The sequence below is a fragment of the Natrix helvetica genome, assembly GCF_964273705.1.
Source record: "Natrix helvetica genome assembly, chromosome: 1".
In the NCBI taxonomy this organism is placed as follows: domain Eukaryota; kingdom Metazoa; phylum Chordata; class Lepidosauria; order Squamata; family Natricidae; genus Natrix; species Natrix helvetica.
The window spans coordinates 284499324-284643502 of record NC_138548.1 but is presented as its reverse complement, the minus strand read 5'-3'; the positions used below and the strand labels follow the sequence as shown (position 1 = coordinate 284643502).

The 144179-nt window shown below is 40.6% G+C and overlaps 3 protein-coding genes across 8 annotated transcripts in view; 2 read left to right on the top strand and 1 right to left on the bottom strand.

Annotated features, from left to right (window-relative positions):
- PDGFRB (platelet derived growth factor receptor beta) overlaps positions 1–23966 on the top strand; it is a 114573-nt gene extending 90607 nt beyond the window's left edge. The window contains exons 15-23 of the mRNA XM_081935063.1: positions 5282–5435; positions 8120–8286; positions 9389–9498; positions 11428–11550; positions 18863–18974; positions 19219–19318; positions 19421–19526; positions 20786–21030; positions 21422–23966. Of these exons, the coding sequence (XP_081791189.1) occupies positions 5282–5435; positions 8120–8286; positions 9389–9498; positions 11428–11550; positions 18863–18974; positions 19219–19318; positions 19421–19526; positions 20786–21030; positions 21422–21527 (1223 nt within the window). The 3' untranslated portion in view covers positions 21528–23966. The remainder of the gene's footprint in view (positions 1–5281; positions 5436–8119; positions 8287–9388; positions 9499–11427; positions 11551–18862; positions 18975–19218; positions 19319–19420; positions 19527–20785; positions 21031–21421) is intronic.
- Positions 23967–54161: 30195 nt separating this feature from the next.
- Positions 54162–111106, top strand: CSF1R (colony stimulating factor 1 receptor). 3 transcript variants are annotated; one of them, XM_081935065.1, is made up of 21 exons: positions 54162–55226; positions 72399–72650; positions 74091–74366; positions 75179–75321; positions 76251–76416; positions 77322–77502; positions 79551–79666; positions 80415–80526; positions 82038–82231; positions 83338–83438; positions 85093–85219; positions 87128–87232; positions 92415–92525; positions 93143–93296; positions 93900–93982; positions 98509–98624; positions 100573–100695; positions 100933–101044; positions 106022–106121; positions 107238–107343; positions 107735–111106. In XM_081935065.1, exons 1-21 carry the CDS (start codon positions 55184–55186, stop codon positions 107867–107869), a joined length of 2856 nt encoding a protein of 951 aa, XP_081791191.1. In that variant the 5' UTR covers positions 54162–55183; the 3' UTR covers positions 107870–111106. The 3 variants fall into 3 exon arrangements, with proteins under 3 accessions (XP_081791191.1, XP_081791190.1, XP_081791192.1); XM_081935064.1 differs by having other exon boundaries at positions 54164–55226; positions 93143–93311; XM_081935066.1 differs by lacking the exon at positions 54162–55226 and adding an exon at positions 58460–58549 and having other exon boundaries at positions 93143–93311.
- Positions 111107–111770: 664 nt separating this feature from the next.
- HMGXB3 (HMG-box containing 3) lies at positions 111771–138725 on the bottom strand. Of its 4 annotated transcripts, none has more exons than XM_081935059.1 (20): positions 138480–138725; positions 137235–137395; positions 134064–134238; positions 132701–133252; positions 132451–132549; positions 127455–127586; positions 126190–126608; positions 125361–125536; positions 124711–124808; positions 124250–124348; positions 123009–123158; positions 121244–121545; positions 119307–119434; positions 118967–119098; positions 118678–118862; positions 118158–118377; positions 117584–117717; positions 116848–116964; positions 114845–115054; positions 111771–114000 (listed from the first exon to the last, which is right to left on the bottom strand). In XM_081935059.1, exons 1-20 carry the CDS (start codon positions 138528–138530, stop codon positions 113533–113535), a joined length of 4008 nt encoding a protein of 1335 aa, XP_081791185.1. In that variant the 5' UTR covers positions 138531–138725; the 3' UTR covers positions 111771–113532. The 4 variants fall into 4 exon arrangements, with proteins under 4 accessions (XP_081791185.1, XP_081791186.1, XP_081791187.1 ...); XM_081935060.1 differs by having other exon boundaries at positions 124711–124805; XM_081935061.1 differs by having other exon boundaries at positions 137235–137382.
- Between the last annotated feature and the right edge of the window lie 5454 nt (positions 138726–144179).

Here is a 144179-nt window from a genome sequence, read left to right as displayed (position 1 = left end):
CAATCCATTATATTATTCCAATATTTGGCAATAATAATGATCTTTGACATAGCATTATTGGTTTTTAATAAAGAAAATTAGACCTGCATCTGGGAAATATCAGGGACAGGGAAGATCGTCACACATGCGTCCTGGGCCCCAGCGAAGCAAGAGCCGAGAGGAGCAGCTCCCAGCTCCCAGAGATATCAACCAAACCACTGTGGGACATTCTGACACATGTGACGGTGAGAAATACCACATCACCCCCCACATGGAGGGAAACCCATGCCAAATGGAGCTGGACATATGATCCTTCCGACGCGCCCTAAAAAGTTGGCTTTTCCAGCAAGCTGGCCTGGCCTGTTAATTTTAACTTATTTTAAATGTATTGTCTTTTAAATTCAGTTTGTTTTTTTGGATATGTATTTAATTTTTTAAAAACTTTTGGAATGTGTTTTTTTTTTAATGTTGTACGCCACCCTGAGTCCTTTTGGAGAAGGGCAGCATATAAATCCAAACAAACAAACAAACAAACTTTCTTCACAATCATGTCCTGGCAAACACTCAAACAGCTCAACCCCAAAGTAACAAAGAAGCAGCTCAAGCCACAGAATATCCATTTGAACGACTCCCAAGGAAACAACATCCACGTGCTGGGCAGAGCGGAAGTCCGAGTGAGTTTCAAAGTGTTCAGTGGGCAGCTGCCCCTAACCATTGCCACAAGCAACCAACCAACCCTGCTAGGCGTAGAATGGTTGAAGGGTTTGGGACTCGGGATCACGGGGCTCAACTAGATCAAGTGGAACAAGCTGGACCAGCTGCTGGCTGAATTCAGGGACATGTTCGATGGGGATACAGGGAAACCTGTATCATTTAACCTAGACCCCACTGTAACCCCCATCAGGCTCAGACCCCAAAGGGTCTCATTTGCTCTATGGCCCAAGGTGGATAAGTTCATTGCCCAAGGGATCCTGGTGCCAGTAGATCATGCCACATGGAGGACCCCAGTAGTCACCTCAGTCAAGTCAGATGGCTCAGCCCGCCTCTGTGCGATTATAAATGCACTCTGAACAAAGCCCTACAGCACAGCACATATCTGGTGCCAGTGGTGCTACATCTTCTGCATTCACTGGGGAATGGGAAAGTTTTTATCAAATTGGACTTGGCACAGGCTTATCAGCAATTACCAGTGGACACCACCACTGCAGAGGCCCAAACAATAGTGACCCACAGGGGTGGCATTCAAATGCACATGGCTATAATTTGGGGTCAGCGTGGCCCCAGAACTTCCAGAGCATGATGGAGCGCCTCCTACAGGGAATCCACAGAACAACTTATGGCTCCATTAAGAGAGACAGTGGGGAGGTTCCAAAAGAAAGGACTCAAAGTAAAGAGGGAAAAGTGCAAAATCGGCATAAACGAGTAGAGTTTCTAGGCTACTTGATAGACGGGTCAAGTATCCACCCCAAGGGCAGCAAAGTAAAAGCTATAAAAGAAGCCCCTACCCCAACCAACAAAACCGAACTGCAAATGTTCCTGGAGCTATTGAATTTCTAAAGCATTTTTCTAAAACAGAAAGCAACCATTGCTGAACCTCTCCACAAGCTGCTGGGGAAGATGCCACTGTGGATCTGGGGACGGAAAGAGGAATGAACCTTTGCCGCAGTCAAGGAACTTCTATAGTCTGATGCTGTCCTCATCCAGTACAATGAAACTCTTCCCTTGCTGATCACATGTGATCCATCCCCTTTCAGAATTGGAGCCGTCCTCAGCATTGATTGCCAGATGGTACAGAAGCCCCCATCACCCCATCCCCACATCCCCACATCCCCATCCCCATCAAATTACAGCCAGATCGACGAAGAGACACTGCCTACGGTGGTGGGCATCAAACACTTCCACGAATATGTCTACAGGAGAAGCTTCGAACTCATCACTGATCACAAACCATTGCCAACAAATCCCAAGCTACATGTCACCCAGAATGACCAGGTGGTCTATCTTCCTGACCAGATACAACTACAAGCTAGTCCACCACCTGGGAAAGAGCATCAGCCATGCAAACACTGTTAGCTATTGCCCTGTGCCTGACCTAGTAGAAGACCCAGCCCCCATCTCACAGATTCTAATGATTGACATTGACCCGACCAGCCCAGTCACCTCCATCAACATTGCAGAACACACCAGGAAGAACAAGACCTTGCATAAAGTTTTAAACTGAGTGTTGAGGGGGTGGCCGCAAGAGAAGTTGGGAGAGGAATTTAAAAGCTTCCAAAGCAAACAGCTCAAACTCTCAACAATTAAAGGGTGCATGTTATCAGGGGAAAGAGTCATAGTACCTCAGAAATTAAGGAAGCAAGTTTTAGAGACGCTGCATGTGAGGCGCCCAGGGATCGTGTGCATGAAAGTGCTGGCCATATTTGGTGGCCAAATTTGGACCAGGACGTTACAGAGTGGGTGGCCACCTGCAGGCCCTGCCAAGAGACAAGACCAGCACCCCCACAAACACCCATCCAAGAGTGGGAAGTACCCAAGGGGCCCTGGCCAAGAATCCACATAGACTTTGCGAGACCAATCGTGGGCCAAACCTTCCTGATCGTGGTTGATGCCTACTCCAAATGGCTAGAGGTAGTAACCATGTCAACCACCACAATGGAGGCCACCATCAGGGCACTCTGGAGAATCTTCTCAACCCACGGCCTACCAGACGTGTTGGTGTCCGTCAACTGCCAGCTAAAGCCATGGAGTTGTTCCTCATGGAGCAAGGCATCTGACACACCTTGATCACATTGTTGTGGCAGTTAAAATTAAAAAAAATGAAGAGGAAAATGATTATAGAGAAATTAAAACTGATATTTATGATGATGGGTTCGTTTCTGAAAATGGAAAGAGTAGAATATTGAAAGAGGAATTAAATGGAGGGGAAACTTACTCCAGATGGCAAGATACAGAAGAAGAAAAAATAAAAGAATTTATGGACCTAAAGAGAGAAATCTTTTCAGCAATAGTTTTGATAACACCACTGACAATTATAGATAAGCTGATAGAGGAAACAGAAGAAGAGCATCGAAATTACAAGAGAGAACGTATAAGCAAAGAGCTGCTAAGAGGAATCCATACAAAGTTGATTAAAGAGAAGATAAGAGGACTGATACCACAAACAGCAGAAGATATGAGATTGCCTCGTTATTGGAAAGATACAGGTTGATAGATGGAAGAATAAAACTTAAAACTAACTAAACTTAGTGAAATTTAGTGATAATAGCTATAGTTAAACAAATAATTAATAATGATAATAATATATACAATGTGTAGTGTTATGATAAGTAATAATGGGATATGAATATTGAATGGTACCCATGAAAGGAAGATTAGAAACCGTCTTGGATTATATATAAAGATTAATAAATACATAAAAAAGAACTAAGTTAGATATAGTTAAGTTTGGAATATTAGGGGGGAAATGTAATAATATATGATATAGTTAAATAAAGGAGGGATAATGATAACAAGGTATATACAGGCATGGGTACAACATAAGGAAATTGGATGTAAATTGCAAATAATGATTTGGAAAGGATTAGAAAATTTTGTTATTGAATATTATGGATGTTTAGCTAGAATAGGATATAAAGATTCAGTGTTATTGGAGGATTTTAGAAATAGTAAATGAAATGCTAGTATGTGGTTATGTATTAAATCTTGGTATTTTTTATGATGAAGGACGTTTAAACAATTATAGTCAAATGAAAATGGAGGTATGATGATGGTAACATGTATAAATATCTGAGTTAAAACGCTTGAGTTAATATGAATTATGGTTGATGACTGTGGAAGAGATGCACGAAAGCCTTTTGTAACCAACTGATACACTTTCTAGAGTATGCAAAAAAAAAAAGATTTTATGTGTTGTGTTTGTTTTGAAAACAAAAAAATAAAAATAAAAATTTTATTTAAAAAAAAAGAAGCCCAGCTGAGCTATTGATGGGTCAAAAGTTGAGGTCCCGATTGGACCAGCTGCACCCGAACTACAACTCTGAAGCACCTCTGGAGTCACCCAGAAAACCAGATCTTTCACAATAAGCAACCGGTTGTTCATAATTATGCGGGATACTCAACCTGAGTGAGGGCCCAGGTAGTGGGAGTTACCAGGTCCAAAACATACCAAGTAGAATTAGAGGACAGCCGGGTATGGAGGAGGCACATCGACCAACTCCGGAACAGACTAGGGGACTCTGAATTGAGGAATCAAGGCAGCCAGGAAGCCCAAACAGACTTGAGACTGGACCCCAAATGGCCAGAGCCTCCGCCCCACAGAGCATACACACCCAACACAGAAGAGGTCGGCAAAGAAGAACCAGCCCTACATAGAAGGCATCACAACACCCTATTCTCAAACCCGAGGAGAAAGCGGACACTTATCTGGGGATGCTGGTGTCCAGCAACGGGAGACAGAGGATGGAGGAGCCAGGCCACAACTCAACTTGCAGCACAAGGAGCTCCAGGAATTTCCATCCCAAGATCCCTGAACGACAGCAGGCCTGACCGCACTGGCAGAGGCCACAGGAACAACTGAACTGCGCAGGTCCAGTAGGAACTCTAAACACCCCACTTACTTTTGGGATTACGTGACTTGCATCAGCCACGGATTGGACAATGCTCAGTCTAGGAGGGGAGGGGTGTTACGTATGGACAGACATCGCACAGATTTGTATGTCACCGCTGATTGGTTTGCCAAGCGGCAGGAATTTTAAAGCGCTGTCAGTGGCTGGCTAGTCTGCTGGAGCTCCTTAAATAGAGAGGTCCAGCAGCCTGCCGGCAGTTCGTATTGCAGCGGCTAGGGAAATAAAAAGTGTTGAAAGTTTCTGAAGCCTAGAGTGTATTCATTGTGCGCCGATTTAACAGTATGTTTACAAGTTTCTACAAAAGCATGCAGTGACATTTTAACACCTTTAAAAAAGTCGAATATCTTTCTCAGATACAGAAAAAGAGTTGGAAGTCTACTTCCCACATTTAAGGAATACTGTTTTAACCTGGATTATATTCACTACACCTGTGAAATTCTCCCAAAATACATGCTTCGCTAAGTAAAATGTTCCATCATGCAAAAATCTAGTATTCAATGAAGAAATATTCTAGATGAGCTTTTGTTTGGAAATTGTAGTCTTGAAGTTTAGTGGAGCATTCAATTATCACAACACTCCATGTGAATGCTTGTAAAGACTTGCAACTTCAGCAAGTCCATCATTAGTTTATGAACAAAGGGTATTCTCTAACTTCCTGAAAATGACCTTCTGTACAGGTCCCATCTACATCATAACAGAATATTGTCGCAATGGAGACCTGGTGGACTATCTACACAGAAACAAGCACACCTTCCTGCAGTGCTACAGTGAGAAGACCAAACAAGAAGCAGAATTATATGGGAATGGCATACGTGTGGACCGGCTGCAAAGGTGCCTATAAATCTAATTACAGTATCTGTTTACATAATCATACCCAACTTATATCAATAGCGATATATTTGTGTATATCAATATACACAAATATAACAAAGTGCAAAACCCACCAATACAGAAACATATGCAGAAATTCACTGAAAAACCAGCATAGATTTATTCTTTGATGTGCCACAGCATTGGGGATTAGGAGTTTTGTGTTCTTCCCAAACCCTGCTTCTTCTAGTTATAATTTTCCTGGTATTCTGAAAAAGAACTTCGGGGGTTACTTCCTCTTTATACATAGAATACAATAAAAGTCAATTCAACTCGGATGGGACTTATTCATTTTATGTTATTTTTTTAAAAAAAATTACATCAGATTTCTCTCATCTTGGGTTCCAAAGGGAACTGCGGGATATCCTGGTAGTTCTACTGTACAGTCCTACTGAAGCCTTAGTAACATCCTGGAACCTAAGGGAGTTCAAGGCCTTGGATAGGATGCAGTTTTCTTACCCATCACTTCCCATGGTTCATGGAGAAGTTGAAGGTTCTGAAACAGTGGTGGGTTTCAAATTTTTTTAGAACCTCTTCTGTAGGTGTGGCCTGCTTTGTGGGAGTGGCTTGCCTGCCATGTGACCGGGTGGGAGTGGCTTGCCAACCATGTGAACAAGTGGGAGTGGATTGGCAGTCATGGGACTGGGTGGGCGTGGCCAACCTGTAAAATGTGGTGAAACTCACTTAACAACGCTCTTGCTTAGCAACCAAAATGTTGGCTTAGAAACTCTGGCATTTGAAGCCCGCAAGTCTTAAAGCTATCATGTTACAAGACCCTTGCACCCCTAGCCCTTTAGAAAACCCCCCCTGGGGATGTTCAAACTTGACAGCTTTAAGACTTTGAGGTTTAGATAGGACTCTTAGAGGCGGGCGAGGCGATTGGTGAGCCAGCCAATCAGTGAGTGGCGGGCGGGGCAAGCGTGGTGCGGATGGGCAGGGGGAGGGAGCTGGAACTGGTTCTAAACGGCACAGTAGATTTGTGGAACGTCTTCTATAGAAGAGGTTAGAACTGGCAGGAACCCACCCCTTTCTGAAAAGACCAAAAGACATTAAGAGTACTGTTGGAGGAAAACTAAGAATGACTCCCACCAGACACAACTTAGAGCTACTTTTAAGGTCTTATCTCATACAAGTTACACTGGTGACACACCATTACTTCTCCTCCCTTACTGCACCCCCAGTGTGTCACCTATCAGTTCTGTACTGGCTCACCCAGTCCCTCCTAGGACCAAGGTGCTCAGATGATCATCTTCAAGGCTGTACAGTGAACTATGTTCAACAGCTGATGGACAAAGTTGCTCGGATTCATTGCGAGTTGGTTCTCATGCATAGAGTAAGTCCATATGACATGCTGGGACATTGCCTAGTTACTTGGGAATGGTTTGACCCACCAGCCTGGACAACCTTCGTCCAGTTTCCAACCTCCCCTTTTTGGTGAAGGTTGTAGAAAGGCCTAGCACTTTCTGAGGGACTTGGATAAAATGTTATCTAGACCCTTTTTATTCAGAATTCAGGCCCAGTTATGGGATGAAAACAACATTGGTCACACTTGTCAATGATCTTTGGCAAGAGCAGGATGGGAGTAGTGCAAACATCCTTGCTCTCCTTGACCTCTCAGTGACTTTCGGTACCATCAACCATGGTATCCTTTTTGAGTCAGCGATGGGGGCTGAGGCTGGGGGGCACAGTTTTGTGCTGGTTTGGCTCCTTTCTCCAAGGACAGGTGTTAATAGGAAGTGAGAGGCCCAGCCCTATTATGCAGATAACAGCCTTAAATGACTGATAATAGGCAAGATGCTTCATAACTCAGATATTTGACCACATGCACATTCTGCATATGTCTCACATGCAGTAATCTTTGATTTAGTCTTGTTGGTAAATAATGTGTGTATAAATCACAGCACTTAATTTTCTTTTCCTCTGTGAAATAATTTCTCTTGCCCTTTTCCTTTTCTTTGCCTATGGGCAGCTTTTACTGTTGCAAACAAATAACGGGGAAAGAAAACACGGTTAAGTTTTGATTCTTGCCTTCCTGATTTTGTACTAGAGGGGGACTTATCAGAAAACTGTTCTAAGGGGACAAAATCGGGATCGCATCCTGCCGCACACATCCCTGCGACCAATTCGCCCTCACAGGGAGGGGTTTCTCCTGGTGCCGTCCACCAGGCAATGCCAACGGGCGACGCCTAGGAGTAGGGCCTTCTCTGTGATGGGCCCAACCCTCTGGAATGACCTCCCCCCGACATTAGAACCACCACCAACTTCCGCTCCTTCCGACAAAAAGTAAAGACTCACCTGTTTCGATTAGCTGGCCTGGCACACCCATAGCTTTTACCTCCTGGCAGATATATTTTAATTGGTATTTTTGGGGAACCATTTTAAATTTAACTCTTTGGGGTATTTTTTAGGGGTCTTTTTAAAGATTGTATTTTAAATACTTTACTTTAATGTACAGTTCTTTTAACCTCCTCCATCTAAGTATCTAACTATTTATGTATTTAAATATCTAAGTATTGATTTATCTATGTATCTTTTATGTATTGACTGTACACCGCCCCGAGTCCCTTTTGGGAGAGGGGGCGGTCTATAAATATGAATAAAAGTTTTTTAAAAAAAGGTTTAAAAAAAATGATCCTTCTTCACAGCCATACCTCCGTATCCGTAGAAAGCGATGGGGGCTATATGGACATGAGTAAGGATGAATCACTGGATTATGTGCCCATGTCTGACATGAAGGGTGAAATCAAGTATGTAGACATTGATTCTTCCAATTATGGCGCGACCTATGAGCTGGACAGCTATTCGCCTTCAGGTAAGAGATTACCGAAAAACAGTTTGCATAAATTTAAAAAAAAATGAAGTTTTGTTCATTCTTAAATGTTTCATCCAGTTGAGAAGTAGTTCTCAACTTATGACCATTCATTAAGCAGCCATTCAAAATTACAGCAGTGTAGAACAAAAGAATTTACAAGCCTGTGGCCCAAGTTGCAGCAATTGCAGTGCCCTCGTGGCCATTATGGGATGGAAACAGCATTGCTCACACTTGTCAATGATCTTTGGCAAGAGCAGAATGGGAGTAGTGCAAACATCCTTCTTCTCTTTGACCTCTCAATGACTGTCGGTACCATCAACCATGGTATCCTTTTTGGGTCAGCTATGGGGGCTGAGGCTGGGTGGCACAGTTTTGTGCTAGTTTGGGTCCTTTCTCCAAGGACAGGTGTTAATAGGAAGTGAGAGTTGGGAGAGTTGGGAGTGTGTGTGGGTGTGTGTGTCTCCGCTACTTGGAAGAAAGTGGGCGCACCTTCCAGGACTTTCGTTATGAGGGTGGTGAGTGAGAGAGACTCCTGGTGTGTTGGAGCCATTTCAGGGCGAAGGGGAGCAAGCTTCGCTTTCCACAGGCACTTCGAGACTTCACTATCCTGCTGAGGGAGAGAGACTCTTTGCTGGAGTTGCTCCTAATAAAGGGAACATTTAGTTAAAAAAAACTGTGTGCTTGTCATGTTTGAGAACTAGGTCAGAACATCTGGCTTCCCAGCATGCACTTATTTTGAGAGTGCAGGCTGATGGGTAAAGGAGTTGGGTCAGCTTCAAAATATAATTGTATATGTCCCTGTAGCCGCTAGATGGGGCTACAGACCAACAACAGTATATATAAAAATTGTATGCTGAGGCACGACGGACTACTTCACTCAATGACAGAGATTCTGGTCCTAATTGTAGTTGTAAGTTGAGGACTACCTCTATAATTTAATGTTGGGAGAAGGAAACTTCCGATTCCATTGATCTTATATGCCATTGATCTTATATTCCAGCAAGACTGCTATAGTGTAAGTGTGCAGAAAGGTTTTATGTCTCTGTCCTTTTAAAGGGGGGGGGGGAGAGTTAATAAACACTGTATTATTTTATATTTTCAGCTTCAGAAAAAGCGACCTTGATCAACGAATCTCCTCTCCTCAGCTATATCGATCTTCTTGGAGTTAGCTTCCAAGTGGCTAAGGGAATGGAGTTCTTAGCTTCTAAAAACGTAAATATATTTGCACTCGGGATTATATAACTATATTTATGGATATCTGGTTTCAAAGGAGAAGGGGACATGGTTGAGTACATGTTTGTGCTCAAGAAAGAAGCAGAAACAGTTGGAGGTGAACAAGGGTGTTTCTTTCAAAAGCATAAATAGGAGGGCTGTTAGTGTAGGTGTTACTAGACTTTGGTATGTTGTTTGTTTAGACATTACTGCAACCTTTTTCACAACCAGCCATGTTTACCTAATCCCCCTGCATGCACCAACCAAAAGCCATGACATTCAGTAAGAAAAGACTAGCTCAGTATGTTCAGATTCTTCAAGCAAAGTGAGGTCGTCCCTCAGAATACAGATTTGATAGATCGTGAATGGGAAGCTGACTGTTGGTTTGTCTCCTTCCTTGCCAATTAAATGGAAGATTTTCTGAATATATTTTGCGTTACTTGCTCCCAAACCTGGTTAACTTAGGGTATTAAGCCACCTTGGATTAAATGGAGGGGTTTCTCTCCTTCAGGTAGTAAAAAAAAAAGCTTTGCAGTACAGCCTAGTAAGCATCACAACAAATCCAATTGTGTCACAAGGTTCATTTCAGACATAATAGCTCACTCATCGGCATGTCTATGTAGTCATAACCTTGATCAGAGTTGAGCCCTTTTGGTCATGTGGCTAATAGTGATGGCAAGGAGGGAAAAAAAAGTCTAAAACTTGTGCAGACAAAGAAACTGCTTCTACGTTACCACATAATCTGTGGTTGTTTTTCCTGAAGGGCATCCTCACAAGCCAGCATTAAGATGTCACATACAGTATGGATGTCACAAGTGATTGCTAGTACCACCAAAAATATGGCTGGGAAACATGTAAGACAGAGAATTTCTCAGGTTCTACCCAGCAATGAATTTGAATAGCAGGATAGGTGGCATATACAGTACATGTAATAAATAATGAATTTGAAGGGCAAAAGAATAGCAGCACCTCAAAGTACAAGGAATTAATTCTGCAATGAAGTATGAATTCAGCCTTTGTAGTTTCTAAAACACAGCATTTTGTGTGAACCAGGCAACAGTGGCTATTCAACAAACAGTGGTTAAACCAAAGATGGCTTTACATGACATATAAACTTAGTGTTCAAAATCGTGTTCTCCGATTTTGTATGATTCTAGGTTCTTTGGAACCATGAGCAAAAATGCCACAATATAGTAAAAAATGGGAAGAAATTATTATTTTTTCTTTCCCTTGTGGCTGGTTGCAATTCCTACTTCCACACACTTGTGTGTGAAGCAAGGCGAAGGAGGTGGAACGTAGCAGCCTTAGATTTAACCCAAGATATCCAATATCTGAGAAAGTATTATCTCCCTAATCTTTGTTCAACTGACTACCAAATATTCCTTCAATGCTGCTGATAGGATGCCTACACCATGGGGAACCAGGTAGTTTGCAGGGTGGGTGGGGGCAAACTCTGTTTCCAAATTCAAGATGAACAAGTTGAGAAGAGCCCAGGTGTGCTGCCTCCTGGCACTTGCTGCCTGAAGGAATCTTTTCACATGTCTAATATAAAAACAGAGAAATGTGACAGTGCCAGGGGTAATGGTCTTAAAAATAAGTATCTCAGCTAAAGCACTGGTACTTGCATTTTTGTGGTTCTTCTTGCACTGCCTCTGCAGAGTATTTTAAAGAATTGTGAAGTTTACAAAATGAGGCTGCGGTGTGAGAGGACAAAATGAAGTCATAAAGCTTAGACAGCAGTATTTCCACATGTCTCTAGAGCAGCTGCCCAAGCACCTCTTCATCATGTGCGTTACATGTCTCACTGCATGTTGTGATGTTGCTTCGTTCCGAGGAATTCCGAGGCACAATAATTACTTTTGAAATAAAAATTAGGACACCCGAAGTATATGTCTACACAGTCAGCATGTCTTTTCCCTTATTATCCAGTGTGTGCACCGTGATTTGGCTGCAAGGAACGTACTGATCTGTGAAGGGAAACTGGTGAAGATCTGTGACTTTGGCCTAGCCAGGGACATCATGCGGGATTCAAATTATATTTCCAAAGGAAATGTGAGTAGCAAGATTACCTGGGCTGTAATCCAAAATAGAGTTAGGTTCCTTGCTACACCTGACCTTTTAAATTTCTTAGGGAAGGCATATTACCCACAAATCTAAATTTCAAATCCTCAAGCATTCTGAAGATTGGTTTTATGTGGCTAGCCATATACCCACGTGCACCACCATTAAAAGAGCAGGAATTATGAATTCTCAGAAGATGACATCTTTTTTATTATCTTTTAACTAGACCAAGCTAAGCCTGAAGAGTTGTGGTTTTTTGGTTGTTGATGGTAACAGTGCATTCCTGTTTTGCCTTGCCAAAAGTGTACATTGAGTGATTTCCTGATAATTTTTAAATGGGTTGTAATAATTTGGCTCTTTCTATACACTTTTAAGACAAATCGATCTATACATTTATGCTATTGCTGCTATTGTTTTCACAATTTGATTGCTGTTTTAATTATTTTTGGTTTTTTTAAATGTATTCATTTGTTTAAAGTGTGGCTTATTTTTTATCATGAAATCACAAAGTATCTCAAGGAGCTTATGTTTCAGAAAGAAACATAAAATATTTCACAGAGATTATTTTGATCTCACTCACCAGATAATTGAACCTGTTTTTACATTCTTCATAAATGATTTTGCATGGAAGTATCTTCATTTCTAAGTCTCTGGAATGATGAACTTTTTCCTGAATTTAAAAAGAGATTTTCACCAACTTAGCACACGACATCAAGCATTACATGTGTGTGAAGGATGGCAAATAACTCCAAGACAAACAGGAGATCCTGCAATGATGGCAGGATCATTTCAATGAGATCTCCAACATCGAATTCCCACATCCACCAATTCCAGAAGGCACACCAACGCATGGAGCCATTTCACTTATAATTGAGGAGTGAAGTTAACAATGCTGTGGACAGAATGAAGAACTTGAAGGCCCCTGAGCCTGACCTACCTGCGGACCTCCAAAAACTAAAGGAAGTGCAAGACACAGGGATACCTTGGCTGACTGAGTTCTTCATTGCTATAATGAGCACTGGCCATGTACCAACTGATTGGTCAACAAGCGTTACAGTTCCCATGTTCAACAACAAGGGTGACCCAGCTGACTGCCAGCTATCACCCAAGCCGCCTTCTGTGTCACACTGTGAAGATCTTTGAGAGGATCCTTGATCAATGCATTTTCAGAATCGCCCAATTCACCATCAACCAATGTGGCTTTGTTAAAGGACGTGGAACAACTGATGCCATCTTTGCCGCCCATCAACTCATAGAAAAACATCATGAGAAGGTGTGGCTTTCCTAGACCTGGAGCAAGCGTTTGATTGTGTCCCACACCAACTAATCTGGTATGCCCTCCAGGATCACAGTACCTGAACCAGTCATTGACTGGGTTAAATGCTATACAAGAATACCAGCAGCCAAGTGTGATGCCCAGCTGGCCTTTCCAACAGATTCCCAGTGACATTTGGGGTGCACCAAGGCTCTGCACTGTCACCACTTCTGTTTATATTAGTCATGGGTATCATCACACATGACCTTCAGCAGAACACACCCTGGACTATGCTCTATGCTGATGATGTTATGCTTGCTTCCACCACCAGAGGCGAACAACGGCAGCAAGTTCAAACATGGAATGATCACCTCAACCATTTCAGATTCTGTCTCAACATCAAGAAAACTGAGAATTTAGAGACTGTCACCACCCCTGGAATGCTTCAAATCAATGGAGAAAACCTGAAGAAGGTGGACATTTTTCAGTATCTAGGTCCAACCTCCAAGGCAATGGCAGTATCAATGGTGAGGTGCGAGCAAGGGTGATTGCAGCCTGGATGCGTTGGTGAGAACTCATAGGTGTGTTATGTGACAAATGTGACAAATGCCAATCCATCTTAAATCTAAGATTTACAAGAGAACCATCGTCTTGTTACACTGTATGGCACTGAATGCTGGGCAGCAACAACAGGGACCGAAAGGTATCTCCATGCCATGGAAAATTATGAATGCTCCATTGGATATCGGGCATCTCCCTTCTTGACCACATCACAAATGACACCATTCGAAAACATTTTGGTGTTGATGTGAGGAATGAAAATCTACAAGTCCAAGTTTTGGGCACATTATATCGACCACACATTTGCCATTATTAAACAGCAAGACAAGACCAGATTCATGAGAATCCTTAATTCCATATACCCAGATATTCAATTTACAATGGAGGAGGAGGCCAATACCACACTGGCCATCCTGGATGTGCTTGTCACCCACAATCCTGATAGGAGGCTTGACACAGGTGTGTATTGAAAAATCATGAGCATGGACCACATTTTACACAATGAAAGCAACCATCCCACAGCACATAAAGTTAGCTGCATTTGAGCTCTCTACATGGGGCTGCCCTTGAAGAGTACCCGGAGGCTTCAGCTGGTCCAGAATGTGGCCACACGGGTTGTCATGGGGGTACCTAGATGCTCCCATGTTACACCACTTTTAAGCGGCCTGCACTGGTTGCCGGTTGTTTTCTGGGTGCAATTCAATTATGATCTTTAAAGCACTCCATGGCTTACGCCCAGGGCACTTGCGAGACCACCTACTGCCTCCCACCATCCAGTATGATCCCATAGAGTTGGCCTCCTCAGGGTGCCATCGGCCAGGCAGTGTCAGCTGACGACCCCCATAGAGAGCCTTCTCTATGGGAGCGCCTTCCCTTTGAAATGAGCTGCCCCTGGAGCTTCACGTAATTCCCGACCTCTGGTTCATCTGGTGTGCCCTAAAATGTTGGCTTTTCCCACAAGCCGCCTGGCCTGAATAAAATAAATTATTAATTTTAATTGTTAATTTTAATTTAATTTTAAATCTCCTTGTAAATGTCTATTGGGTTTTTTGGATATTCTATTTAATTTTTTTTTAACTTTTGTAATATGTGTTTTTATGTTGTACACTGCCCTGAGTCCTTTGGGGGAAGGGCAGCATATAAGTCCAATAAACCTAAACCTAAACAGTATTAGCTGCAGTAATTGTGCAAGCAACTATCTAGGGGAAATGGCTAAGCAGCTACAGACTAGAGTGCATGAACATGAACTGGCTGTCAAGCACAAAGAACAGCGTTCCCAGTTCTGGACCCCTATGAAGGAGCACAATCACATAGTCAATTTTCAAGAGGTAGAAGATGTTGCCAGCGATGCAACTAAAGGGGGAAACCTACTGAAAGAAGCCTGGTTTTCCAACAATAATTCCATCAATAGGTACATCAACCTGCTACCAGCTTATCAAGCATTGAGGCACCGAGAAAGATCCTGCAGGATGAGCAGAGACTGATTCCTAGTGGGGAGTAGAGATCAACAGCACCTCTCCCTTTGGGCATGCAGATTTGTCCTGCAGAGGTATAGCCAGCCCGGGCCGAATGCCAAGGAGCCCAGCAGAGCTGCTTCAAGCCATAATAGACATGTGCAATGAGGAATGCCCCGGGCTGGTTACAAGATCACGGACAAAAGAACAAATAAATCTGTTTGATATATCAAATATGCCTGTGAGGCGGAGGAGCGGTGGTGTGTGGGAAGGGGCCAGAGAGAATGCCATTAAAGCAATATCTGACAGCTCAGCATCATTCCCTGGGGATGAGCAGGCATATTTTTTAACTGGTATTTTAGGGGAACTGTTTTTAAATTTAATTTATGGGATATTTTTAGGGGTTTTTAAGACTATATTTAGATACTTTACTCAGTTGTACAGTTCTTTTTAACCTTCTTTTTAACCTCCTCCATATCTATCTATCTATTTAACAATTTTAACTGTTTAATTATTTAATTATTTATATGTTGTACTTCTTGTATGGACTGTACACCGCCCCGAGTCCCTTTTGGGAGAGGGGGTGGTCTAGAAGCGCAAATAAAAGTAAAGTAAAAAGTAAAGCAGCCCAAGTGGTGCGCAATGGGGGAGGAAGCAACAAGAACTAAGCCTCCATTAATTAACATGTCTGAAGCAAAAACGACAAAGCTAACTACAGGTGGGAGGCGGGTGGATGGGCCTATCACAAATGCAATGGCCAAATTGATAAATGATGCATAAAGACAAATAATCTCTTCAATGGTAGTTTCTACACTCTGACGATGTTAGCAGAGGCTAACAAAAGTTAAGTGGATAATATATATTTAACTTCTGGAGATTGTGATGTCTGTCTCTTCTTATATAGATATAGCTATATAGTTATATCATTAACACAGTACAAAAATCATTATGGATACCGATAAGCAAGCTCCCAAATTCCTCATGCATAAAACTTAGATTACCCTACTGATCTTCTTATCATTCCCATGCTGGGAATGTTGAATTTGGGGAGGGGGTGCATACTTAGGTTGAGACTTTCAGGGACTGAAGCCAAAATATGACCAGAGTCCCAATATAAATCATTTTGCACAGCTGGAAACAGAAGGCACGTCTCTAAATCTCCCTTACCCTTCACTTTCCCCAGCAAATAGGAAACGAAACCCCTGGTTCTTTGCAATTCTTCCTGGAAATTATTTTTTGGGTGCTGGTTGCACAACCGAGGCCTCTTTCAGCCTAGAAGATGGTGATTAGAACAGCACGCAAGCAAGGGGGAAAAAAACAGAAGCAGACTGATTTCACATGTCACAGAAAAGCATAAGCTGGGGAGAAGAATACAGGAAATGATGGTAACAAGCATAATATAGATGTCCTTTCTTTGAAGGACATTTTGCTCAACCAGACCATTTTTTTCCTATCCAATTTAACGTTATTCCAGATTATTTCAGGCTGTGTTTTTAAATTCTTTGATCTCTAGAAGCTCACATCCACTCTTTATGTAGGATAGTCTATGACTAACAGTTCTTAGGATGTATTTTAGTACAAATAAAATCCATTAAAACTAGAAACTATTAAAATAAATCAAAACTATTGGCAGTTCTCAGTTATTTGGGGAAGCCCAAGAGTTACTTTGCACTTAAGAGGCACCAAAAGTCTGCGGCTATATCGTCTTTCTAAATTGCATGAATCTCCAATTCTTCCTCACTGCACTGTCGTATTTCACTATGGAAACAATTTAATACATGCAATATTCCCAATGTAAATAGTGGCCTCTATGTACAAGTTGCTCCATTTGTATGCCTGCAGATTCAAGGATATGACCAGAGCGGTGGTAGGTTCCAGCAGCCGCTACTGCTGGTTCGCTCACAGAAAAGGCCACATGCATGCACGCATGAGCAGTACAACGGAAATGACGTAGCTTAAGGATTGGATCCAACTGAAAAATAAAAAGGATACTAACGATAGAAGGCCACGATCTCCAACTTGGCTGCCATGCTTTCCTCTGGGAGGGGAAAAATAAATCCCACTCATATTTTCAGAGGCACCTATTAAGAGATGCCCTATTAGGTACCTGGGAAATAATTTTTAAAAACCATTATATGAAGATCCCAATTTGGTTATCGGCGATGGAAGCAATGATCTATCCAAACAACACAGACCTCAATAAAATAGTGAGCTACGCAGAACTGTTAGACAATAAAGGATAATTAAAATCAGCCTAGGATTTGAAACATGAAGGAATTGTGATGGAATGGTGGCCTTATTTACAGATTAAAACAAGGTTTAAAAAGGACCGTGAACAATATGGCATATATGAGAATCAATTGGAATTACACAATTGCAAGAAACGGGAGGAAAAATGATATACAACTTCCTTTTAAGATATAAAATGGAAGAAGAGACTGTAAAAGAGACAGTGATAACCTGGCCCAGAAATTTTAGCCAAAGCATAGAATTAGAAGATTGGGACAAATTGTGGGAAAGAAGCTATAAGCTTCCGATGGCAGTAGCCTATAAGGAGAATTTATATAATATGTTCTACTGATGGCACTTAACACCAGCGAAATTGGCCAAGATGTTCCCAAACCTATCTTCTTCCTGAATGTTGGAGATGTAGACATAAATCTGGAACATTCTATCATATGTGGTGAACATGTCCCCATGCCAAGAAATATTGGCTTCAAATTAAGGTTTAGCTGGAAGGAATCACGGAACGAATTGAAACCAGAATTATGTTTATTAAGCATACTAGACCCAAAGATGGACAAGAAATATCAATATATAATATTACACATACTAACCGCTGCTAGGATCGCCTTTGCACAAAATTGAAAACAAAAAACTACACACACAGAGAGAGAGATGAAATGGTAATCAGGAAGATACTCAAATGTGCTGAAAGGGACAGGATGACTATGGAGTTGAAAGAAAGAGAAGAGTCGGACTATTATAAAATTTGGAGTAAACTGTACAAGTGGCTAGCGAATAGAAGCCTAAACAAGAAATAAAAGTTTTTAAAATGTAAAATCTGATTATATGTATTATACTATTCTATTACAATATAATTACTACATTAGTATTAGAATTGTTAAAAACTATGAGAAGGCAATAGTCGAATAGTAAACTACAAAGCTGAATATACATGCTGATACGAGAAGCTTAAAATGATATTATATTGTTATGTTGCTTGTGTTTTTATCTGTTTTGTATTTGTTTTTGTATTTTTATTTGTTTTTTTCCCCTCTTTCTACTTGTGGTTTTTAAATTTGAAAATGTTCAATAAAACTATTTTTAAAAAAAGAAAATTGCCCTGTGTATGCACAGAAGCCAAAAACAAGATGCTACCACCTATGACGCCACCGGGAGAACAGGTTCAGGGACGTGGTAGGCCTGGGTCACTGCCGGTTTCAGTGACCCAGTCCACCAAGTTACTGGTTCGGCCGAACCATTCCAAACTGGTAGGAACCGGTAGGAATCCACCACTGGATCAGAGACCAATAAACATTACAGATAGTGTCTTCACTAAATCCCTATTAGTTTTCAATATGTGGAATTTTCTCCATACATTGTAACTTGTGAAGGCAATGAGTATTTGTTTTTTTTTCTCTCTCTCTGTTTTTGAAATACCCGTCCTTTCTTTGCAATTGGATTTTGGTTGGGATCATCATTTAAATTGTTTTTGAAGCAGCAATCCATTCTCTACACATGAAATTCAGAATTTGGTATTATTATTACTTGACTAAGTGTTTTACTGCTGAGCAGAGTCACCCTTTGTCATATTGCTATCGTGCTGAGCAGGACTGACAATAGCAAGGTTATAGTCATGAGCTCCCCTTCTTGACTGAGAAGGGCTCCCAGTTCTTCCTAGGTTGCAAACAAGTGCCATTAACATTCACAGAAAATATCATTAGCAAAGTAACCATTCAAAAATCTTCAGTGGTCAGTGCTATGGGAAGTTTTTTTTAAAAAATAAAATCCATTTTACCTTTTTAAATAGACCTTCTTGCCTTTGAAATGGATGGCCCCTGAGAGCATCTTCAACAACCTCTACACTACCTTAAGTGATGTGTGGTCTTTTGGGATTCTTCTATGGGAAATATTCACTCTAGGTATGTCTCTTTGGTCAACATTGTCCAGCTTAACCTTTGATCTATCCTACCTTCCAAATATTATGTGTTTAAAATGAAATAAAACTGTTACTTCTGTAGTCTATCTACATAATCTTCTCTATTTATGTTTGTGTTTTCCGCCATCCATTTTTCGGTCTGAGAGGGACCATTCCCAACAACCACTGTCGTTGTGTGAAATTGAGAAATAAATGGTGGTTGCTTAAGTTCACTCTTTTGTTCTTAGGTGGGACTCCATATCCTGAATTGCCTATGAATGAGCAATTCTATAATGCTATTAAACGTGGCTACCGGATGTCCAAACCTACCCATGCATCCAATGAAATGTGAGTGGTTTGGGCAAACAATTGTTTCTCTTAAGTAAGGGAAATGTCATCCACTTTTCAAGACTTTCCCAAACCTTGAAATCTTCTTTCATGTGTTTTTAGCTATGAAATTATGCAGAAATGCTGGGAAGAAAAGTTTGAAATCCGACCATCTTTCTCTCAACTGGTAGTACTTATGGGGAACCTGCTAACAGACAGTTACAAAAAGGTAAACTATATTTAACCTGAACAGATAAAGAGAATCAGTTTTTACATCAAAATCTATCTAGATAATATCTTTTCTTTTACCCATAAAAAGAATATGAGAACTGAGTACTTTTCTCTAAATCTGTTCGTTGTTGGCTATTATTTGGGGAAAGTACTAAAAAATATGTTTTCTATTGATTTAGCACTTTTGATGTGATTCCAATGTTTAATTGCCATCCAGAATTCTAAAACCTCAATCTATTGTTCTTCATTGTCATAAACTCTTGAAAGATGTTAGCTTTTGTATGCAGTACTCAATCATTTAATATTAGAGTGATCATGATAAATGGAAAGATGGGGAAAATTTGGGAGAACAAATTTGAAACTGACCATGTCTGTGGCATACAAGGAAAACCAGTGCAAAATGTTTTATAGATGGCACCTGGTGCCCGCGAGACTTCAAACTTATCCCCAATGTGTTGGAAATGTGAGAAATCATATGGGACGTACTATCACACATGGTGGACATGCGAGGCAGCCAAAAAAGTCTGGGTTAAAATCAAAAACTGGTTGGAAACTATAACAGGGAATCACATATATTAGAAACCAGACATTTTTAATTAGGCATAACCACAATAAAATACAATAAAGAGACTTCCACATATTATTACAGCGGCCAGAATAGTATATGCACAGAAATGGAAGAACAACACAATACCAAATGAAGATGAGATAATACGGAAGATCTTAGAATGCGCAGAGATGGATAAATTGACCAAGGAAATTCAAGGAAAGGAGGAAACAGAGTACTATTTAATTTGGGGAAAATGGTATAAGTGATTAGATGATAGAAATAGAAAATAAGAATTTGAAAAATGTAGTTTGTATTATAGAAGAAGTAGGAATTAGTGGTAAGAATGTAGGAAAGTAGGATTTACAAAAGTAGGAATAGTTATATATTAGTAGAAGAACAATAAAGACTGCCTGATGCAAATAACCAAACAGACTAGTAAGCAAAAGAGTAAGAAATAGGATCAGTGTAAAATGACATAGAGATGTATTGACAGGAAAATAGTGTTTATAAAGATGCACTGATAGATATCTGTTGTAAGAAGGAACGTGACGTTCCGATGTTATTTGTGTTGTGTACGTTTTTGTCAATGTGAGTTAGTGTTTATAATAAAAAAAATAAAAAACCATTGTTCAATATAGAGCTCTGTAGATGAACAGGTGTATGTACTCATTCATTCTCTCTATTCTCATTGCCTTGCATGTGAGCAGAAGTATCAACAGGTCAATGAAGAGTTCTTGAAAAGTGATCACCCTGCTATTATGCGTACAAGGCCCAGGAACACAGAATTCAATCCTTCAAGGTCCACTGTGAGTGACAGTGTCAGTTCAGGTACTGTCCTCTATACAGCTGTGGAGCAGAATGGCGTGGACAATGATTATATCATTCCTTTGCCTGATCCTAAACCAGAAGGAGACAATAATAACCCCCCGGAGGCCTCTAGCAGCAGAGCAAGGTTAGAATATTTTTAACTTGTATCACCAAGCATGACATTATTTCACTCCAACTGCTTGTTCTCTTGACTAGGAACATATAATATGAACAATATTGTTGAAAAAAAAAATTAAGGCCTGCAGAATGCCTTCTCTTGAAGAATATATCCATTAAATGATCAAATTATCTTCTGGAAATGTATTTCTCAAAATTAGGGGCAGATTTTCCTGAATTTTCCTGTTGTCTTGCATCAGTAGCTCCAAAATCAAACTGGACGATGATGTTTCTGATGCTAATGACTGTGAAGGCAGTGACAATGAGGATGCTAATGACGAAGATTCATGCCAAGATTCAGCTATGTCTACTACAATTGAGTAGTCCTAATTCTCACTCTTTTTCTTTCTCAATTTTAGTTCAACCCTGAATGAAGCAAACACTTCATCTACTATATCTTGTGACAGTCCTTTAGCCCCCGAGCAAGAAGAAGAACAAGCACCCGAGTTGAAGTCAGATTGCTAGGGTTACCAGTGTTCTGTGTTCCTGTATATGCTAGTACTGGGCAGTTCCATCCAGTGGAAGAATGTGCATATCCCCCTTTGTTCGATCATATCAAAATACAGTTGCAGCTTATCCCTCTTTTGTTTGTTATCTAAAACAGAAGCCTGGAGTAATTGAAAGAGGTCTTTTCTGAGACCAGGAGTATCAGAATAGGACCACAGACTAAATCAGAACAATTCAAATCAGTATTGTGAGATAATTGTGACTTCTGAACTGGGATTACGTTTTTTTCAATCTTCCTGCAGAATTTGCTCTTCCATCACGATATACATTTGTTCATCATTCATGTTTCCTCCTGCTAAATCAGAATACCAGAAGAAAATCTGTGACATATTCTCTTCACATAATAGCCACAATAAATTCTGGATGAAACGGCTCTCCCCATGACAAACACACGTCTCCACAAGATCAAGCAAAAGAGTCCACCAATTTCAATTGGGACAAATGCCTTATTGATTCTTGCAACTTTACTTGACTGTTATTTGCTAACTGGATTATCAAGTGATGCCTTTAAAAATGTATCCCTAGAAAGGATAGAAAATGGACAGATGGACAGGAGAAGTCCCATGCGGAAATCAGTCAAGACTCAGAAAAGTTTTGTCCATTGTTTAAGATTTATAATTACTGAACTTCAAGCTCAGACATTTAAGCTGGGGCCTGCCTTTCTTCTTAAGTCTCCCACTTCTTTCATTACAGCATTCCAAGGTAAATGATTTCATGAGTTACAGGTACTCAGATACTGCAGCTGCCCAGGCAGTAGCTATGGACAGTAAGCAAAAGCAGCAATTTTTGTGAAAAGAAATAATAATACAGAGTGCCCAGAACATCATTACCACATTCAGTCAAGGCAGCAGAAGGAACATTCAACGTTACATTTTCAGCAGATTGCCTTTTCATTGGATGAGATGAAGAGATTTAAAAGGAATGCTTGGATTTATCCAAGATCGTAAGAGGATGAAAAATGGATCATGCATTTTTTTTTTCTCTTTCTGCTTGTGCACTTTGTAAGCAAAAAGCCTCACTGCCTAATTGGGAGCCATATCTTTGGTTTATTGCAGAGGGTTATTAGTAACCGTTATTGTATTCTGCTGAATCCTAGAGGTATTCTGTTTCAACAGGTAGATCTTGGGAAATGAGGCTGGATCTAATTTAGTCTTTGATGGGACTTTTAACAACTAATACAAAATCCGAAGGCTGTAGGCTGGTTGGGAAATTGAAAAACTTTCCCAAGATGCAAGAAGCTATTTTATTGTGACCAGTTAAGCTTCATTGACATGCATTTGTCACTTGCAACAATTGGACTTGATTATCATTATTCAGTCTTTCTGAGGCTGGAGACAGCACTTAATAACTTTGGGCTGCAATATCCACTGCCCAAAATAACTTCCAGGATGCTCAAAAGTGGATTTATTTACTAGGCAGACAAATCAAGATGTAGGTCCCATACCAATTCCTATGTGTCTTACCCTACATAAATTGGAGGTCCACCACCATTCCTTTAGTGCCCTATCTGTAGTAATATGGCACAATGATGAGGATTGCTTTGGCTGTGGCCGCCATCTTGCCTTTTTTAATCCAGTGACGATACCTCAGTACTCCCCATTGGCTGCTACTTAGGTTTAATGAGCAGATAGCTGAAACATTTTTGCGCATTTCATGTGTCCTTTGCTCTGCACAATGCAAACATGTATTCCAGTTTTGCTTCACTCAGAAAGCAACCTATGACAAAAAAGGGCTTTAAAAAAAAAGAATTCTAGTGTCCTCTTTTCTACCAGAGGTAGTTCTAAAGTGTCTCAATAAAAAAAGTATTTTAGCTACTTTTGATCACATTGTATTAATAGTAAAACAGGTATATTATATACCTATAGTTAGGGTATATGTGGGTGCGTGTACGTATATATCATATAGATAGACAGGAGGGTATATATAGTGATTATTTCCCTCTGGTCGATCTATTAGCAATTTCCCATTTTTGAAATAATATTCATATTTACCTCCTTAGCTTTTGTCAATGTTATATTTGGGTTTTTTTTTAAGGCACAGAGTATTTGTTAAATGTTTAGTTGATGTGGCAACAATAGAGTAAGGGAATGTTTGCAGGCAAACATGCCAATTTGAAGTCCAATGTTACAATAGCTAAAATGAATTATTCTATAAATTATGGCCAGTAATATGCCTATCTCCTTCAAATACTGTATATTATACACTTTTTTCAATCAGCTTTTAAAATTATTTTGTGATAACATTTTCTAATTATCACCCAATTGATTATATTGTCTATTGAAAATACAAAAAGCATCAGGCCTCTAATTGTATCATAAGGTTTCTGAGAAGGGAGCCCATAGTTGGATCTCTTGATATGCTTTTTAATCTTCAATAATATAGCATCGTTACAACTTACTCCTACATTCCTAAATGTTTTTTTTAAGATATATATTTTTAATTTTTAGCCCACTTTGTACAGACAGTTATAGTTTTTTTAATGAATCACACATTGCACATTTATCACAAACTGATTTAAAACAAATGTATATTGAACAGTTAATCGTTTCAGTGGTCAAATAGTTCAGTTCCCAGGTAGGCCACCTGCCTTCAGATGTGGCCAACATCAATTCTTTACATCTTTTCCTAAAATAATAAGGAGCAGGTCCAAAGTTAGACAGGCAGCTAACAAAATTATGGGATGAGATGGGATGGGATATCGGTGTAGATTTGCTTAGCTTTTTAAGAATGCAGGGCCAAATACAATTCACAGCAGTATTAGCTCAGATGATTATTATTATTTTAACTTTAATAGTTTCCTTGACGAGGAGCTTCATTTGTCTTTCGGCACACTGAACTGAACAGTTTTTCAATTGCACTTCTTGGAATTTAGGAAAAATTGTTTCTGGCCAAGTGAAACAACCAAGGACACTGCCAATATAGAGGACCATTGCACTATCACCATCATGTCATCGTGTGAAGGACTAGTACCTTATTTTCAGAAACATTTGTTGATCTAATCTAAAGATTAGTTTTCTTCCATAGAAGACTGTTCTGCTGCTGCTGCTGCTTCTCCTCACTCAAAAGCTAAATGACAGCTAATCTGTCAGAAAGAAAAGTGATATGAAATCTCCCTTCTCCTAACTCCAAATTATTAGGTGCCATTTGCTTTTTTCAGATGCTTCCATTCATTATGATTTGATAGGTCTCCTATCCCAAATGACTCCAAGCCCTTCCAGTTCTAGCTTGTCCTCCTGAAGTTAGATGAGTGAGCAATGTTGATGAGTCTTTCACATTGGCTAGATGGAGAGGAGAAAGGAAGAGTCAATTAACCAAAGGGCCCTTATGCTGTCATGAATTTAATAGCTATAATCTGACCTAAGATAATAATATAATATTTTTAAACAACCATTCACTACGGTACTTTTATATTGCTGATATTTGGCTTGCTTGGTTATTGGATTTGTTTGCAAGTTTGTTCTTTTGTATGTTTGTTTGTTTTGATAATATTAAGAAGAATGAATCAAAACCAACAGTTTCAGTCTTGAATGAAACATGATAAACTTCATCTATCAATTTTTGCACATTTGATTTCATCTTTATTATTTTTCCATCTTTCTATAATGTTTTAACCTACAATTGTTGCAATAAAGCTCATATATAAATATGTATCTTTCTACATCCAGCAACCACTATTAGCCAGATTTTATAAAACTATTGTCACACTAGTGTTATTTTCAAAATAAATAACATTTTTCTTTATGATGCATACACAATTTTTATTATTTGTCTTTCCTTTTCCTTTGGATTGTATTGGTTATACCATTCACTGGAAGAAACTGGATAGGATAGAGTTTTGCTTGTTGTATTACATAATCTAGTGTACAGCAGACTATTGACAAAAATGCACTGCATTGTACAATTTCCACAAAGCTTTTTTGTAGGTTAAAGCATGGGGAATACAATGCAATTAATTGTTCTTTTGGAAGTTGGCTGGTTATTGGCATTTAAAGCCTTTATCGGCCTTAAGTTGATCCTGCAAAGTAAGTAAGCCTTTCAAAGGCATTTTGAATTTTAAATCAAGCAAGTGTTTGAGGTGATCAGGAGGGATTGGAAAATCAAATTCTTCACTTTGGTGTATTCATTATTATAGATGTCTTAAACAAAGTGGGAATCCTTTCTCAATTCACAAACATAATCTTATTCAGCAATTTACTCATTCCAAACTGAAATTTCGTTTCCACCTTAGAGTTAAATCAGAGAAGTATGATTTCATCAGCATGAAGATCCTTTGAAGAATTCTCAATTTTTTTTTAGCTGATTCTCATGTTACTCTACAATGATTCAGGGGAAAATGAACCAAAGCAAGGGTTTTGTAACTGCCATTGTCAAATAAAATTTTGATGAAACAGTCTATAAATCATTGACCATCATCATCTCTGCATGTTCATCTTTGTCTGTAATGTTTTAAACTATAGTGGCATACATTTCCTTCCTGCTTTGAGAATATGTTTTGCAATTCCGAATAAGGGAAATTGAGATTAAATATGGATTCAGAAGATTTAGGTCAAGATGGGAAAGTACACAGGATGTAACCAAGCCAACATATTTTGTTCATGTTTTCTAGTGAGAATCATACTGATTCTATATGCATTTACTTTGGCCTTTGTATTTACTTCTTGGAAGTTTTCATACAAATTTCAATCACCTAAATTACTGAATAATCTAGATTATCATTGCATAAAGCCATCTTCACTTAGCATATCTTCCTTCCTTTTTAAAAATAAAAATCTTGAATATTGCTTTAGTTTTTTTTCCCTGATAGTCTCACTTAGAAATTTGCACAGTTCCCATTTTTTCAAAATTTTGTCACAAGATCCTCCTCAGAGATAGTTTAATAAGTGCGAAAGGAAAAATTCAGCAAAAGGTCAATCCAAGTTCACAGGACCAAAAGTCAAAAGTAGAATAAACATTAAGATGCACTTTTTTAATGCACGCCATGTTTTATGACTGTAGACGAGACAATGGAAATAAATATTAGGTGCTTTTTGTCTATATGAAGTGGCACTGTTCCTGTTCAGAATGCTTCAATATGTTTAAAACCAGTAGAAAAATGCAAACATCATTTTACACAAGGCTGCCAACATGATCAAAATGTATCTTACGGAGCATGTCTGAACTGAATGATGGTACTAAACGCAGTGAAATATCACTGCTGTTTTCTGGGATCCTCCAGACAGAGAAAATGAACCTCTTTACACGTCAAAACCTTAAATTAGTATGAATAGTAATTAGAACCTCAGGGACTATCAGATCTGGGGGCCCTTTTACTCACTTTCCCATGCTTACTCCCTCTGGAAGCCATTTTACCCAGTGGTGGGAGCAGCATATCTTGGTGGACAATGAAGGCAAATTGAGTTACTCCACAGCCAAACAATGGACTGCTGCAGGACAGATTCAGAAAAGGCAGATTCAGGGAGCCAGGACCTTGGAATGGCTGAAGAGGGGAGGGAGGGAGGCCAGGTGGCCCAGTCTCCTCTTGAGCCCCAACACCCAGAAGGGGCTTCAGCCACTTTCAGTTGGCCAGCCCAAAACTGCACTAGGACAGGCCGGGACAGACTAGGGAGGTGGAGCAGGGACCAACACCAGACCCTGCACCGACTAACCAGCTTCCATATGGAGAACAAGGGGAGTTGGGGAGACCCCTATGATATGAGAGCCAAACCTCAACACCTGCCTAGGCTGCAGCAGGGCACGGCCAGGGGCCACTGGGGCCTTGGGACCCACCAGCCTTGCAAGAGTCCTTTGACAGTCCAGATAAGGTGGATCTCTTTCTGGGCCAGGTGCTCAATCACATGAACTGGTAGGTACACCTCTATACATCCCAATAGGCCATGGTGATTGCTATGGCTGCAGTGATGGAAAGTGACGCAGCTGACTGGGTCGCAGATCTATACAGTGAACATGCTAGGGAACCAAGGGGCACCGGCCTGTTCATAGCAGCCCTTCGGGCATGGTTTGAGGACAACAGCAGGGCCCAGTGAGCAGAGGGGGAGTTGTTCGTGGGCTGGTAGTGGGGCAGGCCTGTAGCTGATTACATAAGGGAGTTCTGAAAGCTATCTGGCAAGTTGCGGGGCTGGCCAGAATGGTTGCTGGTAAATCACTTTAAGACTGGCCTGGACCGCATGTTGCAGTAGGCTTGTGTGCATCGAGGCTTGCCTCCCCGCATGGCAGACTGCTTCCAGGCCACCACAGAACTGGAGGTGCAGCTACGGGATGATAGGCCAAGAGGGGAGTGGACCATGCAGCCCCAGAAAGCTCTGAACCAATGGGCCAGCCTCAACCCAAGAGCCCAACCATCCCCAGTGACACCGCCTGAGAAGACTACATCCACCCACCACCAGTGATATCATTCCACTGTGGGAAGCCAGGCCACCGGGCAGCAGAATGCCCCAAAGCCGGCCCCAAAGCATCCACGAGTACCTCAGGAACGTGGCAAGGAACACTGAGGAAAACGGCTAAGAAAACCCCAGAAAAGTCATGAGGAAGCAACAAACAAGTTCACCAACCCTAGTTGGCTTACAAGAGGGGGCTGGCAGACAATGATGGAGAGGCTGATCCAATGGTATGTATGGAAATCTAACCATTTTGGATTTCAGTTGTGTTGACAGCTCAGAGCCACCGAGAGTGCAAAGCCCTGATTGATTTGGGCTGCATCCATTGCATCATGAGTACAGCCACAGCAACTAGCTTAGGGGTGAGAATCCAGAAACTGTCACACCCCATTTGCTTCAAGCAAATGTACAGCTCCTTCTTGGGTGGCCAACCTGTGACACATGTTACTGAAGGGATCACATTAGAAATAGGCTTGCACCAAGAGCTCATACATTTCATCATGATCCCAAAGATAACAGAGGAAGTCATCCTGGGCCTGGCATGGCTTGACAAGTGGAATCCAATGATATTAGTGGGGAGGTTGCTGGCATCTGCAGGTAGGGGTTGGGCCTAACCCACCGCCACATGAAATATATGTCCATACACAGGAGAGGGGAGGGACAGAGGGGGTACCATGGAGGAGGCTAAAGCAGCGGTGAGCCAGCAGCTTTCCCTGCCACATACAGAGACCTGAAGGAGTTGTTCATCGAAAAGGAGTGTGACACCCATCCTCCCCACTATTCCATGGACTGTGCGATATACTCCCAGGAACCACATTGCCAAAGCCCAAAATGTACTCTATGACCCCTCAGGAGTTAGCGGAAATGAGGAAGTATATAGAGAAAAATCTGAAACAGGGGTTCGTACAACCGGCTGGATCCCGGAGAGCAGCCCCAGTCCTTTTCAGGGAAAAGAAGGATGGGGGCTTGCGATTATGCGTTGACTTCTGGGGAATCAATGTGGTATGTGTCATACACATGTACCCTCTTCCACTCATTAAGGACATTGCGTCCGCGGATAACCGCCCTGCCGCCCTGTTTAGGGTGACCCGCTCCCTCTTGTCACAGAGGACACAGGGGGCACCCTTACAGGGCAGAGCAGAGGAATTTGGGGAATATCTGCAGGACAAAGTCGCTCAGATCCGGAGCGGATGGGCCCCACTCAGTGGACCAGACGGGCCGCCAACAGCGAGTCTTGTGAGACCATCCTGGGAGGAGTTTGATTCTGTTGCCCCCGAGGATTTAGATAGGTTGCGTGGACGGCTGCGACCCACCACATGTTTAATGGACCCGTGTCCCTCCTGGTTGGTACTGGCATCTTGGGAGGTGACCCGAGGCTGGCTTCTGGGCCTGGTGAATGCCTCATTGGGTGAGGGATCCTTACCAACCGCCTTGAAAGAGGCGGTGGTGAGGCCCTTGCTTAAGAGGCCTTCACTCGACCCAATGGAGCTAGCTAATTATCGTCCAGTCTCCAACCTTCTGTTTCTAGCGAAGGTTGTAGAGAATGTGGTGGCGCAGCAGTTTCCACGACACCTTGATGAATCCGAGTATCTAGACTCACGCCAGTCCGGCTTCCGACCCGGGCACAGCACATAGACAGCCTTGGTCGCGTTGGTTGATGATCTCTGGAGGGCCAGAGATAGAGGTTGTTCCTCTATCCTGGTCCTATTAGACCTCTCGGCGGCTTTTGATACCATCGACCATGGTATCCTATTGCGCCGGTTGGAGGGGATAGGAGTCGGAGGTACCGTTTTGCGGTGGTTTGGCTCCTACCTCTCCGACCGGAGGCAATGTGTGTTGACAGGGGGACAGAGGTCGACCCCGAGGCCACTCACTTGTGGAGTGCCACAGGGGTCGGTCCTCTCGCCTCTCCTGTTCAACACATATGTGAAGCCGCTGGGTGAGATCATCCGTGGTTTTGGGGTTGAGTATCACCTCTACGCTGATGATACTCAGCTGTATATTTCAACTCCAAACCACCCCAACGAGGCTGTCGAAGTGATGTCCCAGTGTTTGGAGGCCGTCGGGGTCTGGATGGGGGACAACAGACTTAAACTCAACCCCTCCAAGACTGAGTGGCTGTGGCTACCGGCACCTCGGTTCAGCCAGCTGATCCCATCGCTGGCCATAGGGGGCGAACAATTGCCCCCTGTGGATCGGGCGCGCAATTTGGGCGTCCTCCTTGATGCCCGGCTGTCAATGGAGGACCATGTGGCAGCCGTGGCAAGGGGGGCGTTCCACCAGGTTCGCCTGGTGCGCCAATTGCGCCCCCTACTGGACCGGGATGCCCTACGCACGGTCACTCATGCGCTGGTGACGTCCCGCCTGGATTACTGCAACGCTCTCTACATGGGGCTGCCCTTGGGACGCGCCCGGAGACTGCAGTTAGTTCAGAACGCAGCCACACGGGCTGTGATGGGGAGTACGAGGTACTCCCACGTAACACCTCTCCTGCGCGAGCTGCACTGGCTGCCTGTGGTTTTCCGGGTGCGTTTCAAGGTGCTGATTACCATCTTTAAAGCGCTCCATGGCACGGGACCTAGTTACTTGCGGGATCGCATCCTCCCACATACATCCCTGCGGCCAATACGCTCACACAGGGAGGGACTTCTCCTGGTGCCGTCCACTAGGCAATGCCAGCGGGCGACACCGAGGAGTAGGGCCTTCTCTGTGATGGGCCCAACCCTCTGGAATGACCTCCCCCCCGACATTAGAACCACTTCTGACCTCCGCTCCTTCCGGCAAAAACTGAAGACCCACCTGTTCCAACTGGCAGGCCTGGCATAATTCAACTGTCCCTCCTGGCAAATGTATTATATCTGGTTATTTTAGGGGTTTTTTAATTTACTGTATTTGTTTTTAGGGGTTTGAATTTATTTTATATCTGCTTTGTACAGTTCTTTTAACTACATTTTAACCTCTTCCATGTCAATTGTCAACTGTACATATTTAATTTAATTTTATTGTATCCTGTGATATTTTGTATGAACTGTACACCGCCCCGAGTCCCTTGCGGGAGAGGGGGTGGTCTAGAAGCATTAAATATTATTATTATTATTATTATTACATGCTGGCCCACCTGGCAGAGGGCCGCATCTTTACCAATTTGGATCTATGGGAGGCTTATTATAGAGTTAGAATCAAGGCTGGAGATGAATAAAAGACTGCCTTCAATTGTTGTTGGGGAGTTACCAATTCAAGGTCATGCCTTTCAGGTTGCAAGGTGCCCCAGCTGTACTAATGCAGCTCATTAATGAAGTCCTGCAGGAACATCTATACAATGGAGTGGTTGTTTACTTAATATACACCAAAACCCTATAGGAGCATATCAACCTGGTGAGTCAGGTTCTAGGCAAATTGCTAGCGGCAAACCTATAAGTCAAATTATCCAAGGGTGAGTTTCACAAATAACAGTTGGACTATCTAGGATTCCATATCATCCAAGGGAATGGAAATGGACCCTGCCAAAGTGAGGGTGATGTTTGGACTGGCAGGCCCCAAAAACCCATAAACAATTGCAAAGTTTTCTGGGGTTTGCTAATTTCTATTGCCAGTTCATTCCATCCTTCACCCATGTGGCTCTCCCGCTAATGGACCTCCTACGGACTAAATATCTGGCTGGAAAGCCACGCCCAGGTCACCCCATACAGTGGACAGTAGCATGTCAACAAGCCTTTGAACAACTGAAAACGTTGTTTACCAGATTACCAGTGCTAAAACACCTGGATCCCACCAAGCCATTCATAGTACAAGCGGACACTAGTGATGTGGCGGTGGGAGCAATTCTTTTGCAAACCAACAAGGGGGGTGCTACAGGGACATGCTTACATGTCCCATAATCTAAACAATACCAAACACAAATGGGCGATATCAGAGAAGGAGGCCTTTGTGGTTTAGTGGGTCCTGATGACCTTATTGGAAGGAAGGTTGCATTTGAGGTCTAGACAGGCCATAAAAATCTGGAAGCCCTCCAAATCCCATGAAAACTATCACCCAAACAAGTCCAGTGGGCGTTGTACTTCAGGTGCTTCAATTTCATGCTGAAGTACTTACCTGGAGGAACCTCTTAGCAGATGCACTGTCTGTTAAGAATGAAGGAACTTCCTGGCAATGCAGTGTCCCGGAAGCCACAGTACACAGTACACTAGTGGGCGATAAGAGGCCACAGTACACTAGTGGGCAAGAAGAGGTAGTTCATGCCATGATACCAACACCGCATCCCCGGGTGCAAGCAGCTCAACAAACACCAGAGACAACCCAACAGAAGGTGCAGATAGAGGACATACACTGTTCCATCCAAGCTGCACTTCTGACCGATCCATGGTTCTAGGAGAACCAATGCACACTCACCCAATTTTTTCAACAAGGGTCATAAGGTGGAGGGCGGAGCTTCCGGGACAATGGCAGACTGCCTTTGAGGTCCGTATGGCCGTGGGGCTCGTTTGAAGGAATAGGGATGTTGCCTGGTCCTTTTTGTCATTTTCAAAGACCGGGCCCAGTAAGCGACCACCCTGGCTTTCCATTAAGACCTGAGTTGGTCTCCAGGGTGGTCTGACAGCCGAGAACGGGGGTGTCGCTGGCCAGAAGGAGCCGGAGGCCAGCTGGAGTTGGAGACGCCGGGTGGAGTCAGCGGGAATTGGAGTGGCAGACGCCGGGCGTTCAGGCCGATGGCGGCTTGCGTCGGAGGCCTGGCAGGAGCGCCGGAGGAGCTTATGTTGGTGGCCTGCAGGAGGAGCGTCGGTGGTCGGCAGGAGGCCTGGTAGGAGCGCGGAGGAGCGTCGGAACGTCGGAGGAGTGTCAGCTGGAGACGCCGGGCGCTCAGGCCGATGCCGGCCTGCGTCGGAGGCCTAGCAGGAGTATCGGATGTCGGTTTGCGTAGGCTTGCGTCGGTGGCCTGCAGGAGGAGGCCTGGCTGGAGGAGGCCTGGCTGGAGGAGGCCTGGCAGGAGCGTCGTAGGAGCGTCGGAAGAGCGTCGGTGGCCTGGCAGGAGGCTTTCAGTGCTGGAGGCCTGCCAGGAGGCAGGAGACTCTTAGGCACCGGACCAGGCTAAGTGCGTTCTGTGGGACCATATGATTGTGAGACCATCTATGTGACTACGTGCACTTTACACGACCATCTGCTCACCATCTCTACGACTATGTGCACTTTATCTACTGACCATCTATATGACTATGTGCACTTTATATGACTATCTGCTGACTATCTGACCATCTTACCACCCTACCCATGATTTTGGCCTTTGGTACCTTACTGGAATTAGTGAATTTTTAACTATTTTTAACTATGCTTTTAACATCTGCAACATCCCTATAACCAAACCTGATGCCCTGCGGTAATATGATCCATCATCTACTCGAGGGCAGTCCTGATCCTACTGCGGGAATCCCCCCTCTCGCAAGTATGGCCCCCCGCCCTCTCGAGGGCCCACCTTGATGAGGGATTTATTAATCCAGAGAGGTGGATGAAGCGCAACCTCAGGGGTTTTTTAATTAAATCTTTTATTTGTATCTTAAGGGGTTCCAGGGTGGGGGGTGGGTTTAGTCAGACTGAGGGAGGGACTAGTGCCAGGCAGACAGGTGGGGTTAGCAAGGAAGTGAGCGGAACTATTAAGGGAAGGGGGAGTAGCGATATTCCAGAAGAGGGTCTTTCCATCCCAACGGTCATGGGGAGGGGTAGATGCGAGGGTAGGCTGAGATCCTTTAACCGGTTGGGAGACCGTGGCCGCTGGATACGGCCGGTCATTTGTCCCAACCCCCGCAATCTAGGTGGTCAGGACCTACAGAGCCGGGGCCTGAGACTGATGCTATGCAATGCCAGGTCCGTTGCCAATAAAGCCCCCCTCATCAACGACTTGGTCTCGGAGGGGGAACCGGACCTGGCAGGGATAACGGAGACCTGGCTGGGCCACGAGGGAGGTCTCCCCCTCGTGGAAATGTGCCCGCCAGGCTACCGTGCATTTCATCAGCCACGGGCCCTGGGCAGGGGTGGCGGGGTAGCGGTTATCGTAAGGGGAGGCCTTGAGCCGAGAGAGGCCACTGTGCCACAGATAACCGGTTATGAGTCCCTATGCGTGAAGTGGGGCCCAGGGAGACAGTTGGGCTTGCTGATTGTATACTTGGCTCCTCGCTATGCATCAGCGGCCCTGCCCGAGCTCCTCGAGGTGATCGCCGAGATGGCAGTTGAGACCCTCAGGCTGCTGGTCATGGGGGACTTTAACCTGCCATCGGTAGGGGAAACATCCGAGGAGGCTCGGGAGTTTATGGCCTCCATGACAGCCATGACCCAAGTAATTTAGGGCCCCACACACGAGGGAGGTCACACACTGGACCTTATTTTTGTCTCTGGCCAGTGGAGGAGAGATCTGGGAGTAGGGGATTTAGTCATTACACCCCTGTCATGGTCAGATCACTCACTTCTCCGGCTCGACTTTCCAACCGCTACTCCCCATCGCGGGGAGGCGGAACCGGAATGTCCTAGATGGTTCCGCCCCAGGCGCCTGATGGAACCTGATAGGTTCCAGACGGAGCTTGGGCCATTCCCTGTAGCCCTGACCCACACCCGGATGGAGGACCTAGTGGCCACATGGAATAGTGCAGCCGCCGGGGCCTTGGACCGGGTTGCGCCTTTGTGGCCTCTCTTGCGGCATCGATCCACCCAGGCCCCTTGGTTCACTGAGGTGATGGGGGTGATGAAGTGCCGCAAGAGACGCCTATTAACAACCTGCCCCTGTTTACCATCTGTGTGCGCGCTGGAGGATTACCTCCCTATCTTCTGTGACTCTATCGTTTGATTGACCATCTGCCCCTTGCCCATTACCAACAATAGTCTAACTACCCCTCGCCATCCACCATTGACCACCCACTAGCCCCCACTTATCGATTGTCACCCGACCAGCCTACCACCACCACCACCACCCCATCTAGGACTGGACAATTCTCTTTCGCACTGGAACCCTGGCTTTTTCAAACTATACTGGACTATGGCATATTGGCCAGAACATCTTCAGCACACATCCTAGGCCCTGACGAATTTTTTAATATCACATGTATTTAAGGTCAGACCTAATCCTACTGCGGGAGTCCCCCCTCTCGCAGGTGTGGCCCTCCGCCCTCTCGAGGGCCCACCTTGATGACGGATTTATTAATCTCGAGAGGTGGAGGAAGCGGAGACTTAGGGGTTTTTTAGTTAAATGTTTTTTAAAAACTTGTAGGGGTTAAGGGGTTGGGGGGCGGGTGGGTCAGGTCAGGAGTGATGACAGAGCCAGGTCACCAGGTGTGGTCACGAGCAGAAGGAGCGGAAGGGAGGAGGAGGGGGAGGATATCGTTCCAATACAGGGCTCTTTGATTCCAACGGTCGTAGGGAGGGGCAGATACGAGGACAGATTAAGAACTCGCAGTCGGTTGGGAGACCGTGAGTGCTGGTTACACCCGGTCGCTTGTACCAACCCACGCGTTCTAGGTGGTCAGGAACTGCAGACCCAGGGCCTGAGGCTGTTGCTATGCAATGCGAGGTCCGTTGTTAATAAGGCCCCCCTCATTTACGATCTAATTTTGGAGGGGGAGCCGGACCTCACGGGAATAACGGAGACCTGGTTGGGCCACAAGGGAGGTTTACCCCTCGTGGAAATGTGCCCACCAGGCTACCAAGCATTTCACCAGCCCCGGGCCCAGGGAAGGGGCGGTGGGGTAGCAGCGATTATTCGGGAGGATTTAGAGCCGAGGGAGTCCACTGTGCCACAGACGTCTGGGTGTGAATCCCTTGTCGTGAAATGTGGCCCTGGGAGACAGTTGGGCCTGCTGATAGTATGCCTGGCTCCTCGCTATACATCAGCGGCCCTGCCTGAACTCCTCGAGCTGATCGCATTGGTGGCTGTTGAGACCCCCAAACTCTTAGTGATGGGGGATTTTAACCTGCCATCGGTGGGAGAAGCATCCGAGGGGGTTCGGGAGTTCATGGCTTCCATGACAGCCATGGACCTGACTCAATTGATTCAGGGCCCGACACACAAGGGAGGTCACACCTTGGACCTTGTTTTTGTCTCTGGCCAGTGGTTGAGTGATCTGGGAGAAGGGAACTTAACCATCACTCCCCTGTCATGGTCAGATCACTCACTCCTCCGACTTGACTTCCCTGGTGCTACCCCCCGCTGCGGGGAGGCGGAACCGGAAAACACTAGATGGTTCCGCCCCAGGCGCCTGATGGAACCAGATAGGTTCCAAATGGAGCTTGGGCCACCTCCTGTAGCCCTGACCCGCCCTCGGGTAGAGGACCTGGTAGTCGCGTGGAACAATGCAACTACCGGGGCCTTGAACCGGGTGGCGCCTTTGCGGCCTCTCCGGCGGCAACGATCCACCCTGGCCCCTTGGTTTACCGAGGAGCTAAGGGTGATGAAGCGCCACAAGAGATGCCTAGAGAGTCGTTGGAGATCCTCCCGTTCCGAATTTGACCGAACACAGGTACGAGCCCATTTAAGGACGTACCTTGTGGCATTGAGAGCGGCCAAACGTCAATATTGTGCCGCTCTCATTGCATCCGCAGAGAACCGCCCTGCCGCCCTGTTTCGGGTATCCCACTCCCTCCTGTTTCAGAGGCCGCGGGAGGCCTCTTTACAGGGTAGGGCAGAGGAATTTGGGAAATATCTGCAGGATAAAATCGCTCAAATCCGGAAGGATTGGGTCCCTTTCAGTGGCCCAGTGGAGACGTCCGTGGCGAGTCTTGAGAAACCAATCTGGGAGGAGTTTGACTTGGTTGCCATCGAGGATTTGGACAGATTGCGTGGACGACTGCGACCTACCACATGTTTACTGGACCCGTGCCCCTCCTGGCTTGTACTGGCATCCTGGGAGGTTACACGTGACTGGCTCCTGGGCCTAGTGAACGCTTCGTTGGGTGAGGGGTCTCTTCCGGCCGCCTTGAAAGAGGCGGTGGTGAGACCCTTGCTCAAGAAGCCTTCCCTGGACCCTACGGAGCTGGCCAATTATCGTCCTGTCTCCAACCTTCCCTTTCTGGCGAAGGTTGTAGAGAGTGTGGTGGCTTATCAGTTTCCATGACATCTGGAGGAAAATGATTATCTAGACCCGCGCCAGTCCAGCTTTCGCTCCGGGCACAGCACAGAGACGGCCTTGGTTGCGTTGGTGGATGATCTCTGGAGGGCCAGAGATAGGGGTTGTTCCTCTATCCTGGTCCTATTAGACCTCTCGGCGGCTTTTGATACCATCGACCATGGTATCCTGTTGCACCGACTGGAGGGGTTAGGGGTCCGGGGCACCGTTCTGCGGTGGTTCGGCTCCTACCTTTCCGGCCGGACGCAACGTGTGTTGGCAGGGGAGCAGAGGTCGACCCTAAGCCCCCTTACTTGTGGGGTGCCACAGGGGTCGGTCCTCTCGCCACTCCTGTTCAACACATACATGAAGCCGCTGGGTGAGATCATTCGTGGCTTCGGGGTGGGATATCATCTGTACGCTGATGATACTCAGCTGTACATTTCCACCCCGAACCACCCCAACGAGGCCGTCAAAGTGATGTCCCGGTGTGTGGAAGCCGTACGGGTCTGGATGGATGACAACCGACTCAAGCTCAACCCCTCCAAGACGGAGTGGCTGTGGGTTCCGGCCCCCCAGTTCAACCAGTTAATCCCATCTCTGGCCATCGGGGGCGTACAACTTGCCCCCGTGGAGCGAGCGCGCAATTTGGGCGTCCTCCTGGATGCCCGGCTGTCCATGGATGACCATGTGACAGCCGTGGCAAGGGGGGCGTTCCACCAGGTTCGCCTGGTGCGCCAATTGCGCCCCCTATTGGACCGGGACGCCTTACGCACAGTCACTCATGCGCTGGTGACGTCTCACCTGGACTACTGTAACGCTCTCTACATGGGGCTTCCCTTGAAATGCACTCGGAGACTACAGTTGGTCCAGAATGCGGCCGCGCGGGTAATTATGGGGAGTACAAGGTACTCCCATGTGACACCTCTCCTGCGCGAGCTGCACTGGCTTCCTGTGGTCTATCGAGTGCGTTTCAAGGTCCTGATAACGATCTTTAAAGCGCTCCATGGCTCAGGACCTAGCTACTTGCGGGATCGTATCCTGCCCCATACATCCCTGCGACCCATTCGCTCGCACAGAGAGGGACTTCTCCAGGTGCCGTCCACCAGACAATGCCGAGGGGCGGCGCCTAGGAGCAGAGCCTTCTCTGTGGCGGGCCCAGCCCTGTGGACTAACCTCCCTCCGGATATTAGGACTACCTCTGACCTCCGCTCCTTCCGTGTAAAGCTCAAGACCCACCTATTCCAAGTAGCTGGCCTGGCTCAACCATAATTTGATCATATCGCTCCTGATGGGTTTTTAATTTTGTAATTTTATTTAGGGGATTTTAAATTGCGATTTTAATTGTTTCCATTCATCTGTCTACCTCCTCCACGTACACGTATACGTCTATATTCTTGTGTATGTATTGTCCATATTTGTATTTTATGTGTTTTTTATTGTACGCCGCCCCGAGTCCTTCGGGAGAGGGTGCGGCTAACAAATAAAATTTTATTATTTATTATTATTATTATTAGAGAGCAGATGGAGATCGTCACGCTCCGAGTCTGACCGATCACCGGTGAGAGCCTATTTACGGACTTACCTTGTGGCATTAAGAGTGGCCAAACGTCAGTATTGCGCCACTCTTAAAGCGTCCGCAGATAACCGCCCTGCCGCCCTGTTTAGGGTGACCCTCTCCCTCCTTTCACAGAGGCCGCGGGAAGCCCCTTTGCAGGGTAGAGCAGAGGAATTTTTGGGAATATCTGCAGGACAAAATCGCTCAGATTCGCAGCGAGTGGGTCCCCTTTAGCGGTCTAGAAGGGACGTCGGAGGTGGGTCTTGAGGCGCCATCCTGGGAGGAGTTTGTCTCTGTTACTTCCGATGATATGGACAGGTTACGTGGGCGACTGCGAGCCACCACATGTTTGCTGGACCCGTGTCCCTCCTGGCTTATACTGGCATCCTGGGAGGTCACACGAGGCTGGCTCCAGGAGCTAGTCAACGCTTCGCTGAGAGAGGGGTTCTTGCCGGCCGTCTTAAAAGAGGCGGTGGTGAGGCCCCTACTCAAGAAGCCTTCCCTGGACCCAGCTATGTTAGCTAACTATCGTCCCGTCTCCAACCTTTGCTTCCTGGCAAAGGTTGTAGAGAGTGTGGTGGCGCAACAGTTCCCACGTCACTTGGAGGAAATTGATTATCTGGACCCGTGCCAGTCCGGCTTCCGGCCCGGTCATAGCACGGAGACGGCTTTGGTCGCGTTGGTGGATGATCTCTGGAGGGCCAGAGATGGGGGTTGTTCCTCCATCTTAGTCCTATTAGACCTCTCGGCGGCTTTTGATACCATCGACCATGATATCCTATTGCATCGTCTGGAGGGGTTGGGGGTGAGGGGCACCGTTTTGCGGTGGTTCTCCTCCTACCTCTCTGGCCGAGCGCAATGTGTGTTGACAGGGAGGCAGAGGTCGACCCTGAGGCCTCTCACCTGCGGGGTGCCGCAGGGGTCGGTCCTCTCGCCTCTCCTGTTCAACACATACATGAAGCCGCTGGGCGAGATCATTCGTGGGTTCAGGATAGATTACCATCTGTACGCTGACGACACTCAGCTGTACATCTCTACCCCGAACCACCCCAACGATGCCGTCGACGTGATGTCCCGGTGTCTAGAAGCCATACAGATCTGGATGGGAAGTAACAGACTCAAGCCCAACCCGTCCAAGACGGAGTGGCTGTGGCTACCAGCACCCTGGTTCAACCAGTTGCTCCCATCACTGGCCATTGGGGGCGAACAGCTGCCCCCCGTGGATCGGGTACGCAATTTGGGCATCCTCCTGGATGCCCGGCTGTCAATGGATGACCATGTGACGGCCGTGGCAAGGGGGGCGTTTCACCAGGTTTGCCTGGTGCACCAATTGCGTCCCCTATTGGACCGGAACGCCCTCTGCACAGTCACCCATGTGCTTGTGATGTCCCGACTGGACTACTGTAATGCTCTCTACATGGGGCTCCCCTTGAGATGCACCCGGAGGCTGCAGTTGGTTCAGAATGCGGCCGCGCGGACAATTGCGGGAGTCACTAGATACTCCCACGTAACACCTCTCCTGCGTGGGCTGCACTGGCTACCTATGGCTTTCCGGGTGCATTTCAAGGTGTTGGTTATCATCTTTAAAGCGCTCCATGGCACAGGACCTAGTTATTTGCGGGATCGTATCCTGCCCCATACATCCCTTCGGTCGATCCGCTCTCACAGAGAGGGACTCCTCCGGGTGCCGTCCACTAGGCAGTGCCAGCGGGCGACGCCCAGGAGTAGGGCCTTCTCTGTGATGGGCCCGACCCTCTGGAATGACCTCCCCCCTGATATCAGAACCACCACCGATCTCCGCTCCTTCCGTAAGAAGCTTAAAACCGACCTGTTCAATTTAGCCGGCCTGGCCTAATCCCAGTTTAGTCCCTCAAGTCTGCATTTTTAAATTTTTAGGGTTAGTTTTAGGTTGATTTTTAACTTTTATTATTCTGTACAGCTGTTAGGTTTAATTCGATTTTAAGGGTATTTAAGGGTATTTATTTTTTGTATCTGTTTTTTAATGAGATGCCTGTACACTGCCCCGAGTCCCTTCGGGGAGAGGGGGCGGTCTATAAATCTTGAAAATAAATAAAAATAAATAAAAATGGATTACCTAGCATGGAAGGGGTCAAAAATCTACGTACCCAGCGCCTTCCATCTGGAAGTACTGCGGTGCTACACAACCCCTGAGTGGCTGGGCATTTCAGGTTTCTGAAGACTCTTCACCTAAATCGGCAGTTTTGGTGGCCTCGCATGAAGGACGTAGACAACTACATATGGAGTTGCATCATGAAACAACACCATACAGAAGCAGCAAGAAAAACTTCCCGGACTCCTACAGTCAGTGACAGCTCTTGTCAGACCATGGGAAGAGTTGGCCATGGACTTTATTGTGGACCTACCTGGAGAGCCAGGGCATCACATGTCAACGTCTGAGACAGTGCACCATTCAAAGTGGTCACAATGCACTGTTTCAGTGCATGCACTGTGCCACACATGCGTAGGGGGAGGGAGACGCATGGGGCCATAGATGGATGTCGGGTGATGGGAGTCATGCTGAGAGAGGAGCCAGGAAGGCAAACCAGCTGATGTCAGTTCATAACCCATCCAGGCCTGAAGAGAACTTGCTGGAGCCAGCTGGGAGTATCCAGGAACAGGAAGGAGGAGCATGCTGAGTCCATATAGCCAGCTGGCTAGCAGAAGCCAGTAATGCTGGCTAGAAACACTTTTACTCTGTTGTTCACCACGTGCCAAGCTAAGACTCCAGTAAAGAGACCTGTTCCATTCACAGGTCGGCCTCTTGTTTTACTGGCTTGGTTTGGAACCATGATAACATGGTGATCTGGACATAGACCTCTTTTCTAAGCAAGCCCACTTCATGGTTCCATCATTGTTCCAGCCTCCTGTCAGCCAGAAAGCTGGCAAAACTATTCATCACCTATATACTGCCTACATGGCATGCCACTAATTCTATCTGATCAAGGAGTGCAATTCACCATTATGTTCTGGCATAAGTTTCTGACCATGATAGGGTCCTCCCAAGGCCTCAGTTCAATGTTCCAGCCCACTACTAATGGAGCCTCTGAAACAGCTAACACTATGGTAGCGCAGTATCTACGCTGCTATGTAAAGCACCAACAATCCGGGCTGACTTTGCCAACATGGCCTATAATAATACAGTCCACAGTAGCACCAGGTTCACCCCCTTCCAGGTAGCTACTGGGGTGGACTTCATTCCAATACCAGAGTGCCCCAGGAGGCCGTTAAGAGCTAGACCTGCAGGAATGGATGGTAAGGATGCAACGGGTGTGGGGAACAGTCAGGGAGGCCCTACAGAAATCGGCAAAGGACTTTAAATGCCATTCAGACAAAAAATGGAGTCCACAACCCCCCTTTCATATTGAGCAATGGGTATACTTGTCCACAAAATATCTTAAGTTGAAGGTACCGTGCAAAAACTAGCATCTAAATTTATTGGACCTTTCCCAATCATGAAGATCTTCAACCCGGTCACTGTAAAACTCCAGCTCCCATGGCTACTAGGGAAAATCCACCCGGTTTTCCATTGTAGCTTGCTACATCCAATTTTAGCAAGGTGCTATTTTTACATTGTAAACTTTTCAAATGTTTTAAGAAGATTTTTAAAATTAGAGATTCTTTTCAAAACTGCTGTTAGTGATCTTTCTTGTTCATCCTAAAAATTGTGGGTTAACATTTCTCCCAGGTTTTAAAGATAACACTGTTAGCAGAAAATGTTAATGCGCTTAGTGTAATCCCAGGGCACAAAGAAAGCTTGGTTGTGGCACCAAGAGAAGTGAGAGAAGCAGCTATAGCAAGAGAATAAACTAAAGGACATAGTGAGAATAGGTGACAAATGGATAGCCCTAATTATTGAGCAGATGACAGATTGTTGGAAGGAATGGAAGGTAAGTCTGGAACCCCCACCAATAGATTTACTTGTAATATCTTCACATTAATGGTGCATTTTAATAGTTCTCTCAACCTAGGTCCCCTCCAAATAAGTTCTCACAGTTCCCCAGCCAGCATGACTAACAAATTCATACCTCTAAAAGTCTCCAGGCTAGAGCAGGCTAGTAGCTAGTATACAATGAACAGTCTAACATGAGCAAACCTAACAAAGTCAAACCTCCACCTTCAACTTCCATCCACTAACACCGAACTCCAGAGCTGTTTTCTGCATGAGCTTAAGGACATTCTTCATACTGGTCATAGAAATCTGTGAAGCGCCTTGAAGTATGTTAATTATAACATTAAATAATTCTATACCTTCAACTAGGGATGAAAGTGTGCTAAGTTCTGAATCTTTGGACATAACGTTTTAATTGATATGTTTGTCAACAAATGAAATTAATATCATTCCAAAAATGTTATTTTGTACTTTGAAGTCCTTGGAGCTCTCTGAGTGTGTGCCTGCTTTCAGATGTCTCTTTTACCTGACAAGGAACATCATTAGTATTAGTGAAGTTTATTTCCAGTTTATAAATAGTAGCTTATCCTGTCACTGTTGATAGGAGTTGGTTTCCTTTTTGGTAGTTCCTTGATTAGGTATTATGTTTTATGTTTGGTTATCTGGTGTTAATCCCTGCTTATTGGGATGTTGGTTGCTGGATGGGTTCTTATGTTTTTGTCTCCTTAGTTTTTTTAATCTTAAATCTCTTTTGAATGGCATGGTTTATGTGGTTTATGTTTCTATCGATGGCCAATATCTCTGAATGCCAAGCTTTTGGAATCCCATAGCATTTTGCCATTTAACTTGGTCTAGTATGCTCCTGGGTTGAAATTATGATTGAGTCTGTATATGTGTGGCGAATAAGGAGTTTTCATCATGTCTTCTTACTGTACTGTTGGTTGGTTCTTATGGATGTGTTCTGCTACCGGTAGTCTTCTGCCCATCGTACATGATGGTTATTACAGTCCTTACATATGTTTTAGGGTTTTTTTCCCTTGGGATACTGGATTCAAATGATTAATAGAATGTTTACCAAAAATGGGAAATAAAATAGCTGCCTTGAGTTTGGAAAGCAGAAAGAGAACATTTAAAAAAAAATCTGCTGCCTTTAAATGAAGTTGTAGTTATGCTGGGATTATGCTATGTATTCCTCTTTGCAACTGTTTGTAGTGGCATATATGATGGTCCTTGGATGTTAGGATGATTCACGTGTACACATGTGAAATGAGAGATGTTACAGTTTTTCAACTGTACTCACCGTTTAGACCCTGAAATGAAAACTTCTTGATGATGAGAGCTGCATCAAGCTGCAATCTGGGATGCAAAAGAATCACTGCTGAGATATAGAAATGGTTTTTTCTTCAGGGGAGACCTGATTCACATGGGAAGTATGAGCTGTTGCAGACATGATGGGCCGTTTTTGTCCATCAATAGTCAGTAAGAGCTGAGTCAATAAGAAAAAAATTACAGCCTTGCCTACTAAGAAAACAAGACATGTTTTTAAACAGCTCGTGCAATGGTTGTTTTGAGGAAGAACGGAATCAAATATACCCCACAAGCAGGGGGTTATTATACTTCAACCTTCCAAACAGAAGTCACTGGAGAGATTTGTTTATGCAATGCACCATGCAAAACAGTTCCCCGAATCAGTTACGGGTCTTTTGGTTTTCCTCCTTACAGCCAGTCTGGAAACAGTATTTTGAAATTAAGCATCTATATGCCCTATTTGAGCTATGAAAGCACAAATGGCATCGGGCAGCTACAAGTCAACATTTATATTTGAAATCACAAGTCCTTATGTCCAAAGCAGTGCACGCTAGAACTACACGGGGCTTCAAATCAAAGCAAAAGGGAGTTTTGGAGCATGAAAGAGTACAGCTGTAATTTAAGAGAGGTGCCAGGCATGCATCTCCACACATGCTAAAACATCCTTTTTTGCTATTAAATTCAAAGTGCTGCACTGTTCTCTCTCCTAGCAAAACTTATTCTAACTAAAAAGCCAACAGTGGACCATAATCCCCGCCCCCCCCAAAAAGCTCACATGCCCTGCCCAGACTCAATTTTTTCAGTATGGATGGCAGGACTCTGCAACTTTTGAGAGGCTGCAAGCCCTTTGGGGAGAGGTTTCACCAATTGGAAGATTGATTTCTTAATCATCTGTAAAATTTAAATAATCTCTTTTGTCCCTTAAAGCAACACTCAAAATGAAAACAAAAAGGGTCCCACTTTGGAACGGTATATCAACAGCACAAAAGAGATGCTGACAGCTTAGCATAAAAGTAGGAAGAGAAGCAGTGGTGTAATGTGGGGGCCCTTTGAGTATTTTGCAGCACCAATAACTAGGAATATTTTTTTTAAAAATGACTTTATAGACTCTCCCATTATTTCAGCTGACTGTGGATAAAGAGCCAGGACGCACCTGGAATCCTCTGATCCTAATGCCACCATACATTCAAGAGAGCACTTCATTTGTCTGCTAGTAAATGATGCGGCTGGGGAAGGGCAGAGTAGCAAGGATTCTGCCAGTTGCTGCCCTGAAAATCTATTTGTGTGTGCTACCTACCCCTTGACTAGCTCTGTTGCCAATGTGTGGTCAAGCATAAGGCTTTGGGGTGCCATGTTTTTTTTTATCCCAACATTATTCCTTCCCACCAGGTATGTGAATAGAGGGTTAGTGTCCCTTTAAAAATAAACAAAATTTATCTCCATGGCCCTCGTATTTGGAAGTGATTGGAGCAATCAGAGCACCTCCTGGGGCATCACAGAAAGGGAACCATGAGAGGACATGGGTGAGACTTTCTATCTTCCTAGAACCACAAGGGCAAATCCTCTGTGAATAAAGGGTCCCATGAAATCTTCTTTCCAGTAGAGCTGATGGGAGGGCATCAAAACAAACTCTAGAAAAGGTCCATCTATCTTTGCCTAATGTTAAATTGTGAAAGTACCCCACAATAGAAGACTTGTGACTATCTAACAATTGTCTATAGAATTCAGAGACACTAGTGATATAATTGTATTGATCAATCTCCCAGATTCTCTCTTTTAGTGTTGATTTTAGGGTTAATTGGCCAAAATATTCAGGATTGAGATTGAGACTATAAAATTCTGCCATGCAGGTGTTGTACAATGAGATTGGTAATTGTCTGGACGGCATCAGTCCTATAGGATTAAACATGATTCTAAGACCTGAGGTTAGGATCCTGATCCAGGCTTCAGCCTTTATACTTTGCACATTAGCTTCAAGCCTAATACTGCATTGGGGGTGTCCCAAAGGTGCTCTTTTCAAAAGGCACCTGGATTTCCCATTTTTTCAAAGCATTGGGGGTGCATTTGGGGAGAGCCAACAAGGTCCTGAGAAAATTTGATTGGATGTCTTCATAAGCCTTCAGGTTTGTTTAACAGCCTTGTTGTATTCCATATAATAATTGTTAGGCTTTGCCTTTAATCTTGAATTAAACATTGTGTATATAAAACCTGCTCCATTCATCAATGCACTCACAAACTCTCTCCTTCCAACAAAACCCTGCACTGTAGCCATCAGTTCTTTTCAGTCTAAAAAGAAAGTGCACACCCAAAATGTCTTGACAGTCTTGTAGATCTGGGCATAGTCAGAACAGCCAGGTCCATCCCAGAGGAGTTTTCATTGTGGAAGGCGAGGCATTGTCAGAAACAGTGTCCACCAGGAAGTGGTAAGAAAAAAACCTTCTTTGACACAAGGGTCTCAGGGGGCTATTCTGCAGTACTCGGCATATACATACATTCTTCCTGGCATTTTAGATCTTGCATTTGAACAGTTGAGATTTTTACAACAGCGTTGATGTTGAATTCCTATTAGGTGTTAGAACAAGTGATTTGATTTTATTTGGGGTTTATGAAAGCAATTTAAATAGCCACCTGTCTCATCAATGAGCAATTTTGGGCAGCATATAACAGAGCTAAAATAGTTAATACACTAAATATATATATATATATATATATATATATATATATATATATATATATATATATATATATATATATATATATATATATATATATATATATATATATATATATATATATATATATATATCTCAAACTAAAAGAAATTATAACAAATGGATGCTAATAATACAATCATCTCACAAATTCAACCTCGCCTTGGAATTCCAGCCTTGCTGGCACAGTTACTTTTTCAGAAATGGTTGGAAGCTCAACCATTCTGCCTCAGAGGGTGGAAGATTCTTCACTGGGGGTGCTACAGCAAAAGTCTCACCACATGTGGCTCTCTAGGCAACAGAACCCGTAACATGCCTTCTCTGCCAGATCTGACACAATGGGCAAATGAAATCAGGAAGAGGTGATCACTCAAATAACCAAATCCTGTGCCATAAAGGGCTTTGAGTATCAACACCACCACTTTGAACTGGACCCAAAAACAAACTGATAATAAATGCAGCTCATGAATCAGAGGTGTGGTACGTTTTCTATCATAAACACACATAGCTGCTCACGCAGCTGTATTTTATACCTGCTGAGGTTTCCCAGTATTCTTTAGTGCGTGTTTTTTTCCCTTTTCCATATATTTCCCCATTTCACATCTTATATTAGGCAACTTGCTGTAGAATTCAGTCCGATGACTTTTATCATTATGAAGATTAAAAATTCAACAAGGGCATATGTCTTAGTAAAGAGAGTCAGTTTGGCACAGTGGTTAAGGCACCACCCAAAACCATGTGTTCTAGTGCCACCTTGGACACAAAGTCAGCTGGATGACCTTGAGTCAATCATTTTCTCTTGGCCCTGGGAAGGAAGGAATGGGCAGCCTTCTGAAAAATCTTGTCCTGCAGGGACTTGTCCTGATAGTTAATATGAGTCAACGTTGATCTAAAGGCATACCAAGATATGACCTACTGATGTCCGCCTCACCTCTTCTACAATAAGCATCTTTGAACAAAAAAACTTGACCTGCCATTGAGAAATATGTCGTTTCCTTTTTCTTTGCAGTAGATTTAATATTTGTTCCTTTAAGTGAGTCAGTTCTCCTTAATTTGTTCCTGGAAAAATAAATAGGGGAATCAAAAAAAAAATTCAAAAAACCCCTCAATTTTGGAAAGTTGGTTAAAAAAATGTTGATAAATGGTAAACTTGACTCAAAACTGTGTATTAAGTCTCCATTGGTAATGCACATAAAGATGTCTCCCTTTCCTCATATTTCATTCAATGATCACTTATCAATCAACTCCCTGTGTGGCAGCTTCCCTCCCTGGGCTCCTGGACATCACCACAAGCCTAGTAGTAGAGTTCCCCAGGCATATACTATAGTTCTGGCAAACGTCAATCTACAATCCCTGGCCGTGGAGTCGGAGGAATTTCATGGAGACCATGACTTCCATGAGCCTGATTCAGATTATCCAGGGCCTAAGAGTAGTCACCACTGGATTTAGTGTTCTAGTTGGAGCAGTAGCTATGTGACCTGGAATTGCTGGACCTGTCTTTCATACCCCTGTCATGGTCATATCACAGCCTGGTGACAATGGGTTTCTTGAGAGCTGTATCCCCCTGCAGGGAGGCAGGACCTATTAGATTGGTCCACCCTTGGCAACTAATAGATCTAGATGGGTTCCAGAAGAAACTGAGGATTATAAATGCAGATCTGCTGCACAGTCCAAATGTTCTACGAAGCCCTCAGACCCTTGTATGGACTTTAGCCTTCAGGGATCTCCCCTTTACTGGACTCAGATGGTGCAACTCTCATTACCGAGAAGACTGATTCTACTGCATTCGGCTGAGCACTTCCAATCTGTACTGAACTGCCCATCTTCCATCAAAAATGAGGCGATTGACAGGCATTCTGTCCTAGGCAGATATCAACTACAAACAAAGTGGTACAAAAACAAACTGAAAGCCTCTCTCAAGTCCCTGGGGCACCACCTCCTCGGAAACCCTGGCACAAGATCGGTCGACATGGCACACATTGATCCACCAAGGCTGCCAGACATTTGAAGACAGAAGGACAACCATAGCACAAGAGAAGCGAGCACTCCACAAAGCCAGAGCTGCAAATGCAGCAATAGTAGTGCCCACACGTCTGCCTGACATGTGGTAAAACATTCTGTTCTAGGCCTTACCAGCCACCTGCAGACACACCATGGACAGCCCACAACTCATTAGATGTCAAGGTCCTCTTTGAAAATGATGGACGAACATCATCCCCCTGCAGGAAGGCAGGACCTATTAGATTGGTCCACCCTTGGCAACTAATAGATCTAGACAGTTTTCAGAAGAAACTGAGGATTATAATTGTAGATCTGCTGCACAGCCATGTCAACCTCTTAGTCACTGTTTAGAAAAAGGAGGCGACTGAGGGTCTTGGATAGGATTGCACTCATGCAACCTCTCCTAACCCATAAACCTCTTTGTCTTCTGTGATACATGGAGGGAATTGAATAAAAAGGACATCGAGACTTCTAGAGCATGGCTTGTACAAGACAAGAGATGAACTTGATCAAACTTGGGTAAAAGCTGCTATTAAGGCCTATTTTGTGGTAATTTGGGTGGTGAACTAATTGAGTCTGCAGATTATTGACCACCTCTTTAAGTTGAGCCACCTCCTCAGATGTGGGTTGCTCACGGTTCAGCCTGGATCGGGCAAACTGGTAGTAGTGGCGGTGGGAGGCTCCGCCCACCCACCTGGGCATTTCTGCGCATGTGCAGAAGCATCAGAGCACAAGCGAACAGGTAGCACCAGGATTTGCAGCCCACATCTGCACTCCTCCTTGGGAAGAAGAATATAGAAGTCACCTAATGGAACACATTGAGGAATTTGCTGATTTTCTGGAAGACAAAATCATTCAGCTTCATCCCCACTTATATGTCAGCATTGTTGCTGATCCAGTGGAGGCACCTGGGGCAGGTTCTCCGCCTGTTATTTGGGAATGATCTGTTGTTCCTGAGAAAGTGAACATTAGGGAATATTAGCGCCAGCACCTGCCTTAAATCCCATGCCCTTTCTGGCTTGTGAAAGCTTCCTGGGAGACAATATGCACTGGGTTATGGTGGTGATTAATGATTCCCTGCAGAAGGGGGGAGTGCCCTAGCATTTTAAAAAGCTGTGGTCCAACCTCTTCCTAAGAAGCCATTGCTGGATTCCTCCCTGTTGGATAATTTTCAACCTGTCTCTAAACCTTTGGGGGAAGGTTGTTGAGAAAGTAGTTGTGTGGCACATCTAGATAATCCATTTCATCCAGAAACCTCTAGAGCCTTAGCAGTAAGGATTTAGGCCTGGATATGGGAAAGAAACTGCATAGTCACACTTTTTAATCATCTCTGCCAGGACCTGGATGAAGGTAGTGCATCCATTCTTACTCTACTTGATCTCTCAGCTGCCTTCAATACCATCAACCATGATATCCTTCTGGAGTGGCTTCAGAAGTTGCGAATGGGGGGCTCTGTGTTGTCCTGGTCTATTTCCTTCCTCTGTGGTCACTCTCAGTTGGTGTTGCCCCATGGCGAGTTAAGTAATGCCATGACCTCCCTCTCACAATACTTAGAGTCTGATAAGGGCTAGATGAGGAGCAACGGGCTGAAACTGAACCCTGTAAAGACCAAGTGGCTCTGGGTTTAGTGTTCTTTGGTCCAGGGAGAATTGCCATCTTTGATCTTGGATGGGGTGGCATTGCCCCAAACAAACCCAGTGCATAATCTGTTTCTCCTGGATTCACAACTCCTGCTTGAGGAACAGGTGACAGCCATGGCCAAAACAGCCTTTACACAGCTGCAGGTTGTGCACTGGTTACTGTACATCCTTTCCTGGACCAACAATCCCTACTCATGGTCACACTCTTGTTATCTCCCATCTTTGATTATTGCAACACGGTCTACATGAGATTACCCTTGGAAAAAATATGGAAGCTCCAGCTGCTTTAAAATGCAGCAACCCTCACGATTATGGACAGACCCAGGTGTACACAAGTGTCATCTCTCCTGCAGCAGCTGCATTGGCTGCCAATTTGCTTCTAGGTGCAATTCAAGGTGCTGGTATCACCTTTAAAGCCCTTCATGGCTTGGGACAGTCTGAGTTATCGGAGGGACCATCTCTTGCTGGTTATATCCACCCAACCCACTAAAGCAGGAAGGTAAGGAATATTGTGGGTCACATCACCTAAGGTGGTACATCAGGTAGGGCCAAAAACAGCCTTCTCCATGGTGGCTCTCTCCCATTGGAATACCATCCCTGAAGAAATTAAGTAAAATCAAGTGGCACAATTTCCTTTGAGCACTCAAGATCTACCTTCTTTCTATGCAAGACTTCATTTATTGTCAAATGTCTATTTCCAGAAAAATAACTCATTTTGTGCAAAGGTTTGGAGAAAGCGGTAGGTTATTCTGCATAGCACCATAGTGAAAACAAATTTGCTGGGCACCCATTGGGTTCAGGATTTAAACATTTAACACAGGACAGAAATAGTATTGAGGACTTTGTGCAATGAACTTTATCATCCCTGGATTGTGCCCTTCATGTTTCTAGACCTCTCAACAACTTTTGATTTCCTGCTGACTGCCTGGAAAAGTTGGGGTATTTAACATCTATATGATGCGGCTGGGGAGTAAAATATGTTGATGACACCCAGACCATTTCACCATTCTATTTAAACAAGCTATGTTTCTTGTGCTCATAAAGGCTTGAATAGGTCAAAATAAATTCCAAGTAAAATCTCTGCAGGAAGTGTCTGTGTTAGCTAACAACAGATCTGTTTGAATCAGGCTCCAGCTTTGCCTTTGGTTCTGGATGGAACAACATTTGAAGCAGATCTACAATTTGATGTCTTCCTAGATTGGTCTCTTCTAGAACATGTTAGTCATAAATCAAGGGGTTTTTCCCCATCTCTGGCTGCTACACCAATTATGCGTCTTTTTGGATTGAAATTGAGAAGAAAAGTTAATCACTAATTCACTAGGTCTGCCCAGGCAATAATCCAGCAGATTGACTTGCTAGATGTACTGTAAATATAGACTACTTTGGCATTAATATTAGATCTCTGAGAAAAACCTCTAAGACACCTACTCAATTGTATAGTCACTCCCTCCATTCCACCATGATTGAAAAGGGGGAAATGGAATTCTGAGTGCCTCAGCTGTATGAATTTAGGTGCCATTCATTGGAATCTTTAACAATATAAAAAGAGGTACATTCTCTCAGGCAGGTTTAGCTATTCCTTGCCCAATAAGGAAGGAAGAGGAAGAGGAATTGTTCTGGGATAGATTTGTGAAGAAACAACCAGACTTGACCCAGCTCCTACCTCCTCATTCTTTATTCCTTTTAGGTTGGTGGATATTGAGTACATTTCTTACCTCGTAGACCATTTCATATTGAGAACATCAGTTCATGTCAAATCCCATTTGTCAAAATTGTGTGCCTAATAACAAACAATGTAATCAAATGTTATTAGGTCTCAAAAGACCAAAAGTCATGTTAAAATTTATGGCACAGGCACAGTTAAACCAATGATTCCCAATCTTTTCTTTCAGGCAGGCCACAGCATCATACAAATTTTTGGAGGCTCACCACAGATGTCACAATTGGTATCACAATGACTATGGGTGATATTTTTGAAAAAAAGATGTGGTGCAGTGAGATGACATCGGCCAGCTCCTTTAGAACTCTGGGATGTAATCCGTCAGGTCCTGGTGATTTGTATTCATCAAGATCAGATAGATGTCCTTTTACTGTTTTTTTTTTTTTTTGCTTATTTTAACTTTTATTTCCAGTCTGTTTTTTACAGTTAATGCTTCTGGTAGGTTGGGCTATAGTTTCTTTTTGCATGAAGACTGGTGCAAAGAATGAGTTAAGCAGCTCTGCTTTCTCTCTGTTGCCTGTTACTTCCTTGCTGTCTTCTCTCTTTAGTCACCAAAGCAGTAGGTGTGAGCTTAAATGGACTCCAGAGGATGGTAGAGGACAGAAAGGCCTGGAGGAACGTTGTCCATGGGGTCATGATGGGTTGGACATGTCTTCTCAACTAACAAAGCATATATATCATAAATAAAATAAACAATGTCACTATAAACAATCATGCTTCCCATCCCCTACTTCCCATTTTCAGCTGCTGATAATGCTTAAAAATTCACTCAGGAAAGTGAAGTGTATATTACCCTATGCTTTTGTATCCTTTGTTCCCCATCTTAGCTTTTACTCCCACCAGCACAGCTTGCCATAAATCCTCTGTGAGCCCAGAGCAGGCTATATTATCATAGCTCAATCTTCCCACAAACTTCACATTTCATCTTATAAGGTAGGGTTGACCAACGCTCATTACCCACGAAAGCTAAAAGAGGTACAATTCAATTGTCATGGGGTGCTAGTTGGAGACATCTCAGTCAACAGGAAGTAGTTATCCCTGGTCATCACAAAGTTAGCTCAACAGAATAACGGAACAACAACATAGGAAAGGACCTTCGAGATCTTTTAGTCCAACCCCAAGCTCAAGCAGAAGACCCTATCATTTCAGAAACAATAGCTATTACTTCCTGCCACTGGAAAAAAGTGATGGCTTAGCTGGGATTAATACTATCATAGATAGTATTGGAGAAAGCTTAGCCACAACCAACCCTTGTTACATCTGGCTTCGATGTGGTTCATGCAAAGCTTTTGTAGAGGCCATGCTCCTCATGTTTTACCCAACCCATAAAACTGAAGGGAGGAAACTATAAAATAGAGCTCATAGAATTTATCTATGCTGGAAGCATGAAATTCTTTTTTCCTATTTGGATGATATGGCCAATTTTAGAGATTTGACCACAATGCACGACAGAGCAGCTGTCTGCAAAGTAGAGATCTCTACCATTTCAGTGATAAATTCCTGCATACTATCTAACTGTTCCATTTGGGCTATTTTCACCTTTCTTCCCTGGATGCAATTCATCCAATTATAGATAGTTCCAATTCCTGATGGCTTTTCCACATGGGTCAACTTCAAAGTTGCTACTCCTCATTTCTCCTCAGTGCCAAAAGTCTGGTTTCATTGTGATTCACACAGAGGTTCTGTACAGACCCGGCTTGCACCCCTGGCACTGAAGTTCCCATGTCTGTTATAACCAAAACTTTCCACCTTTTCTTCTGTGCACTGGGGGCCCTTGGCTCCTTTTTTCTAGCTGGGCATATATATGTGAGACAGGTGGCATTTAATTTCAAGTAAACATTCACCTAGAGATGCTTTCCCCCTCTATTTTGCTTCTAGTATTGGCTACCAAAATATACCTGCATAAGTGTATCAGCAAACAAGCCATGTGGGATACACTCTGCTGCAAATTAACCTGGGTCATTATAATAATGTAATAATTCCTAGGAATTTCTCAGATTTCCAGGAAGAAGTAGAGGGCAGATTCACCCATATTCATTGAAAGATGATGTAAGAATACCTGAAGATATACGGTTGACAGATGACTTTGGGAGAAATCACTATTCTGCATATTTGGGACCTTACTTCATGCGGTATTCTCCACTTTTGCATTGGCTGTTTGTTGCTAGCTAACTAACTAAGCAAATTTTAATGAATATGTTCAGAATAGGCCATGTGCCACTGACTTGCCCAGAAGTGAAAACATCCAAAGACAGCAATAAAATATTAAGCATTTGGAGGGGGGGGAAGATAGCCATAGAAAAATTGAGAGATAGTGGTGTATGTATTTATATACTGCATTTGTACCCCATCATATTCAAAATGCTCAATAGTTTACAATCTACTTTGGCTGCTTTCCACCCTTCAATTCTTCTCTTTCTTAGGAAGTTGAAAAAGGAGGAAAAATTGAAGTATGGAATTCCTTTTGTAGTCATGTTTTCTATCTCATGAGGGTCACTGAAGCAGCACGACTTGATTTTACCACAGCATTAAAAAAAAGATTTTTCATATACAAAATATTGTTTTTGAGATGTGCATTTCTAAATTTCTCTTCTAATGTAGGATAGTCTAGAGCTGAAGCTGCACTTGCTAGCTCTGGCCTCAGCCTCCACACTGCCAAATTCTTACATGCATTGCAGCCATGTCCAGTTATAGAATACATCACATGCATCAGAGCCTAATATAGGTTTAACCTCAGCAATCATCATGATTGCTCCAATAAACCTCAATTCTAATCAGTTGTGTGAACAACCATGAGCTTTCAGATCTCTTGAATTTAGGGTGGTTAGGTCAGGACAGGTAGACACAATTTGCACAGATAAACACATGCCCTTCCCCTCGGCTGCATATTGTCTCTAGGTGAGAGCCTGAAAAGGAGGTGCCATTCACAAATTATCTCTTCTGATTGCAAATACAAGCCAGTACTGTTGGAACATGATTGAATCAGTCTTTAAAGAAGTATTTTAAATGGGGCCTCCTTGAGCTGTACCCTCCTCTCTCCTCCCTTTTACTGAATGTTCATGACACATTCTTGCGTGTTCTTTTTTTGGAGCGAGAAATTTCCTAACTTGTGGTCTTTTTCAGAAAACGAGAAGTATCTTCCTCCAACAAACAAAGAGGCACGAAGAATACACAACTGAAGGATTAGCAGCCTTTGTTGCCTCATCCTTTGTTTTCCACTTAGAAAGATTCCCTGAGCCAAGGCACTGGCGCTGTTCTCCTAGCACACCACACCTGACTTGTGCTGGGTGGGATACCTTCACTCCAGGGCAAATGGGCCCTCTTTTGGTTCTGATAGCGGCAGCTATCTGGCAAGGTAGGTCTTCTTGTTCCTTCCATTCACACATAAGTAAACTGTAGCAACTGGGAAGAACAGCAACTTTTTCCAGCTGTAACCAACCAACCAACCTATAATGGATTACAACTCTCTTCAGCCCCCTTCAGCCTTAAGGCCATTTGCTATGTTGGTTGTTGTGATGAAAGTTGCAATCTAATATCTCTAGAGGGTTCCAAATGAGGAAAGCTGGGTTAGAAACGTAACAGTTCTTTAGTGTTTTTACATGCACGGCAATAGGATAAAGGATAAAAAATGTGTTTTTAAATTTTCTGTTGAAGGAAACTATATGGTTAACCTTTTATTGTTTTTATTGGTATGGTTGCCAGTTGGATACGTCCAATATTGCATTAATGCCTTCAGTTTTACTTTTCTTCATTCTTTTTTGAATAAATTGATTAATGTGTTGAATATTCAAGCATAATGTTCATTTTGTTTATATACAATGCCTGTTTTGGAAAAAAATAAGTTTTAGAATTGGGCATTTGTGTTTTGTTTTGTAATCTCACGTATTAATTTTTTAACTAGGATACTAACAAATTAAACATAGAAGCTGAAGCAGTTCAGTTAGGACAAATGACTATTTTCTGTTCAGAAAATCAGTAATGTGTTATTCCATTTGAAAATGAGGAAGGGTTTTCTCTACCAAAAAGTATTATATTTTGATTTTAATTTTAATTTTTGGTTCATTTTTTATTTTTAAGTGTACTTCATCAGTACACTTAAGATGTATAGCATCTTCAGCATCTAAATGAAGATTTGATCAAAATATTTTAAAGGAAGGATAAATTTTGGAAATATTTTACATGACCAAAGCATGTCTGTAATCTTTTCGCAAGCTTTAACCATGGGTGGTTTCTCACTTCACCATAAATGGTACAACTAACCTGTACTTTGATTGTCAGGCTGCTTTTTCTGGTAGATATTTTAACTAAAGGGAAGGGGGAGGTGAATTTTCATCAAGTAAATTCTCCCTAGTAAATTGGCAGCATCAAACGTTTACAGCCACAAACTGGAAAAGTTCACACTGTACAAAAAGTTGACTGTACTTCTTTTAGTTTCCAAAAGTCAAGAAGGAGAAGAAGAAGTTGTTTCATGCTCATGCCTTGGTGGAAGAAAAAGACAATATGCTTCAAACTGAAGGTCACTATTATGCAACACAGTGATGTGGCAAAGCCAGTGGCCAATTGTTACTGAAAATATGAAGGAAATAGGCCAGGATCCATCTTGGAAATGTTCTGAAACTCCATGCAAAAACCTAGTTTAAGTCAGCATTAGAATTGGCAAGACAGATTTTTCTTTCATACTTTGAAGAAACTGAAAGCTGGTTTTATAGCAATAGGGTTACATCAAAGGTAACAACCATAACTAAAAACTAGTAGTATAATTGAATGTAATAAGAGTAATTGGGTTTAGATAATAGAGATGAGTGTTGCACATTTGATTCCACTATGCTGCCACTGATTTTTGCAATCTTCATGCATTAGTATCAAGTACTAGGTTATATTTAAAATGTGCCAGGTCTACTGCCCTTTGACCCATTTCTGGCAGTGTCCTTGCACTCAAAACCTCACTTTGATAAGGGTAGAAACTGTTCCAAAACTACTTCTATCACTTTTTCTTTGCTCCCTTTCATCCAACCTCAACCATTTCCTGCTTTATGTCTTCCAGTCTTGCCCACAATTCACGAATCCCTCGTTATATTGTAGCTCCTAACTGTATGTGTAGCTCCTAAACTATTGTCTATAGGTTTAGGGAATGATACCATGCCTATATAGAATTATCTCTTGAATATGGGTGTAGTCCATTACTTCTCTTGGTGGAAGACTACTACAAGCTCTCAAAATCTTTCCAGTTAAACATGGAGTATTCTGGTCAGGGAATTTACGAGAAATAGCAACACTTTCAAACATAATAAAATAGGCTTCTCTGACTTTATCAACTTATTGTTTTTTATTTGTATCCTGCCGTATTTTCACAAACAACCCAGGGTAGTGAACATATCCAACACACCTTCCCTCCTATTTTCCCCACAACTACTACCCTTTGACTGAGATGGGCTGAGTGTGACTGGCTCAAGATCACACAGCTGGCTTTTACAAATGATTTGATGCACTCCTTTAAGTCTATCAGCCCCCCTCAATTCATCTCTTATCTCTTGTTCACTCTTTTCTTATTCTAGCATATCTTTCTTCCTTGCCTCCCTACAAAAGCATTCTTTCTCTTTAATTAGTCAAAGCATTTTCTTTTGCTATTGAGCATTCCTTTAAGTCTATCAGTCCCTTCATCTCTTCTTGCCTCATTCACTCTTTTCCCATCTTAGCTTATGTTTACTTTCTGCCTCCCTTCAAAGCCGCTCTTTTTTCTCTTTAATTAGTTGAAGCCTTTCTTTCTGCTCTTTAATTAGTTGAAGCCTTTCTTTTTGATACTGCTTTCATATTTCTGCGACGTCCAAGTATCCGAGTCCAGCTCCATTTTGGGCTGGTCTATCTTCTTTGGTTTAACTATAGGCAGAGGGTGGATACCTCTGGTCTATCAAGATAGTCATTTTCTAAGGGAGAATCTATCCCTTCTCTTTTCCATGTCTGTTTGGGTGGTGCAGGTTCTGGTTAAGAGATCTGGTTTCTACAGCCAGGATTGTTGGTCATTTCCTGCAAAGTCTGACTTCTGTGAGGACCAAACTCTTTTCCTTATGTATCTAGGGTTCATTTTCCTTTCATGGAGTGTTTAATGAACTCTTGAGTTTAAACCATCGCCATTTGTGTAGTTGCCACTCTAAATTGACTATCCCACTGTTTTACAGATATCCTATTCTGCCTCCCCTCTCTTGTCATGGGTTCTTTTCAGTATCTCCATTTCAGTGGGCTCCAAACAAGCCAACAACATAGGTGCAACACACACAAGCATTCACAAGCTATTATGCACTACTCACCCCTATTCCATAGGCTATTATGCACTACTACTCCACCCTACTCAATTCTTCCACACTTCTATTCCCAGAGTTACTATTTCTTCTGAGAACTACTACTCCTATTTCTTCTGACTACTGCTAGAGAAACTTCTGGTTACTCTCTGGCTGCTTTACTTCCACACAGAAAGAGAAGCTTATTCTCCTTCCCCCACATACTGCACTCTGAGCTGCCTCTCAGCACAGCTTTTATAATCAAGGTTGCCGGCCTGGGTGGGGAGAGGGCTTAAAGAGACAAGCGGACAGCAGCACAGGTGTTGGCCATTTTCTGAGCAGCTTGTTTCCTCAGACCTGTAAGGAGAAGATGAAAACTCAAAAATTAATCACCCAATTCCAAGTAAGAAAGAGATGGAACTTCCTTCATGCCTAGCTAGTTTTGTTGTACTGATGAAATATATTCCCTCTGCCGTTCTAATTTCCCCCAAATTTTATAGAGGACGCTTTGTCAGCAAGCAAACTTTAAAAGTCAAAACCAGGTTGACAAATGGGCTTCTTTTTTAAAAAAAAGTTTTAATATTTTGTTCCTCTGTTCAGTGCTGTAACCCCAAATGTCAGAGTTTTCACCTTTTAATATCAGAGATAGGAAAGGGGAATCATGGTTTATTGTGTGCCTTTTTTTTTAAACAGACCAAGCAAAGACCTTCTTTTTAATGAGAATATCTGAACATTTATTTCAGTGTGAGTGAAAATTACGGAACTAGATATTGGAAAGGCAGCCAAGTTCACACCTCACAGCCTATCCTTCCTTCTTAAGTAGATAAGCTCTACTTAATATCTTTTATGGCCATTACTATTGATAAACCTGTAATGAGAATAGATTTGATGGACATATGAATAGAGAAAGCTGAAGGATGGAAAAGGATATGTTGATCCCATATCAGTGTTACATGCTGGCGAGAGAAATTCAGAGACAGCATTAAAACTGTCCTGCTCTGAAGTTGGTAGCAACTACTCACGCACCTACTTTTTTGACATTCCCATCCTACTCCACCATCATAAGCTGACTTCACAACATTTTTGAACATGATGGAATGATAGCTGCTTTGTAGCAACCTCCTGTTGCCATTCAGTTGATTTGGGGAGGAGAAAAACGCCAGTAGGAAGCCTTCCTTCAAGCCTCAGAGGCAAACATTCCTGTCAGTCTACAACTGCTATTGAATTTGGTAGAATGACTGTCACCAAAAATGAATGTGTGTACCTCTATAACCCTGATCTGGTTCATAAAATCTCTGAACTGACATAAGCCTTATTTCAGAATAAATGCACAAATTAAATTGATGGATGGTGGGGAAAGTTAGGTAGCATTTTCTAGGAATGTTCCTGCAATCTATTCTTCTACTTACAGTACGAGAGTCTGATATTTCATAATAAGAAACTTCAGTGCTGATAAAGATTGCACACAAACATATACACACACATCCAAACATAAACACAAACCTGTTCCATATTAGTTCAAATTTGTTAGTTTATATTTGTTAAATATTATCCTCCCCAACACCAAATTTCTGTGGCTACATGAACTGGTTCTACATGTTATGCTAATACTCGTGAACATAAATGTCCATGTTCCATTCTGCTATAACTCTTTTAAAATCATGTTTTATTAGATTGTTTTCTTTAAATCTGGAAGCTTATTTACTTTTTATCCTATCGCCAAGCAAAGATGTTCTTAATAATATTACCAGATTTTTTTATCTGTTTTTGATCTCTGCTCTACTTTATCTGCTATACATGATAAACCTACAAATTAATCTGTTGTATTCTCAGTCTTTATCCAAATATTTGGTGGATTTCAAAATTAATCTTTATCAGATTGTTCCACTCTTTATCAAAAAGTCAATCTAAATTCTTGCTGTCTGGTTTTCTGGACTGGTCTGAAAACTCTTTGGAAGCTTAAGAAATTGAGAACAAATTTTCCTATATAAATAAGTTAAACAATTCTTATTGATGATATAAACAGCAATTGGGACTGTACTGTTCCATTTCAGTTTACCAAGGGCTACATGATAACCAGTCCATCTTTTTGACCAATCCATGGAATCTTCTACACAAAATAAATTAAGTTTTCCTTGACAAAATAAATATGCAAAGAAATAAGACTTGAAATAGTTGAATGTGTAGGGTACTGTTTATGGTTCTGTTTATTATTTGTTCTAAAATTTTATATACCGGATTGACCTTTGTGCTTCTTTCAACTTGGTCAATAAAGATGCACCTGGTTTATTAAACACTGAATAACTCTAAATGTTTTGTGCCAGATTAATTTATAAATTTAGAGTCAACAATATATGTTACTTTTGGTTTCATATAATCATATTTCAAATTCAACTACTATACAATTTCTTTTGCGTACTATTTTTTGACAGTTGGCAAGTAGGATGATTGTTTTTAATCCTGTATTATTGAAATATGGAAATTTGAGAAAGGTGCTTTGTTAATAATGTATCAGTTTATATGAACAATTCTATCTCTGTTTAAATTCTTGTCTGAATAGATTATTTGTCATGATTAGATTAGAACACAAATATTTGTTGTTTTAATCTGGGATAAAATAACTTTAAATGATGCAAAATATTCCAGTATCTTTCTCCTGGGCATTATGTGTTCTCTGCTTGTCATTTCTTCTCACACTAATCCCAATGAATAAAAAAAACCATAAAATGAATATATGGGTGTCATAGAGATATATCTGAATTGGTTATGTGATTTTATCATGGAAATAAAACAAAGCTAATTGTTAATGTGGTCATCTATCTATCTATCTATCTATCTATCTATCTATCTATCTATCTATCTATCTATCATCTATCTGTCTATCCAAATTAAGACAAGTCCATTAAGACAACTAAGATAATTCCAAATTAATACAATGCCATTAAGACAATTACGGTAAGATAATTCCAAATTAAGTCAAGCTTGGAAGCCCAGGGAATTGAGTAATTGGCAGAGAACCCACAACTTTTGGTTGTTGAAGGATCTGGGATCTAGGAATCCTGGCTCAGGAATTTATGTACTCCATAGTAATCATAGACACCTTTCAAGTAATCTTGAACCCAACACCTCTAGGTGCTCATTTGCTGGACCTTGTTTTTGTTTCAGGGAAGATGTTAAATGATTTGAAAATGAAGGGGATTTCTAGTACTCCATTGCCATGGTCGAATCATGCATTGACCAAGTTGCAATCGTTAGCCATGATTTCTGCAGGACCACATTTAGATGGTCCATCCCAGTGGTCTAATGGATCAAATTGGTTTCCAAAGGGAAATTTCTCAGTCTTCTAGCAAGCAGTTCTGTGAAATATCTGATTAATAACTGGCAATGGGAGGCAACTGGGCACTGAACAGTATTGTTCATCCTCCAAGCCACCTCTCAGTTGGTGATCCTTTGGGACCTGAAGCACCAGAAATGACACCTAGAACACTGGTGGAAGAAGATGAGGAAGTAAATTTCTGTTCAGGAACAGTTCTTGCAGTTAGGAAATGCTTCCAAACGGCCAACCAAAATCTACCTTCTTACGATTTGTCTGTCTCAGTCAGGCACCATAAGTCAGTGGAATCACAAGACATTCCGCATTGTGCACCCCATCACTTAGTAATGGTGTTTCCAGTCCCAACTGTAATTAGTAAATGAGGGCTACCTATACTGTGTCTAGTCTTGTTTGCCACAATACAAAATGGATGTTGAGCATGGAAGAGCAGACTGTTAAAAAATGCAGGCACATGTTGCTTGGAACATCCATAGGTTCGGGAAGCAGGTTGTTCAATACCTTGATACCCTGTTTCTCTGAAAATAAGACCCAGATAATAAGCCCCATCAGGCTTTTGAGTGCATGCACTAAAATAAGCCCTCCCCTAAAAATAAGTCCTCCCAAAAAGAATTGCAACATAGCAATAGCCATGAGGTGACCACGCTTGCCTCCTCCTGCACCTCAAAAATAATAAGACCTCCCCGAAAATAAAGCCAAGCATTTATTTCAGGGGTCAAAAGAAAATAAGACACTGTCTTATTTTCGGAAAAACACAGTAGCTCTTAAAGTCAAGAAATTCTTCCTTATTTCAAGTTTGGATGTCTCACTCTAAAGCTTCTACCCATTGGTTCTTGACTTCCCAATCATAGGGCAGAGGTTGTGGATTTATTCTCCAGAGCATCCAAAGATAAGAGTGTTTTCATTGTCCCATCATTGGAGGTTTTCAAGAAAACATTGTCCATGGCAGTAGGAGGATCCTTGCACAGGGCAGGGAGCTGGATTAGACCTCCAGGATCCCTTCCACTGCTATGATTCTATGTTGCTTTCAGCAAACAAAAGTGGAAAGCAAGGAAATGTTACTTGCAAAGATATTTATCATGATTAAAATTCCAATTCAAAGATATTAACCAAGTATAACCAGTTATCCATATAAAACAAAATAATAGAATAGCAGAGTAACAGAGTTGGAAGGAATCTTGGAGATCTTCAATTCCAATCCCCTGCATGAAACTCTATTTCATTTCATACAAATGATTGTCCAATCTCTTCTTTAAAACTTCCATTGTTAGAGTACTCACATCTATTGGGGATAAGTTGTTCCACTGATTAAGTGTTAGGAAATTTCTCCTTAGTTTTAGGTTGGTTCTTTCATTGATTAATTTTCATATGTTACTTCTGGTCCTCTCTTCAGGTGCTTTAGAAAACTGAGCCTCCTGTGACAGCCAACCTGATCCTGGGAGAACCAGTTGTTAAATTACACCACTACCCCATTATCAAAGTGGATCCTGAACACAGTGCTGCAACGGAGAAACAGGCAATAGAGCAGCTGGTGTAAGGGAAGGAGGAGGAACAGGGAGAAGAAAGAGGAAAAGCGGCCTTCTCCTTCCCTCATGCTGGCTGCTCCCTTGACCATTTCTCCATTGCAGCACAGCACCCAGGATCCACTTTGATAGCGGGGGAGAGGATAATTTATCAATCAGCTGAATATCACCACTGATTTTCACTCAACTGCAACCTATCAGACAGGGTAATTTTTATTTAAGGGTGGTTTTTTTTTCATTTTATATGTCAGCAAATAGTACAATTAATATTGGCCTGGTTCTAGCAAGTATTAATGTATGTTTTCTCCAAGAGAGGAGGCATAATTCTGGACTACTTATAACTGCTGCAAAAGCTGCCTCACCCAAGTCTAGATCCTATTTTAGAAACACCAACATATTTCTTTATTAATCCATCAGCACATTTCAGCAAGCTCAGTCTCCACCGGCCAGCTAGCTGCACAGCCACATTCATCTCAATAGTTACGTCTCACGTTAAAACCAAATTTGTTTCATTGGATTGCAGCCATGACATTCAGAGAAGCTTTGTTTTTGCAGAACTTAAAACTAGGGAATTTTGATGTCCTCTTTGAAACTATGTGAATCAGAGCTTACACATGGGTCAAATGCTCATGCTTATTCACTCTTTTTTTTAAAAAAATGTTGTTAATAATTGTAACTTATGTGTTTTACTTTTCTCGTCAAAGAAGCTTAAGACATGTCAGGATGTAGTCAAAGCATAATATAGACATAAATAATAAAAAGATCCAGCTGTTTAAAAAAACCTTTTAAATACTTAAAAACAAAACATCACAAAGAGCTGAAATCTATGGGGAGCCTTCCCCTGCCCCCTGCCAGAGGTAATAGCAGAATTCATTTCAGGAGACTGCCATAGAGGTCCATGCCAGCCCACTTGCTCCCTCAGAAGTCAAGCACTAAAAAACAGAAGTGAAAGAACAGCAACATTGAAGAGTTAAAATGTGGAGGGGAGGATGAGGCAGGGGAGACAACCACAGAAAGGGACAGCGGCCACCAGTCTCAATGTGTTTCCTCTGTTGCTGAAAGGGACTAAAAAGTTTGTCTTCTCAGATGCCTTCCTCAGCAGATCTGAGTCACAGAGATATTTCTCACTTCCCCATCTTTTCCTTATAAATATATGTTGGGGTCCAAAGAAATTACTGATGCTGCAAAAAAAATTGCATGTTTGGGAGAGAGAAAAGTAGTCCTTTGGCTCTTAGAAAAAATTGAAGCCTTTTCTTCATTTTGTTTCTTCCTTGACAGCCATTGAAGGCTGTCATTGATATTTTGGAATCTGGTATTTGAATTCTTAAAGCCCCATACATGATTTAACTTTTCCTTTCTTTATCTTTTTATGGGACACTGTTATTTTGAACAGTGTTTTTCATACTTGGCCACTTTAAGATACGTGGATTTCAATTCCCAGAATTCCACAGCCAACCCTCCCTCCCCCCGAACATGGAATACCAGAAAGGTTGGGGGACGAAGCTGCTTTACAGCCCTCTCTGTCAGATATTGCCCCCATCAATTTGGTTGTCATTTTGACCAAACTTGGAAGGACAAAAGGCTGACTCAACCTTGAGATGTTCAGGATCAAACTCCTGACTGTGGGCAGAGTTTGCCTACAATACTGGATTCTAACCACTGCATCACCATGGAATAATAATAATAATAATAATAATAATAATAATAATAATAATAATAATAATAATAATAATAATAATAATAATAATTTTGCGCTTTGGCTCCAGTCACTTTGCAGTTGCACGCTCTGGTTCCCTGGCAGTGACAACTGAGCCCTGTAGCTCCTTTTTCGACAGATGTCCAGGAGCCATAGCATCTGGCGTGGTCCTTGTTGACCGGGCAATGACTGATCCAAAGTGGAATTTGATTGGTTTCTCCTCATCATTAGTGATGGTAGGTGCCTGGGTTGGTTCTCAGTGCTAAACACTACTGGTTCAAGGACAATAATATCATAACTATAGGAACTGCACTAGATAGCTGTCCAGGCCCAGCCATGGCAGGAAAGAGGCCTACCTTCTTGTTGGTGGTAGGAAGGAGGATCAGGAATGGGGGGGGGGGAGGAAAGAGGCCTACCTTCCTGTTGGTGGTAGGAAGGAACTTTCACCACTACTGTTCAACATTTCATTAATTCCACTGACAATAATCCTACGAAACACAAAACCCGGGATACCAAATCTCAAGCCAAAATGGCAAGATAAACCATCTACTATACATGGATGACTTAAAAATGTACGCAAAAAGCCCCACTTAAATCAATACTCAACACAGTTCAACTATTCAGCAGTGACATCAAAATAAACTTTGGACTTGAAAAATGTGCTATATTATCCATGCGGTGAGGAAAAATGGAAAAAACAGAAGGAATAGAACTGGGAAATGGAAATTAGTGAAAGCATTAGCAAAGGATGATGGTTATAAGTACTTAGGCATATTGGAAGCAGATAACATCTTGAATGGAAAAGTCAAAGAGTCAACGCAAAAGAAATACATCAGGAGGGTCCGCAAAATATTAAAATCAAAGCTGAATGCTGGAAACATAATTAAAGCCATTAATACATGGGCAGTTCCAGTGATATGCTACTCAGCTGGAATCATCAACTGGACTCTGGCTGAACTGGAAAACCTGGGCCAGAAAACGCACAAACTTTTGAATATGTACCATGCTTTACACCCACGAAATGACATCAACCTGCCGAGAAAAATAGGGGGCAGAGGGCTATTGCAAATCCATCAAACTGTAGAAGAAAAAAAACGAAGTTTGAATGATTATGTGAACCAAAGTACAGAAAAATTGCTGCAGGCTGTGAAAATGGAGAACAGCATAAAAACAACAGAAACAAAGGCAGAATATAAGGAAAAACAGCTGGATGACAGATTTAATAGATTGAACACCAAAGCTTTGCATGGATAGCACTTGAAAAACATTGAAGGAAAATGTAATGACAACTTGACATGGACATGGCCTAAGATGGGAACTATCAAGAAAGAAACGGAAAGTTTAAAACTGGCTGCTCAAGAACAAATACTACAAACTAATGCGATGAAAGCGAAGATACAAAAATCCACTGACAACCCAAATTGCCGACTTTGCAATAACAAAGTCGAAACTGTTTCACATTTAATATATGAATGCAGTAAAATCGCACAAACTGATTACAAAGCTAGACATGACCGAGTTGCTAAATTAATCCACTGGTCATTATGTAAAAAATATGATTTACCTGTATCCAGAAAGTCATGGGAACATAAAGTGGAAAACGTTATCAGAAATGAGAAGGTGAAGATCTTGTGGGACTTTCGAATATAAACAGATCTTCATTTGGAGCACAACACACCAGATATCACGGTTGTAGAGGGCCGAAGTGTACAGTTTATTGATATCGCTGTTCCTGGAGATGGCAGAGTCGAAGAAAAAGAACTAGAAAAAATCATGAAATATCACGACCTGGCCATCAAAACTACACGGCTATGGATGAAGCATGTAACAGTGATACCCATTGTCATCGGGGCACTTGGCACCATGTCCAAAAATTTCACAAGATACATCAACAAATTGCAGCTTCCTGCAATAACACCAGCGGAACTGCAAAAAACTGTGCTACTCGGAACATCTTATATTTTAAGAAGGTACTTGGTTGATACCCAGGACGCTGGCAGCAAACCGTATCAACTATTAGCACCAGTCACTGGTATTTGTAATGCATTTTTGAATGTTCAGTTGGCTGAGTTTCATGTTTAATGAATCAAGTAAATAATAATAATAATAATAATAATAATAATAATAATAATAATAATAATAATAATAATAATAATAATAACAACAACAACAACAACAACAACAACAACAACAACAACAACTCACAGTTCAGAGCAAATCAGCACCAGTTTTATAAGAGCTTAGAAAGCGGAGATGGAGTAACAACAAATGAAAAGCCTGATAAAGAGAAAGCTCTGAAATTCTGGAAGAATTTTTGGGAAAACAACAAGAAGCACAACAATAAATGCAACATGGATCAAGCAGGTTGAGGATTCTATTAAAGTGCATAAAATGGAAGACGTGAAAATAACAAAAGAAATGGTGCAGAGGCAGTCAAGAAAAGTGAAGAATTGGAGTGCACCTGGACCAGATGAGCTACATGGTTTCTGGCTAAAGGCACTTACAACTATGCACGAAAGATTGGCAGCACAAATGAACCAGATCTTAAAAACACCTGACAATGATGAATGGATGACAACTGGAAGGACATTTTTGATCCAAAAAGATAAAGAAAAAGGAAAGGACCCTGGAAACTATAGGCCAATCACCTGTTTGCCAACAACATACAAGCTCCTTACTGGTATCATTGCCAACCAAATTTACGGATACTTGGAAAGAAATGACTTGCTTCCTGTAGAACAGAAAGGATGCTGCAAAAATTCAAGAGGAACAAAAGACCAACTGCTGATTGACAAGCTAATCCTAAAGAATTCAAAAAAAAAGACAAACCAAGCTGTTCATGGCTTGGATAGACTATAAGAAAGCGTTTGATTCAGTTCCCCACAGCTGGATCAAGAAATGCCTGAAAATCTTTGGCATTAGCAGCAACATACAAAAATTCATGGAAACTTCAATGAACCTCTGGAAAACAGAGCTTATGGCTAATAGAGAAGAACTGGGTGAAGTTGAAATTAAACGAGGCATTTTCCAGGGTGATTCTCTTTCAACCCTACTTTTTATACTCTCAATGCTACCACTGACAACCATTTTGAAGAAGGTGAACTGTGGATATGAACTTGCAAAGAAAGGACTGAAAATTTCACACTTGGTGTACATGGATGATTTGAAGCTGTTTGGTAAAACAAAAGCTGAACTGAGTTTATTAATTGAAAGCACAAAAGAATTTAGCCAAGACATTGGTATGCAGTTTGGAATTGAAAAATGTGCAACAATGGCAACCAAGGCGGGCAAGGTCCTAGAAGATGATGGAATACAACTTGAGAATGAAGAAATGATAAAGGCAGTAAAACCAGAAGAAGGCTTACAAGTACTTGGTGATTTTAGAGGCCTCTGACTTAATGCATAATAAAGTCAAGGAATTAACCTCAGCTAGTACATTCAACGAATTCGCAAGATATCAAAGTACAAACTGAGTGGAGGAAACATTATAAAAGCCATATACCTGTAATTCAATACTCTGCAGGAATAATTGACTGGACCCAGATGGAGTTGGACAACTTGGACAGAAAAACAAGGAGGCTTATGACAATGAATCATGCTTTGCACCCTAAAAGTGATGTTGACCGATTGTACCTACCAAGAACAGAGGGTGGTTGAGGACTCCTACAAGTAAAGCAGACTGTCGAAGAAGAAAGACACAGCTTGAATGATTACATCCAGAAAAGTGAAGAACCAATGATTAAGGAAGTAAATAAAGGAGGACTTTTGAAGACAACTAAGTTAAAAGCTGAATATAAGAAAGAAGTAATTGAGAAGCGAGCTGAAAATTGGAAAAGCAGGCTTTTAGCCACAAACTGCATGAAAGCAAAAATTCAACATGTTACCACCAACAGCAAATGTCGCCTCTGTAATGAGAAAGATGACACAGTCGACCACTTGATCAGCGGGTGCAGCAAAATTTCACAAACTGACTACCTACAACGCCATGACCGGGTTGCTAAGATTAGTCACTGGAAATTGTGCCAAAAGTTTGGATTTGAGTACAGCAAAAACCACTGGGACCATCAGATTTAGAAGGTTTTAGAGAATGAGAAAGGCAAAATCTTGTGGGACTTCAGAATCCAGACTGACAGGCACTTGGCCTACAACACACCTGACACAACAATAATTGAAAAGAAAAAAGTATGGTTCATTGACATTGCAATACCTGGTGATGCATGAATTGAAGATAAACAGCAAAAAAAAAAAATCACAAAATACCGGGACTTGCAAATTGAGGTTGATCGACTGTGGAAAAAGAAATCGAGTGTTGTCCCAATTGTAATTGGAGCCCTTGGAGCAATACCTAAAGGGCTACCTCACTATTTGGAAATTCTAAATTTACTTGACTTGAACATTCTGACTCTACAAAAAACCACCCTACTTGGAACAATTTATATCCTCCGACGTTACCTTAACAGTTCCTAGGTCCTTGGTTAGGACTCAAGCTGTTAGGCTACCAACCAGCCCCAAAGGCTGTGAATCTCACCAAAGATTAACCACATAATAATAATAATAATATAGAACTATTTTTTTATTCCCCTTCTTGATTCCCCTTGATTGTTCCATCTCTCATTATCAAGCAAATTAGATCTGTACGGCTTTTGACCGGGATTGTCCCAGAGTTGTCCTCTATTCCTGCTATCCTGGCCACTCCCCTAGTCCTGGGGAATATGGATATCCAGACCTGCAAAGAGAAGGTGTCACTATATAGCCATCAGTTACAAGTGCTTCTCCTTTGCCTGCCCAAACTAGCATGCACACCATCTCTTTGCCTCCGTTTTGAACACCAGAGCAAATAGCAAGACTTAGATAAGGGGAAAGGTCTTCCCAGACTGTCCTCGGTCTGCTTCTCACCTAGCCTGTCAATAGTTAAATGAATCTCTGTCTTTGAAAGATAACGGGAACTTCCTCTTTCTGGAGTCTTGCCTCTCCCCCTCTTTTTAAGATGTAGTTTATATAGAAGTGAGGCTTTTTTGTCTCTGTGCTTTTCCTAAGAAATATTACTTTAAATATAATGAATGTCTTTTAGTGTTCCATCCCAAATGCATATTTATTAGCTTAGTCTAGCTGCCAATAAATTCAAAAAGATAAAATAGGCAGTTAGGGCATGTATTTTTTGATGGATTACTTCTATTTACATTTAACCTTTGGCCAACAACTGCAAGCAGCAAAAATACCAGTGCACAAAAGAATGTGCCCCAGACGCTTTTTATCTTTGAAAGATTAGGAACATTAAGCCCTTTTCCAGAAATTTTTGGGCTTTGGTAAGTTCTGGAAATGCAAAAATTATCCGGAAACAAGGAGCAAATAGTTTGGGAAGCCCGAATACAGAATGTCTGCGCCTATATGAAAAATGTGAGAGAGGTTTGGGACAATTTTTTAAAAAATATATTCCATTCGGAACCATAGGCTCTATCTATATGTCCAAAATAATGTGATCTTTAAGAATGTAGGCTACACGTGCCTGTCAGACCACCAGAGCCAAATTCGCAATTTAAGGAGGCTGTTGAAAATACTGAAATTATTTCAAACTTAATTGTTTTCTTTCTGATGTCTCTTCTTTCATGAAACAAACATAGCTGTCCAAGAAAGCCTGAATTTGGACCAAATATGTCCAAAATATATTAGCAGAAATCCCAAAGTGGAATACAAAAATTCTCTGAGAAAACAGAGAATGGATCTAAGAAAAGGAAGAAAGATATTGAACTACAGAACTGAATAGGGCAGCGATGGCGAACCTTTTCGGCACCAAATGCCCAAACTGGAAGGTACGTGCATGTGCACCAGAAACCTGAAGACCAGCTGGCCGGCGCGCACACGTCTATTTTTGGGGCATTTTCAGGCTGTTTTTAAGCCAATTTTGGGCCATTTTCAGGCTGCTTTTCAGGACCCAAAATGGTCTGTTTTCAGGCTGGTTTGGGCTGTTTTCTGGCCATTTTCAGGTGGTTTCAGATGCTCCTGTGCCCGCAAAGACAAGCTGGCTGGTGCCCATGTGTGCACTGGAAATCATAAGAGCAGCTGGTGACAGCATACATTCCCACAGAGACAGCTCTGCGTGCCACCTCTGGCACGCGTGCCATAGGTTCGCCATCATTGGAATAGGGTATTGTGGTTGTGTCAGGGAAAAAAATGCCCTGGGAAATCTGAGATCAATGGACCGTGGCTGATTCCCTTCCGCATATCTTTTGAGATATTGAGAAAAATAAGTCTTTAAAGTATTCTAATTAATAAACAAACTTTAATAATAAAATAATAAAAGTAAATGAAACAGAAAATAACTAATTGGTTACATTTTGATAATGAAAGCTACGTTTGCCAAAGTTGGCTGCCGAACAAAGAAGAGAGGAATTTGGAATGTGTGACGCGTGCGCAATAAATCACTTTCAGATAACATTTTGTTTTATGACCTGCGCAATAAAGCTTTCTTAGTTTAACTCTTGAATGTCAGTTTAGGCAGTTCAGGCCTAGCAAACTTTTTAACATCGTGACAGGTTGGACATGTAACTGTCACAAAAAAAGGCATGAAATTATGGCTCTGCCCACTGGAGGAATACCAATAATGACCATTGGCTTTCTTTGGTAGAAGATTATGGACAGCTGGGGCCCAGCAACCATGAGTAGACTGTATTATTTTGCAATTCCCTGTCTTTACGGTAGTTTCAAACCAGCACTGCTCTGAGAGAACTTACAAGGGATAGTAAGTTCGTGTAGAAGTGAATATGCAGCAAGCAACAGATGGAGAAGCAAAATAGTTAAGGTATTCACATAGATCTAGCAAAAGGCAGCCTGACCAAGAGAAAAAGAGACAGATAGTAGGTACTGTAGACTTAAGGAGATGTCAAAAATTGGCCAGTTCTCAAAAGTGAGAAATAAAATCAGGCAGCAAGAAGAAAGATGAAACCGAACAACCTGTGGAACTGCTTGCTATAGGAAAAGTCATTGCTGACCTGAAGATGCCAGCACACAACAAGCTTCAATTAAATGGACACATTGATAAGATCAGGTTGATTATAAATCTGCACGGGGTTCCTACACTTCTATGCTGGTGGAACAGTTGGGCCAGTGGGAAGCAAGCCACCATGGCACTGCCTATCTTAACACTGGCAGTTCCAGTTGATCTCGACCCTGACATGGTTTAATGTCTTCCAAATGTGGTAATTCTGCTAATACAGAATGGTTGTGTTGAAGGTAGGTGGCATAGTATATTCACATTTCATCCAGAGAGTAATTGGTTTAGGCTGGTCAGTTTTTCTCAAAATTTTCCTCAGACAACTCTCCTATAATCAATCATGTCTACAGCCTTCAATAGCTTTGTGACCAAATATTGCCCCAGAGATTCAGATGGCTCTGTTCCTTTTAATCTTTTGTAACACTCTGAAGGCCTGGATTTATCCTCAGAAGGGTAAACAAGCTTGGTTGTTAATGCCATGTTAGGGCTGATTTATCTCACAGGACGTTGCTTTTAACTTTGTTTTTTTTTTTTTCATCTTTGTTTGCTACCCAGAGTCACAGTTGTGAGAAGGGCAGCCAAATTGTGTGCGTGTCTATATGAGTACAAAGCAATAGCATTCCAGCCACCCTGACGTACTTCTCAGAATGAAGAATTGCAAAATCACAAAAAAAAACAAAAAACCAATATCCGTCTTTTTCTTCATTTTAGGCTCAGCTTCTCCCACCATTTACCCTAATCTTGACATTCTGAGAGTGAAGCAAGGAGAATCAGTTGAATTATTTTGCTCAGGGAATTTCCCTGTTGAGTGGATCGGTATCCAGAATGGGTCCACTGTGATGGTGTATGACAATGGCACCCTCTACATGCCTAAGACTAGTTGCAACCAGATGGGAAGCTACCAGTGTGCTTATGTCAACAAACCAGAAGAGGGGATGAGTACTATATATGTGGCTGTGACAGGTAACCAGATTTCTCCTTAGTATCTCTCATATGTTCTGAAAATGAATCATTACGTATGCTAAGTAAACACTGACTGAGAATTAGGGGAATGGATGTATTCCCCATACCTCCACTGTCAGCTGTCAGTGTTTTTTTTTTTACAGAGGATGGAGGGGTTGTAAAGTATGGAGTGTGAAGCTTGTTGTGGACATGTTAGGATCTTCCTCCATCAGGTAGCAAAGACACTTGGTGGGAGATAGAAAAGATGGGCCAGTAGGATTAGAAATTGACCCCTTGCTTGAGATTTTTTTTCAGCAAGGTTTAACTATACCAATATTTTTTTCATACATGAAACAAAGCAATCATGGGAAATCCCTGCTGTAAATTTGTCCAGTTCAATCATGGGAAATTAGTTCATTTGGATGACTCATAGAATAGAGTCCTTTCAAGCAAAAGAGGCAGTTGTTAATTCAGATGCCAACAATATGAGGACATTATCAACCTTGACTCTTGGACAGATTGCAAATGTGTATCCCAAAGATAATACATCTGTAATTTGGGGGTCCTTTTAGATTCACAACTGGAGGATCTGAAGGATGAGCTTGCAAAGTGTCCTGGGGGGGGGGGGGAATTAAGAGCCAAAGTTAATTTGATGGCATAAATGACTCTGGATTCACAACTCCTGCTTGATGAGCAAATAGAAGCCATGGCCAAGAAATTTTCCCTTGAAGACCATGCAGATTCTTTAGCTGCTGCAAAAAGCTTCTACTGCTTTTTAGCTATTACCTGTTACCTGTGCATGGTTAAAGATGCTAGTTTTCACATATAAAGCCCTGTAAGTCTTGGAGCCTGGGATCAATTTAGGGCCTGTCCATTCAATGAGGGAGACTGAAACCTGCTGAAGAACTTTTCCTATCATGAAGCACAATGAGAGAGAGAGCTCTTCTCCTGGGAAACAACTTGACCACATGAGGCAAGACTGACTTTACCAAATATTGGTGGAGTCATCACACCAAGCTACTTGATCTTGAATGGCTACTATATGCATTATGTTATTACTTTTATAAATGAAGGCAAATATATGTGTCCCCGGTAATGTTACAGGATCCAATCTGAGTCACCAGAATGTGAGAGAGCAATTCCATGAGAATGGGCTCCATCACTAGTCCAAAACTCAGAAAACTAAACCTCTGGTCCTGGTGACTAATCCAAATTGGAGCTTGTTATTACTTCTATTATAATTAATATCTGTACATTGTTCTAGAGTCTATGCTGGGTTGAGGCAAAGGATTTATCTCATAAGCAAACACGTGCACACAAACACACGAGAGGCCTCTATTGAGCTCTCAGATTTTGCTCTCACTACCAAGTCGGCAGCAGGCAACCTTATTTCAGATTAATTCTAGCTATTTTTCTATGCATGCCAAGGTATCATGGATTCCTAACATATTTCTTCCACAGATCCTGAGTCGGTGTGGTGTGGCCTTCACGGTGTATATCCTTCTGTGGAAAAGGGCAGTGATGCCTTGATTCCATGCCTGATTGCTGACCCAGGATTCACAGGCAACATGACCCTCCTTAACGATTCTTCTCCAGTTCATTCAAGAGTCTCCTTCAGTCCTAAGGAAGGAATATGGATTCACCAAGTAGACCTGAGTGATAGAGGGTACTATGAGTGTAAAGCCCAGGTTCAAGGAGAATGGGTGATTTCACGCAGAATTACTCTTTCGGTCTCTGGTAGGTAGGAACTACTCTCTTGTCACAATTTGAACACATGTTTCCAAGCCTTTCAGGACAGTTGTTGTGGCAACGGTTAGAAAAAAGTGCTCAGTGCATGTGGTTTATTTTTTTCAATGTGGAGAGGTGGATTCCAAATTCTCTATATTCTTTTTGCTGTGCAATGCTAGATCAATATTAATCAACATAGAACAATTGTCCATATTGGTAGGAGAATGAACAGCTGTTTCAATACACTAGTTGTCCTTCACTGTCATTGCCAAACTGATTTGATTATTTGAATGTAAGGTAAAATGGGGACTCGGATCCATGATAACTTTTCAATCCGTTGTCTCAAAAACTGCTGAAAAAGATGCTGAAAGGTTGGGAAATTACACCGTCATTAAGCAGGAATAGCAAAGTGATAGCATAAGAAAATATGAAGACATTAGGTTTCTTTTACTGACAAGCCTTCTAGCTCAGTCTGTATTTAACAGACTTTTCTGACTTTTCTTAGACAACCTTCAGCCTTTGACAGTTAGGTTGGTACAGGTGTAAATCCCAGGTTCAAGGATGCCAAACTGGTTTGAAATTTGGTAAAGTAAAATGGCAAACCCCCTCCATGAAAAAATGGAATAATTTCTCAATTCATTGTGGCCAAACTTTGCTGGAAAAGATGATGAAAGGGTCAGGAGCTTTTCAAAAAAAAATGCACTGTTATTAAGCAAAAATAGCAAAGGGACAGCATAAGAAAATATGAAGACACTGGGTTTCTTTTACTGATATGACTCCGACTCAGTCTGTATTTAACAGACACTTCTGACTTTTCCTAGACAACGATCAGCCTTTGACAGTTACTATTGGAGGACTAGCAGACCAGGTGCGGTTACAAGGAGAGCCATTCAACATTTCCTGCAGAATACAATATTACTCTTATGAATATAATGGCAGATGGATCTATCCGCCTCCTGAAAACGTAAGTCATTTCTAAGGGTTTTGGACGTGAGCCTTAGCTAGCATTGTTTGTCTTGAATGAGCTCAGAGTTACTTGTGGCTTGTATAAGTCAGTTCATGCAAGGACTTAGACCAGACTTCCAGAGTTATTGAACGACAATGTCTACCATCCCTAACGAGCAAGACAATCATGGGCATCCAAGGATTTAATATGTGCTGCGATGTCACAATGAAAACTCTTCTCCTTAGATATTTGGGTGCAACTTTGTGATGCACAGCTAAAAAAATGTCAGCGCTTGCACACATGTGTCATCATTTTGGCATCATCATGGCTAGGTGCAGGCATCGTGAACTTATTGGCTAGCTGGGATGATGGGAGTTGTAGTCCTCAGTGATTCAAATTGAAGGAAGCTGCTTCAGCTGCATGTTGTACGTTAGTTTGTTTTTGCATCCTGATCGTTTAATCCAGGTTGTCTTTTAACTACTTCATTACAAGGTATACTGATTGTCTTGAATCTTCAAACTGCCTCATAAGCCCAAACCTCTGACATTTCTAATAAATAACAGTAAGAGACAGAAGCAAACAAAGGATAATTATTTATCAAATGGATGTACTGCAGAATCTTATGTCTTAGCTTGCTAGCTACTTTAACTGGCTTTTAAAACAATTTTTATTGTTAAGTATATTTTTATATATAGAAATACAGATGTGAAAAGATTGTCCTCATGGCTTAATATTTAGGAACTAGCACAATCTTAAATATATGTGAATCATGAAATAGCATGAACAATTGGGATTAATAAAATATTGGTGGAGGACCAGTGGGTTCCCAGCTCTATTCAAGGAAAAGTCCTAAAGTCTGGTAAAGGTTTAATTGGAGATAATGGCAATGGGCATTAGAGCTCATATTTCCCAATCAGCCCAACAATATCTGTCTTTTCTTATCACAGGCCATCTGCAATTCAATGGAATTAGATACTGAAGTTCCTCAGTCATACGCCACTGATTACACCCTATTCATTCCAGCAGTGCAGTTACAAGACAGTGGAATATATACTTGCCTTGGGGAAGCTGCACAATTGTCTGTGAATGTTTCAGCTACTCTCCAGGTGCTAGGTAGGTGAGAACACAAAGAAAACCTCCTTACCAATCAATAAAAATAGATTCTGTGTATCCAAAACACCCTACAAGTTTATAAATAATGTTGTCTTCTTTTGTTTTATGGGATTTCTAAATTGTGTTAGCTGACCACAAGGCTTTCATGAATAGAAATATGGAATATCAGTTAAATCAACCAGAAACTAATAAACACAGGATGTGTGAAGAATTACCAAAGGTTGTAAATCACCTTTCCCTAAATATCTTCTAGTCGTATTGGCCCATAATTCACATGGGGTTGTGGAAGTTATTTTTCAATGTATTTCAAGGCCGCCAGGACAGAGATATTGAATTGAATGAAGTCCTCCCTGTGGAATGTTTAAATTCTGCACGCAAAAGTAACTATTTACTGTGACAGATAATGAATCACAGGTATGCAATAGTGCATCTTGTAGCATTATGGCTGCTCCTTGTGAGTGTTGGAAGAATTACTTGGTGTTTGGTCTACCCTTCAAAATATACATGCCCCTTACAAATAGTGAACCTCATTGGACCCCGTTTCAATAAATTATTGAATAATATGAATTATTGGGATCCTTCATACAACGTGTCTGTTCCTAAAAATTACTTCTGTGATTCCCTGTAAATCCAAACCAAATACTTTCTAGTCATTCTTCCCTTCTGCGTCCAAACAGGCACTTTGGTTGTTTCTAAGGAGCTAAATTGAAGAAAGGGGATGACACCTTTATGTACTTGATTTTTGCTTTGGAATGCTGCTGTTTTGCTGCTGGAGTCCTCAGTGATTATCATCATCATAGCTTCCAAAATGGAGAACTCTACTAAGAGCCTAGCTATTTTTCTCAAAGTGAAAGATCTTTCTCTTTCCACTTCTCTATGGGTTAATTTTGTACTTTGCTCTCCAGAGAAAGGGTATCTGCGCTTGTCCACATTACAGAACAGAATTCAGGAGACGAACTTGCATCAAAATCTGAATATTCAGGTGCTCATTGATGCTTACCCTAGACCGTCAACGTATGGATGGATACACGTGAACCCATCAGGAAAGTCCACAATCACCAGCCACATGATTTTTGGTCATCAGAGGTAAAGCCTATGTCTTCCCTTCCTTCAGGTTTTTTTTCCCTCTTCAAATTATAGTTCTGTTGTCAGTCAGGGAGAGGAAAACTGTCCAATAAGGTTGCCCCGTATCATTGCAGCAAAGCCAGTATGTGCTTTATTGAGTCTTTCTTTGAGAAGAATCGGAGATAAATCTTAGACACACCAGACCCTTTTAGAGGATAACAGGGTAAAAGTCAAAAATTTGCACATACAGCCACCTAAGAAATTTCCCTGATTAAAACAGGAAGAAGTTGAACCTGGATTTCTCCGTACTGATGAATGACTTTGTGAAAAATCTCAGGCATCTAAAACTCATTGGGTCTGTCTGTCTTCAAAGTTTGTGTGGTTTGCTGTTTAAAATTGGATTTCTAATGGGTGAACTGGAATGAGCAGATCATAGTAATACAATACATGAAAATTACCCCTGCTTAGACATGATGCCACCATTCTGAGCCTGCAACCAATGGGAAGTAGACCTCGTACAGGCAGCTAGGCAGAGTGAAACACCTTTTATTTCAAACAGAGACTCAGCACTGAATGAGCTGAAGTTAGCTCTGCGGGCCTCCACCCACCAGCTATTTAAAAAGCTTAGAGCACCCCGCCCCATGCATGTAGTCTCTGTTCCAACCACTCCAGCTTCTTCCACATTCCATTCGTCGCCAATGCTGCTCCTGTTCACTGCACTGGCGTCAACACCTCCAACTCTGCAGGGCAGGGGGGGGGGGGGATTCTACCGGTTCGGACCGGTTCAGGTGAAACGGTAGCTCCAACAATCAGCTGGGAGTGAACCAGTTCACTCTGATGATTAGCTGGGCCTGCCCACCCGCCCTTGGGTTTTACTGACCTATATCCTCACATGGCAGAGTGGATTGCCACGCCTCAGCAGTAATATGGAAGGTAGGTTTTTTTCAATACTGTGCACCTACGTGCAAAGCACGTGATCACCAAACTGGTTGTTAAACTGGTAGAATCCCACCACTGCTGCAGGTCGTTCACTCTCCCCCACCATCTCCCTTCGTGATGAGACCTCCTTCCCTGTGTGGCAACTCCCTGGCCATGTCAGACGTTGACAGATGATGTTTCAAAGCTAAGTTTTGCATTCTTTGCTTTTTTTGTATCTATGTTAAGCCCTGGGAGAGATCATTCTCTGGTTCAGTTTCTAGTATCATGCATATGTGATAATACCCAATTGTGCATCACTAGCCCAGGTCATGAGGGGATGCTATCAATTTCTTGGTGCTAGGAAGCTGTCAGGGTCTGGATGGGAGAGAATAAACTGAAGCTCAGTCTTTATATGTCAGCATCTCCTGCCATCACCAGAGGTATTCCTTGATGGTCAAACATTATCCAGCAGGAAGCAGGTTTGCAAATTGGGGGTCCTTCTTAACTCAAGGGTCTTGTTGAATAAGCAAATGGAAACTATCCCTACAGGAACGTGTGCCTAACTCAAGTGTGCTTATCTTACCTGGGGCAGGAGGACTTAGCTACTCATGCTGTCATTACCATCTATTTAGACTAGTGCAATCCACTTTACAGGAGGCTGCTCTTAAAGAGTATTTAGAGACTATAGCTGGTTCAAAATGCAGTGGCCTGCATAGTTTCAGCTTCAACAATGGGAACATATAACACCAGTTTTGAAGTCCCTGCATTGTTTGCCATTTGGTTTCGCTATCTAATTGAATGTTTTGAACTACAAATGCTATCCATGGTTTGCTAGATACTCCAAGGACTTAGTTCTCCACCCAGTTTTGACTATACCAATTAGTTCTACCAGGAAGAAGCTGCTGCAAGTTTCAATACAATGTGCCCTATACTGAATAGTGACAGATGAGAAGATTGTTTGATAATCATCTTAGACATTATTTGAATGATGCTTTCTTTCACATTTCTGTTCAATGTATTTTGGAAAGCTAGCATAGCTCAAAATAAAACTCACAAAACAATCATCTGCTGCTATATTTACAATGAACATATTAACATATTTACAAACGTTTACATACATGTTTATGCATATTTGTTCTTTCTTTTGGCAGGCACAACAATACACTGAGGCTGAATCGTATGGAGGAAAAAGACAGTGGCAACTATATATTTTTTGCAGACAACGGGGAAGCCAATGCATCTATTCATTTTAGCATCTCTGTGAAAAGTATGTTCTATGATACTCATTTTTGTAATGGCATATGGGAATAACCTTGGGAACCAGAGATGCAGCCAATGGGATGGATGGGTTAATGGTGAGATAAAAGAGAAGCATTAGGAATGTGGAGAGGGCAAGCAGTACAGAAAGGACCCCCCCCCCTAGTTTCTTGGGCTGTAAAGGAAATGGGGGAATTCTGTCGATGTACAGAAGCCTAACAAATAGTGTAGAATTAACTCATCATGCTTCCCATCTGGTGTTTCTGGAAAGGCTAACATTTTCCAGCCTAGAGCACTAGAAAATTCAAACGCCACATCCAAATCTTTCTAAGGAAAATCCAGTTACCCTTAAAGCCAAACATATCCTTAACTATATCTGATTTGAGAGTAAGTAAGCAAAAGGAAATTATCTTCTTCTTTTTCTGGAAAAGCAAACACCAGCTATACTTTTCAACAAACCTGTATCTTATAAGTGTTATTTTGGTCTTAGAAGTAATCCTGAATTCTTACCAGAAGTAGCCTTTCCTAGTTATGATTGCATCAATTCACTCAGATGAAAAAAATAATTTGACTTTATGCCCCTGTAGAGAAAAAGTGATGGGGAACTAAATTGCAAAGAGCATGCTATTAATCTGATTTGCTTTGTTGAGTTCCATTTTTCAGTGTGCTACCATTTTAGTGCTGCTAATGAGATTTGAAATGAAGAAGATGTGCTTCTGTCTGTTGTCTTTAATTATTCCTTTGCATTTGCTTTGTAGCTAAACCAAAAGTTAGAATATTGACCAACAATTCCAATAGTCTCCAATGTGAAGTATCCGGCTATCCTTCTCCACATATTCAGTGGTACAAATTGCCCCGCCACATTGATAGGTGAGTTTACAGAATCACAGCACAAGCCAATGCATTTCTATTCAAAAATGCCTGCTGAGACTTAGGGGTGTAATGGCAGTTGTCACATACCAACATTATGGAACTGATACATCTCAGTTCTCAATTTGATGACTCTGTTAACTGCTTAGAAAGGGCTGTAAAGCCCCGTGAATTGGTTGAGATGTCTAACTGCTATTGCTATATTTTATATATCTATAATGAAGGAAACCCACTGGGCTGATTTGTTGGTTTTGGTTTTGGTTTCTTTTGAAATGCAGCTTCCTATTATGTAATCTCTGGAGTAGTTAATTTACACTGAATTAAAATTATAGAATGGTTGAGGCAATCAATAAAAGACAAAAGGGTACAGGGAAAAATGGGTTTATGAAGCTGATTGCCATAAAAAACTGTTGCTAATTTGTAGATCATGCTTATTTGTCAATGATTCTCATCCATTTGGTTGCTGCTAATTCAAATGATCTAAAATGATAAAGGCCAATGGCAGTGAGATCAGGAATGGTAGCGCCTAACCCAGGTGTTAGACCTGTGATGGCGAACCTATGGCAGAGGTGGTTTCCGGCTGCTGCTACTGCCACTTTGCTCAGGGATGCACACGCATGCACAGTAGTAAAAAATGCTTCTGCACATGTGCAGAAGCCAAAAACAAGATGGCGGCGCCTACGGCACCTCCAAGAGAACCGGTTCGGGGGCGTGGCAGGCCAAGTTACTACCTATTCGGTCAAACCAGTCTGAACCGGTAGGAATCCACCTCTGGCACACTTGCCCAAAGTGGCACACACAGCCTTGCCTGTTTGTCTTCTGGATTTCTGGTGCACATGTACACGTGATTATCAGCTGTCCTTTGCACTCATGGCAGCGCTGAAAACCGGTGTGCACATGTGTGCTGGCCAGTTCATTGTCAGGTTTGTATGCGTGCCTGAACCCAGAGGTTCGGCTTTTCCAGAGCATGATCCCTTTGTGGGTGCAGCATTGCCAAAAACCGGCCTGTGCATGCACGCTGGCCAGCTGATTGTCGGGCGCGCATGCACGCTAGAACCCGGAAGTTTGGCTTTACTGGAACGTGGCCCCATCGACCATGCATGCAACATTTCCGTGCGACCTTTTCGGCATTGAGTGCCGAAAAGATTCACCATCACTTTGTTAAGACCCTTTGGCTGCAGACCAGTACAAGCAAGCAAGCAAAGCTTTATTTGTACATATGTGGCATCTAAGTAGTGCACAAAATCACTACCCCCCCTCCCCCCCGGGCTGGGTCTATGGAAAAAAATTATTTTCCACGGAACCAGTCCTTGGTGCCCAAAAGGTTGGGGACCATGGTATTAGACAGTATCTCTTTGATAAATTAGCTCTTTTCCCTGTTGTTTTCATCATTTAGACGAGGGTAAGAAACATCAATACATCATGATACATCAATCCTTAGAAATTCTGGAAAATAAAATTATCATTCACCTGTCATACTAATATCTCTGACATTTTTGTTTGTCTATCAGATGTGGTCAACATGGGGCCCTGAGTTTGAATCACTCCAGTCTAGAGATCATGAGTAAAATTCCCCTTGTCAGAGTGTCATTGAAGAGTGTCCTTAAGGTGAAGAGAGAGGACAGTGAGACCATTTGCTGTTTTGCAGTTAATAGCGCTGGAAATGACTCCGATTCCATTATACTTTCTGTCGATAAGGTTATTGGTAAGTTCAATTTGTATATTCATTGGATTTTTAAAAAAATAGTTTTCCTGAGGCATTTCAGTAATTTCTCAATTACTGTAATTTCTCATCGTACTCCGTACTCATCGTACTCCATCATCTTTTAAAAAAACCTACTATTTTTCCATTCACTTAAAGAGAACATTTACTGCTATAATTTGAGGTTGAGAAAATTAAACAATAGTAGTAGATTTATTCAAAAATTCAAATGTAGAAAAAAATAAAGAAAAGAAAACATCCCAAAAGGAATGGATTTCCATTTGAAACTTACACATTTGATTACTTTTATTTTTTTTGTTTTTTGGTAATTTACATTAAAAAAAAACTATTGGAAGTTTTTAGCAATAAATACACATTTTTAATCTTTAATTTCTGCTCTCTGGGCTAATTTTTCATCTTTTTATAAAGGCCTAGTATTTTCGAAACTTGGGGGAAAGAGTGACATGGTGGATGAATATTTAATTCCACCTTCCTCAACTGTTTTGAAAAATACATCTCTACTATCTTATTGTATTGCACAAAAAGGAGTAGAAAGTCAACGCTTTTCTTTCTTTCTTTCTTTTTTCCCTTGTCCTACACTTTTCTCTCTTCTCTTTTCCTCCCTTATTTTCCCATTATTTTCATTATTTTCTGTATTTTATATTTTGATAAACTAAAAAAACGCTATAAAAAGTAAAATCATCACCCCATCTACCTGTGCATTATTGTCCAAAAAACGTGGATACATTTTCAGCATGAATGAACTCAATAACGTTCATAAAGGTATAAAGCACAAGGACAGGTATGACACAATTAAAAGAGTTGCTTGATTCATATACATCATGCCAAATGATGGCTTGTTCAGTTAACCACAATAGTCTCGGTTGGCATAAAATGCTGTGCCTGAAACCAACTGCCTCGCAGCTGAGCTCACTTTGCAAACTCAGCAATATTTCACACTGCTAGAGAAAAATTGTGGTGCATGCTATTGTCACGTGTGTAGATTTACTCTAATCTGACAAACCGATCACAGAACCTTCTCCTGTTAGTCTCAAGGATGTTGGGACTCCCTGCCACTGTTCTCTTCCTTCTGCATCTTGTGTTTCCAGGAAACAAGAATGAAATCTCCAAACTACTTTATGCAGGCTTTGGAGGCACAATGACTTTCCTTCTTCTGTGTATCATCATCTTGGTCTATAAATATAAACAGGTAAGGATTTTTTTTAATTTATGTATGGAAGGAAAAATAATCAAGAATTTGCCAAAGAAGCTCTGAAACTCAAATGACTTGGTGTCATTTGGATATGTTTTGAACCACAATCTCCATCATCCTCAATGAATAAGGAAGCTGAGTGATTGTGGGAATTGCAATTCAGAGAAATAATTACTTAGAAAACACACATACGCCAATAGGCTGAAGAAAGGGGAAAAAACAGAATTTTTCAATATGTTTCTTTCCACCATCTCCCAAAAAAGGGGGAAGGAAGAAATATATTCTGTGTGAAACTCAGTTAAAGCAAACAACCTCCTTAAGATTAAAATTACAATATATAAACAGTCATTAATACACACCAGAAGTAAAATATATAGAATGGCATATTTGTGGCAAAACAGGTTTTACCAAATTTCTTTGACATGTTGCTTAAAAACCACAATTGGCCCTGGAATTTTGATCATAAGTCAGGGCATAAGCAGGTTGCACATGACCTAACTCCATTTTTTGACCGTATTTTCCAGTTTATTTCCAATAAACTGAGTCACCATGATCATTGTTCTGTAGGGAGAACGAGGCAGACAGGGACTGAGGCAAGGCAAGTTGAAGCTAACGCAAACTTTATTAACAGTGACAAACAGCTCATATGTACAGCAAACCTCGAACCGGCAAACAGCGAAGCAAAGGACAGCTGACAGCTCTTTTATACTAGAGCTGTCAGACGCTTAGCCAATCAGGTAGCTGGAATCTCCTGCCAGCAGGCTGCTCGCGTCTCAGCCAATCAGGAACTAGCAATGCAAGTCAATGGCAGGAAACTTCAGTATTCAACAATCATCCAAAAAAAAAATCACAGTAATATGACACTGCAATCAATGGTAAATGTGAGCCTGTTGCCAAGTGCCCAATAGGTGGTCAATGTGACTGTAAGAGACAGCCTTAGATTTTAGACTGCTGGAAGTGCTTTACAAGTCATATAACACCCTTTTGGAAACTGTCGTAACTTCAAACAATCATTAAGCAACTGGTTGTTAAGCAAGGAGTATCTGTATATTTATTCTGGGAATTTAAAATCTCCCTACTACCACCCCCAAATGATGAAATGTGGGAGAGATTCTTCTGATAGTATTTTCTCTCTTGTTGTCCCTTTTTCTATAGTGCAAGTAGGGAGAGCAGGGAATAAGGACCAATTCTTCAGGAGCAATTTTAATTTTATTTATTTTAATCTATGAAGTGATATTACTTCATTAACAGTTACATTGTTGTACAGATATTGTGAATATATATACTAGTTTTGAAAGTCATCCAGAGTTATCCAGTGGTAAGATGGATGGCCAATACATTTGATAAATAAGTAATTTACAGAATAATAACTTCATTTTCATAAAATGCATGTATGTCTTTTTTCAATATAATTATTATCTCTTGTTTTTCTTTTCCTCTATTTTTCCTTTTATCTTCCTCATTTCTTATCCTATGTCTTCAAGTATTGCTTCTCCTCTTTTAATGAGGAAATGCTGCATTAATCTTTATTCACATTTCAATGAAACAATCTGTCATTTTATGAGATTACCATAATAGGATTGGGCCATATAAGTACAATACCAAAATATTGTGAAACAACATATGATTCCTAAATAATTTCTCTTCTCAGAAACCAAAATATCAAATCCACTGGAAGATTATTGAAGCCTCTGAAGGAAACAATTACATCTTTATTGACCCCACCCAGCTTCCTTACAATGAGAAATGGGAATTTCCTAGAAACAACCTGCAATTTGGTGAGGAGCACCTCTACATTTTTATCTCTAACCAAAAGTTCATTTGGCCCCACCAGCAGATTAGATACTGAAATTATACAACAGTATGAAAATATCTAATTGTGGGATAGGGTTGTAGCATTATTCTTGTGAAAATGTTGAGGTTTTATAGAAGCAGAAAAACGAGACAAATGAAAAATTAACACTTGAATCCAAGAGTAAATAAACTGTGGAATATATATATCATTGGAATGTTGTTGTTGTTTAAAAAAAACCTGTTGAGATTGAATAACTAAAGCAAGGCATAATGGAAAAATAGAACTGGCTTTTGAAAAGCTCATCTTGCCCATATTGACTTATTCACTATTAACAGACTCTGCTAAAAATGTTTTCAAGATCATGTTTTCAAGCATATATTCTCACCCACACAAAGAGTGAATTAAAATACTGCTGTTTTTCCAAATGTGTTATTGTATTTATTATTAATTTATTAATTTATTATATCTGCAGCATGTCCCTTCTGTTGCCATGAGTGGGGCGGGCCAATCCCAGTGGGGTGAGCAAGTTCTTCAGAGAGCCTGAATCAATGCTTTAAAAGTGATAACCAATACCTTGAATTGCACTAGAAGCAAACCAGCAGCCATTGTTGCAGCTTGTGGAATAGGAGTGGAACCTGGGCCAACTTAAACGCCCCGAGAATTGGCCACGCCACTGCCTTCTGCAACAGTTATGGCTTTCAAATACTCTTCAAGCATAGCCCCATGTAGAATGCATTTGAAATGGTTGGATTACTTCAATGTGCACCCTAAATGACAATAAAATAAAGGGTTTTTAAAAATCATTCTTGAAAGTGCCAAACGAGACAATTCTTGGAGATGCAATTTTTTTTCTTTTATTTGAAATTGTATCTGACCTCAGAGCTATAATAAATTTTGAAACCATTTGAAATGGTTTTTCATGCTTACAAGTCTGCAGAAAATGAATTGTGGCTCCAACTACTTTTACTTGGATACAGAGTATTTTTTAAAAAACTTAAGAAGCCAAGATCATGAATATTTATGGCAGAAATGTACTTATATAAGGAGACAGGAAAAAGCTGCCTCCTTTCTCCTTCCTTATTTTGATTGGCATTAGAGTCACTGGCAAAGAATGTATGCCAAAATTAAAAAAAACACAACTGGAATTAAAATGGAAACTCAGAAACTAAAATAATACACTATTGAAGTTGTACTTTCAATTGCTTAGACCAGAGGTAGTCAACCTTTTTATACCTACCGCCCACTTTTGTATCTCTGTTAGTAGTAAAATGTTCTAACCGCCCACCGGTTCCACAGTAATGGTGATTTATAAAGTAGGGAAGTAAATTTACTTTATAAAATTTATAAAGCAGAGTTACAGCAAACTCCTACCGCCCACCATGAAAGCTGGAACGCCCACTAGTGGGTGGTAGGGACCAGGTTGACTACCACTAGCTTAGACAAATGTTCTATGTTAAAACTGATAACAGAATACATATAGTAATATGTTTCAATAATGGATGATTTGATCAAAAGGGGCAAAGATTGGCATGGCGCAACTGAATAAGAAAAGCAATATTTGTATTTGTCTATTAAATGATTATTTCCCATAAAGTGTACACAAATAATTCACCTGGTAACTGCTTCCTATTGAAAAGTAAGCATGGTTCTTTCTGCAGAAGAATGAATAAATTTTTTTTTTTAAGTAATTCTATGGATGCCTGTAAATTCCTCGTTTATCTACTTTGTGTTTCTCTATTCCCTTTTTTTCATTTTTCCTCTTTTTTCTTTGCGTATGCTTTTCTTTACTTTTTCTGATCTTAAATCTGCATCATTAAAAAATAATATATATGAATGCATATTATTAAAATTAATTTTAAGGAAAATTTAAAAGACAGTATTTACTTCACAGGAAAAGTCCTTGGAGCTGGAGCTTTTGGGAAGGTGATTGAAGCCACAGCTTTTGGGCTGGGAAAGGAGGATTCTGTCTTGAAGGTGGCAGTGAAAATGCTGAAATGTAAGTACCAGATCAAGGGATGCAGTGGCTCAGGGGCTAAGATGCTGAGCTTGTCAATCAGAAAGGTTTGCAATTCAGCGGTTTGAATCCCTAATGCTGCTTAATGGAGTGAGCTCCTGTTACTTGTCCCAGCTTGTGCCAACCTAGCAATTCGAAAGCATGTAAAAAATGCAAGTAGAAAAATAGGAACCACCTTTGGTGGGAAGGTAACGGCGTTCCGTGAGCCTTCGACATTTAGTCATGCTGGGCACATGACCATGGAAATGTTTTCGAACAGCGCTGGCTCTTCAGCTTTGAAACGGAGATGAGCGCCACCCCCTAGAGTTGGGAACGACTAGCACATATGTGTGAGGGGAACCTTTAACTTGACCTTTAAGTACAAGATGAATCCAAACTGGTAGTAAAAAATGCTACTGGTTCGCCCAAACTGGTAGTAAAAAATGCTAACGGTTTGCCCGAACCAGTAGTTCTGATGATCAGCTGTGCCGCACAATTTATATTATCTAGAAAACAGGAAATCCCGCTTTCTAGCAAATCTAAATCATGCGTCACAGCTGTTTCCCCCCTCTTGCTGTTCTCCTTACCTTTGCAGACTCAGGTTTCTTAATCCTCTATTTTCAGCGTTGCATGGCAGTGCATGCAGTGTGCATGTGCATGAAGCACACATGCGCACATGAAGCAAACCAGTAGCAAAGCAAACAGGTAGCAGATTTCAGAGCCTTTCACCTCTGAACCAATCCCTTGTGCCCAAAAGGTTGGGGGCTGCGGCATTAAAAGACAAATCAAAAGAAGAAAAAGTGCATGAATAAAAGAAAAGTGCAATAAGTTTTCTTTCTCTTTTTTCATGCAGTTTTCTGTTTTTCTATTTTGATTTGTCTTATGTGAGTGTTAACTAAAGCTTTCTTTTTCCTAAAAATATATATGTCACTTTGACCTCCTTTTCAACAGATAATTACATTCTTATTACCTTAAATATTTTACAACCCCCCCCTTTTTTTTAGTCCACACCTTACTAATCTTCAAATCCATAAATCATCCATTAATTTTTCCTCTTTCAGCAAATGCTTAAGGTTTTCAGTCTTTCAAGAAAAAAAACATTTTTGTTATTTTTTTCTCTGAGTGAGCTGATCAGTCTTGCCATTTCTGACATTTTCACAATCCATTCCTCCACCGTGGGAATCTCATTTTTCATCCATTGTTTGATCCACCCACTTCAGTGACTCAGCCACAGAAGAGTATTTGGGAAGTATGCATCCCTTTTTTTTTATTTATGTAACAGACATATACAAGTTATCTTATTAGGAGTAACATTTTCTCCCTCCCCTCCCCCTCCCCCCACTTACCCCTCCATTTCCCCACCCTAACCCTCCCTAACCCAACCCCTGACTTCCCAGATAGAGTCAGAAGCATAGTTACCAGCAAATCTGAAAAACAAATATCCCAATAATAATATGCATATATCAGAATAAGAACAAGATAATACAAAAAAGACAAAAAAGGAGAAAAACCATCATAACCTCCTTTCCAAAACCATTACTACATATTTATGAAGCATTTCTCAACCAAATCCCATAGACACTTCCTTTGAACCGTACCTTAATTTTACAAAATCAATCCAGGGATACCAATCTATAGTATACTTATCGTAAGAGTGATCTTTTAGGTATACAGAAATTTTATCCATTTCGGCAAGATTTGCTACCTTAAGTATCCATTCTTCTATAGAGCATAATTCTGCTTTCTTCCAATATTGTGCTATCAGCAGTCTAGCTGCTGTAATCATATACAATATTAATTTAGTTTCAGCAACAGTGCAGTCAGGTACTATGCCCAATAGAAAAAATTGAGGAGCTAAATAATTAACTATACCAGATAATGTAATCTTATCCTTAGCATATAACTTAGAATAAAAATCTACGAACACCCTCTGAATATCTTTTTGTAGATAAACCATTTTACCCTTATCCTCAACCTTATCTATGATATTTTGAGTTCTCCTTTTCCGTAGATGATAAGCTAGCCACCTCCCAGGCTTATTGGCATTACAGACTGTATTATGCTTAAGGTATCTCAACTGTATTGCAGTCCGTTCTGCCACTAACATGTTCAGCTGCCCTTTCAACAATTTAATAGTAGTATAAATTGGCCTATCTTGAGGGCTTGATATCAGCAGTTTCTCTTTAATCTTAATCTCCTTCTCCAATTCTTTCAATTTAGCTTCTCTATCCCTTTTAATCTTATTATTCAAATAGATCAATATGCCCCTCATATAAGCCTTACTAACGTCCCAAACCATCTCTGTTGAGGTGCCTTTATCCATGTTAAGCACAAAAAAATTCTTTCAATTGTTTCTTACACTCCAACACATTCACATCATATTTAAATAATCCCTCATTAAGCCTCCAAGATCTTCGTTGAGTCATCAAGTCCTGTATCTCCATCATCACCGGGCTGTGGTCTGAAATAGTTCTCGGAAAAATCTTAACCTCTTTAATCCTAGAAAGCAAATCGTTTAATATTAACATAAAATCAATTCTAGAAAAAGACTGATGTCTGTCCGAGAAAAACGTATAGTCTCTTTCCTTCTCATAGCGGAGCCTCCAGACATCCATTAATTCCAATTCATCCTTCAGATCAAAAAAAGCTGAAGGCAACCGCCCTCTACAAGTTGAGGTTGAAGCTCCAGATCTATCCATCTGTGTGTCTATAACCCCATTCCAATCCCCCATAAAAACAAATGATTTGTAGTCCAAGTCCGATATTCTCCTCTGCAAATCCTTAAAGTATTTCATCTGCTGTTGATTAGGGGCATAAATCCCAACAAGTAATATTTTCTGATCCAATAGCATAAGTTCCACTAAAATATATCTCCCTTGCAGATCTGCTTCCAATAAATTAGCTGACAAGCTTTTATTAACATACAGCACCAAACCATTCTTTTTTTCAGGAGCTGAGGCTACAAAACATTGTCCCAATTTCCAATTGTCCAAAAAATTTTGATCACTAGACTTAATATGCGTCTCCTGAAGGCAAATTACATCATTTTTATGCTGTTTCAAATAATAGAAAACCTTTCTTCTTTTTTGTGGGGAATTAAGTCCATTAACATTCCAGGTCAGCGGCCTGACCATCGTCAAGCTTAGTTTGAAGCTTCTGAAGCATAGCCTTCATATCAGTAGGAGATCTCTTAGGCCTTGCTCCTCCCACGGCTTCTGATTGTGTAGGTACATCAACAGAGATACTCGAAGTTTGCTGTATAGTCTTCTCCATTTTCTTTGCCGTTGCTCTGGTAATTCTCTGTTCTTTAAATTCCAATCCCAAGCCTACTGCTTCTTCCAGTCTCTCCACAAGCTGTTTATCAACTGACGCAAGTGCCGAGGCTGCTATCTCTATTGACTCCTGCTGAACAGGCTGGATCTTTTCCGATTCCAATCCTAGCTCACCAGCATTCAGAACCTTGGAATAAAAGTCTCTAGCCTTCTGAGTAGAATCCAATCGATATCTTTTCCCAGAGTAAATCAAAGTAACGCCAATTGGCAATTCCCATCTAAATTGCAGGTTACGTTTCTTCAATTCATCCATCAAAAATTTAAACTCTTTGCGCAGCCTAAGCATTTTCAATGGTATTTCTTTCAAAACTTTCACCTCCTGATCTCGCACAGTACATCTCTGATGATATGCAGCCTGTACAATCTCATTACGCAGGTATCTCCTTTCCAGATGAACCACCACATCTCTTGGCAAATTTCGCTGTCTTGCATACCAGGAGTTAACTCTGTAGGCTTTCTCAATCTGTTGGAGAATCTCTTTTGGATCTACTTGTAGAAGGGGGGCAAAAGCCTCCACGCAAATCACCCTCAAATCTTCTCCTTTCCCGCTGTCTATATCCTCTGGCAAACCCCTTACTCGCAAAACAGCCTCTAACTGCTTGTACTGGAATAGCAACTGCTCAAGCTCAATTCTATCCGCCCTCTCTTCCAACTTGTCTGCCCGGTATTCCAATTTTCCAACATCCTTCTGAGTCTCTTTAACCACATCATCCAGGAATTCCAAATTTACAATCAGTCCAGAAAGGGCAGAAACAACATCATTTCTAATGTCTTGATTAGCCCGAGCTGCCTGATCCCTCATCTCTTCCATAGTTTGGTTCATTTGATCCATTTGGTCCTGTTGGCTTCTCATTTGTTGTTTCAAATCCAACATATTTTTCTCCATATTACCAAACTTAATGTTCAGAGTATCCAATATTTCTTTATTGGTAATTGCTGCAAGTGGTGGATTTTGGGATTGAGATTGAGGTTGTGCCAACAAGGACAGCTGAGATTGTTGTAAAGGAGAGGAGGTGCCCTTAGGCTTGGTACCTCTCTGTACTGCCATAACTTGCCAATGCGCCAAGCAAGTCAAAAAAAAAAAAAACAAGAGGAAAATCCTCTTTTCTTTTCAATTCCAACCACCAGATGGCACTGTTGTATAAGGTTTCAGTAAGAGTCAATTAAGGAGAACAAGCAGAAAAAGAAAAGTAGCCATTTTAAAAGGGAAAAGTTCTCCGTTTTTTTTCCCCTAGAGTGAAAGTCTTTGTTATAAAGCTGTAGAATAATAAGAGAAAGCAGAAAAAAAAACCAAAAATACTTGCAGCCACCGCTTCAGTCTCAGTCTGTCCATTACAATTCAACACCAATCAACAATGTAGACGGAGACGTGCCTTCCAGAGCTTGCCCTGCAAAGCAGGGGGATCCAGCTGTTGGAGCTTCCTCTCGGGCTACCTGGGGAGCACCGCTTCTACCTCCTTCCTGGAGGGTCCAAACGGGCTCAACCCAGCCCGAAAAAGCTCTCCTCCGCCTCTTTGCTCGAAGCAGAGGATTTTCGCCCCTGGGAATCGGCGAAACAATCAGCTGTAGATCGGACGCTCTAAAGGGAGCGTCCTTTGCCCTGGTGGCATCCGCCGGAAGTCCCATCCCTGATGTAATGTATGTGGATGCCCACAGTCACTCTTTCCCAACCGTGACTGTTGCAGAAGTGGGCTTCTACATTGAATAAGGTTTTGAACAAGCTCCATTCAATTATTCTAAATGGTTCAAGCCTTTCCATCATCTGGTGTTTTCATTTCAGGCGTCATGTCTGTTTCCTATACCCTGCTCCCATATTTTGACTTCAAATTAATTGTTCTCATGTTGGATTTCAGCAACTGCACATACAGATGAGCAAGAAGCTCTTATGTCTGAGCTGAAAATCATGAGCCATCTGGGTCACCATGAAAATATTGTCAATCTTCTAGGAGCATGTACCCATGGAGGTAATTATCCTTCTCATCATTTCTTTTCTGGTTCACAGAAATATTGTTTCCTTTCTTTTCTATCATTGGTTGAATCATAGATTTCAAAGTGAAGATGACAGCTACTACTTGAATAAATATTTGTTTGAAAATATCAGATACCCATCAAACTATAAAAGCCACCAATGGTTTAATTCCGGAACTTAAAACATGTAGCATACTGGAAATTGAGCTCAGCTTGAGAGATTATTGATTTTTATATCCTTCTTCAGAGCTGTCTGATCTGAAGGAATAAAACAGATTAAAAAATAATTCCACTTTCACATCTTGAAGTTGTTAAGGTTGAAAAATATGGTCTTGTGCTGGGGTGTTAAACTTGCGACCTCGCATGACGTATCAAGATTCTTTTCCCCTTCGCTAAACCAGGCAGGGGCGAGGCCAGCATATAACGCAACCAGCCTGCGGACTGCAAGTTTGGCACCCCTGGTATGGTGAATCCTAGATAAAGAGTAGAATTAGATGGCCCATAGGTCATTCTAACTTTGTGATTCTTTCAATACTGCACTTCACTGATCAATGCTGTTATGTGGCAGAAAAATGATTGTACTTTCAAGTGATGTTCCTTTTCTGTTTTCTAGGCCCTGTCCTTGTAATTACTGAGTATTGTCCCTTTGGAGACTTGCTGAATTTCCTGAGAGAAAAAGCTGAGCATCTCATAATCGAGGGTTTAACCTTGGAATGCACTCTTGATAGCTTGATGGCTGATTACAAAAATATCTACCTTGGAAAAAAGTATGTCCAAAGAAGGTAATAAGTTAGTCATCAGTGGTATGAGATGTAAAACTGTGTTAAGAGTTTGTTAATACACTGGCATTGAATCACAACATATTTATTAAGTGTGCAAAATGTTGCCCCGAATGATTTTGGAGAGTGAGATGGATGGCATATACATTTAATTAATTGAAATAGTAAGCAATTATTCTATTGCAATCTCCAGTAGAGACTCCAATTTCTATTTTAAGACAGATGGGTAATCTGAAGTTCTAGGCCCACATGTAAAACCCAAATATCCTTTTTTTAAAAAAATGTTGGAGATCATTCCAACCATAATTGATGAAATCTCTTATTCAGTTCCCCAACATTTTAAGCGAAGAAACACAGAGAAAGTTTAGCAGAAACCTGACTATGTACAATTCTGAAATATTCCTTTACTTACAGCAGTGAAGAGGGAGAAACTCTTGTTTGTCCCTGTGTGTGAACGAGGTCTGTTCAGTTTCTCAGTAGGACTTCTAGAATTAAATCAAAGCTTATTAACTATTTGGCAGGGCAGATCTGCTCTTAAAGCTGATAGAAATTATTAATGTTTTTCCCCCTCTTTTGATCTCTTTAATTCAGTGATAGTGGATTTGGATGCCAAAGTGTTGACAGTTATTTGGAAATGAAATCGGTCATAGCATCAGTACCTATGCCACCACAAGGTAATGCTCAAAGATCACTGCTAAGAGAAATGGACAAACACAGCAAAATGTTTGTTGTAGAAATTTAACATCATTACTAATATTTTGGCTAAATTTCTGTCTGCTTATTACTATGCATTTGTCTCTTTGAAGAACTCAGTGCAACCTGGCCTTATCTTCATAATGGCTATGTAAGGTAGGCTTAACTGGCTGAGAGTTGATTCTGCTCCAGGGTGTAATCAGCCAACAAGAAGTTCCGACGCGAACACCACCATTCCCAATCCTACCCATTGTCTTCTCATTACTGCTGCCCTCTGTCCCCAAGCTTTTCCAGTATTTTCCTATTGATGCTACCAATCTTTCCTCCTGCCTATCCGCTGATCTTTCCACAGTCTTCTGGCTGCTTTTGACACACTTCTGTTTGTCTGCTCATTTTCAGCTCTAATTATTTTATAAAATGTATTATTTTATTCAGCATGGAACAACAAAACATTAGATATAATCCAGGAAAAAGTGTGTATCTACTAGATTAAACAGGTTCATATCATGCCTGTCTCAGTGACCAGGCACCTCATTTTTGGAACTGGGGCACAAAACTTCCTAGTTTAAATCTTAACCATCTCACGACTTATTAGCTGAACTAAAAATATAATCTGATTCCAAATAGCTGTTTGTAAAACATAAGGATATGTCGTTTATACTGTATAAAAATACATATATTTTAAATCTGGAAATAAGTGATTAAGTTAAACACTAATTTTATTACAAATTTAGTAATATTAGTTCACTTCTGCACAAGATCTGATAAATTAGGGCTCTGCTCTGATTTGACCAGAATAAGATAATAACAGAGTTGAAAGGGACCTTGGAAGTCTTCTAGTCTAACCCCCTGCTCAGCAGTAAACCCTACACCATTTCAGACAAGTCCAAACTCAGCTGAATCATTTGACATAGGACAGACTTATCTTATCCTTCCCTAATTCAAATTCTTCTGGAGAACTTGGTCTTAGATGAGTCAAGTGGGAACTCTGTAGACTAAAAACAGCATATTGTTCTGACCCCCCTTCGTCCCACACCAACACACTCCGAGCCAAAGATACTTTACAGAATTTATTAACAGACAGACAGGTCCTTGGCAGCAAACCGGCACAGACAAGCCTGAGCAGCAATCCAACACAGATAAGCCTTGGCAGCAATGCCAAGCTCACAATGCTGTTCTCCAACATTAGTTAATGCGTTGACTTCTGCAAAAGGGGCGTGTGCACAAGCAGTCCTTTTATAGTCTGGAGAGGAGCCTAATTACCACTAGCCGAATGTAATTACCTCCTGTAACTGCGCAACTGCGCCTATTAGCTCTCCGGTGCCGGGCATCCAGAAACAACTCACTGCTGATGTCCGGATCACACTCCCTTGTCTCCTCCCCACTGGTCCAAGGCTCAGGCACCTCCTGGTGGCCAACCAGTCTCTCTGTGCCCTGCTCAGAGTCGGAACTCTGTCCAGGGTCCTCCACATCCTCCAGCGCCGACTCATAGGGACCCTCGCTGTCGGAGCCTGGTGGCAGCTCCAACGGCTCCTGCTAGGCCACAACACTATACTATGGAGTTTGCAGGGGGTTGCCTTTAGAGGAAGACAAACTTGATGCAAGGGTGATAATTATGCCCCACTATGCTACCCCCTTTTTTGAATTAGTATCAAGATTGTGGGAGTTAGACAGCCAGAAACATGTTTATTTGCTGTTCTGGCACTCACCACTTCATTGTTATCTGGACACTGTATCTTAATAGTTCAGTTTCTGTGTGGGGTGTCTCTCTTGCAAGGGATCTTTTTAAAGAATATCCTTCAGTTTGTCTATCCAACTTTCCATTCCTTTTTTTAGTCTTTCTGTTTCTTTCCTTACTTTCACAATATATTATTTTCCAACCTTTTGTTGTTGTTTAATCATGTATCAATTGAACTAAGTTTTAGTTACTCATTCTCCCTCATTGATCCTTCCTGCAAATATTTTATAAATTAGCATCTATCTAAACCAGGGGTGTCAAACTCAAGGCTACTTAGATCTGGCCCACGGGGCTGCCCTGGAAACAGCGAAGGACTGGCCTGCGGTGCTTCTGCCAGCAAAAACTGGCTCCCGAGCTCCATTTTTGGCTGCCAGGGCCTCCTGCAACCCTCTGCCAGTGAAAATGGAGCTCGAGCAAGCCCAATTTCAGTGGCAGAGTGCTCAGGCTGCCATAGACACCCCGACTGCGGAGCTGGCCACAACCACCTGGCCATGCCCACTCCATCCATCAAGGTCAAACACAACCCTGATGCAGCCCTCAGTATAATCAAGTTTGACACCCCTCATCTAAACTGTAAATACCATAGGTCTGTGCATCTAGATTCTCCTTCCCCTCCTTCTTCTTTTTTTCTTTTGCCTTATAAGCAACGTTCCCTCACAGCAGAAAATTTTTATAGAGCCACTCCTGCTGGTGGCTCATTCATTGTGGTCTTTGGCCATGGATGCTTATTAGTGGAATGGCAAGGACTGGATAAATGTGTGCCATCTGGAGAACTCTAAAGCATTACATTTGTCTTCCAAACCATGCCAGTTTGGCTGTTCTCTGTTTGGAATACTAAAAACAGGCTCCTATTCTGAATGATTTACTTCTGGAAAGTTTTCAAGCCAGCCAACTCAGTGTGATCCAGGAAAAAGGGAACATTTCATCTCTGGGGTGACTGGGACATAGCTACTTCCTATAATTGCAATCCTTACATATTCCCAGTAATGCCTACTACACATAACAATAATACAGCAGATATAGATGTTAAAGTTATAGTGCCATAGATAAAGCTTGCTCTTTGTTGTAATGTTCTTCATACAGCTATACTTAAATTCCTCAATTGCAGACATGAGACATGTCTCATTCAATGTGCACAGGGTATGTATCGGATCATTCCTCTCATACCCCTGTCAGAAAATCCAGATCTGGACATGATCCTTCTATATGATGGCGGAGGGAGTGTGGGGTATTTTATTACTTCCCTTTTATTTTTATTTTGTAATATTTAATAGATTACATCAATCAGTCAGTCTTGGCTTTGTTCCTCAAGTTTCTTACAGGATCAGCTTGTTTCATGCTGCATTAACTTTAATGAGAGGTTTTCTTAAAGGGACTGCAACTTTTTTTCCCCCAAACTTATGCAGAAAACATTTTTGAAAAAATGACAAGTTGCTTTAATGAAAGCCCCCACACACAAAATTGAAAGCACCTTTTTCAAATTATTTTTGGAGCAGGTTATAACCTTACCCTTTTCAGCTGGAAGTCATTTGGCATGCAAATAATTGTCCATGAATTGCATCTTTACCCCTTGCACCTTTGTTATTTATATTCTTTAATCATCATGCTTTAAGGTGAATTTCACAATTAAAGCTGCTTGGGTGTGTATATTTTCTGGTCACGAATCCTTTCCAAATATAAATCAGCTCCAATGAAGGAGAACATTTGTAGGGCAGAGTTGAAATGAGGGTCTCTGGGGCTCTCACTGGGCTTTCTTACAGATATTTCATTACCCAAACTAGGTAGCATCATCAGTGCTAGCAAGCTCAGGGAGCACCAAATACCCCCTCATAAAGCAGTTCTTTATATGTAAAGTCCATAGATAAGCAAAACCAATATATAAAGAGAGCAATTATAGATGAGCAAAGAGAACAGAACCATTAAATCTCCTTCTGCTCAGCAATTTCCAGTTCATTCTTGGAAATGGCTACCAAAAATTAATTCCATTAGTTTCTTGGGAGTTACTTATATTTAGTCTCTAGATAGAGAGGCCTTTGTTATCATGGGTGATTTCAGATTCAGAGAGTTCACTTCACTTGAGGATTATACTTTTTGACCCTTCTTATCTTAATGGCTTACTGCTAACTGGCCTTCATGGTCCTCTTTGTGGCTATCGTTACCTATCCTTCAAAGGCATACCTTCAGTAGAAAAGATACTATAACCATAAAATCAGGAAAAAGAAGAAGAAGAAGTTAGGAGAAAAGGGGAGAAGAAGAAAATTGATTAAAAGTGGAATTTGTGAGAGCCCAAGAGAAAATGGATAAAAGAGGAAGAAAGGGAAAAAGAGTTGTATTAGTAGATTAAAGGGAATAGTAGTATGATTATTATTGCTATGTAACTAATAAAAAAAATTGTAGTATATTGTTAATTGTAGAAAAAATTGAAAGAAGTGCTCTCTATGTTAAAACTTAATTAGAGATATATTGTTTATAGTAAAATAGACCAATAGAGAAATATGAAATGATAATTTGGTGTAATTGTTGAAGGGGCAACTGAAGATATTGCTTATGTATTAAGAAAAAATAAGTATTAAAAAAGGGAAAATAATGGAAGAAAATAACTTGGCTGAAAGTGAAAAGCAAGGTATAATGTAAAATGGATTATGTAAATGAGAGGATATAAAAGTAAACATTTTGTGTAAATTTGTATTAAAAAATAAAAAAAACTTTGGATATTAAAAAGAAAAAGGTATACCTTCAATGACCTCTGTGAACTTTCTCCCAATCCAGGAACAAATTTGGTATCAACTGAAGGAAAAGAAGACCTACGTTCTCTTGATCTCTTTGATTTGCTGCAGTTTTCCAACCAAGTTGCCCAGGGAATGACTTTCTTGGCTTCAAAAAATGTGAGGACATTCTCCTGACAATGTATATAATCATCGCCATCCTAAAAAAAGTTCAGGCCCAAGCTTGATTTCCTGTATTATCTGCCCACCAGGAAGGAATTTTTTGTTATTGCACAGAATAATATAAAGGTAGTCCTCAACTTACAACAGTTTGTTTAGTGACCGTCCAAAGTTACAGCGGCACTGAAAAAAAGTGACTTATGACCATTTTTCACACTTATGACCATTTTTCACACTTATGACTTTTGCAGCATCCCCATAGTCACGTGACTTACATTCAGATGCTTGACAATTGGTTCATATTTATGACAGTTGCAGTGTCCCAGTGTCAAGCCATCATATTTTGCAACCTTCTGACAAATGAAGTCAATGGGGTAGCCAGATTCACTTAATAACCATGTTACTAATTTAACAACTGCAGTGATTCACCTGACCAATGTGGCAAGAAAAGTAATAAAATGAGGCAAAACTGACTAAGCAATATAAATTCTCAGCTCAATTGTGATCGTAAGTTGAGGACTACCTGTACAACCCTACCTGTTCATAGTGCTGTGATTCCTGAGGTGATCCACGTATAATTTAAGAATGTGTTCTTAAAGAGTATACAACTTGGGAGTATTCTTTTGGATTGTGTCTTAATCACACACAACTCTGTGTGGCTTTTGAGAACAATAGCGTCTGTGTGAGAGTGAATATATAGTCCTGTTAAAGATAATATGAACACTGTGTTCTCTCTTTTCTAACCAGCATAAAAAGAAGAAGCATGTTGATTGATTGAGTGAGTGAGTGAGTGAGTGAGTGAGTGAGTGATCGATTGATCAGTTGAAAACATTTATATGGTTACGCATTTAACAGATAAGCTTTGAGCATCCATTTGAATATGTGTTTGCTTAGCTGTTGTGGGAAGCAAGGAGTAATCTGACATAAACATTAGCTGTAGCAACCTCCATCCTTTCCAATGATAGCAACTGAAAGTGACAGTTGATGATTTTGACCCTGTCTTAAAATGCACTCTCTCTGGTTCTTTATTATAGCAGACGTTGTACATTATATTCAACAGCAAATCTAGTGGTTAAGACACAGATTCTATAAAATAATAGGTCTTTCCCCTCTCTTCCTATACAGAGTTTGTACAGGTGTTGTGTGGCTGGGGACACTGCCTGTGTGGTACCCTAATAGCTCTGTCAACTTTTAAATAATGGATGCACTGAGATAGGAAAACCTGCAAAGTAACACTTATAAGAAAGGAAAGAACAACCAAGTGTATTTGTATTATTTGGTTTTTTTAATGTCCACCTCCATATCAAGCAAAAAAGACAATGGAAGAGTTCAGAAAAATAACTCTGCAATAGTTAACTCAAATAGTTGAATTAGCCAAACATATCCACATATGATTCAATCTTTTGTAGATATATTGGCATCAGTAAGTAGATTTATTTTGCACAAGGTGTCCTAAGTGGCACTTTTTTTTTCATTATTATAGGCAATGGATTACTATAGCTTGGAGGAGACATTCAAGACCATAATCAAGTTCCTCCATTCCCCATTACTCTAGATTGTATTAATTCCATTGGCCTAGAGTCTAGACCATATAAAACCATTTGTAAATACCATGTTGAAGACTTTTGACTGCCCTTGCACTGGCCAAAACTGGAGTAAATCTGCCTTGCTGCTAATCAAATTATAGGATCAATAAATTGAAACAAAAAGCCTATGAGTTTCCTGTTCTAACTTAGGCACGAAAGCTGCCTGAGTGATCCTGGGCCAATCATTCTCTCTCTTTGCCCAACTCACCTCTCTGGGTGGTTGATGTGAGGAAAATGGGAGAAGGAAGGAATATTAGTTGAGTTATTTTATTTTATTTTTAAAGATAAAACTAAATAAATAAAATGAGAAGAAAATCAATTTGCCTCTTTCCCTCCTTTTTTTCTCTCATTCTTGAATCCAGTGCATTCATCGGGATTTGGCAGCACGGAATGTGCTAGTGGCTGATGGACTAGTGGCCAAGATCTGTGACTTCGGCCTGGCTAGAGATATTGTGAATGACAGCAATTATGTTGTGAAGGGCAATGTAAGTAACTGGAATGAATCTATACCTTTACATCCGATGAAGCTGAATCAAGCTGTAGTTTCACCTGGCTCTGAAATATCTCTATTGATTGATAGCAACTATCTAAGCATCCCTCTGAGGTATACCTGGACGCACAGATCATCTGTGTGCAAAGAACGTGCTCTAATGTTTAACTTCTGAAAAGTCCAGGTGAGAATGCTAAGGGCTTCCTCCTGAGTTTAGACCATATCATTCCAGGCTCGCCTCCCAGTGAAATGGATGGCACCGGAGAGCATCTTTGAATGTGTCTACACAGTACAGAGTGACGTGTGGTCTTACGGCATCCTTCTCTGGGAGATATTCTCCCTAGGTAAGAGAAGAACATTTCTAAATTTGTTTCTTTGTTTATGCTTGCCTGTTTAAGCCTGCCTTTTCTATGCGGAAAGACTTTGTCAAAAATGCAGCTTTGGGATTCATGACTGTGCATCCACATCATGATGCAAAAATATGAATAACAGAATAATAGAGTTGGAACAGACCTTGGAGGTTTTCTAGTCCAACCACCTGCACAAGCAGGAGACCCTGTGCCATTCTGAACAAATAGCTGTCCAATTTCTTCTTAAAAACCTCCAATGATGGAGCATCCACAGCTTCTGGAGGCAAGCCGTTCCAGTGGTTAATTGTTCTTACTGTCAAGAAATTTCTCCTTTGTTCTAGGCTGGTTCTCTCCTTGATTAGTTTCCATCCATTGCTTCTTGTCCTACCTTCAGGTGCTTTGGAGAATAGGTTGGCCCTTTCTTCTTTGTGTCAGTTCCTCAAAATTGGGACACTGCTATCACGCTACCCCTAGTCCTTCTTTTCATTAAATAGAAATACCCGATTTCTACAACTATTCTTCATCTTGGGTAAGGAAAACTTCCTCGACAAACAATGATTTTATGATACATTTACATCTCCAGCACCTGTTACCAATTAATTTTACCCCCATGATTCCATTTTTATGTACACGAAGCCGGAATTACTGCGGCTGCGGGAATCCCCTTTCTCGCAGGTTTGGCCTCCAGCCCTTTCAAGGGCCCACCTTGAGGACGGGTTTATTAACCCTGAGAGGTGGAGGAAGCGTAAATTAAGGGGTTTTTTAGTAAGATATTTTTTAAGAATTTGTAGGGATTCTGGGGTTGGGGGGTGGGAGGAGGTCAGGAGCGATGACAGAGCCAGGTCACTAGGTGTGGTCGCGAGCGGAAGGAGTGGAAGGGAGGAGGAGGGGGAGGATATCGTTCCTATACAGGGCTCTTTGATTCCAATGGTCGTAGGGAGGGGCAGATGCGAGGACAGAAGAACTCGTAGTCGGTTGGGAGACCGTGGGTGCTGGTTAAACCCGATCGCTTGTACCAACCCCCGCGTTCTAGGTGGTCAGGAGTTGCAGACCCAGGGCCTGAGGCTGTTGTTATGCAATGCGAGGTCCGTTGTTAATAAGGCCCCCCTCATTCACGACCTAATTGCGGAGGGGGAGCCGGACCTCGCGGGAATAACGGAGACCTGGTTGGGCCACGAGGGAGGTTTACCCCTCGTGGAAATGTGCCCACCAGGCTACCGAGCATTTCACCAGCCTAGGGCCCAGGGAAGGGGCGGTGGGGTGGCAGCAATTATTCGGGAGGATTTAGAGCCGAGGGAGTCTACTGTGCCACAGACGTCCGGATGTGAATCCCTTGTTGTGAAATGGGGTCCTGGGAGACAGTTGGGCCTGCTGATAGTATACCTGGCTCCTCGCTATACATCAGCGGCCCTGCCTGAACTCCTCGAGCTGATCGCATCGGTGGCGGTTGAGACCCCCAAACTTTTAGTGATGGGGGATTTTAACCTACCATCGATGGGAGAAGCATCGGAGGGGGTTCGGGAGTTCATGGCTTCCATGACAGCCATGGACCTGACTCAATTGATTCAGGGCCCGACACACGAGGGAGGTCACACCCTGGACCTTGTTTTTGTCTCTGGCCAGTGGTTGAGTGATCTGGGAGGAGGGGATTTAACCATCACTCCCCTCTCATGGTCAGATCACTCACTCCTTCGTCTTGACTTCCCTGGTGCTACCTCCCGCTGCAGGGAGGCGGAACCGGAAAGCATTAGATGGTTCCGCCCCAGGCGCCTGATGGAACCGGATAGGTTCCAGACAGAGCTTGGGCCACCACCTGTAACCCTGACCCGCCCCCGGGTAGAGGACCTGGTGGTCGCGTGGAATAATGCGACTACCGGGGCCTTGAACCGGGTGGCGCCTTTGGGGCCTCTCCGGCGGCAACGATCCACCCTGGCCCCTTGGTTTACCGAGGAGCTAAGGGTGATGAAATGCCGCAAGAGACGCCTAGAGAGTCATTGGAGATCCTCCCGTTCCGAATTTGATCGAACACAGGCACGAGCCCATTTAAGGACGTACCTTGTGGCATTGAGAGTGGCCAAACGCCAATATTGTGCCACTCTCATTGCATCCGCAGAGAACCGCCCTGCCGCCCTGTTTCGGGTGTCCCGCTCCCTCTTGTTTCAGAGGCCGCGGGAGGCCCCTTTACAGGGCAGAGCAGAGGAATTTGGAAAATATCTGCAGGATAAAATCGCTCAAATCCGGAAGGATTGGGTCCCTGTCAGTGGTTCAATGGAGACGTCCGTGGCGAATCTTGAGGAATCGACCTGGGAGGAGTTTGTCTTGGTTGCCATCGAGGATTTGGACAGAATGCGTAGACGACTGCGACCCATCACATGTTTATTGGACCCGTGCCCCTCCTGGCTTGTACTGGCATCCTGGGAGGTTACACGAGACTGGCTCCTGGGCCTAGTGAACGCTTCGTTGAGCGAGGGGTCTCTCCCGGCCGCCTTGAAAGAGGCGGTGGTGAGACCCTTGCTCAAGAAGCCTTCCCTGGACCCTTTGGAGCTGGCCAATTATCGTCCTGTCTCCAACCTTCCCTTTTTGGCGAAGGTTGTAGAGAGTGTGGTGGCTTACCAGTTTCCACGACATCTGGAGGAAAATGATTATCTAGACCCGCGCCAGTCCGGCTTCCGCCCCGGTCACAGCACAGAGACGGCCTTGGTCGCGTTGGTGGATGATCTCTGGAGGGCCAGAGATAGAGGTTGCTCCTCTATCCTGGTCCTATTAGACCTCTCGGCGGCTTTTGATACCATCGACCATGGTATCCTGCTGCGCCGGCTGGAGGGGTTGGGGGTCCGGGGCACCGTTTTGCGGTGGTTCGGCTCCTACCTTTCTGGCCGGACGCAGCGTTTGTTGGCAGGGGAGGAGAGGTCGACCCTACGCCCCCTTACTTGTGGGGTACCACAGGGGTCGGTCCTCTCGCCACTCCTGTTCAACACATATATGAAGCCGCTGGGTGAGATCATCCGTGGTTTCGGGGTGGGATATCATCTGTACGCTGATGATACTCAGCTGTACTTTTCCACCCCGAACCACCCCAACGAGGCCGTCGAAGTGATGTCCCGGTGTGTGGAAGCCGTACGGGTCTGGATGGATGGCAACCGACTCAAACTCAACCCCTCCAAGACGGAGTGGCTGTGGGTACCAGCTCCCCGGTTCAGCCAATTAATTCCATCATTGGCCATCGGGGGCATCCAACTCGCCCCCGTGGAGCGGGCGCGCAATTTGGGCGTCCTCCTGGATGCCCGGCTGTCCATGGATGACCATGTGACAGCCGTGGCAAGGGGGGCGTTCCACCAGGTTCGCCTGGTGCGCCAATTGCGCCCCCTACTGGACCGGGATGCCTTACGCACGGTCACTCATGCGCTGGTGATGTCTCGCTTGGACTACTGTAACGCTCTCTACATGGGGCTTCCCTTGAAATGCACCCGGAGGCTACAGTTGGTCCAGAACGCAGCCGCGCGGGTAATTATGGGGAGTACTAGGTACTCCCATGTGACACCGTTCCTGCGCGAGCTGCACTGGCTTCCTGTGGTCTATCGGGTGCGTTTCAAGGTTTTGATAACTATCTTCAAAGCGCTCCATGGCTCAGGACCTAGTTACTTGCGGGATCGTATTCTGCCCCATACATCCCTGCGACCAATCCGCTCGCACAGAGAGGGTCTCCTCCAGGTGCCGTCCACCAGGCAGTGCCGGGGGGCGGCGCCTAGGAGTAGAGCCTTCTCTGTGGCGGGCCCAGCCCTGTGGAATGACCTCCCCCCGGATATTAGGAATACCTCTGACCTCCGCTCCTTTCGTGTAAAGCTCAAGACCCACCTATTTCAAGTAGCTGGCCTGGCTCAACTTTAATCCAACTATATCGCTCCTGACGGGTTTTTTATTTGGGGTATTTTAATTGTATTAAATTATTTAGGGGTTTTTAAACATTGTGTTTTTAATTGTTTTTATTCATCAGCTCACCTCCTCCTTGTATATTTGTATATGTATATGTCTTGGTATACGTTTTTGTTATATGTATGTTTGTCTATATATTTATTTCCTATGTTTTATTGTACGCCGCCCCGAGTCCTTCGGGAGAGGGTGCGGCTAAGAAATAAATATTTATTATTATTATTATTATTATTATTATTATTATTATTATTATTATTATTATTATTATTATTATTATTATTATTATTATATGTTTTAGCCTTCAGCTTGTTAATCATCTTTGTTGCTTTTCTCTGCACTCTTTCCAGAGTTTCAAAATAGACTCATAATATATAAACACAATATATTGTGGTGATCAAAAGTGGATGCAATATTCCAAATGTGACCATACTAAGACTTTATAAAGTGGTACTTCAAGTGATCTTAATTCTATCCCTCTGTTAATGCAGACTAGGATTGAATTGGCTTTTTTTTTTGGCAAGACTTACATGCTTGCATTGTATATAGAGATATCAGAACAGTTTTAGACTACATGTGTGCTATCATTTCAATTTAGTCTTGGCTTGCTGCAGACAAATAGCAGAAGACACTTCATTTGTGAGGGGTTGAGAAAAGTGTTAAGGAATGAAAGGCTTTTATAGCATTCATTTAAACAAATTAACACCGTAAATCAGGATGATATATCACATTGTCGGTGGGTTTTAATGGGCAAGATTTCATCCCTTAAACCCTGCTCCAAAAATTAAATATTTTTTACTCTTAGGACAATCAGAAACGTTCATCTCCAAACACTAACCATGACCACTGCAAAGCCCATGCCGGAAAAATGTTTGTCCATTGTCTTCATACCTCTGATTCCTCTGATTTTCCTCTCAAACTGCCTGCCAAGAATGACCAAGGGGAAACTACTTCCTAAGACATTTTAGCTAGTTCTATAGGGAGCCTTCTAAAACTGCAGGGTCCTTATCCATATAAGCATTATCCATTTTCTTGTGTTCATAGGAAGAAGTCCCTATCCTGGCGTGAAAGTGAATAATAAGTTTTATAGCCTTGTGAAACAAGGATATCATATGGGGAAGCCAGATTTTGCTCCAAATGATATGTAAGTAAAAGTACTGCAGTTCCAGGTACCCAAACCATTCACTCATTCACTCGTTCATTTATTCAAAAAAAGCTGAGGGAATCTTGATATCTTTCCAGATATTTCTCAGAATGCTCAGGATGTTTCCTCGGTCAATCTGCCCACCTATTTACAGATTCTTCTGGTGTCATGGACATCATTTGTGTACAATTGAATTCCATTCATTTTGTCCATAACCTGTGAATCTGAAAATGATCTATTCAGGGCTGATTATATGGGATTCCCTCCTTTCTCTCAGTTTTGAAAGGTTGATGTTTATGCTGAGGAAAGACTCCTAGCCATCTTGGTTAGTTGTCTTTGGCAGCACAATGGTACATCTACTGTAGTGGTGGGTTTCAAAAATTTTTAGAACCTCTTCTGTAGGTGTGGCCTGCTTTGTGGGAGTGGCTTGCTGGCCATGTGACTGGGTGGGCGTGGCTAACTTGTAAAATGTGGTGAAACTCACTTAACAACGCTCTTGCTTAGCAACCAAAATGTTGGCTCAAAACTCTGGCATTTGAAGCAAGCAAGTCTTAAAGCTGTCAAGTTACAAGACCCTTGCACCCCTAACCCTTTAGAAAAAAAAACCCAGGGGTGTTCAAACTTGACAGCTTTAAGACTTGTGGACTTCAACTCCCAGAATTCCTCTTCTCGCTCTTCAGCTTGATGATATGTGGACGGGCGGCGGGAGGGAGCTGGAACCGGTTCTAAATGGCACTGTAGATTTGTGGAATCTCTTCTATAGAAGAGGTTAGAACTGGCAGGAACCCACCCCTGATCTACTTAGACATTCAGCTCATCGAACTTAATGGGCACACATGGGAAGTTTGGAATAGAAGCTTTATGATACCCATCACTAATCTAATTGCTAATTTCCCATTCATTCATAATATTTTTCAAGGAAAACTCCGATGGGTCATGGAGCCTGAACCATGGCAAAGGAGAGATGGGATAGCACAATAGTGCCCAAGGAGATCAAAGATGCAAAAATTATAGGCCAGTGACTGTTCAATTAGCTGTCACATATTATCATGCAATTTGCTTCTGAAATTATCAAACAGATTTTTCTTCCTTTCCCACCTCCCATGTCCGATACAGGTACAATATAATGATGGCATGCTGGAAATTGGAGCCCACTCAACGGCCAACTTTCAGTCAAATCTGTACCTTAATTCAGAAACAGCTGGATGCCATTAAGGAACAGGTGAATGGTTTATTTTACAAAATTCAAAAACAAGAAGCTGATTCAGCCAAGATTGTGTTTTCACATTTTTTTCATTTTGTCATAAAAGTTGTCATTAAATGGCCCTCCAAAACACCTTATGCTTTAAACCCTGTTCCCTCTATATACATCCAAACAGTGTCATTTATATGTGCACGGTAAAATAAAAATAAGAAGGGTAAAATGCTATAAAAAAACAGCTTGGGTACTCCGTGTAGATAAATATATAAATAATGTAACATTGACCTCAAGGCCAGAGTAAATTCATTTGGATTAATTTTAATTGAGTTTTCAAAATAACACATTTCAGATTCTGAAGTACGTTTGTATTTCTTTTTCTCTTTCTTTCTCTCCTCCTTCCTATCATATGAAGGATTATAAAAACCTGCCCTGCCCCAGAGAGGAGGAAGACAGTGGATGTGAGCCTGCCAGCGACTTTGAAGAATCCTGTGAGACAGGAGAAGCCGAGCAGCCCCTTCTTAACAGCAACAATTATCAGTTTTGTTAGGGTGTTCTGTGTTCTGGGCCTTCCGGATGATGAAATGCCAGCTGGGATTGAACTTGGATTTCATGCAACCCCCATCCCTTTTTGAGACTTTTTGCATCAGAAAACAAGACAGTCATACGTAAGTCACAGACTGGGGTCATGCCTTGCACTGACAGCAGATTCCTAAATTCTCCATTCTACTTAATTCTAACTACAGGCAGGAGGGCTTTATCACTCTTGACCGCTTAAGGTAGGATGTTGGAGAATCGGGGCATCAACTTTGCAGAATGGGAGAGATTGTTAAGTGCAATCACAGAAACAAAGCTTAACAAAGTAAATTGACTTTTCTTTTCTCTACACACTTTTCTGCTACAAGCTATCAAACCTATAAACTATCATATGGGAGAGAAAAAAGAATTAGATTACCCACATTTTGAACCAGATGGGAGGTTTGCGGAGCAAGATCAGGGAACAGAAAGAAGTAGAGGCATTCCCATGGTAACCTGCTGTTCTACAGTCATTTCTTGCAGCGTAGGTGGCCAGACTGAAATCCACAGCAAATAACCAAACCAAAAGGGGACATTGTTGGAAGAGAGGTGGCCTTTGGCAGCATGCGGGATTGTTAAAGATAAGGAGGATCGTGGGAAGATTTCTCGAGACACGTTGCATTCATCTCATCCTTGAAACAACCTCCAAACCTGGAGAAAATACCAAAATTGTACCATTTTGCCACTGAGTTTTGGCATGGGTTGAAAGGATGAGCCAAAAGTTGTCCACCCATCATAGAAAAGAAAATTGCTGGGCCTATAAGAAAGAAAATAAATCTAATTCTCGTAAACTTTTTTTTTAAAGCTTCAAGGTAGCAACTCTATTTTTCTCTCTTATGGCATTACCATTTCAGAACATGCAAATTACATGGTATTGTTTTGAATGTTATTGAATGTTATTACTGAAAGAAAGGAATATAAGCCACTCACTGACCCTCTGTATTGAACTGGCATAAAACCCCCAATAAATTAATTACAGGTAGTCCTCAACAATTGAGGCCAGAATTTATGTTGCTAAGTGAGAAATTTGTTAAGTGAATTTTGCTCCATTTTGTGACTTTTCTTGTTAAGTGAATCACTGCAGTAGTTAAATTAGTAACACGGTTGTTAAGTGAACCTGGCTTCCTCCATTGACTTTGCTTTGCTTGTCAGAAGGTTGCAAAAGGGGTCACATGGCTCCAGGACATTGCAACCGTCATAACTGTGAACCAGTTGTCAAGGATCCGAATGTAAATCATGTCACCATGGAGATGCCGCAGTGGTTATAAGTGTGAAAAATGATCATGTCACTTTTCTCAGTGCCGTTGTAACTTTGAACGGTCACTAAATGAACTGTTGCAAATTAAGGACTAGCTGTATTATGATTTTCTGTAAAAACCAGTCTGTTAGCTAAGATTAGATTTAGATATATGCTCGCTTGTTATTAATGAGTACTTTATAACATTTATACTTTATTCAAATCAGTTCAAAATGAAATTAAACTCTTTCCAAATGTATTAGCATTGTTGCCTTTAAATTTACTGATTTTCAATGTTTTATCTATTAGATGGGAATAAAGAATAAGTGCTAATTATTTCGGGTCACATCCTGGAAGGGTCAAAATACGAAATTGCGTATGTACATGTGTTCAACTTTAGAACAATAATAAGCTCTACTTTTCCTCTATTTTCCATTTTATCAATTATTCTAGAGTTTAATGCATATATTACAACACTAGCTTATTTTGACTACTAGCTTAGTCTGGAAAATAGTGTCCATCTCTTGATGGACAGCTTATTTGATGGGAAGATGATGCCACTCAGTCTTCCCAAAAGGTGTAAGGAGAATCTAATCCTTCACATACTGTAATACTAAATTAGAGTAATGTGAGTTTCTAAAATAGTAGTATCTGAAATTGTAGCTCAGTGAAACAACCAAACTGTACACTTTTGAGTTAAGAAGATGCAGCTACATTCTATCTTCATATTAGATTATTGTAACCTACTGTATTAGTCAGTAGGCAGTGTTTGAAGTCTTAATTGGAATCTCAGTTACACAATACAGCTGCTAAGTTATGAACTGAAAGTGGCCATAAGAATCGTCTTGCCACTTCAATGAGCTACCAAACTGCCATTCCATTTCGGAATATCATTTAACATGCTAGACCTCAGCAGGATCAGAAGACGCTTACATGGCAAAATTCTAATATTATTTCAGTCAGGCTTTCTACCTTATTAGATATAGTCTTTATTATTATGTAGGATTTTTTTCACTCTATCATTCCTTATGCTGTGATTAAACTTGATATTTTTAGTATTTACCTGTCCTTTGCATTATTGAGAAAAAGCATAGCTACATAGTATTCTGTAAACTCAAGGGGGGAAAGAAAACTACTGGCAACATAAGACTACTGGCGTTAGGTATTTTTTCCAAGCTGTTTTTATAAATAAAGGATTTTTAAAATATCCTATTAAGAGGACAAATGGGCAATCGGTGTGGGACATTTAACAAGTGTTTGTTTTGTAGCATGCATTCCACACAGTATACCTGAAACACAGTGGTATCTATACGTATTGCAGCTCATATGCACAAGTTGCTGGAACAGATATTTTACTATCTTTGAGCTCCACTTCTATTTGATAAAGCTGTGCAAAGCACTACTCTTTAGAATTGTTAATGCAGAACAATTGTTTACCAAGTTCATGGAGCCCATAAAATTGTTTACATTTTTTTTGGTAAATTCTTTACAAAGTCCATGCATTCTTTTTCTATTTAAAAAGAGGTTCGCCTACTGTTTGTTTCCCAGTGATGACTTTAAAACTTGTAGTAGACCCGAGCAGCTCTAAATAATTGTAACAATTTAACCAGTTTAATAATTGCTCTGTTTAACAATTTTTACACAGGCTTTATGTAAAAAGATTATTCACTTTGCTAAGCAGTCATCCCTGAAGCTCACACAAATGAAAGGGAATATTCATGATGCTTAGCCACAATTGTCTTTATGTAAATTGCAAAATCCTTTGATAGACTTAAGGACAGGGAACATGCTTTATTTACTGCACAAAACTCCAGGTAATGAAGATTACTAGTGCTCAGTTATTGCCAGATTGTTATTAAAAAATTAACTGCTGTTTCAAGCATCCTTGTGTTAACAATTGCATAAATGTGAATTTATTTGTAATTCAACTACCATGAAAAATAAATCAATTTGATCAAGTAACTTGCAATCTTTTTAAAAAAAAAAAAATCCGTGTAAACATTTTATTACTCTTATCATTCCTTATTCTGTGATTAAACTGATCTTTTAGTTTCTAGTATTTATCTGCCCTTTGCATTACTAAGAAAAAGCAGTAAGCTACAAGGCTGATTTTTACAAATTCCCAATAGTAAATACCAGATTATATTAATTGCAGCTCTAGTTAAGTTAATTGTGTTAAGAAACAAAGCCCAGCAACTTAATTGTCTGATTCTATACACTCTTATATAATATGTTTAATATGGCTACTAGGACCTGGGGAATGGGTTGGGGGGGGGGGGGGGGAGAAAGCCTGTCATGTTTTGGTTTTGTGATGGAAGTTTTATGTTTGGTAATAGGAGAAAGTTTTGTATTGTATTGTTACTTGTTTACCTGTTAGCTACCCAGAGTTACTTTATATAACATGAGCAGTCATACAGATCCTTTAAATAAATGACCAAGAATATAGAAAGCATTATTCTATCCTGAAAGTTGAAGCACTGGTATAGCCCCCTCTGCTGTTTGAGCAGTGGGAAGGGAAATAGTTCAGTAGTACAAGAGTGGAATGATTAATAGGTGAAACTCAGAAAATGGTTTCTTTAGTTTAGAAACTACTGAAATTAATAATACTATTCCAGATAGACACAATAAAACAAAACTGTAGAATAAAAGCACATTTAATTTTTTGAATGAGAGAAAAAATAAAAGCATAAGCGGTATGCATGACCTGCTAAACTAGATCTGCAAATCATTTGTGTAGTGTATTAACCTGTCATAATAAATGAGGTTTGCAAAATCTAATTGAATATTAAAAATAGATACAAATCATTCATATTCTGTTTTTATCCTTCATAACATCTAAGCTCAGATTATAAAGTTAAGAAAACAAAACATGCATTTATGCTGGCTCGAATTACCCAATCTTTAAGTGCTATAACGAAAGCAATTTAAATTCATCACCAATGGATTCTGTAAGGTTGTTTTCAAAGACAATAAAATATTAATACTGTTTCAACACATCTAAAATTAATATTTCCCATGCAAACATTTGATAAACACTCCACCATATGGATTGGTAACTCTATTCTTTAGCAACAGAATGAGGCATCTTTCCCCGCACCTTTCAAACTCCTGACGCTACAAAATAAGGAAAACTCAACACAGGAAGAGATAATTTATTAAAGTTTACCACTGTCTTAAAAACTGTATTTCATAAATTAGCATTTTAAACAGCAAGTCGTATGTTTTGCTCAGAACTTTAATAAGTTTCTTTTTGTTGTTATTTTTACAGCACAGTACACACTAGAACTCTTCATAGAAGAGATTTTTAAATCCACACCACAAATCTGAAGAAACGTAGTGTAAAACTTCACCTCAGTCAGGAAATGTTTCCCCACATTTCAATGGTAGCAGAAATCTATTTTTTTTCTTTGTAAATTTATAGATGGCTAAGAATAAACACAAATCAGTGAACTGTGTAGAGCTTACACATCATGGCTCAGCACATTACACAGGAAAAACAATGTAATAATTGACTATGACAGTATGAACTCATACAAGTCAGATTTATAACACTGGAATAGTGGAGTATGTAGTGGTTTCCAAGTGGCCCTTAAAGATAAGTGTTATGTTGCATGCCTAACAATTTTAGCCATAGAAATAATTAGAAAAAAACATCAGATTGTATTCATGGAAACCAACCATTATTCCACAAATATCTTTAGTAGCACTGTGGTCAGAGGAATAAACAATTAAGTCCATTAACTGGATTATAAAGTAAAGTGCCTGAATATCCCCCTCTGGCCATTAGCCTATATCCTTTATCCAAAACATATAAACCCCTGAAGAACCTTTGAAGTAACCTGCTAGCCAGGGCAATGATGCTTCTAGCAGCTTATAATATGCAAGCCAGTTTAACTTTCAACCCTTAAATAATGTGTAGTTTTGTCAGATTGACGCAGAACAAGCTGAAGAAGCAGATAAACTCTCACGCCACCAATGCCCAAGTCAAACTTCAAGTCTTTTCAGAATAGAAACATAAAGATCTAGGTTCCAAATATTCTTCAATCTATGATGGCTGGTTCAGAATATTGAAGCAGTCATACATGTTTATGCTGGGTTTCGCCCCACTTTTATGCATTTCCAGCAACATGCACACTTTTTAAAAAGTGATGTTCTGTATATTTGTTTTCTTTCTCTTGTCAGCAATAGAAAATTCTTCTGTCTTTGAACGATTATCCTGGGTTGCTTCTAGCTTTACCCAGCCTCTTGAAAAGAGAAATTTGTTCTTCAATAGCAATCTGTCTACAGATCAGAAGCCCAATCGATAGGTCATGACACTTAGCTCTGTGCTGGACTGGAACACTCTGTAACAAACTGCTTAGCTATTGTGTATGATTCAGGGATGATAATCTCACAATACATTAGACAACACCTTCTTCTTCTTCTTGTATCTCATCTTCATCCATTTCTGTCTTGATCTGGGCAACACCGAGACGATATAGATTGTCCCGGATTACAACCTCACCAGGTTGGCAGCTTTGAACAATTTCGTGGATCTGCCTGTTCACAACCTCACGACTGGAGAGGAAATCTATCAAACGATTGTAGAGATAATAGTGAGTTGCACTGTCAAATGCTATAGGGTTTTGGCGGACATTACTGGTTTTGCTGTCATTGATGGCTGTAATGATAGCACCGTAGGGCTCCAATTCCCGGCACAGAGAGAGGGAACGGTGTCGAGCCAGTGGATCACTTTGAGCCTTCTGCTCTGTCCCAGTGTGAACTACAAAACGAGATGTTGATTTAGTGATTGGATGCTCTACAGAATGTTCATCAGTGGTTGTATCCACATTGTAGTGCCTGTCAAGGAGTTCTGGGCAGGACACAAACTGATGGAGAGAAAAAAGCAAGACAAAAGCGATGTATGCATTAGAAAATTGTATTTATAGACTTCAAAGTTGGCTTAGCAATAAGAAAAATATGAACATAATTCAAAATAACCCAATAGAGAGCACAACGGATTTGAACTCAAGTTCAAAACTGTTTGACTGAAGACTCTTTAAATAACCTGTACATTCTCATACCATGTGTACTTCTATAAAATTGGAAGAGTAACTGACCATTTCTAAGGAGGATATTTCAACCAAGAACAAATGACATAAATACACATCTTGAATATATGAATTAAATGTTGTAATTTTTAAAACTTGGAATTATATTTATATAGCTTTTTTAAAAAAGTACATTGAAAAAGAAAGGGGCAGTGACCCCAAATTTTCAGATGGAAGTAGGCGGCACTGGAGTGATCATCCCTAAAATATTCCTTCCTGATTTGTGATTAAGGAAAACTTATCAGGCTGTCTTTCTCATTATTATCAATATATTAAATTTTGAGGATCAATGCAGATCCATTCTTGGTGTTAGGAAAGGTGACATGTTTTTCACTCTTTGGCTGATTTTAAAAAAAATGAATTTAAGAGGGAGACAATATACAAAATCTTTACTTATTCCAATACTGTGTTCTAAATAAATGGGAATAAGTACTGTTGAAAGAGCTACATAGATCATCTAATAGCATCACTTTTAGAGAACATCATTTAGAGAATTATTATCAAAGTAATCAAAAGATTTAAATTATGATTTTGTCAAAGAAACAAAGAAAAAACTATGCATGGTAACTATTCCAGATATGTCAAGGAGTTTTAATCTTCAAAGAAAAACAGGGCAACTAACCCTTAAAGGCTCCATAGGGTCAGAGAAGCAGCCCTGGTTTCTTCCCCACATCTGAGCAGTCAAGTCAGGATAACAGATATCCGCACACAATGCTACGGAAGTGGCCATATCTACTACGTAGACTGGTGGCCAGTGACGTGAGGAAGTTAGTAGATCCACGTGGTCTCGGGGACTTTCCCCTCTGACAATATATTTTGAACCACACACAACCTGTACAGAAAAAAAAAAAAAAAGATGAAGGAAGATCATAGAACAACAAAAGAACCTGGGGACAAACCCTCACTCAGTTTCTGAAGGTAATCCTGATAATTTCCACTTGTAATTCAAACTTTAGAACACTCGATGTAATTTTCGTCACATAGAGGCTTATTCCTTTACAATCTGTAAAAGCTATACTAATACAACTTACAAATAATCTTTTTCTAGGCAAGCATCATATTATATCAAAATACTATTAATATCAAATAGGGATAGAAGAGAAGAAAAAAGTCATCTTATGTGATCCATTATTACGCTAATGTACTTGGCTAAAACAGAAAATATATGATTTGTTAAAATCCAATAAATGAATGAATGAAAATACATTCATATTTTATACTTTTATGCTTTTATATATTCAGGTAGAAGGATGTGATGGGAGCAAGGATAGAATGGTAGAATGACGATACAATGAATGTCAATTTTAAACTAGATTTCGTTAAATTTTTTTCTGTTCCCTTCTCTCCAGACTTTTCACTCCTGGAACAACACAAAAGTTATGTGTCCATGCCTGTTTCACCATCCTTAAAAGTACATTTTCTACTATAGGAATCATCCACACCTATTCTGGTATGACATATTAGTAAGAAAGGGGCACTAAGTAGAAAATGTGATTTGTTTCAAGCTCACATTAAAACAACCCCATTCAACATATTCATTAAAACACATGAAATTGATTGTGTTTCATTTCACTAAAACTCATGTGGCTTCCAGGGTTTTTGTTTCTCTCTTGCCCTTTTTTCTCTTTAAGCACAGAAAACACTGAGACCTTGGGTGCAGCTGTTGCTATTACTTTCTTTTATATTTCAGGGTAAAAAAAAAAAAGGTAGTAGCCAATACTGAATGAAAATTACCAACCAAATCACAGAAAATTCGATCAAGGAAACCTTTTTAATAAAATTGAAAACCTTCAAATAAAACCCCAAAAGAAACAATAAGAAAACAGATGTGCAATCTGGTACAAAACAAATAGCAGTTAAACCAAACAACAAGCCTTTCCATTATCTTCTCTCTCCTACAAGTGTTTACTAATTTAAACACTTATTCTTAAAAACTGGTTCTTAAAAAAAAACATTGGCCAATTATTTGTAGGCAACAGCCTTTTCTTTTTCTTGTAGCTTTCCTGTTAGGCCCAAACCTAAGGAAGCAATTGGCATTCTTCCTGATATATGTAGTCTTAGGAACATTAGCAACATATGTGTGAAGCAAGCTTGTGAAGTATCCCTTTGCATTATCTACCTATAAAATAAATTTTGTAAACCCACCCATCCATCTCCATTATTTCAAAGTTTTATTTTAAAAAATACCACAATGACTGTAGGGCAGAATAGCAGTTATGCAGCTGTGATTAACATTCTACCTGGCTGTGTGCACAGTTCCATTTTTCTGTCCCATATTTTATCTAAGATGCCACTCTAACTAATCTAGTTTAAACCAACAACAACAGTGACATGACTGGCTCCTGCTGCTGCATTGACTAGATTGGGGGGGAAAAACCAGCCACATAATGAGTCACAAAACTACAGCCCTTCTCAGAACGAAAGAATAGCTGGAACGCTCAAAACTAAGCCTCTTCAAACATTCTTCCATGTTCCCAACACAACAATGGTTTTTGGCTTCAGGCTTTCAACAAAACTTCTAAACTACATGGGTTTGTTTCCACTCTTGGAATATTCACAGTGGCCAGTTTCATTATGAACACCTTTCCATATTAGTATCTCTTTTGGTTTTTTTGATAGCCTCACCTGATGTGGACACACTTTGTAGATTTTCCCTCCTGTTAGGAATTCTGGAGGCTGACTTATTTGTGTCCCATTCTGTACAAAATCACAAAGAGCCAGAAGAGAAAGACATAGCTGTTCCTAAGAAACAAAGAGAAAATGTAGACAGCTGAGTTTTTCAAACAGTCTTAGCTTACAAATAGCCATCAGCAAGCAGAGTGGAGGATAGAGACAGAAAAGTTAGGAAGGCAAAATGTGGCACAACTGCTGGTCATCTAGCAGAGGGTGATTAAACAGGGGTCCACAGGGCTTATATTGCTTCAGAATGCCACAAAAAAATTGGGCAGCTTTATGGTGAAATGCACTTCATCATTATTGATAATTTGTGAAATTAAAATCATTTAATTTTACAGATTTAATACACAAGAAAGGACCCATGATTGCACAGTGGTTAGAATGCAGTATTTCAGGTTGACTCAGCCCACAACCTGGAATTTGATTCTGATGGGGTTCAAGGTTGACTCAGTCTTCCATCTTTCAGAGGTCAGTAAAATGGGGATCCAGATTGTTGGGGGGGGGGGATATGCTGACATAGTAAACTGCTCAGAGGGCTGTAAAGCACTGTGAAGTGGTATATAAGTCTAAGTGCTATTGCTGTTATTATAGAAAGAGAGACATTACATTATGCAGCCATTGCACAGAAGTAGTGCTTCCTTCAAAAGCAAAGCATGGCTGTATGCTTGAAGAACACTGTGATTACCTTGGAGTCGCCCTCCTCCCAAGGAATGCTGCACTGTGTCAAGAAATTCTGCAGTTCTTCCTCACCGTAGGAACCAATCTGTTCCACTTTACAAATTTCATCCTGAATCAGCCTCACTAGAACACTTGCATTACCTGAAAACGCAAGATAGAATTCTCAGTAATTGCACGCACCCAGATCAGCTTCATTTCCACAAGGGAGGACACAGCGTTAATCCCATGTCTGAAGGCCATATCTATGTCATGTCCATCAATCAGAATTCACAGAAATAAAACCATGTCTAATATAAACGCTGGAAGCGTTAATGGAAGCATTATTATGAGCATGAAAGCCTTGCTTTAAAAGCTGTCCCTACACCTATATTCCACAGGAAAAAAATAACTATTACATATTTATCCCTATCCAGCCCAGTACATGCATATCTGGGGGTAGTGTGCAATCTAAGATGGCACAGTCTCATTAAGGCACATTCCTTTACAGCAAAGCATACTGAGTTTTTAATCTTAGTGCCACTTTGGATACCATCAAAACTACTGCTTGAAAATGTAAATAAGACAAGAACGTTGATTGCCACCTGGGATTACATGCGATTCAAGATTCTTCTCCCTTTCTGTGTTGACTACTATGGTGCTCCTCATTAGTGGTGCAAAGAAGGGAGCTATGATGGAGGCATCAAACTTTGTGATAGGTATACTGGAGGGAAAGGCCACTTGTTCTATGACTTCTGTCTCCATGGTTGACCAAAAATCTTCCACATTTACCTCACTAGATGCCAAGAATTCTGGCCAGGTAAACTAGCATTGAAAAAAAGAGGAAAGAAAAGTATCAATGTTTAATTTTTTTACTGCACATATCATTTTAATCTTCCCCAAGAAACTGTTAGCACTTTTTGTTCTTGTTTCTTTCGTTGTTGCATTGTTTTTTATTTAAAAGGGAGTATTAACAGTGTTAAAACCAACTCATCAATTTTGCTGAAATAAAAAAGGCCCACCTTTATAGATTCTACAGTAGAAGGATGAAGATGTTTGAACAAAACATGCACATCAACATTAACAAACAAGTGCAGCTTTTAAAATAATGGATTCCTGGTCTACCTCAATGTTTTTCAGTGACAAAACACTTTCCACGTTCCTCTGAGCTATTTCAACTTTTGGTGCAATGCCACAGACACCACAGATCATATCATTGTAGTCTCGGACAGTGAGGCACTCAAAGGCCCAGTATCCATTGCACAGCAGTTCCTCAAGCTGATTCCCTTCTTCAGTGCTCAGGTTTCTCTCTGAGGAAAGCAGGGGGGCGTGCAAAATTAGAGCAAAATTAATGTATTACAAAGTAATGTGTGAAAGCTGTAGCAAAGGCAGAAAAAAGATGTAATATGAATACCTGTGTATTCCTGCACAGTTTCCAAAATCTTGCTAATTGTCACTTTAGGATCCTCACCAAGTTTTATATGGTTTCTTATTGTAAACAGAAGATCTAGGCTCACTAAAAGCTTATTACCAATATTAAACAAACCTATAATTGAAAAACAGAACAGTTGTTATTATGGATTTGAAAAAGCTACACAGACCATAAAATAATGTTATCTCAAACTCCGAGTTAATAAATTAAAAAGGCACAACCCAGCTTCACTAAATAAATAAAGGGAGAAAATGGACACTCTAAATGTATTCTGCCCCTCAAAGCTTCCAATTTTATAAAAGCCTCCATGCTTTTAACTCACCAGTGTAGATATCACTGAAGCTGTGAAGGGCCAAGCACTGCACATTCACACACACCTTGAGCTGGGCAGTGACGACTTGCAGCCGATTAGCTGTTAACAACCAGCATTCCTGAGGGCCTGCAAGGGAGCTATGGAAACAGAAGATAAGAATGTATATTGACCCATGAAACGCATGGAAGAGGGGTCTTTCTATAATGCTTAACTATATAGAAGTAAAATCGAAGCATTTTCAAAGTAGCTATCTTACTGATGAGGCAGGCAAGACTATATACTGTTGGAACACAGTTCCCTTCAGTCCCACTAAGGTAAAACTAATCTTGATGTAATGTATGTAATTTTGTGGCAATGCTATACAACTAGGCCATTTTTTTTTCATTCCCCAGTTTTAACAATCTTGGAATGTCCAGGCAGCCTACCACCACCACCTCATTCAAACAATAACCATGGCCAATTCTGCCGAGTTTCTGATATCAGCCAAGCCTCTCTAGATACAGCTGCCTACTAAGTCTCAACTAAACATGGTTAAGTAACTATCTATCTGTGTTTCTTCCTGGCAATCTAAAGTGGAAATGGTTGATTCAAGGTACAAGAATCTAGGGTCTCAGATTAATATTATATATCTGAAAGGTTAGAGTTAAAAGGCAAGAATTTCAGGAAGAGCTCTACATTCAAATAAGACACCCATACATAGTTGTCTTGAGGGTCACACAGCTCTTATCTGTCTTTAAAAAACAGAAAGAAAAACACAAGAAAAAACAAAACACAAAACATAGATAATGTAAAGCATTGTATTGGCTTTCATGTTTAGCCTTTCTAGTTCTCTATTTTGCATTGCCTTCCTATTGCTTTTACTTTGTTCTATAATTTAACAACTGTAGTAGTAACATATAATAATATTATTTATATCACTATTATATTTACATTCTCTATTTTCTGTTTTGGCTTCTGTTTTCTAGCCACTTATAAATTCTATTCCAAGTTTTATAGAAATCCGATTCTTCTCTTTCTTTTAGTTCCATTGTCATTTTGTACATCTCTGAACATTCGAGTACTTTTCTGGTTATTGTTTCATCTACAGGTGTATTGATTTTTTTCCAGTTTTGTGCAAAAGCAATCCTAGCTGCAGTGAGTATATGGATTATTATGTATTGAAGTTGTTTATCTATTTTTTGATCTAATAGTCCTAATAAGAATGCTTCTGGTTTTAGTTCTGTTTTTTGCTCGTAATTTCCTCCAACCATTTCCATATTTTGCACCAGTATTTCCTTGTGATGGGGCATGTCCACCACATATGGTAGAATGTTCCAGACTTGTGGCTACGTCTCCAACAATTTGGGGATAAATTTTAGTACAGCTCTCATCTGTTTCTTCATACTTTTTTTAACATTTAAGGGTGGAAGTTTGCCTCTTTTGCTCCCTGTTTTGATAACTATCAGCCTTTTGATCAGCTTGGGGAAAAACCCAACACCTCATCCCGCTAATGCAGTTGAAGAGGAAAATTGCAAAAGAGCAGACAATCAGATACTAAAATTATCTTCTATTCCTTTCTGAAGAAAAGTGAGCTGTACCTCATTGACATAATGTCTGTTCAGATTATATTTCCTGTACTGTGATTGTATGGCTCTTAAAAGCTTTCTGAATCTCAATTAACAAAATTAGATTAGCCAGGTAATTTTCTCAAGATACAGGATTAAAAAAAAGATTTAATCAAGTTCTGGGATGAAGACATGGGGAAAAGAGCAAATAAACATAATAACCTATTCTTGATGGGTATGGACAAGTAGTAGTTCTTACAGTTTCATTTCATTTCAGTCATTAATGTGACAAAAATACAAATGCAACAGCCATCGTTTCTAAGTTTCGTTGTGGAGAATTTTCAAAAGGAAATGTACCATGGTAAGGTTCAGAAAAGTGGCAATAATTGTAATTTCACTTACTTTGGCCCTCCTTTGAATAAAGGGCTGTTACAGAGAAGGCATTGGGAAGAAGGAAACTCATAATAGTTTGACCAGGAAGTCTGCTCAATGGTAACCATTTCTTCGTTCATGTTAGACAAGATGAGCCGTGAGCTATTGAGCTCATGAATCAGTGCAAAAACATCTGAGAGTTCAGATTCATTTTCAGGGATCTGAATTACTTTGCGTAGAAGTTGCAGAGTGGACTGGCGCTGGATCTCTTTTTGAGACTGAATTAGAGGTTCATTGGTATTTAGTACATGTGCAGGGCTAGAAGTTACTTCCTACAAAAAAACATATTATCTTAATTATCTGTCAAGCCACTTGTTAATAATTATCTTACTCGGGCAGGGTAAATTTCTGCCATCTTTCTGATGTTTAGAGAAAACCGCTAATGGATACAAAATACAGTCAATCCACTGGCAGTGGTGCAAAAAATGATAAAAATGGAATAACAAAAACCATTTATCACAATTAAATTTTATTTTATTTAGTTGGAAGACTTAGTGTACTAGATCTCAGGCTGTATGCTTGATAAAGAGAGGGAACTCATTATTACACTATACTGTGGCTATATCAATTTCCTTCCCCTTCAAGGAAAACTAGTTAAAAAGTAAATTGAGAAAGATAAGGTTTTAAATCCAGTTGCTGGAAAATCAGAATGTCCTACAACTGCACTGCTACTGAATTCCCAATTCCTGTTAGCCCAAGGGAAAAAGACTTCACAAACTGAACTGCTTCAGTAGAGTGTCTGAAAACACTCAATGTTAGACCATTTTGGCAATGATCTGTATTTTGTCACAGATTTCTGAACTTATGTATTGAAAAATCAAAATGAGTCACTGGAAACATTTGAATAAAAGAGGTATGCAGGTAAGAAAAGTTCAAAGGTGAAGTAGCTCACCTACAAGTCTAAATTCTAAATATAGGTAGTCCTCAATTCACAACAGTTCATTTAATGACTGTTCAAAGTTACAACATCACTGAAAAATGTGACTTATGACTGTTTTTCACACTTATAACCTTTGCAGTATCCCCCGTGGTCATGTGATCAAAATGCAGATGCTTGGCAACTAACTCATATTTATGACAGTCACAATGTCCCATAGTCATGAGATCACCTTTTGCGACCTTCTGACAAGCAAAATCAATGGGGAAGCTAGATTCTCTTAACAAGTTAGTGATTCATTTAACAACTGTGGCAAGAAAAGTCATAAAATGGAGCAAAACTTACTTAACAAATGTCTCACTTAGCAACAGAAATGTTGGGCTCAATTGTGATAGTAAGTCAAGGACTACCTGTACATGGTCACCTTTCACTGTTCACAATGATTCCTATTACAATAAACTGCAAATTTCCATTCAATTTGTGGATGGGGAAGGAAGCAGAAATATCTCCATTAAATCAGTAACTTCTCAGCATTATCCGTCTGATTCTTTCTGTCAATTATTATTTTAAAAGGACAGAATTCCAAACCAACAAAACTGACATGACATTGTCGCATGGGCACAATTAGTCTGAGAAATGCATTACATATTTTTAGCCATAAATTATATGCCATCAAAGAAGATATCATTAAAAATGAAGGGAAAAATAAAGGGGGGGGGGGTTGTTTCAGGACAATAACATTAGATCAACTTGCAGAGATTTGCTTTATCCCTAGGCTAATCCTATAGAGATTTATTCAGATATAAGGTCCTATGGACTTCAAAATCACAGACTCAGCTTAAAGTAACCGTAACTCACCACAGATTTCGCTGCTTTCTCAGTTCTGTCTTTGGCAAGGTTGTAGCCACAACGGGGACAGACTCTTGGCTTGTGCCGATTAGTATACACATAAGTGCAGGAAGGGTTCTTGCATTTCCCTCTACCACGTAAGGTTGCCAATCCCAAATCCTATATAGAAAACTCAAATGTGTATCCACTCTTATTTTAACTTTACTACATTTTCCAGAATATCTTTTCAAATATCAGCAGTACAAAACTATGGAATTGGTTGCTATGCTATCAATCAGGGGAAGCTATTCATCCAAAACGTAGTTAATCAGGAGGGGGTCATGCAAACAAACCTAAATTATTAATATTGGTATAAATATAGAGAAGTATTAAACTTTCACCAAAATGCCAAGAAAAAAACATATTTATTATGGATTAATATCAAGTCAGATAACAATTTCCATTTCACTGCATTATTATGACACACAGGCAGGTATGAAAACACATTAAACTGGTTTTCTTTGCAAGAGGACTAGTGAATGGTGAACTAGATTGTGACACTTCCTTTTTTTTTGCTTTACACCTTTGATTTCTTTCGTGTACTATTTCTTATTCTCTTTCTTGGTAGCAAGCTTGGTAGGCTGGCTAGATTGCTCAACAGTGAGACACTGGAAAAGCAAGTATAGCAGTGCCTGCATTTACTGTGTTGCATGAGGAAAGTACATCTTTCTTCCCCTGTCCTTAACACTATCTATAGAGGGATGATTGAGAGCATCCTGACGTATTGCATTACTGTCAGGTTTGGAAACATTACTGCAGCTCAGAGAGTGGTGAGGATGGCACAAAATATGATTTGGCAGTTCACTCCCTTCTATCCAGGACATGGCAAATAAGTGATGCTTGTCGAGAGTCCGCAATATTGTCTGGGATGCTACACATCCTCTTCACGACCTGTTTTCCTTGTTACTTTCTGGGAGGAGGCTTCATGGTATCTGAAGCAGAACGTACTATACATACATATATATATTTGTACTGATAAATAAATAAAGGGAGACTAGTATAGATCTATTTCGAGCTAATTAGCTCTCATCAGCTAGCCATACCCTTACTGGGATATTTAGGCATACCAGGGGTTGTAACACACATACATACATACATACATACATACATACATACATACACACACACACACACACACACACAGACACACACACACACACACAGCATTTGGGTACTGCAATTACGGATTTCCAATTGTCAATTATTCTTACCAAGGTTACAGTGCAGCTATATTTATAAGAAGGGAAAACATCTGGCTTGACCTCCACCACTTTGACCTGAGATGTTGAGCTGTTTGTGCTGCAGTGAAGCTTTAGACAGAGAACAAGAAGGCAAGACAGAAACATGAAGTGAGGTGTACTGTGAAGTTTTCTGACAAAAAAAAAATACATCAGCAGAATCAAAGTTCACAATTTTTTAAAGTTACATTACTTCCTCCACTCAAAACTGCTAAATTCCAAGATGTGTGGGGTTTCACCAAAGTAGGTCAAGATTCCATGAAGCGTGGAGAAATCAATTCAGCCCTCTCCCATTTGGTACTGTAGAGAAGTACCTACAGTATAAACTCTCTGAACTGGTTCTAACTGCTTTCCATTAGAAGACTGAATTCAAACTAATTAACTAGTAAACTGAAGAACAGAAAAGCAAGCATTTTGGCAAAATCTAAAATTACCTTCTGATCTTCAGCACTGGATGCTTGAATAGGATTCTGACCCAGCTGCTTCAGAGTATTTGGCTTTAATCCTGAGAGTCTTATTGGGGAACTTTCTTCTTGAAAAAACAGGTAAATGGACATTTTAACATTAGTAAGCAACATACTGAATTACGTCAAATTTTACAATAAGTGCTCCAGGAAAGATGGAATTGGACAAGTCATCTCTAAATCTCATTTGATTTTCTGCTCTCTTCAACACCAAATCAAAACTTTGGGGGGGGGGGGGGATTCAAGCATTTAGGCCAGGGATGTCCAAACTTGGTAACTTTAAGACTTGTGGACTTCAATTCCCAGAATTCTTGGAGTTGAAGTCCACAAGTCTTAAAGTTACCAAGTTTGGACACCCGTGATTTAGGCACACATTTTGAACTGTAAATTAACTAATGTTTTTATGTAACTCAACTGTAATTTTTTAATTTTTTTATGACTGTTTCATTTTGTTACACTGATTTTTTGTAATTTCAGTTGCACTATTCATTAGCTCTAGTGATGAAGTATTTAAAAAATAACTTAAGAGTCTAAATCTAACTTACATCTAAGCTTACCCATCAAATACAATGAAAGCCTACAATTCAGAAACTATAGCATAAATTTGACTTATTTTTTACCACTGTTTCTAAATGACTGTCCGCAAGAGGTCTGTTCTTGGTTAGTTTCTTTTGCCAATCTAACAGGAGCGGGCAAAATGGCTCTCATGGGTCTCGCAGCAGCCAGCAAGGAAGGCTTGGGTTTTGCTTTGCTCTTCTGCTCCACACCCTTAGGTACAGCACCAATTGCATCACCGCTGAAAAGGAAAGAAATGTAATTAAGAATCTCACAGGAAATTCCTGCCATAACAGTCACAAAGACAACGTTTTGACTCTTAATCTACTTTGTTAGGAGTCACAGAAAAACATTTTTAAAAAGCTAGCTTTAACTCATGGATTTAGCTTCAGAAAGTGGCTCAATGGCTAAGACGCTGAGCTTGTTGATCAGTGCTTGTTGGCAGTTCAGCAGTTTGAATCCCTAGCGTAACTGAGTGAGCTACCATTACTTGTCCCAGCTTCTGCCAATCTAGCAGTTCAAAAGCATGTAAAAATGCAAATAGAAAAATAAGAACCACCTTTGGTGGGAAGGTAACAGCGTTCTATGCACCTTCGGCATTTAGTCATGCTAGCCACATGACCATGGAGAAGTCTTCGGTCAGCACTGGCTCTTCGGCTTTGAAACGAAGATGAGCACCGCCCCCTAGAGTCGGGAACGACTAGCACATATGTGCAAGGGAAACCTTTACCTTTATAGATTCAGAACTAAAATTTTATCTGAAAACGTTGGCAAAACAAAAGTTCTTGGAGAACCCCGGATAAAACATTGGTTTATTTTAATCTAAGTTATGTGTTGCACTCTGACACAATGTTAACCTATACCCCATTTTTGGTGCACATGAATTTGACTTACCCTGTTGTATTTTTCACAGTAGAAGATGGGTGTGAAATAGGACTGGGAACATTTGTTGTCTCAGCAGATGGCTCATTTTCTCTCTCCTTCTGTTCCAACGATGGCTCTACCTGTGCAAGGCTCTCCTGAAGCTGAATAATGGTAGTGGCACCTCCTTGGTCTTCTGACCGTACATTGTTTGCAAGAATATGAGCCTCAGAGATTATCACTTCTTCCCATTCAGTCTCCTGCATTTGCCCCTCAACAGGGGATGCATTGAGAAGCTGCGTAACTGCTTCTGAACTTTCTAGCACACATTTAGCAGGATTATCTTGAACCAATGCCTGTCCAAAAGTTAATGGTAGTTGATTCTTTTTCAGGCCCAACGTTTTTATTGGTAGCCCTGAACCTGGTTCAGATTTGCCTTTTAGAGGTTTCTCCTGCAAAACAAAAACAAACAACTCTCCAAGTTAGTTCTGGAGTTGAAATTCACACATCTTAAAGTTGCCAAAGATGAGGAAAAACTGGGCCACATCAACAACAGTGCAATGAAAACATCAAACTCAGAACTCTTCAGAATTCTTAAGATTATGACAAATTAAAACAATTCATTCTTCATAATTTTTAATCAAGAAGTTAGAGAAATAAGAAACAAGTAGATCTGATCATGCTTTCTAAACTTCTCTAACATCTCAATTCAGCATTAAATATGTAATATCTGAATCTGCTACAGATACTGTACATGGCACCCTGTGAAAAATTAACCTACATCTTCAGGGGGGGGAGGCAGAACTCTTTTAAATTTTGAGAATCAAACAATGACAATTATACTTTGAAACAGGATTTTCTCTATTGTTATGACTTTGATTTTAATTTATATTAAGTAATTAATCATTTTGTAAATCATAAAAGAGTGAAATACAAAACTTTGAATAAAAAAATCAAATCCATCTACATAACCCATTTAAATACCCAAACAATAAGCTGTATTTTAAAATAAATCTAGAATTTCAAAATAATAATTTATTTCATAATTAAATTTAGTTCAGTTAAGGTAGAAGATATCCTAAAGCATTTTTCCCTTGGAAATTAGTTAAAATAGCAAATAAATTTGCAATGCTATTCATTACATATACAGTATTTATGTAATGTATATTGTATATTTAAAAAAACATCACTTGTACAAATAATAATGTTGTAACACATAAACATTTCACAGATACAACCCAAAACAAACAAAAGTCCCTCAATGCAATGTCATATGTTTAAAATTAATTTCACCATACCTTAGGGATCCACTTCCCTCCCAGAAAGTTTCCACACATGGGGCATTTTGGTGGCTTATGTCTGGTAACGTAAGTAAAGGCACAGCCAGGATTGGTGCAATTTCCGTGCCCCCTCCGAGTGTAAGTAGTTGTCTGAAGTGAAAGGATATAGATTACTTTACAAAACTAAGTGGCATAAGGCACAAGAAGTTTTGCTCCAATAGAACAGATATGTAGCTTTGTTTCTACCTCAAATGTCATTATGAGTTATTGCTCAAGACAAATATTATATGATCTAGGATAATCTCATATTAAAGTATTGCATTGCTTCTTGCATATAGCAGGAAGTATAATTTTATTCAAGATTTGGGAGCAGAATAAACAAATAGTTGAGACAGCTGCTTTTATTACATCCTATTATTTATACTTGTATTATGCTGACTGATTTTCATTATCCATAATAGAAAGAAGGACTAGGGGAGACATGATGGCAGTGTTCCAATATCTCAGGGGTTGCCACAAAGAAGAGGGAGTCAAACTATTCTCCAAGGCACCTGAGGGTAGAACAAGAAGCAATGGGTGGAAACTAATCAAGGAGAGAAGCAACTTAGAACTGAGGAGAAACTTCCTGACAGTTAGAACAATTAATCAGTGGAACAGCTTGCCTCCAGAAGTTGTGAATGCCCCAACACTGGAAGTCTTTAAGAAGATGTTGGATAGCCATTTGTCTGAAACAGTATAGGGTTTCCTGCCTAGGCAGGGGGTTGGACTAGAAGACCTCCAAGGTCACTTCCAACTCTGCTATTGTATATTTTATTTCCAGTTGTATTATAATGTCTCTTGTTATGTTTTCAAATGGTTGTATAATTTTAACAAGAGAATCTAAAATCAGAGGTATTGTTGGAATTTTATTTTTTATAAATACAAATCAGGAATATTTAACTCAAAATATTGAGTCAGTAACTGCAATGTAACTGAAATTATTTTATTCATGAGAAAGGGAGACAGTATACTTGCTCTACATACAGTGGGGCAAAAAAGTATTTAGTCAGCCACCAATTGTGCAAGTTCTCCCACTTAAAAAGATGAGAGAGGCCTGTAATTGGCATCGTAGGTAGACGTCAACTATGAGAGACAAAATGTAAAAAAAAAAACCCAAACAATCACATTGGCTGATTTGAAAAGAATTTATTTGCAAATTATGGTGGAAAATAAGTATTTGGTCAATATCAAAAGTTCCTCTCAATACTGTGTTATATATCCTTTGTTGGCAATGACGGAGGTCAAATGTTTCCTGTAAGTCTTCACAAGGTTGGCACATACTGTTGCTGGTATGTTGGCCCATTCTTCCATGCAGATCTCCTTTAGAGCAGTGGTGTTTTGGGGCTGTCACTGGGCAACACGAACTTTCAACTCCCTCCAAAGGTTTTCTATGGGGTTGAGATCTGGAGACTGGCTAGGCCTCTCCAGGACCTTGAAATGCTTCTTACGAAGCCACTCCTTCATTGCCCGGATGGTATGTTTGGGACCATTGTCATGTTGAAAGACCCAACCACGTTTCATTTTCAATGCCCTTGCTGATGGAAGGAGGTTTGCACCCAAAATCTCACGATACACGGCCCCATTCATTCTGACCTGTACATGGATCAGTCGTCCTGGTCCCTTTGCAGAAAAACAGCCCCAAAGCATGATGTTGCCACCCCCATGCTTCACAGTAGGTATGGTGTTCTTTAGATGCAACTCAGCATTCTCTCTCCTCCAAACATGACGAGTTGTGTTTCTACCAAACAGTTGTATTTTGGTTTCATCTGACCATATGACATTCTCCCAATCCTCTTCTGGATCATCCAAATGCTCTCTAGCAAACTTCAGATGGGCCCGGACATGTACTGGCTTAAGCAGGACACGTCTGGCACTGCAGGATCTGAGTCCCTGGCGGCGTAGTGTATTACTGATGGTAGCCTTTGTTACGTTGGTCCCAGCTTTTTGCAGGTCATTCACTAGGTCCCCCCGTGTGGTCCTGGGATTTTTGCTCACCATTCTTATGATCATTTTGACCCCACGGGGTGAGATCTTGCATGGAGCCCCAGATCAAGGGAAATTATCAGTGGTCTTTTATGTGTTCCATTTTCTAATTACTGCTCCCACAGTTGATTTGTTCACACCAAGCTGCTTGCCTATTGCAGATTCAGTCTTCCCAGCCTGGTGCAGGTCTACAATTTTGTTTCTGGTGTCCTTCGACAGCTCTTTGGTCTTCACCATAGTGGAGTTTGGAGTGTGACTGTTTGAGGTTGTGGACAGGTGTCTTTTATACTGATAACAATTTCAAACAGTTGCCGTTGATACAGGTAATGAGTGCAGGACAGAGGAGCCTCCTAAAGAAGAAGATACAGGTCTGTGAGAGCCAGAAATCTTGCTTGTTTGTAGGTGACCAAATACTTATTTTCCACCATAATTTGCAAATAAATTCTTTCCAAATCAGCCAATATGATTGTTTGGGGTTTTTTTTTACATTTTGTCTCTCACAGTTGAGGTCTACCTATGATGCCAATTACAGGCCTCTCTCATCTTTTTAAGTGGGAGAACTTGCACAATTGGCGGCTGACTAAATACTTTTTTGCCCCACTGTATAAAGCAGTCAAAGGACATGATTATTGAGCCCCAAAGGGGGGGGGGGATGACATTGCATCAGCTATGCAAATCACATTTATTATGGAGGGCAACGGGTTTATATTTAATATCTGAATATCCAAACTGAGTAACAACTTCTTCTTCCCTTTCTTTTAAAAGTTTGCACCACTGTTATTAATTGGGATGAATCTTGGATCAGAAAGAAACTCTTATTAATTGCCCACTTTGATTTATTGTTATCATATAGGCTTCTTTTTTAATTATTGTGATTTTGTTTCATTTTCATATTGATGCAAAGTATCAGAATGATATAAGATCATCTTTATATGTAACACTACAATAACTGGGTGTTATTTTAAGAATCTTACTCAAATTAAGCTATTTTATAATTTTTTCTAGTTCTTTTTTTCTTATATTTTTAAATGTTAAAATAAAAAAGTAAGAATTTAGTTCATTATAAATCATTTTAATTTTTTTCTAGATATGTCTTGATTCAAGTTGATTCAGGCGATGCAACAAAATGTTATTTTGTGTTTATAGTGCATTTACTCTTTCTTCAAAAGTAAACTCATGTCACTCTATAATGTACAGTAATTGTTAACAAATCTATATCTTATCTGGTTCCAGGAAGTAGTCTTGCTTTAAAGTCAAAGTTGCAATGATGAATGATCAGGATAAAAATGGTGGAGAACCACTTCTATCCTACCCAGCACTGCCAGAAACATTAGCCAATACTACTAGAGAGCAGGAAGGATCTAGGAACAAGCAGCAAAGAAAAATAAAAAAATTTCTGAGAAACTTTTACTGCATCCTTTGCAGATTTGATATATTGCTTCTTTTATGAGGAAAGCATAAGTTTACTTCTTCCTGCCAAGATTCTATATTAACCGAAGTAAATTCTTCACAAATAAAGTACTTAGAAATATTATAAGGTTAGGCAAATATATGGAATTCTTTTATGAGTTCACCATAGTCTTTTACTGCTTTATGAATTGGAGAATAATCCTAAATGGCATTTGAGATAGGGGAAAAAGCACTCTCAATTTTAAAGATTGGATGACAACTAACTACAGCTAAGGAAGGAAAGCTAGTTTTACCAGGAGCCTGAGATGTTTCATATGGAATATAAAATCACCTTGCTTCCAGATGACAAAATGATACTAGCCTAAATCTTTAGTAGCAAAATCAGTCAAAGTCATGGATAATTTTGCAGTCCTTTTGGAGTAGAACATTAACTATTGTAAATCAGAAATTATGCTTTTGGAGACAATCAAGATATCAGAACCATTTTTTATTGGCAGTCGATTTTACCTGGCAGCAATAACTTACTTGGATTTCAAGTAACTAGACAGATGCCTCAAATGATCGAATTGAATGTAAGCATCAGAAATATCAACAACATGGATTGTGAATTGCAGTACCATCAAAATAAACATCTGAAGTAAAATAATTTAAAAGTGTGTGTGTGCTTGTGTGTTTGTGTGTGCCTCATATGACATTCCTATCTATAATCGTAAATGTTTTTCTATGTTTAGTTTTATTTTAGAACCTAATTTTCAATAAAGAGATATATCATATAATTAGAAGTATTGTCCTGAACATTTATGTATCAAAGACAAAGGCTATTGTATTTGATAGGGAGAATGGAGTGAAGGTTTGCAAGTTACACACAAATGGTGCAACACTAAAGCTAACAGATGCAGGCTAGAATAGCCAAGGCATTCAATCATAAGTCCCAAATCATTTTCTTTCTATTGTCCATTCAGGATCTCATGTACACAACTAATGGGAAATAATTAAATATCATTATTACATTCAGGATTAAAATTTCCATTCTTTTTTCTTGCTGGAGCTCATGGGAGTTAAAACCTAAACTACCTGGACCAAACTATATTGCCTACCCCTTTGTTAACAGAGTACATATGATGCATTTAAAATCCTTTTTCATTTTATTTGTGAATGCTTATTCCTAATAAGAGTGGAAATGGAATTCCTGTTTATTGGTTGAACTATATCTCTCCTCGGAAACCTTTAAAACTTAAAGCAATTTGTCCATTTAAACTGTTTAAAGATAAGGGTTTTATATAAAGTGGGATATAGGTAGAAGTAACGGGAGAAAATCAACCCAGGCGGCCTATATTAAACATTCAGGGAACGCATATTTCAATATAAATTCAAATGTGCTCCTCTTTGTAAAGTGATGAAAGTAAAAGTTTGGTTTCAGAACTTATATATGGGGAGGTTTGAGACCGCAGAAAAATGCTTCAATTTAGAATCGTGTTCAATTTATCCTAGACATATTCGATGATCTGCTGATACATTATGATTCGGTTACTGAATATTATGTAGTTCCAAGACACCTGATAACAGCATTTCTTTTACTGACCAGTTTGATTGATGCTGGATTTTCCAAAACAGAATGGGTTGTAAGAGGCATCATAATGAACTGTGCAGTGGGGCTTGCAGAATTACTTTCTTGTCTGTCCTAGAAATAAAAGATAGAGGCAATGAAACTGCTTGTTTTCTACATTGGAGTCAATTCTAAAATTCTGAGGACACTTTCTGGCAAAACAGCTCACAAGTAATTCATTAAGATCTCAAATGCAATTCTCCTTTAAAGGGAGCATTTTACTTACTCTCCTAGTCACCACTGTTACCACAGAAAGGCCATGCGAAGCCTGTGGCTGTGCCACAGTCATGCTCCCATTTGCTGCCTCTGAGGTGTTAACCAAAGTTTCTTCAATAACCACACTGGTTGCTTGGCAAGGATATCCATCGCCTGCTTCTAAAGGGGCCTCCTCATCCAGGAAGATATCGCCAGCCACTTTATGTGCAGCAGACAAGATCTCTGACGCGACAACTTCTTCTATTGTATCTGCCTGAACAAATGAGGTGGAATCTTCAGATACCCCTTCAATGGCAATGCACTGCTCAGAAATGCCAATTTGGCTGGAGTCCACTGAAAGTATGTTCTGCACAGTACTATGGGAAACACTTGTGACATTAGTAGCAGCTGCTTGTCCTTCCAGTGCTGTTTGGCCCTGGGTCACATGAAGTTCCACATGTGGCTTATTTTTCTCATCCTGCAGACTTCCTTTAGGAATAATTATGTAATCAGAACGAGGGAGGATTTTACGAAAACCTGGAATATCTGGAACTACAGCAGTCAGGGAAGACAACTTTGAGTTCTATGGAAAAAGATAAGACAGAATATGGAGTCATATCAGCTTGGCTCTATTTCAGTGGTTTCTTTGCCAGCTTTCTAAGGCAAACCTCCACCCCCCACTCCTATTCTAAGCAAATTTTTCATCTCACCCTCGCACCTTCTCTAATTTTAACTATATTTATCTGGCTTTCTGTGAGGAAGGCCAGATAAATGTATATAAATATAAACTGTCATTTTGTGATTGGCACCTTTTTTTAAAAAAATATTGTTTTTATTGTAATTTGTTTGTGAGCTACCCTGTGATGTCGAAAATCAGGCATCATACATGTTTAATAACTTATATTGTGTTTACTGTTATTAACACTTTAAACTATAAAACTGATGGAATTCCTGAGGTATATTAGTCATCTCACACAAAGTATTCTTCCAGCAGTAGTTTTCCTATCTGGCGGCTTCCTATAGAGAACAAGTATTTGCCAAAATCAATCTTCAATAAATACTGAATTCAAAATATAAAATATTGTAATGGGTTTACTGTGTGCTATTAATTAGCTCTTTGACATTGCAATCAATAATAAAGAATACTAGTGTCCAATATTGCAGGCATTTAGTTTCCACGACCTTGGAATTTTCCATACAGTAACATCCTATGACTACAAATCTATAACAGAAATTCATGGAAACCTAATTATCCTTCTGAGTACCTCTAAGAACAGCATTCTATTTGTTTTTGAGCTTCCAATACATACATCATATAAAATATGCATGTACACACATACATGCACACAAAGGACCTGCAGACTTACAAGCATATTTATAAACAAATTAATTACCGGATCTAGACCTTCTTTTTCTAACTTAGCTTTCTCCAAATAATAACTTTTCTCCGCTACACTAAGCAGCCTCCAACTCTCACTGATCTTCTTGTTAATTGCAGACTGAGGAAGGTGTGGGAGCTCCTGCTGAACTTTCAGATATATATCATAATAATACAGAAGATATGCAGATCTGAAAAACAAGCAAAATACTTTTCTAGTTTCCTCTCAAATTATAATGTAAGCAAATTATCCATCTACTCCTGGTCTGCATTTTCACATGAATTTTCAATAAACAATGATAAAAAGTTTTTAACAGAATTATACAAAGACTAGGACTACAAGCTTCGTTCAATTAACATCCCAAAACTATGTGTGCAAGCAAATTCTAAAGAACCTTATTCCCTTGCAAATCCTATTGATCTCAGAAAGTTTTATTTTCAACTTACAGATGTGCCCAAAAGTATTGGTATATCTTCTCCCCCCCCACCCCAAAAAAGAATTACAATATGGCATGAAATAAATTGAAACAGACACAAGTTAATGGCATTCATCATTATTTAGTCCATGGTCCATGGAACAGAGACTTTGCTTTTAATATATTCTTGTAAATAATAAAACAGATGATAATGGCTTGTTTTGCTATCTAGGATGAAAAGCATGAGATGGGGACTCTTTTCAGGATACTGTTGAGAGCAATAAGAATGAGAAACTCTTAAGCAGAATTTCTTGAAAAAGAATGGGACTTTTAAAACACCCATACCATCCAAATTCTTCTATTAGTTCTTAATGAGGTCTTGAATACAGACAAAAATTGACTCTCTTGAAGCATTACTGCTTCAGATAGGAAGGTGATGCAGAGAGTGGTGAATGGCAAAGGAGTTTATTGGATGGCAAAAAAGTTTATTGGCAGTTTATCCAGGACATGGAATATAAGCGATGCTTGTCTGGGTGGGACGCTACATATTCTCTTCATGGTCTGTTTTCCTTGTTACTTTCTGGGAGGAGGCTTCGTAGTATCCAAAACAGAACATCTAGATTGAGTCAGAGTTTTGTTGCATATAGCATCAAGCTTATGAACTCTCAAATTTCCTCTTTCCACTATGTATTCAAAATGGACAGTGATTAATACATGTGTGTGTGTGTGTGTGTGTGTGTGTGTATTATGTATGTATGTATGTATGTATGTATGTATGTATATGTATATGTATATGTATATGTATTTGTATATGTATATGTATATGTATGGGTGCAAGTCAGGGGTGGGTTTCAGCAGGCACTATTGCTGTTTCGCTCGTATGCGCTGTGTGCACATGTGCAGTGCAATTAAAATTGTTCTGCGCATGCACAGAACTGAAAAACAAGATGGTGGCGCCATAGCCAGTTCGGGGGCATGGCAGGACTGGCTCGCTGCCAGTTCCAGCAACCCGGCTGCAAACCACTACCGGTTCAGCCAAACCAGTCCAAACTGGTAGGAATGCACCACTCCTGCAGGCAGATATTTATATATGTATATAGCATCTGTATGTGTGTTCTGAATGTGTTTGGGCAGATACGTAATTTTTCTTGAGAGCAGGCAACAGAATTTTATTTTTAATGTGGACCAGAGTGCTCACAAAAAATGACAATAAAAGTTATCTTAACTTAGGTTAATTCTCATTCTAAACAAAAATGGTCAGCTGGCCTAAATTCTGTTATTAACTATGTCTTTAATCTTGCCTTTGTTAATAAGCAATTACTCTGAAACAGCAACTTTTAGAGCACCTTTAGACAATTGCATGCAAGTCAGGTCCATAGAAATGTGCTTTTTTAATATAGCAGTCCAACAGTAGTCCATTATTTTGCTATAGAGCCAACCCTGTCATTTGACAAAGTGTAGTGGCTGCTCCAGACAGTTGATCTGGGGAATCATAAAAGCACAGAAGAGTTTTAGATATTTAATGTATTATTACTGTAGTCTTGCTAAAGATGTAATAGAATTTATTTCTCATATGTATACCTTGACCTACTTCTACTCAAGTCACAAACAGATGCTATTCCATTAATGTGTCTATCATTACTGCAGATGCAAGCAATCTGATGATTTTCATATGCTTTGCAGTAGTTTTTCCCACTCTTGACAATGACCATGCTCTGTGAGCTAATTTGAATCTATTCAGTGCTCAAGTGGAAACTCTGTGAGAATCCCATATACAGAGAATCCCCTGTGAGAATTGTGGTTCTCAACTTACAACCACAATTGAGCCCAAAATTTATGTTGCTCGGTAAGAAATTTGTTAAGTGAGTTTTATCCCATTTTACAACTTTTCTTGCCACATTTGTTAAGTGAACCACTGCAGTAAAATGGTTAAGTGAATCTGGTTTCCCCATTGACTTTGTTTTTCTGAAAATTGCAAAAGGGGATCACTTGACCCCAGAACACTGTCATAATCATAGTCAGTCAATTAGGTATAACAGTTAAAGATACTGGGTGACCATGAATTCTAAGTCTGTCTTAAGCATGAAGCTAGCTGCATACATTTAGGCCAGTCACTCACTCTCAGCCATAAGAGAAAGGCAATGGCAAAACAATTTCAAAAAATGTTGCTTAGAAATCGGCAACTACATGTTGTTGCTAGACGAGTTGGGCAACACATAAATCCAATAAATAAAAATAAATTCAAAGGTACAAACACATATACATAACTTCATAAAAATAAAGATACATAAAGTATACATATATATTTACATAATAATTTCTCTCCAAAGGTTACTTAAGAAGCAAAAACTATAACCACAATTTTTACGTGTAATGCTAAAGCTATGAATTAATTTAAAGCATAATGAAATTAATTTAAAAAATGAAACTCTTCAAAGAAACTCATTATTGCCGAGTAAGAGTATAAGGCTATTTACTTCTCAGTTATGGAACTATAGTCCAATATTTTAACATTTTGAATGGTATCCTTTATGAAATGTATTTGCTGCCTCTGGGTGTATCCAAAAACTCAATCATAATTTCACAACAGACTCCATTAATTCTGTAATAAATGCCATTAGCCACAGAGCAGGTTGATTTTTGCTGAGTATGTATACGTGTGAAAATATCATCATACATTTTAAAATATTTACAAAAAGACAAAATAAGGAATAGTAATTCCTAAACAACAATTGACGACAACTGATTGTTCATATAGAAAAATCACTCACCTGGGCTTTTTAGTTTTTTCCCCTTGATCTCCAGGACTTCTATATTTCTTCTTCTTTTTAGATGGCACTGGGGATGAATAAGTGTATGTGCTTTCTATCTCTTCCATGACTACAGTTACTTCACCGCCATCATATGGAGCATCCATTGCTAGACAGAAACTCTAGGAAGTTATATTCTCCAAATCATTATATGTCATAAATCCCAAACAATGAACCTTTGACTTTTGGCAGAAAGATCCAGTACATTTTAATATTGCTAGAATTTGAAGCATTGATTTCAAAAGCATACAGAAATGTAATTATGTATGTAGTATTTTGCTGCAATTCTCCAGCTTAGAAGTCATTAACTGTATGAAATATATTTCTTGCAGCTGTATTTAAAAACTTAAAACTTTAAAATCATGGTATGCTTTTTAGCATACCATACTTCTAAAGACTTTTCATTAATATTCCTGTATCTATTACAAGTTTCTTTTTATTCTATTCCTATAGGATCACGATGGCTGCTTTGTCTCAAAGGTACTTTTTTTCTCCCCAAAAGGCAAGTGGACTTTGTTTTTCCAATAGCCTTGGGGGGGGGGGGGAGCACCTTTGGGAACAACCTTGATCTAGATGACTGAGAAATTTCCAGTGACTCTTTTGATGAATAAAATAAAATAACTGAAGGAGAATGAAAAAGAAAAACAATAAACGCATCTAAACGCAAATTACTGAGGTGGTTCAAAGATTCAAAGGATGCTCAACCTGTCATGGGAAGCAAATGTAGAATTTAGGCACCATGGAATAAAGGGATCGCCTTGTTTTTTTGTTTGTTTTGATAACTTCTTCCCCAAACCCCACAACTTTAACCTTAGCCTGTCTACTGTCCACCTCACCCCATTCCTAAGAGGTCTTTAACCAGCATCCTACCGTTCCCTGTCCTAATATTCCCATGTATTCATAATCATGTCTATACTTATACCTGTTTTCTTATACATGCTTGACAAATAAAATAAATAAATAAAAATAAACTTGGGCAGGAGAGAGAATTTACGTCCTGGAAACAGATGAGCTTTTATAGGACCCTGAAGTCTTTTGTGGTGCGGTTTGTCGCCGCAATAACAGCTCTCCCCGTGGCACCTTCGCCTTCTCCCCAAAGCAGAGCCTCGGGAGTGCTAACCAACCGACTCGCTCTCCTTCTCTGTTGAGGACAACGAAGGGAAAAGAGTCCTATGACTTTTATGGATGACACGCCCCGGGACTTACTTGAAAGCGCCGGTCATACTCTGGGGGGAAAGACCGCCTCTGCCCGAGCATGCCGAGGAGGAAGGCCGAGCCAGGTTGCTCACACACGCCTCGCAAGGAAGCTGTAACGGCCGGCCAGGAGAAACAGCCCAAGACTTTACAGCTTGCCGGGAATGGTCAGAATGATTCTTAAACAAGGTACTGTAACCGGAAGCTTTACCTCGACAACTCCTTCCTGGTTTATAGGCCATCCTGTATGTAATCGTTCGATGGATGGAGAGTCTAGGCTAGACTTTAGACTGAGAGAGATCATGCAGTAAATCATAGAGTTACGAGGATCGACGGGGAGGCAATAAAAGCCTATCTAGGAAGAAAATATGATAGAGTTCTATTGCATCTTCAGGAGGGCAACGTGTGTTATTCTGCTGCAGAAAGAATTTTGTGTCATTTATTTTTAAAAAATCGAATAAGTGTATTTTGGCGTATGGCTTCGCTAATATCATTTCGGGGGCGGGTGGGGAGAGGCAGCAAAAAGAGAGGTCATAGGGAAATCAAAGGTAGGAAATGCAAACAGTGGCATTTGTAAATTGAAGCTATTGTTTGGAGAGCCAGATGTTTCTGCGTAGAGCAGCTGATAAGCTTCCTTTTGGGGTGGGGAGGGAATTACAATGCTGTTCCCACTCTGGACTGAAGCAGCCCTACGTAGGAGGAAGATAAATGCTTTTAGCTTGCAATAAGAAGATCCTGGTTTTGAACACCTGCTTTTACGCGGGTGTTTGTTGTGCAGGTAATCTTTGATTTATGACCACACTGGAGCCCAAAATGCATGTTTCTAGGTAAGCCAGTTGTTAAGTGAATTTTGCCACCCTTTATTACCTTTTTTGCCACAGTTGTTAAGTGAATCACTGCAGTTAGTAACAGAACAACCAGTTAGTAACATGGTTGCTAAGTGAAATCTGGTTTTCCCATTGACTTTGCTTTGTCAGTAGGCTGCAGAAGGTGATCACATGACCTCAGGACACTGCAAATGGCATCAGTATGAGTCAGTGGCAAGTGTCTGAATTTTGATCACATGACTGGGGAATGCTGCAATGGTCTTAATTGTGAAAAACAATCATGAATTCACTTTTTCAGTGTCATTGTAACTGAACGGTCACTAAGTGAACTGTTGCAAGTCAAGGAGCACCTGTACTTTTATTTTACAGAAGCAAGAGAAACAATTTCTCCATGATTAGATACACAACAGATTCCACTACAAACTAACCAATTACATTTGAGTTTAGGTATGAACCAAGCCACTGTGGTTAGTTTATTACTATTACATTTCCTTGCTTATTTCTTTAAGAGCCACTGTGGCGCAGTGGTTAGAATGCAATATTGCAGGCTACCTCTGCTGACTGCCAGCTGACTGCAGTTTGGCAGTTAAAATCTCACTAGGCTGAAGGTTGACTCAGTCCTCCATCCTTCCAAGGTGGGTAAAATGAGGACCCAGATTGTTGGGGGAAATATGCTAACTGTAAACTGCTTAGAATTGTAAACTCTAGAACTGTAAAGCACTGTGAAGTGGTATATAAGTCTAAGTGCTATTGCTAGTGACTGTTCAAAGTTACAACTTACAAAAATTGAGTTACAACATGACTGTTGCAACATCACTGGGTTCATGTGACCACAATTCAGATGCTTGACAACCATTGTGTATTTATGACATTTGCAGCATCCTTTGCTCACATGACTACCATTTGCAATCTTCCCAGGCAGCTTCTGACAAAACAAGGTCAAGGGGAGCCTGCAGGACGTTGCAAATCATATTCATGTGATGTGTTGCTTAACAACCACAACCAGTTGTAAGTTGGCCTGGGCATGCCATATTCTGCTTTTAGTGCAGAATTGCTGGTTCCAATTAGAGTTATTAAGCAAGGACAACCTGTTTTACATTTTTATCCTATTTATTAATATTTCATCAACTCAAGATGGCAAACATATGTAATATGCCCATCTTCTATTTTCCCCACAACAATCCTCCGAGGTGATTTGAGTTGAGAAAGAAGAGCTGGTCCAAAGACACCAACCAGCTTTCGTGCCTAAAGGACACCCAAAACTCTTGGTGATTTTCCTTCCAATAATATGATTAGGATCTAGAGCTCTCCAAGGAAACAAGTCCCTTGTTTCTTCCCTCCCCCTGCCAAAGATCACTTCAGGCCATTTTTCAAGGTTTTTAGAAAGTTTAATGTTTCAGATAGGAGCAGTTTTCCATGGGTCTCCCAATTCTCTAAAAAAGATTTTGTCTTTAATCCTCAAAACCCACAAAAATCACCAAAAATAAGTTGAGATCTAGCCAAGAAGCATCAGGTGTTGGGAGAGGGTGTGTGCAATTTTTTTGCTGAATGTAATTGACTGTTCTTAATTGACCCATTTTCTAGTTTTCTACATCAAATGAACCAGATACTATTAAAGCTAAGTTTGCATCATATATTTTGCTAAAATGTGGCTGTATCATTTATGGTATTATGTATCATGCCAACCAAGACAATAAGTGTCTACCTCTTTATTTTATCTCTTTTATACTGGATGAATGACAACATGGGATGCTGATGACTGAAAATACAGTTTTTCCCCTACTCACCTGCTCATTTCCTAACAGCTGCCCAGGTGAGAATTAGTTTTAATTAGCTGAATTAGTCCTCCAACCTGAAAAAGGAAGGAATAACTTCAAGGACTAACTTGCTTTGTATCATCTGGAGGTCTGTTCTTTCTGCTACATTGTTCGAGAGAGTGGGTCATGTGTGTGGAAGGATAAGCAATATTTTGCATTGGTGAAACCCATTCACTTCCACTCATGTATTTTGTTCTTTTTCAACTGCAAACCACCATAATGAAAAAACAATCAGCTGGTGTTTTTGAAGAAGAACCAATGATTGCTTACTTCCTCCTTGGTCAGGAAAAAGACAAATTAGCATCTTGGAAAAGCAGGAGTTTCTGTAACAATTAACCATTAGAACTATTTCCATTCACCTACCCTCAATCTCTCAAAACACTTTCACATCACCCTGCAAGTATCTTTTCTGCTATTATCATAGTGCCTAATCTTCCACAAAGGGTTACAGCCTTTATTGTCCCAATGGGTAAAAAGTCAGTGGCAAGGAGAAAGAGCTGCAGAGATTCTCCCATCTCCAGTATAAAAAGGAAATTATGGTATTCTGGTGGCCTACCAACTTACAGATCAGAAATACCCCACCAGCGTGAAGCATCCAACCCCCTTCCAAAGGATATTGTCTATGCTACAAACTGCATTCACAGCATTTCTTTTAATGCCACTGTTGAGCTGGTAGATAATTGGTTGCACAAGGACAATTAGGGGTAGTAACAGATCAGCACAAAGTTCACATTCACCCTTGGATATAATGTTTTTTTCAATTTTTAATGATAAATCACAACAGCATTTCAATTTTAGTACCTTGCATCTTTAAATTTGCACTGTTAGGATTGGTATGCCTCCTAATTGAGATGGTATGTGTCTAAGAAGAATGAAGATGGCATCTGATTTTTGTTTGTTTTGTTTATTTTTGTTATTCTGCAAAGCTTAATGAGAGATCCAGAGAATGTGAAATCTAGAAAATTGAATCGATTAGTTTATGTAATTGTCCAAAAAAAATAGCCAAAATGTCAGTATATGTTAGCACATATCTGCTGGCTTGATTCCGTGGCAGAGAAAGCTGAGAAAGCAGTGGAATAGGTAAAGGAATGTGTGTACAATAGTAGGACAAGAAGAGAGGATCAAACATGTATGTGGAACAAAGGGATGTATATTTAGTAGATGAGTACCAAAGTACCTAATAAATAGATTAAGGTGATTTGGTCATATGAATCAGCATTCAGATAAAATCTCATTTATAAATGTGCTTTACATGTATTTTTTTTGGAAAGCATGTTAATTTAAATCACTGTGCTTCTCACCCACCCCAAAAAGCTTACCGTACTTGTCTCTTTTAAATAAGCTATATGTATTTCCCAGAGTAGGGCCTTTCTCTTGGTAACAGCTTGTTCTTTTCTTTTTTCCCTCCCTTGCCTTTTTTTCCCCTTCCAGGCAGAAACATTACTTCTTTGGCAGTGCTAGCTACAAAATAAATAAATAAAATAAGGTAATTCCAAAGGTGTGAAATTTCAAGTATTGGGATGGAAAAAGATGTTCTGTGGTCCTGACTGTCTGTTGTTTTGGATCATAAGAGGTTTACTTTAAAACATTTTTGAAAAAAACTCCATTTGTGTAAATCAGGGGTGTCCAAACTTGGGAACTTTAAGACTTGTGGACTTCAACTCCCAGAATTCCCCAGCCAGCCTGGTGTAAATGGACTCTCTGGAATTAGTTTTCTGCCAGAACGTCCTTCTGCCCTAGAGGAGGGAATTGATATTAATGGAAGATATGAGAGATTAAAGTTTCTTTTCTTCTTTTTTCTATTAACAAGAACTATGAAGTAAACTCTTGTCACATTCCTTTCAATGTTCGTATCCGTAGGCAAAGCAAGGAGGAGACCCTTGCACTTGAACTCAAGGAAGATGGAGTAGGAGGATGATTAAATAAGTGCTCTCATAATAAGAGTTTTCAAGCATATTTTAATATTTAATAATAATATTTATTACCAAATTTTTGCCAGCTAGTAGCACTCAACATGAATTGCTATTCTATTCATTCTTCTCCTGAGGTGAAAAGAAAGGATCAACAGACATTTACAGTGTACCCACTCTGTCCTATGGCTGAAACACTCAATTTCAGATTTGTTTTGGTGAAACACAAAACACGTTGGTTTCAGTTTTCTTCTGCTGAAATGTAGCTAACTCAAAACATTTTATTGGAAGTTTCTAGATGATGGGGGTCATTTCAAGCTTGGCATAAAGAGCATGTATTGCTTCATTCGTGCCCATGTTTACTAATACAGGGAATGCAAGTACTCCTCCTTTGTCTGTGGTTGGTTCCAATCAGCGTTGATGGGACAAGAAGGTCAGGTCTAGGATGCCTCAGGACTCAATAGTCTCGGCCCTTCTGTTTAACTTCTACAGAAACAATTGGGTGAAGTCATCCATCAATTGAGGGTTTGGTATTATCAACATGATGATGATACCCTGTTGGGTATCTTGACACTGGACTGTCCAAGCAAGACCATTAATGTCCTGTCCCATTATCCTGTCCCCCCTGGACGCTATGCTGGTCTGAATGGGGAGATATAGATTAAGGCTCAAACATGACAAAATTAAGTCTATGTTGTTTGCCCCTTCCCCCCCCCCCAGGAAATTTCAATCTCTAGTCTTGGATGATTTCTAGAAATTTCTATCTCTAGTCTCTCCACCCCCACCCCCCACCCATCACTTTTATAGCCCAAGAAACTAGGCAGGGTTTCTTCTGAACCTCTTGCCTACCCACTGTCTAGCTGTCTCTTATCTGGCCATTCCCTGACAGTATCTCTGCCAGTTTACCAAAGTGTTTATGGGTAGTCCTTGCTTAATGACCATTTGTTCACCAACTATTCAAAGTTGCGGTGCTTGGAACAAATGATAGTTACAACTGCTCCTCAAAGTTACAACTATTGCAGTGCCTCCACAGTCACATGAGCAAAATTCAGGCCCTTCACAACCAGTTTTCATTTACAGCCACAGTGTGCACTTCAACTTCCACCCAGGGCCACTATCCCCTTTCCATCTCTGCCCTTTTGGAAGCCCTATACTGCA

Excerpts from the sequence above, each read along its gene's own strand:
- CSF1R (XM_081935064.1), top strand. The coding sequence starts at position 55,184 with ATGGGCCCTCTTTTGGTTCTGATAGCGGCAGCTATCTGGCAAG. Across the intron at positions 72,651-74,090 it reads TATATATGTGGCTGTGACAG|ATCCTGAGTCGGTGTGGTGT; the intron begins GTAACCAGATTT and ends TTTCTTCCACAG. Across the intron at positions 83,439-85,092 it reads TGGTCTATAAATATAAACAG|AAACCAAAATATCAAATCCA; the intron begins GTAAGGATTTTT and ends TTCTCTTCTCAG.
- HMGXB3 (XM_081935059.1), bottom strand. The coding sequence starts at position 138,530 with ATGCTCGGGCAGAGGCGGTCTTTCCCCCCAGAGTATGACCGGCGCTTT. Across the intron at positions 123,159-124,249 it reads ATAGCTGCACTGTAACCTTG|GATTTGGGATTGGCAACCTT; the intron begins GTAAGAATAATT and ends TTTTCTATATAG. Across the intron at positions 116,965-117,583 it reads GGGAGGAGGGCGACTCCAAG|GAACAGCTATGTCTTTCTCT; the intron begins GTAATCACAGTG and ends TTTGTTTCTTAG.